Source organism: Suncus etruscus, chromosome 3, assembly GCF_024139225.1.
Source record: "Suncus etruscus isolate mSunEtr1 chromosome 3, mSunEtr1.pri.cur, whole genome shotgun sequence".
Lineage (NCBI taxonomy): Eukaryota > Metazoa > Chordata > Mammalia > Eulipotyphla > Soricidae > Suncus > Suncus etruscus.
In genome coordinates, this window is record NC_064850.1 from 40,262,302 (window position 1) to 40,406,183 (window position 143,882).

Below are 143,882 nucleotides of genomic sequence, written 5' to 3' on the forward strand. Positions count from 1 at the left end.
ATGGGGAGAGAGAGAGAGAGAGAGAGAGAGAGAGAGAGAGAGAGAGAGAGAGAGAGAGAGAGACAGAGAGAGACAGACAGAGAGAGACAGAGACAGAGAGAGACAGAGAATCAGAGACAGAGAGACAGAGACAGACAGAGAGACAGAGACAGACAGAGAGACAGAGACAGACAGAGAGAGACAGAGACAGAGAGACAGAGAGACAGAGACAGAGAGAGAGTAGAGAGAGAGAGAACAATCAATCTATCACATCACAGAATCAAGTCTTGTGCCTCAACTGTAAGCTTCATGATTTTGTACAAGTTGCCTAGATTCTCCAGTACTCAGTGTCCAGTGTCTACACCTGGGAAATAGATTCATAATATTTCTTGGCCCCCAAAGAGTCCCTGAAAAGACCAAATAAGATCCTAGCTAAAAAGTACTTAGGAGCATGCCCCACCCAGGCAAACTGCTGAAATATGTCCCTGAAATCTTTTTTAATATCTGCTCTTTAATGACTTGGTCCCTGATAGGTTCACTGAGTTTGTGATGGTGATGTTGCATAGCCAGAGGAAAATGGATCTTTCATGTGGTGATTATCTCTGGCAACAAGTCTCTGCAATTCTTTGGATAAAGGAATTTTGTTTTGTTCCAAGTCCCTTTGAGTTGCATAATAATGCTTATATATAGTGTCTTTTGTCCCTGAATCTTGGAGCAGCCCAGCAACCAAAATATAACAAGAGTTGGATGCTTGCGAAAATAAAAGCAGCAATTTACTTTTGTTTTTGAAAAGCTCTCTTTCTTTTTCTGGTTTTCCACTTGGCAGCTGAATGCCCACGTGTATTTTCTATTTGACCCAAGCAGACGGCAGTCCACTGACAACAATGGTGCCTACCTGTGGCTCCAGGAGATAGAGGAACATGAGAGGTGGACTTCATGAGGTTCTAAGGGAGAAAATCAGAACAGGACCAGCAGAAGAAGGAAGCAACTCATACAGAGTGCCTAAAAGCAGCCAAGGACTCAATACACATCGTGAATTCCCACAACTGCTGCCATTTACAGAGGAGGAGGGAGGCTCATTGGAGGCAGTCATTTCTATTAGGCTGTAGAGCAGATACAGATGGAGGTTTCCGACTCAGGCATGGCTCATTCACAAAGCTCATGTTCCTGTCACATCTATCTCCACCCTGCCTCTCTCTTGCTCAAAGGATGCTTGACTTTCCACTAATGAGTATGAAGTAGGCCAGGTGGGAGGAGCTTGGTGAGAGGAGAAAAGGTGAGAGTTTGGACCCTCAGGCCTAATATGGAAAGATGGGAAGTCAAGTGAACAGGAGAGTAGAAAAGCAGTGACAATGTAGGGCCAGAATGATAGCACAGTGGTAGGGCCTTTGACTTGCACGCAGATGACTCAGGATGGACCATGGTTTGATCCCCCGGTGTCCTATATGGTCCCCCAAGCCAGGAGCAATTTCTGAGAACATAGCCAGGAGTAACCCCTGAGCATCACCAGGTGTGGCCCGAAAACAAACAAACAAAAAAGCAGTGACAAATTAAACACTGGGTATCCTAGAAGTTAATCAAATTCAGGTTCCAGCAATTGTCCAGTGTCCCATTATTTTATGAGCTGCTATGAAAGATAAAAATAAAAATCTCAGGGCTGGGGCTGGAGTGATGGTGCAGCAGTAGGGCATTTGCCTTGCATGCAGCTGACCCAGGACGGACCACAGTTCAATTCCTCTGTATTTCATATGGTCCCCAAGCCAGGAGCGATTTCTGAGCACATAGCCTGGAGTAACCCCTGAGCATCACTGGCAGTGATAGCACAGCAGGTAGGGCTTGCATGTGGCCCACCAGTGTTCAATTCCTGGCATATGGTCTCATTTAGTCCCCTAAGCACCACCAGGTATGACCTCTGAATGCAGAGCCAGGAGTAATTCTCAAGCACAGCCAGGTGTGGTCCCCAAAACAAAAGCAAACAAGAAAATTACTGCCTGCTGTCGGGGATGTGGAGAGAAAGGAATTCTTACCCACTGCTAGTGGGAATGCCATCTAGTCCAACCTTTATGGAAAGCAATATGAAGATTCCTCCAAAACCTGGAAATTGAGCTCCCATATGATCCAGCTATACTACTCCTAGGGATATACCCTAGGAACACAAAAATACAATACAAAAATCCCTTCCTCACACCTATATTCATTGCCATGCTATTTACAATATCCAGTCTCTGGAAACAACCAAGATGCCCTTCAACAGATGAATGGCTAAAGAAACTTTGGTACATATACACAATAAAATATTATGCAGCCATCAGAAGAGATGAAGTCATGAAATTTTCCTATACATGGATGTACATGGAATCTATTATGCTGAGTGAAATAAGTCAGAGGTAGAGAGATAGACACAGAATAGTGTCACTCATCTATGGGTTTTAAGAAAAATAAAAGACATTTTTGCAATAATTCTCAGAGACAAAAAGAGGAGGGCTGGAAGGTCCAGCTCACGACATGAAGCTCACCACAAAGAGTGGTGAATACAGTTAGAGAAATAACTACACTGAGAACTATCATAACAATGTGAATGAATGAGGGAAGTGGAAAGCCTGTCTAGAGTACAGGTGGGGGTGGGGTGAGGAGGAGATTTGGGACATTGGTGGTGGGAATGTTGCACTGGTGAAGGGGGGTGTTCTTTACATGACTGAAACCCAAATACAATCATATTTATAATTAAGGTATTTAAATAAAGATATTTAAAAAGAAAGAAAATCACTGCCAATCACAATTGGCATTTTGATTGCAAGACGTAGTCTGATTTTGAAGACATTAAAATGAAACTGTGCACTTGTTAAGAATTGCAGAGAGATGTCATTTATGAGGATAAATTCTGCTAATGTATTAGTTAAAGTTGAATGTGGAAGACAATACCCATTCTAGGAATTTGAAGCACAGAGGAAGTTAAGACAGGGAGTGAAGAACTTCTACACTTCTCTGAAGAGACAGGACTAGCATGTAAAAACTAGAGCCCTGCAGAATGATTTTGCTAGAAAAAGTTCAATGAGAAAGGAAAGGAATAAGGAGAATGATTTTAGGTTTAAGGAGCTCAGGAAATCAGAATTCTAATCAACTGTATGATCAGAGGGAACACAGCTCAGCATCTTTAATTTTAAACTCAATTGCAAATATGACAGGGAAAGGGTGTGACGAGATGTGGTGTGGTTCCTTAACCACTTTCAGAATTTTTTTTTTTTGGTTTTTGGGTCACACTGGCAGTGCTCAGGGGTCACTCCTGGCTCCACCCTCAGAAATACTCCTGGCAGGCTTGGGGGACCACATGGGACCCTGGAACTCGAACCACCACCCTTCTGCAGGCAAGGCCTGCAGAAAGCCCTACCTCCATGCTATCTCTCTGGCCCAACCACTTTCAGTTTTGATCATTCCCTAAAAGGAACGACTGCATTCAGTGAAAGCTGTTAAAATTATGGGTGTGGGTCTATTTTTGAGAAAGGTTATCCTTCAGAATGTGTGTGATGTGCGGGGAGAAAGGGACTCTCATTCACTGAGGCTGGGAATGTTGACTAGTTCAGACTTTGGGGAAAACAATATGAACATTCCTCAAAAACTAGAAATTGAGTTTTTAACTCAGATAACCCAGAAATATTGCTCCTGGGTATATATCCTAGGGACCAAAAGAAAAAACCCAAAACAGGGGCCGGGCGGTGGCGCTAAAGGTAAGGTGCCTGCCTTGCCTGCGCTAGCCTTGGACGGACCGCGGTTCGATCCCCCGGTGTCCCATATGGTCCCCCAAGCCAGGAGCAACTTCTGAGCACATAGCCAGGAGTAACCCCTGAGCGTTACCGGGTGTGGCCCAAAAACAAAAAAAAAAAAAAAAAGAAAAAAGAAAAAACCCAAAACAAAACAAATCAAACAAACGACAATACAGAAAAAACCCTCTGCATTCATATATTCATTGAAGTTCTAGTCACAGTAGCTAGACTCAGGATACTACCCAAGTGCCCGAAATAGATGAGTGGATAAAGAAACTGTGGTACATCTATGAAATAGAATACTACACAGCTGTTTGAAAAAAATTAAGTCATGAAATGTTCTTAGCATGATGGATATAGAAGTAATATGCTGAGTGAAATGAGTCAGAAGGAGAGGGAGAGACATAGAATGATAACACTCATTTGTGGGTTATAAAAAAAGAGAGTATGGTAATAATATTCAAAGACAATAGAGAGGAGGGCCAGGAGGACCAGTTCACAAAGAATGGAGAGTGCAGAGAGGGCAGAGAAGGGACCACTAGGACTATGATAGGATTATAATAGTTGGAAATAATAACTCTGGATAAGAACTGGGTGCTGAAAGGAGAGAAAGTGATATGTATGATATACTCCTTCAGTAACATTATTGCAAGCCATAGTGTCTAAAAGAAGAAAAATGGAGAGAGAGAAAGAGAGAGAAAGAGAGAGAAGAAAAATATCTGCCTCAGAAGCAAGCAGGGGGAAAACTGGAAGAAAATTTGGGACATCGGTGGCAGGAAATATGCACTGGTGAAGAGATAGGTGTTGGATATTGTATGACTGAAACTAAATGAACAATGTTGTAACTGTATTTCATGAAAATTCAATTAAAGAATGTATTTAAAAATAAACTGACGTCAATAGGTTTTCATATTAACAATCAGTCACCTGATTCTCCATATCTAGTGTCTTTATTGGGATCCCAACACAAAGATAATATGGGCCACGTGGCTGATTTCAAACTTATGAGGATTGACTCCAACTACATAATCTTAAACATCAGCCATAAATTGCATTGTTGGTCTTTCTGGTGGAGATATTTTTTTGCAAAACTGCAATTAGCTGCAAAGCCGCACAGCTGAGAGGCCCAAGGCTGCCAGGGCTGCAGGGCTGCAAGGCTCACAGAGGCCCATGGGGCCTTGCTGCTGGGTGAGACCAAGTGCCCACCCAGGAATACAAATTTGTAGGACCACATGAGACTGAGAAAGAAAGAGAGGTAGAAACCAGCTATTCTTTTTAGTCCCACCTGAAGTTTGAAGTCTGCAGCTGCCCAGGGGTTTCAGAGAGAGATATAGAAATTCATCAGCCAGTAGGGACCAGGGGAAGACTGTAGATCTGGGTTTGAGAAAGAGAATAGAAAAGGAAGGATAGATACAAAGCAGGCAGCATCTTGTAGATGCTTTATCTCTAGCCTTCTATGGACTGGTGGCACTGCTCTGGTCACTATCCTGGGCCCCCCTTCAAATGTCAAAGTTTTTCTTTTTATACCTGGCATGACAGGAGGCATGTTCAAGCGGCATGTCCAGACCCAACTGTCCTTAAAGTGGGGTTATTCAAGAAATGTGTCCAAGTTCAATTGCCATTGCTTCGACAGTCAGTCACCAACCTAAGGCGACCTGGCATAACTAGATAATTTTAACCTGCAACCCAACAACAATTGTCACTTAGAAAGAATAAATGAGGGCCCAGAGAGATAGCACAGCGGTGTTTGCCTTGCAAGCAGCCGATCCAGAACCTAAGGTGGTTGGTTCGAATCCCGGTGTCCCATATGGTCCCCCATGCCTGCCAGGAGCTATTTCTGAGCAGATAGCCAGGAGTAACCCCTGAGCACCGCTGGGTGTGGCCCAAAAACAAAAACAAAAACAAAACAAAACAAAAAAAAAAAAGAATAAGTGAGATAGTAATTAATCCAACATTGTCCAGCAATTATGTGGCAGAGGAGAGATTTTAGACTCAGGCATGTCTCATTCACAAATCTCACAACATTCTCTCTCTCTCTCTCTCTCTCTCTCTCTCTCTCTCTCTCTCTCTCTCTCTCTCTCTCTCTCTCTCTCTCATATTGTTAGATGATCTGGTGACTAAAGGGTCCCAGGCAAATAAAGACACAACATTTTTTTTTTTTTTTTGGTTTTTGGGCCACACCCGGCAACACTCAGGGGTTACTCCTGGCTGTCTGCTCAGAAATAGCTCCTGGCAGGCACGGGGGACCATATGGGACACCGGGATTCGAACCAACTACCTTTGGTCCTGGATGGGCTGCTTGCAAGGCAAGCACCGCTGTGCTATCTCTCCGGGCCCTAAAGACACAATTCTTAGTTGTGACACTATTGTAGAGCTCCTTTCCAAACCACTGAGGACACAGGCCAAAAATCTCTTTGAGAGAGAGTAAAATGGACTAAGTATCAAGAAGTTGTTAATATAACAACAAACTTGCCTTCTGGTACTTGTAAAATTTGATGGATGTCATTGGAATTAAATTTCTTTCTTTTCTTTTTCTTTTTTTTGGTTTTTGGTTTTTGGGCCACACCCGGTGACGCTCAGGGGTTACTCCTGTCTATGTGCTCAGAAGTCGCTTGGACGACCATATGGGATGCCGGGGGATCAAACCGTGGTCCGTCCTACGCTAGCGCTGGCCAAGGCATACACCTTACCTCTAGCACCACCATGCCGGCCCCTGAATTAAATTTCTTAAAAAGAGCCAAAACTCAACAAGACTCCTTGGAAGTGCTGACCAGACTTCTGCCTTCCATGAGGAATCTGATCGCTTCTATTTTCTATCCAGATCCTTAAGTCTTAGGAAATTGGGGTATTGGAGCCTCTTCAGAAAGAAGGGGGCAAGAGAAGACAGTAGGAATGTGCTTCAGAGGTTATTGGACCCTGTCCATCACCCCCTCCTCCTGACAGGTGGATAGATACAGCCCACACGTTCCAGCTCATGTCTCCAGCTCAAAGAGTTTTAGCAGCACACTGTGCAATCCTTCTGCCATTCTTGGAGGTGCACACACTGAATTTCCCTATTAGCCTCTCAAAGCCTGTGGAGGACAAATAACTACGATATCTTACAAACTAGCTAACAAGATAAGGCCACATGCAATGGTGAGTGGTTGGAACGCTACCCAGAGCACACATAGATACTTGGTTTTCTGGGTCAGCCAGAACCTTGACTTAAAGTCTAATGACATCACATACTGGGGATATCATCTTCAAGCAGACACCAACCTTCTTTGTGCTTCATTTTCTTTATGTCTGCAATTGGGGTGAAGGGATAGAAACATTAACATCGAAGTGAAGTTTCTTGAGATGTGACTTATAAGCTATTAGGTAAATTCTTGAAAAATGTGCAAAATGTTGCAATTAAGAGCTGCCAACTACAGCATCATCATTCTCACTCTTATCTGCCTCTTCCTCGTTATCACCACACCATTATTACCACCAGCATCACTATCATTACCACTGTGGGTGCCCTTTCTGCAGGGACACCCCAGTTAAGATGTGGTTATTCTTTCTTGGAGGGAGACGCAAACACAAAGACACAAAGACAGACATGACGACAGACAGACAAAGACAGACACGGAGACAGACAAAAGTGGGAAAAGGATTTCAGCCAAGACTGAACCCAATTCCAATTTATTGAAACTCAAGGCCCGGCTTATATATTTTTTGTGGGCATAGTTCTGCTCGTACCTATAGAACAGGCATAACAGGATCCATTAGCAAATGAGATAAATGTGCAGATAATGAGATCTGTCTCTACTAGGTCAGGATGAACTGATAATGAAACCTATCTCTGGCAGGTGGGGTAGACAAGTAAGGTGACCTTAAATGTTTAAATCTTGAGGCTACCTGTTTTAATTATGGCTCTCTGTTTTGTGCCCTTAAGTCTTAAATGGTTAACATGCAATTCTCAAGGCTGCCTGCAGGTGGGATATAGAAATAAGGTGACCTTAAATGTTTTACATTTAATTCTCAAGGCTACCTGCTTTGAGCAAAGTCACAAGGTCCAAAGTCACAAGGTCCTAAGTATTCTGCCTGTTCTAAGGGGATCCCTACATACCACCTTCACCATCACCATCATGATCATCACTACCAACATCTTTGTCATCATCTCCAACACCACCATAGCCATCACCATTACCACCACCACCACCACCATTACCACTTCCACTATCACCATAATCACCATCACCACTGTTACCATCATCACCATCATAATCACCAGCACCACCAACACCTCTGTCATCATCTTCAACATCACCATCACCACCAATATTACCATTACATCATTATTGTCATCACCATCACTGTCATCATTTTATCATCTTTGTCAGGATGAAGAAATGAGATGGAGGAAAAACTTGCCTAAGCTTTAAAACTCAGTCTATCTACTTGGACCCTCAGAATATTCTATAACCCCAACAAGTGTAATATTCTACTAGGGTAGGAGTCACTTGATTCCTTTTAGTTAGGTCATAAGCAGGACACTGTGGTCTTCCTTCTGCTTTGTGACTGGAGTCAGGATGGGGACAGGGAATGGTGCCACTGATTAGCAGTGAGATCTTGAACAATTCATTCCATTTCTCTGGGACTTTGGAATCTGTTTACACATCACATTGTAAGGTAGCATGAGATGTTTTCCCACATGTAATAAATGCTCATCAAAGTCAGATTGACTAGAATTTCTGGATACACCTGACTCTCCCTGTGGATTATAAATCCATTTAAGAATAGGTACCTGTCACAGAGTAGATATTTGAATATCTTGATAAGATGGAAGTAAGATCTTTGGACACAGGGTCAGAGAGGTAGCATGGAGGTAAGGTGTTTGCCCTTCATGCAGAAGGTCATTGATTCAAATCCCAGCATCCCATATGGTCCCCCGAGTCTGCCAGGAGCATAGAGCCAGGAATAATACCTGAGTGCCGCCCGGTGTGACCAAAACAAAACAAAACAAAACAAAAAAATCTTTGGACACTTAGAATGAGATTACATAATAAAGGGGGCTGAGGGAGCAGAAAAAGGGGTGGGGGCAGAGTACTTGGGAAGACCCCAAATGTTCTCTGCTCCTCAATCTGCTCTCTTACCCAAACTCATATTTCCCTGGAGTGTTGTGAGGGTGCAGACACTGGGTAATGTATTGGAGTAGCTTTGTTTTAGTCGATCAAAGCCCCTCTTAGACATGACTTCATTCTCTCTTAGTGACATGAAGAACTGGTTGGCCTGGAATAGCCTGTTCCCATTCCACAAATGGAAACAAAGGATTGGTGAACTGACTCAGGGCTCATATTAGCAGTTGATGGGCAGCCATCTTGGGGAGGGTTGTGTTCTACTAACCTTCAGATTCGTTTGAACTTCTCAGACCAGCTTTCTGCTAGGACCAGTACAAACTTCCTTGAGTGCTCTCTCTTTAAGTGTTCTGTTCTATCAAAACCTTTCAGAGTGTTGGAATGAGGTTTCCATGATTGGGGGCATTTCCCAGAAATACAGAAGGACACTCAGGACTTTATTATATAGCAAATGAATACAGAGCCAGTTTCCGATTTGCTGGGCAGTGTTTGCTGCTCTGCCTTTGCTAGACAGATTGAACACTTGTCTTTCCTGAACTAACCCTACTTTATCCATGGTAGCCTGTTGGCAGTGAATTCCACCAACTGATGAAGACAGTTGTGATGCACAAATCTGTATCTCTGCACTAAAACAATTTCTTCAGGAGCAATTTTCTAAAGTTCCAAGGTGTGTCCAGATTGTAAAACATTGAGATGTAAACATTCAAACAGTAAAACATGGGGGAGGGGGAACAGTAAAACATTCAAAGGGCCTCAACTCTTTTAACTCTGAAATTGGATTTTGCCCTCGAAGGACTGATAGCCAGTAGGGCTTCCAAAAGCATTGGTGTTTGAGGTGTATGAGGGCTGGCCCAAACCATGGTTTCCAGAAGTTCTTTGAAAGTACTGTCTCATCCAAAGAGATATTTTTTGGTTTTTGGGCCACACTCACCAGTACTTAGGGGTTACTTCTGGCTCTGCGCTCAGAAATCACTCCTGGCAGGCTTGGGGGACCATATGGGATGCCAAGGATTCAAGCCATGCCTGTCCTGGGTCAGCCACATGCTAGGCAAATATGCTATGGATTTGCTATCACTCTGGCCCCAAGCCTTTTTAAATAGAGGAACCCTGGGGTCTCATGACAAACTCCTAGGCCAGGAGAGGGAGAAAGAGGGAGAGAGAGCTGGGTGTGGGACGATTGAGGATCAGGTCCAAGGAACAGGTATACAAGGTAAAGGAGAAATAGTCTAAAAAGATACAGCTGAAGGTCTGTTGAAATCAAGGAGAAAAGCTGTAGCTAGGAGTGGAAACAACTCAGACAGATTACTACTCCAACTGCTTCTTCAAGTTGCCTCAGCCTATTCCACGGATTCTCCACCAAGCCTCACTGGTGCGTGCGTGCTTTTGTGTGTGTGTGTGTGTGTGTGTGTGTGTGTGTGTGTGTGTGTGTGTGTGTGTGCTTTTTATAGCTCCAGTCAGCCAATAATAGTTGATTAAGGTCTTTGTTAAAAGTGTGGATCACTTTTATAGTTGGTGCTGGACTGCTGCTGGGTAATATAGTAATGTAGGACAAGAACTCTATGGTTGGACTATATTTCTGTTCCCATCCCAAGTTGAGTTATTTCATCCTAGCCACAGTAAATCAATCCTCCCCCCTCCCGCCCCAATCTGCACCACTTCAAACTTCAACTTCACACCAACCTACCGACTCATCAAAATCCACCCATGGTCTTCCATGTCCTCGAGCTGTCTTCTCACCTCCAGCATTTCAGACATGTTGTCTCTGTGCCGACAGCTTGGACCACTGTCCTGCCATGCTCGGTGGTGCTGGGACATCTCAGCACGGGTAGGTGGTGTTGGAGGTGTTGGCAACTGCTTGGGCACAGAGCTGCACTGAAGACTTGTTCTAACAGTCAGCCATCCGATGGAGGGTGCGAGAGAGATCCATCAGAAATACATTCCATTCTCACCTTGGAATTCTCCAAGCACAGTGGCTGATTTAATTGTACTTTAAGGCCAGCCAATTGTCAGCCCAGCATGGAAGCTGGGACATTTCATCTGTGTGTGTGTGTGTGTGTGTGTGTGTGTGTGTGTTGTGTGTAGGCATGAGCACAGGGTGGATGTTAGGGGAATGTGGTCACAATGTGATAAGTAAGTCCTGTTCCAAGTGGTGCGTGCGTGCGTGTGTGTGTGTGTGTGTGTGTGTGTGTGTGTGTGTGTGTGTGCACGTGCAAAAGTGCATGTGTATGCAAGTCATGTCTTACTCTCCATGGATTCTGGCCACAGAGCCCTGCTGGGGGGAATCCACACCTAGGAGCTAAGTGTGAATCTGAAGACCTCTTTGCAGACAAATATTCATTGAGCACTCACCTTGTGAGATGTTTCTGTCAGGATCTCAGTGGGAAGCTGGTGACACACTGAAGCTAGAAGGAAGGTTTGAAGGTTTATTTGCCATGAGACTATTAAGAGCGGTGAGGGGTGGGGACCACAGAGATGGAATAGTAACATGAGAGGGGATTCTAGGGAGGGAATAGAACTTAGGGGCACAGCTACACTGTCCTTTGCACTTGCAGGTCTGAGGCACAGACAGGTCACTGTTACTGCAAATTAGAGAAGCACAGGAAATTCAGGATTCCTGCCCAGGGACTAGTCAACAAGGAGCCAGGGAACTACCCATCTTGAACAAACCTTTTTACTTTACGTCTTCTCTCTATTCTTTTTTTTTTTTTTTTTTTTTTTTTTTTTTTTTTGTGGCTTTTGGGTCACACCCGGCAGTGCTCAGGGGTTACTCCTGGCTCCATGCTCAGAAATTGCTCCTGGCAGGCACGGGGGGACCATATGGGATGCCGGGATTCGAACCGATGACCTTCTGCATGAAAGGCAAACGCCTTACTTCCATGCTATCTCTCCGGCCCCTTCTTCTCTCTATTCTTGGGGCTTCCTCACTGGCCCAGACCAACAGAAGCCAGGGAGCCCCTCGGAAGCTTGAAGTGTTTTATCTAGGTTTGGCCTCCCAGAGCTCACTGCAGGCTAGGAAATCCCTGAGAGGGCAAGGAAAGCAAAGTTACTCCCCAGACACAAACCCATTCCATATCATGAACCAGGTTTCAGGTTTTGTGGGAATTGATCCTCAACATTTTGAAGACCATCCTACTACATGTATCTTACTTGGGCAAACAAAACCCCCTCAAAATTATGTACATACTTAGTCAAAGTCCCTTTGAGGCTTTGGGCACTCAAGGACCTGAATGAATTGTTTCATTGGCTTTATTATAAATCTCTCTCTCTGTGGTTTTGACACTGAATGCCATCCCAGTCCATGATAAATGTAAATGTTCTCAGGGGTGATAGGGGTTTAGACAATGAGTTATAAATGCAAACTGGGGCAGAGATGAGATGATGCAGAAGCTGAGCCAGACCCTGAAAGAGCCCTTGAAAGTCAAGTAGGTTTTAGACACAGGCGGACAGATTCATTTTCCTCCTCTGTTTGCTGAGCATCTGCTCTGGGCTTTCCAACTCTCCACAGATGATCTCACTGACCCCAAAAACTTAGGATGCAGGAAACAGAGACTCAGTGAACAATTTACGTGAGGCCACAAAGCTGCAAAGTGGAAGGACTGGCTGGGTGAGCTGTGTTGTTCTTGGAGCCAAGCAGTACCATAGGGAACCAAGATGCTGTAAAACAACAATCCTGGTAGTAGAATCCGAGGTAGAGATAGGCAAGTTCAAGGAGACTGTGGAGAGACCCTCAATCAATGGGTACACAAGAGTGATTTTGTATGTTGACTATAAGCTCATTACTTATTTAAAAATTAAAAATTGATATTAAGTACCGTGATTTTGCAAGGTTCATAATACAGTTGTTTCTGGCCTTCAATGTTTCAACAGCAATCGCACCATCAGTGCAACATTCCCTCTACCATTATCCCCAGTTTCGCATCCTTCTCCAAGTCTACCCCTGGGTGAACACAAAATAATTTGCTGTATAATGAATTGATATATAATGGAATTCATTATGTAATGAATTCACTATATAATGAATAATTGAATTTACTATATAATGCTTGTTATATATAGCACAGTCTGTTTTATAGTTTTTGGGTTTTTTTTTTGGGGGGGGCCACACCTGATGACACTCAGGAGTTACTCCCGGTTACGCACTCAGAAATAGCTCCTGGCTTGCCCGGGGAACCATATGTGACGCCGGGGTATGGAATCCAGGTCCATCCTTGGACAGCGGCTTGCTTGCAAGGCAAATCGCCCTACCGCTGTGCTCTCCCTCCGTCCCCTAGATAGCACAGTTTTGAATGAATCAAGCTACCGCAAACTTGGGCGAGATTGATTCCGCTTCCTAAAGCCGAAACACTGTAAGAAACTCTATTTCTGTCCCGTAAACCACATTTCCCAAGAGCCCACGGGGCAAGAGGAGGTTGGGGGGGGGGGAAAACACCCCGTGCCTACTAAGAAAGACTACATTTCCCAGCATGCACCGACCGGAACGCGCCGGCCGCGCAGCTCCCGGCATCCCCGGGGGCTGGTGCGCGGGACCCGCTGCTTTTGCCTTAGCCCCGCCCACTCGCTCGCCGCGAGCCAATGGGAAGGCTCTATACTGCGGGGCGTGCGGGGCCGGTGCGGCTTCCTAGTCGCGAGTCGGCGAGAGCGGCGGGAAGTTCGTCCTGCGCGGAAGGCGCCGGCTCTGCTCGTCCGGGTAGGCTGGCGGCGGGCGGGCGGGCGGTCGACGGCTCCCGGTTTCTTTCTCAGGCCCCGGACGGTGGTTGAACAGCCGGGCTCAAGTTGCCCGGGGCGTCCGGGCCGGGTCTGCGTCCGCGGGCGGCGGCACCTGCATGCAGATCGTGCCTGGAAGCGGGGCCTGCGGGGGACCGACAGCAGCGAGCAGGGGGCTTTGTTTTGCCCCCGAGACCCGCTGCATTGCAGGCCGGTCCCTGAGGTCCTTGAGGAGCTCTGACACCCATCTTCAGCTCAGACTCACTTGTAGGCGATCGGGGACACCCTGAGGCGTCCCCCCGCTGTTCTAGGGTGGCCCCTTGGGTTTTTTTTTTCCCGCCGAAATTGGTCTTGACTCCGGTGACGATTGAGTTACCGTCGCACCAATAGGTGCAGAGGGGTTGGCAAGGGAAGAGGCAGCTCCAGGATTGTCCCCCCACTTATCAGGAGTGTTCCCCCACTTATCAGGACTGTCCCCACTTAGGAGGGTCCCCCCACTTAGCAGGAGTGTCCCCCATTTATGAGGATTGTCCTCACTTATCAAGAGTGTCCCCCCATTTATCAGGACTGTTCCACTTAAGAGTGTCTTCTACTTACCAGGAGTGTCCCCCATTTATGAGGATTGTCCCCACTTATTTGTGTCTCATTTATCAGGACTGTTCCCACTTATGAGTGTCCCTCACTTATCAGGAGTGTCCCTCATTTATGAGAATTGTCCTCACTTATGAGTGTCTCCCGTTTAATAGGACTTTCCCACTTATCAGGACTGTCCCCACTTATCAGGACTGTCTCCCATTTATCAGTAATGATCCCCATTATCAGGACTGTTCCCCATTTATCAGTGTCACCTCCATATGGGTTTTCTGCGCTTCGAGGCTACCTCTTCCCCTTCACCCACCCCTTTCGGAAGTTTGTTGTTGTTGTTAGGTAGCTTTAGAAGCCCCAGCAGTAATGATAGCAATGACTATTATTGACTTTTATCATAATGACACTTCTTTGAATAATAACTTGGCTGGTTGGTTAGGTTGGACTGAAGTCAACAAGCGTTAAAAAGAATATGGGCCTGGAGAGATAGCACAGTGGCATTTGCTTTGCAAGCAGTCGATCCAGGACCAAAGGTGGTTCGTTCGAATCCGGTGTCCCATATGGTCCCCGGTGCCTGCCAGGAGCTATTTCTGAGCAGACAGCCAGGAGTAACCCCTGAGCACCGCCGTGTGTGGCCCAAAAACAAAAACAAATAAAAAGAATATATATATATATATATATATGTTTGTTTTTGTTTTTGTTTTTGTTTTTTTTTTGGTTTTTAGGTCTCACCCGGCTGTGCTCAGGGGTTACTCCTGGCTCCATGCTCAGAAATTGCTCCTGGCAAGCACGGGGGACCATATGGGACGCCGGGATTCGAACCGATGACCTTCTGCATGAAAGGCAAATGCCTTACTTCCATGCTATCTCTCCGGCCCCTGTTTTTGTTTTTTTGGGCCACAACCGTTTGATGCTCAGGGGTTACTCCTGGCTAAGTGCTCAGAAATTGCCCCTGGCTTGTGGGGACCATATGGCACACTGGGAGATCTAGCTGGGAGATCTGGGGTCCTTCCTTGGCTAGCGCTTGCAAGGCAGACACCTTACCTCTAGCGCCACCTCACCGGCCCCAAAATAATATATTTTTAAAATTAAAACATTTTGTTTTAGTTTATTGGGCCACACCTGGAGATGCTCCGGACTTATTTCCTGGCTCTGTATTTAGGAAACACACCTGTTGGTGCTCCGGGGATCTATATGTGGTGCTGGGGATCTAACCAGGGCTGTCCTTTGTGTAAGGCAAGTGTACTGTCTTTCCTGTCCATGTATCATTTTTGTTATGTTCCATGCTATCTCTCCGGCCCCTCCCAATAAAATTTTTAAGAGAAGGTTCCATATTGAAAAAATTATTTTAAGTACTAACTTGTCTTAGATGCCTAGATAAGAATTTTTGGGTTTGTTTTTTTTTTTGTTGTTTGTTTTTGGGCCACACCTGGCAGTGCCAGGGATTACTTCCTGGCGGGCTCAAGGATCATATGGCATGCCAGGGATCAAACCCAGTTTGATAGCAAGGCTATCGCTCTGGTTCCAAGAAACAAGTTTTATGTTCATAGCCATTTCTTTCTCTGAGACCATATCTAACGAGAGATAATGTCCTAAGAATAGGATTTTGATATTAACATAAAACTGAAATTTTTTTATCTTATTTTTGAGATTAAACTCTTTTATTTGTTAGTGCGGGTGGGGGTGGGAATCAGAACCTGGTATCAAGCAAGCCAGGGCCTGCTGCACTTTAACTCTGAGCCACATCCTTGTCTCTAAAGCTAAAACTTAGATTTTGCTTTCAAAATGAAACTTGGGGCTGGAGTGATAGCACCGCGGGGTGGTCATTTGCCTTGCTTGTGGCTGATCTGGGTTCGATCCCTGGCATCCCATATGGTCCCCTGAGCCTGCCAGGAGTAACCTCTAAGTACCACCAGGTGTGGCCCAAAAACCTATATGAGATGCTGGGGCACACACCTGAATCAACCATATGCAAAGCAAACACCCTCCCTGATGTCTATCACTCCGGTCCCAGACCAAATTTTATTTTGTTTTTTTTTGGTTGGCTGGTTGGTCAGGTACTGACCTTATCAGTTCTATGGTCATGAAGCCTTTGGGAAAAGTTTGGTGGTGAATTGTAGCTGCCCTGGACTGGACACTTCCAACACTGGCTGTAATAGGAGTTCTCACTGGACTCACTTGTTTCCTCCACTGGGACACATCTGCCCCAGCCTTGAACTGCTTCCTGAGGTCATCACTCTCCTCCATGGAATGTTTTGTTAAAGCAAAAGTTCTTTGTTTAAACTAGTCCAAATCATTCTTTTGTGGTTTTAGTTATGTAGTATTCACCATAGAAATTAGGAAATGTGGGGCCAGAGCGATAGCATGGATAAAAGGCCTTTGCCTTGCATGCAGAAGGTCGGTGGTTTAAATCTTGGCATCCCATATGGTCCTCTGAGCCTGCCAGGAGTGATTTCTGAGCATAGAGCCAGGAGTAACCCCTGAGCGCTGCTGGGTGTGACCCAAACCCCCCTGCCCCCCCAAAAAAATTAGGAATGTATTAGCTACATTTGAAAAGTACCCATAGTGATAAAATATAGAAAATTGTGAAAAAAATTTTTTGGGTGTATAGGGGCCACCATTGATCCAGGGCAGTGCTCAGGGGCTTGGTGCTTCTGGTGCTCAGGAGAATGGACCTATCAGCATTTGCACCTGAGCCCAGAGCCTTTACTTCAGCCTGTTGAGCCTGTACTTCAGCCTGTTGAGCACTCAATATCAAGAACAGGAACTTTTTTTTTGTTTGTTTATTTGGCTACCCAGGAGTTATTCTGGAGTGCAAAGCCAGAAGTAACCCCTGAGCGTGTGCTGCTGGATGTGGGTCAAAACCAGAAACAAAAGAAAATAAAAGAAACCACTCGACATTGAGTGACAGTCTTCAGTCAAGCAGGTTTTTTTTTGGGGGGGGAGGGCATGTGATTTTTTTTTAATAATAAAAAAAAAAAACCACATTTGTTGTCGGCTTAACTGTCTAAGTCTTGAGGATTCTTTGCCACCACTCTCTTCTGTTTGTGACTCTCCGGCGGGTACTCAAGGATCTGGAAGTTAAGTGGATGTGGTTCACACTGGCAGATAATGTGGGATGGATACTAAGCACAGGCCACACCCGAAAATGTTTGTCACTGAGACAGTCGGCCCAGGTGAAAATCCTGTAATTAAGGTACTAGGTGATTAGTTTGGAGTTTGGGACTCTGTCATAGGCGTTTAAAACCTTTTGTGGATGGAAGGACACCTGGGAGTCTGGGAGATCTAGACCAACAGCTAGATCAGGGGTCTCAAACTCAATTTACCTGGGGGCCACAGGAGGCAAAGTGGGGGTGAGGCAGGGCCGCATAAGGGATTTCGCTTACCGAATATTTGCAATAAAAAATAGCATTAGTAAGAAAAAAAATCGCATTAAACATTTGCATACCCCAAACGGAACTACTCGGGATATGCTGCTGTGAGCCAAATTTTGTTTGCAGTCTTCAGCACCTGCAAACAGGTCCTTCGTGGAGTTCGGGAAAAATTCCACGGGGAGAAGGTGTGCACGCGGAATGGCGAATGACGGAAATATATTGTAGAAATGAATGAAACCACACAGATAGTATGGGGACTCATGTTTACAAGAACGGAGACAATTTATTTTTTGAGCTGGCAGCTTTTAAAAGGTAGAGGCAGGGAAAGCAGGTGCAAATTCTAGGCATCAAAGAGACTGGGGAAAGAAAGAAAAGACCCTGGCTTAAATTAGCATATTGAAGAGCTGATACTGAAGGTGAAAAGGCAGCTTGTTTTGGGTTCGCTTTGTTTTGGGTAAAACAGAAAAAACCAGGTAATTATCAGGGAAGTTGGAAGAGTGAGGAATGTTTCAGAGTTTGGGGGGGGGGAAGTGAAAATTACTTTGTTTTGAGCTAAGTTTAAGGAAAAACCTGATTTAGGCGCCAAGGTAGCAAAAATTACAGGGAGCTGTTAAGTGGGAGACTTTTGGCTGGATTGATTGCTGTCCTTTGTTGTAGGAAGAAATTACTAAGGCCTGATTTCTAATATTGGTTAAAAATAAAGAGAGAGATAGTTACAGCCACATATTAGAATTATTGCCAAACCATCCACGCAAAGGGTCAAGTGATTTTGACTGCTCTAAGCGGGCCTTTTTGGCAAATAATTCCTTTTCAGGAGAGCACTACACTTTGGTGTGTGCTCCTCCTGAGTGGGATGTGGCAATATGCGAATGTTTAATGCGATTTTTATTGCAATTATTCGGTAAGCGAATATTTGAAGGCCGGTCTCGGGCCACAAAATAATGTACGGGTCGCGATTTGAGACCCCTGAGTTAGATAGTAGGCTGGCTGATCCTGCAGGTAATGAAATGGGAACTAGGCATAGTCAGGTCTGAGGGCGTCCATCTTGACTTCTTCCGGGGGTGGGAGGGCTAAGTTCCCTTTTCTTTTTACTGACGGGTTCTCTTTCTTTATGCCTTGCTGTGCTGTGTAATTTTGGGGCTGAGAAGTGGACTCTGAAAGTGGTTCCTTGTTTCTAGAGCCTGAAAGATCAGCTCCATTATCTTAGCTTATTGTCACTGAGACTGTTGGACATTATGAGGAAAGGAGCATGATGTTAGAAATCTTGTCTCATTGCAGCTTTGTTTCAGGTTAATTGTGTTTTTCCCTTGATTTTCCCAGTAAGAGTTGAGCAGATATTATTGACGATTCTGTATGTGACTTCAGTGTGGCTGGACACCTTTCCCAGTACTGTCTTTTATATATATACTTTTAATTCTGCTGAACTTATGTCTGGATGGTGCTGGAGCTGTTTCTGGCTTTTTTTTTTTTTTTTTTTTTGCAGTGAAAGTTGGCTTTTGGCCACATCTGGTGGTACTCAGGGCTTGGTACTGGTTCTGTGCCATGGGTTAATCTTGCCATGCCAGGGATCCAACCAGGCTTGGTCACATGCAAAGCAGGTGTCTTACTCCTGTGCTCTGGCTCATCACAGAGTTTCTTTTTTACTGTAGTACTGTATGGTTGTACATACATACATACAGTATGTAAATATGGTTGACATACAGAGCTGTCAGCATGCAAAAGATACTTGATTACAACCAGTCTTCCTCCTTTCCTCCCTTTTTCTCCCTCCTTCCTCCCTCCTTCCCTCCCTCCCTTCCCCTTCTTCCTTCCCTCCTTCCCTCTCTCCCTTCCTTCCCTCCCTCTCTCCCTCCCTCCTCTCCTTCCTTCCTCTTTATTACCACTCTTCCCTCTCTTCCTCCTTTCTTTTCCTCCTTTCTTTTCCTCCTTCCTTTTCCTCCTTCCTTCCTTCCTTCCTTCCTTCCTTCCTTCCTTCCTTCCTTCCTTCCTTCCTTCCTTCCTTCCTTCCTTCCTTCCTTCCTTCCTTCCTTCCTTCCTTCCTTCCTTCCCTTCCTTCCCTTCCTTCCCTTCCTTCCCTTCCCTTCCCTTTCTCCTTCTCTTCCTCACTCCCTCCCTGCTACATCTAGCAATGCTCAGAGGTTACTCCTGGCTGTGCTGGGACCATGTGGGATTCTGGGATCAAATCTGAATCAGAAACATGAAAGACAAGAGTTCTACCTTCTGTACTCTCTTTCTAGTCCATATTAAAAACTTTTGCTAGAGGTGATAAGAAAAAATGTATTATATAGGAATCGGAAAAAAAGTTTAAAATCATTTATTCATTTTTTAGGCTGGAGAATGATTACAGTGTGAGTGTGCTTGCCTCGCATGCGGCCTCCTGGTCTAATTTCTGATACTATATCTGGTGACTCGCCAGGAGTGATCCCTGAACATAGAGCCTGGAATAAGCCCTGCCCACTGTCCAGTATGGCTTCAAACCCCACCCCCATATTTTATAAACCAAGGGCATAAGATACTCAGTGATATTGCTTTTTTTTATACTTAGACATATTTCAGGGGATCTAAGGGATGGCTCAGTGTCTGAAAGCTGGAAGGTTCTGAGACCTATGGGCGCCATTACCCACTAGCACCCAGCTGCTGTGTGGGGACCCCTGATGCCACAGCAGTGTGTCACCCATGACAGAGCCCCAGGTGTATGTGAGACTACAGCTTAGCTGTGTGAGCCCGGCAAGCCACACGAATGTGAAAGCATAGCCAAGTGTGGTTAACCCTTGGTCACTCCAGGAGTCGAGGTAGCAGAGAGACAGTTGTGGGGAAAGAACCAATACCCAAAGCCTTCCAAAGCATGAACTTCATCCGGTGACACTCAGTGTTACTCCTGGCAGAAATCACTCCTGGCAGATTTAGGGGACCATATGGGATACTGGGATTGAACCCGATTGAACTCAGGTTTACTATGTGCAAGGCAAATACCTTCCCTGCTGTGCTATGGCTATGTGCTAGATTTTTTTACTTTTTGTTTTGAATCTAAGTCCTCTGTCAGCCAGGTGATTTGTAAATACTGTCTCCCAAACTGGGACTTTTTTTAAAAGTTATTTTTCAGTGTCTCTGGCAGCGCAGTAGTTGTTAGTGTTAGTGAAGTCATTTGTGGGTATGTGGCTCATAGTTGAGGTGTTACGTAGGACCCAGAAATTTTGGCCCCTCACCCTGTGCCAGGAAGGTATTGTCCTTGTGGTTCCTGCTCAGTTTATGTGTCTTACATTTAGGCCTGTAATCCATGGTGGGTCAGTTTTTGCCCAGATTATAAGATTTAGATCTTGTTTTTGCTTCCTTTTGTTTAGTATTATTTATTAATTTGGTGACACTCAGTGTTACTCCTGGGTGTTCAAGGGTCACTTGTGGTAGTACTTGAGGGACCATATGGGATGTTGGGATTGAACTGGGGTTGGCTGTGATCAAGACCAGCTCCAAGACTTCCCCACTGTGCTGTCATTGCTTCAGCCCCTGTTCAGTTTTTCTCAAACCACTTTGCTAAAGGCTGGTTTTTTGCTTGGTTGAATAATTTTTTTTTTTTTGTTTTTGTTTTTTTGGGCCACACCCGGCGGTGCACAGGGGTTACTCCTGGCTGTCTGCTCAGAAATAGCTCCTGGCAGGCACGGGGGACCATATGGGACACCGGGATTCGAACCAACCACCTTTGGTCCTGGATCGGCTGCTTGCAAGGCAAACGCCGCTGTGCTATCTCTCCGGGGCCCGAATAATTTTTTTTTTACCTTTCTTTAAAAACCACCACCACTACAACAACAGTCAGTTGACTGTAGTAGTCTACACCGGAATGAAAACAGAAGACGCCTAAGCAATTCTGAACACTCAGATCAGTTTTGACGTGGCTTGAATCTTGAAAAAGGCATGTCTTTGCCCATAAACACTGGAGAATTGTAGGGGCTAAACAGGTCTTAGAGAAAAGAAGATCTGACTATTTGTTGTGGGGGGGCAGTGGGACTCAAGTGGAGGAGAGGAGAGAAGTAAAGGCAAGAACCTTTACTTGGCATAGTGGAGAGGGCATTTACCTTGCATGCAGGTGACCTACCTGGCTTCAGATCCCATATGGTTCCTGAGCCTGCCAGGAGTGATTCCTGAGTACAGAGTCAGGAGTAACCTCTGAGCACTTCGGGGTGTGGACCCAAAACGAAACGCTGATGCTCAGTCTTCTTGTGCATGGGGAAGGGCAATGCGGGGCCGGAGCAGGAGAGAGAGGCTGTGGTTTCATTGGTCTCCCACAGACGCTCATGGCACAAGACAGGCTACAACTATAACTCCTGGCTTCAGGCTTTGGTTCCTGATGGCTTCCAGAAAACTCAAGTGTGCCACTTCCGAAGGCTCAGTCTTAACATTTTAGAAGCAGTTGTGGCTGTGGGTCATGAGGCCACATGAAACTCGTTGGGACCTCCTGAATCCTTCAGCTTAATGCTGGTAATGGGGTATAGAAATGGGAAGGGGCCAGTATCCTGGACTTGTTGCCCACAGGGCTGCCATTTCTTAGCAGGCTTTAAGGGTTCCAGACAAACTGCAGTGGTATCCACAGAGGATGGGAGGATTAGTTTCAGGAGGAAAAGCTCAGAGAGTCTCTTGCATTGCCGTTGTTCAGGGTAGGAAGGAAACTCAGGGTTGGTTGGCTCAGTCCACGCGGTCTTTGTCCATTGACTGTGCAAAAGGTCTTTCTAGACACCGAGCTCAGGTGTCTAGTGTAGTTGGGGAGATGTGACTGGGGACAGCCCTGAATTCCAAGGAGTTGTTTATGACCCCACATTCTCACTGTGTCTCTAGTGTCCTTTTTGTTCCTGGAGTTCTTTGAGCAAACTGTGTCTCTGTTTCTCTTTTGCTCATCTGCATTCTGCTTGCCTTTATACATTTCACAACATAAACTTGGCTATAGATTAGACTCCTGGAATTTTTCAAAATAACCACCCACCAAGTAATAACTAATTTAGTGTGAGACACATTCCTCAATATCAATGGATTTCTGTATTTCATTCCATTAAAAAAAAAATCAATGAGGACTTGTTGAGCAAAGGATTTCGCTGCATAGGAGATTACCAGGATGTATCTTACTGAAAGATTGGCAGCGTGAAAAGCAATACCTTCTGTCTTCAGAATACCTGTTCTGTTTGAGTTAACTTCCTTGGTCTGATTGTTTTGAAGTAGTGTATTTTTTTTTTTTTTTTGGTTTTCACTGAAGCATTGGAATGGACCATGGATATTTAACTGGTGATTGTAGCCCTTCAGTATTATCGGAAAAAAAATTATAAGAAAAAATTTTTTTTTCTGCAGAAGAGCAAGCTCTTACAGTGCAATGCAAGCTGCCCATTTAAAACTATCATTGCTTGGCACCTCTGCCCTAGTGACAGTTTGACCAACATGTGAGCAGGCATGCTGCCATCCTGACAGATGGGCACGAGTGTCGGGAGCCAAGAAAGCATGTCTGCGCACGGAGTGTGTTTGTTAAGGGCAGGATTCCCAGTCGGGGATGTGGGAGCGTCTGTCCATCCTGAGCGTTCTTGCCTGTGGATAAAGGGATGTCACCATTAATCTCAGATTCTGGCTGCCATTCTGGGGGGGGGATAGAAAAGCTTTTGGGCTCTCTCTCTTGGAAGTAGGCAATCGGGGCCCATCTCTCTCCTCCTCCTCTCTCTCTCTCTCTCTCTCTCTCTCTCTCTCTCTCTCTCTCTCTCTCTCCGCCCCCCTCCCTCCTTCCTTCCCTCCTTCCCTCCCTCCCTCCTCCAGGACTCCTTCAACTAATAAATCCTTTTTTCTTCCTCTAGCCAACAAAGGTATGCAGTGAGGACAAGCCTTTATTCTAGCATTGTCCCGCCTCACCTAGAGAAGGTGCAGCCTCAGTTTCCCTAGTGACCAGGAACTTTGCAAGGGCATTCTGTGTATGTGCTTTGGTTGGTAATTACTGGGAGGAGTCAGCCCAAGGCTGGATGTTGGCTGCTGTGTGGGACGACAGGGCAGCCCACTTTGCCCTTAGATGGAGGCAAAACGAACCTATCTCGGAGAATGGCTATGAAAATGAACCGAACTTTGCCCATGAATAACTGGGTAGGATGTTTGCTCCACAGTGTATTTCTAGTAACTTATCTGGCCCCCACCATCATCAGAATCACCACCGCTGTTTGTATCATCAGCATGTTACTATAGCTGATGGAATTTTTCTGTGTTATTATCTGAAATAAGACAGCCTTAAACAAAAAAAAAAGTTTTTTTTGCTTTTTTTTGTATTTGAAAAGCCTGATTTTATTCATTTCTTTTTCTTTTTTTTATATTTTATTTAAACACCTTGATTACATACATGAAAGAGCACCACCCATCAACAGTGCAACATTCCCATCATCAATGTCCCAAATCTCCCTTCTCCCCACCCAACCCCTGCCTGTACTCTAGACAGGCTTTCTATAACCCTCATATGTTCTCATTATTAGGATAGTTCAAAATGTAGTTATTTCTCTAACTAAATTCATCCCTGTTTGTGGTGAGCTTCATGCGGTGAACTGTAACTTCCAGTCCTTCTCTCTTTTGTGTCTGAAAATTATTATTGCAAGAATGTCTTTCATTTTTCTTAAAACCCATAGATGAGTGAGACCATTCTGCGTTTTTCTCTCTCTCTCTGACTTATTTCACTCAGCATAATAGATTTCATGTACATCCATGTATAGGAAAATTTCATGACTTCATCTCTCCTGACAGCTGCATGATATTCCATTGTGTATATGTACCACAGTTTCTTTAGCCATTCGTCTTCGTTGTTTCCATAGTCTTGCTATGGTAAATAGTGCTGCAATGAATATAGGTGTAAGGAAGGGGTTTTTGTATTGTATTTTTGTGTTCCTAGGGTATATCCCTAGGAGTGGGTATAGCTGGATCATATGGGAGCTCGATTTCCAGTTTTTGGAGGAATCTCCATATCGTTTTCCATAAAGGTTGAACTAGACGTCATTCCCACCAGCAGTGGATAAGAGTTCCTTTTTCTCCGCATCCCCGCCAACACTGTTTGTTCTCATTCTTTGTGATTGTGCCAATCTCTGTGGTGTGAGGTGGTACCTCATCATTGTTTTGATTTGCATCTCCCTGATAATTAGTGATGTGGAGCATTTTTTCATGTGTCTTTTGGCCATTTGTATTTCTTCTTTATCGAAGTGTCTGTCCATTTCTTCTCCCCATTTTTTGATGGGGTTAGATGTTTTTTTCTTGTAAAGTTCTTTCAGTGCCTTGTATATTTTGGAGATTAGCCCCTTATCTGATGGGTATTGGGTGAATAGTTTCTCCCATTCAGTGGGTGGCTCTTGTATCCTGGGCGCTATTTCCTTTTAGGTGCAGAAGCTTCTCAGCTTAATATATTTCCATCTGTCAATCTCTGCTTTCACTTTCTTGGAGAGTGCAGTTTTCTCCTAGAATATGCCTGTAGTCTCAATGTCCTGGAATGTTTTACCTACGTGTTGTTCTATATATCTTATGGTTTCAGGTCTGATATCGAGGTCTTTAATCCATTTGGATTTTACCTTCATACATGATGTTAACTGGGGGTATAGGTTCATTTTTTTTTTTTGCAAGAGGCTAGCCAGTTGTGCCAACACCACTTGTTGAAGAGGCTTTCTTTGCTCCATTTAGGATTTCTTACTCCTTTATCAAAAATTAGGTGATTGTATGTCTGGGGAACATTCTCTGAGTATTCAAGTCCATTCCACTGATCTGAGGGCCTGTCTTTATTTCAATACCATGCTGTTTTGATAACTGCTTTGTAGTAAAGTTTAAAATTGGGGAAAGTTATTCCTCCCATATTCTTTTCCCCAATGATTGCTTTAGCTATTCTAGGGTGTTTATTGTTCCAAATGAATTTCAAAAGTGCCTGATCCACTTCTTTGAAGAATGTCACGGGTATCTTTAGAGTGATCGCATTAAATCTGTACAATGCTTTGGGGAGTATTGCCATTTTGATGATGTTAGTCCTGCCAATCCATGAGTAGGGTATGTGTTTCCATTTCTGCGTGCCCTCTCTTATTTCCTTTTTGATTTCATGAAAGAGTCTTGCCAGGATTGGTAGTAGTTCCTCTTGGGAAAGTTTGAAAGAATTCATTAGTGAATCCATCTAGGCCTGGGCTTTTGTTTTTGGGCAGATATTTGATTACCGTTTTAATTTCATCAATAGTGATGGGGGTGTTTAGATATGCTACATCCTCTTCATTCAACCTTGGAAGACTATAAAAATCCAAGAGTTTATCCATTTCTTCCAGGTTCTCATTTTTAGTGGCATAGAATTTCTCAAAGTAGTTTCTGATTACCCTTTGAATCTCTGCTATATCAGTAGTGATCTCTCCTTTTTCATTCCTAAATGAGTTATCAAGTTTCTCTCTCTTTCTTTGTTAGTTTGCCAGTGGTCTATCAATCTTATTTATTTTTTCGAAAAACCAACTTCTGCTTTCGTTGATCTTTCAGATTGTTTTTTGGGTTTCCACTTCGTTGATTTCTGCTCTCAGCTTTGTTATTTTCTTCTGTCTCCCTATTTTTGGTTCCTTTTGTTGAGCTATTCAGGTAAGCCCCTTCTTCCTTCCTGATGTGTGCTTGCAAAGCTATAAATTTTCCTCTCAGTACTACTTTTGCTGTGTCCCATAAGTTCTGATAGTTTGTGTCTTTATTACCATTTGTTTTCAGGAAAGTTTTGATTTCCTCTTTGATTTCATCTCAGACCCACTGGTTATTCAGTATGAGGCTGTTTAACTTCCAGGTGTTAAAGTTTTTCTTCTGTGTCCCTTTGGAATTCACATATAATTTCAGAGCCTTGTGGTCAGCGAATTTAGCCTGCAAAATTTCTATCCTCTTGATATTATGGAGGTATGTTTTATTTGCTAGCATGTAGTCTATCCTGGAGAATATCCCATGTACATTGGAGAAAAATGTGTATCCAGGTTTCTGGGGATGGAGTGTCCTATATATATATATCTACTAGGCCTCTTTCTTCCATTTCTCTTCTCAGGTCTAGTATTTTCTTGTTGGGTTTCAGTCTGGTTGACCTATCCAGTGTTGACAAAGCCGTGTTGAGATCGCCCACAATTATTGTGTTGTTATTGATATTATTTTTCAGATCTGTCAACAATTGTATTAAATATTTTGCTGGCCCCTCATTCGGTGCATATATGTTTATATGCTGTACATATCCCTTGATCAATACAAAATGTTTATCTTTGTCCCTTTCAACTTTCCTGAGTATAAACTTTGCATCATCTGATATTAGTATGGCCATTCCAGCTTTTTTTTTTTTTCGGGCCACACCCATTTGATGCTCAGGGGTTACTCCTGGCTAAGTTCTCAGAAATTGCCCCTGACTTGGGGGACCATATGGGATGCCGGGGGATCGAACCGAGGTTCTTCCTTGGCTAGCGCTTGCAAGGCAGACACCTTACCTCTAGCGTCACCTCGCCGGCCCCCCACTCCAGCTTTTTTTATGGGTGTTGCTTGCTTGGATAATTTTCCTCCAGCCTTTTATTTTGAGTCGATGTTTGTTCTGACTATTTGAGTTTTTTGATCCATTTAGCCAGTCTGTGTCTTTTTTTTTGTTTGTTTGTTTGTTTTTTGGGCCACACCCGGCATTGCTCAGGGGTTACTCCTGGCTGTCTGCTCAGAAATAGCTCCTGGCAGGCACAGGGGACCATATGGGACACTGGAATTCAAACCAACCACCTTTGGTCCTGGATTGGCTGCTTGCAAGGCAAACGCTGCTGTGCTATCTCTCCGGGCCCACACTCTGTGTCTTTTAACTGGTGCATTTAGTCCATTGACATTGAGAGAAAGAATTGTTTTGGGATTTAATGCCATCTTTATATCGAAATTTGGTGTGTCTTTTGGTCAGTCTTGCCTTAAATTAGGTCTTTCAGTTTTTCTCTTAAGACTGGTTTTGAGTCTGTGAAGTTTCTTAGCTGTTGTTTGTCTGTGAAACCATGTATTTTTCTGTCAAACCTGAAAGTGAGTTATGCTGGGTACAGTATTCTAGGCAAAGCATTTATTTCATTGAATTTTGTCATTATGTCCCACCACTGCTTTCTGGCCTTGAGTGTTTCTGGTGACAGGTCTGCTGTAAATCTCAAGGATGCTCCCTTGAATGTAATTTCCCTTTTTGATCTTGCTGCTTTCAGAATTCTGTCTCTATCTGTGGGATTCGTCGTTGTGACTAGGATGTGTCTTGGGGTACTTTTTCTGGGGTCTCTTTTGGCTGGTACTCCAGGCATGCAGGATTTGATCGCATATATTCTTTAGCTCTGGAAGTTTCTCTTTAATGATGTTCTTGACTGTTGATTCTTCCTGGAAATTTTCTTCCTGGGTCTCTGGAATTCCAATGATTCTTAAGTTGTTTCTATTGAGCTTATCATAGAGTTTTATTTTCATCTGTTCCCAGTCTTTGACTAATTTTTCCATTGTCTGTTCATTTGCTTTAAATTTTTTTTCCATTCTCTCCCGCTGTATGGAGTTGTTATTTATCTCATCTTCCACAGCACCAATTCTATTCTCAGCTTCTGTTAGCCTGTTGGAGATCGTATCCATTTTGTCATTCAATTCGTTTACTGAGTTTTTCAGGCCTGTTATTTGACCTGTTATTTCAGTTTGGAGTTTTGTGATTTCTGTCTTCATATTTTCTTGGTTCTTATTAGTGTTCTGTTCAACGCGATCCATGGTTTCTTTGAGTCGTTTAAGCGTCGTCCATATTTCTTGTTATTATTGTGTACCTGGCCGTGTGTAGAGGTCATTCTTGGCTCTGTGCTTAGGGGTCACTCCTGATGGTGCTTAGGGGACTGACCACACAGTGGTAGGAATTGAACCAGTCATCTCTATGCTAGGCCACTGCCTTCACCTGTCTCTTCCCTGCCCCTCCCCCTGACTTCCTATCTTCATGGAGGATCCATCAATGAGCTGTTGGCTATTTTTAAGGACCAACCCAATTCTGTTCCACCTAATTATGTACCCTTTGGCTTGTGACGGAATATTGGAATAGTTGCTGCTTTGATGCTGCCTTGATCCATTCTGTCCATATTGATTGTTTCAGGTGTCTGAGTACATTTGCTGCTCCTAGTTTTTCTTCTCTTCAGCTTTCAACCAATAATGCCAGTTTTCTGGAGAGGCTGTGCCTGGTTGGGTTGGCCCAGCAATTAGTGGGACAGGTATGTTTGCTCTGCAGACTTGGCCTCGCTTGGTACTGCCATGAGAAATTAAAAAAACAATACATTCTGTGGTTGTCGGAGATTTGTATGGCTTGAATTGGCGTGTTCTCCTAACAGCTCATGACCCAAGCAACTTTTCACTTCACTTTCTTTTGGATGAGCTGTGAAGCACGCATCTAGTAGGCCTTTATCCATTTTAAAGAGATTGGTTGTCTTTTTTATATTGAAATATGAGGTTTTTTTTTAAATCTGCATGTTGACTATTTAAATTATAAGTAGTTTTTTTCTCATCCTATGACTTGCTGGTTCACTCTTGTGTCATTGGATGATCTGAAATTCTAAATTTAAATCCCATTTTAGCAGTATTTACACTTTATGCTTAATGCTTTTGTTTTCTTGTGGTGTGTTTTGTTTAGTAAATTTCTGCTACCCTGTGGTCAAGAAGGCTTTTAGATATTATCTTCATAAAGCTTTATTTTTGACTTTTTAGTCTATATCTTTAGGAATTAATTATTTGGTGTGTTGGGATGGGGTTCAAGGTCCCCTTCCCTCCCCTCTGATGTACTCTCTGAATTTGGGCATGTTAGTAAATTCCCTTCTCAGCTTTATAAATGAAGCATTTGAATGGAATGTTTTCTCTTATTTTGCCACAGGTCTGGGAGATCACACTCTAGTATTATTTTGTGCTTGTTTTTTGGCCATATTCCATCGTGGCTAAGGGCTTAAGTTAATTTGGGCTCTCACTTACGGATCACTCCTGGTAGTGCTCAGTGGACCATATGAGGTACTGGGGTTTGAACTATGGTCAGCCACATAAAATACCCGTTCCTTAACCCGTATTGAGTGTTGGTTTTTTTTTTTAAGCTAATTTTTTAAATTAAAGCACAGTGATTTAAAGTTGGGCTTTAGACTTATGCTATTTCAGCACCAATCCCACTACCACTGTCAACTTCCCTCTACCAGTGTATCTATGTTCTTTCCTGTACCTCCCTCTAACCCACCTGCCATCCTGCCAGGTACTTTTTTAAGTTCGGTGGTTAAAGTTTGGGTCTCATGATTTCTGTGTTGTTGACTCTGTGGTTTGAATGTTTAGCTGTGTTCTTCTTTATCACCATCAATGTTCGAATCTCCTTGACCCTTGACACCCGTTAGTTCTCTTTTTTTTTTTTTTTTTTTGTGGTTTTTGGGTCACACCCGGCAGTGCTCAGGGGTTATTCCTGGCTCCAGGCTCAGAAATTGCTCCTGGCAGGCACGGGGGACCATATGGGGTGCCAGGATTCGAACCGATGACCTCCTGCATGAAAGGCAATCGCCTTACCTCCATGCTATCTCTCCGGCCCCCACCCGTTAGTTCTCATCTGTCTTTTCCCCCATCCACTTTCTTTCCTTCTCTCCACTATATACTCTTAGGCCAAGGGTGACCTAGGCAGTAGTTTCATCTCATTGAAACCATTGCATACCATAAATGGTAACCTGTATTCATCCATCTTCTTCTGGCTTTGTTCATGTAACATGATATCTTCCAGTTTCATCCATTCTGCAGTGAATTGCATGATGGCACAATTTCTTACAGCTACGTAGTATTCCATTGAATATATGTGCCACATCTTCATGATCTACTCGTATACTATTGGACATCTTAATCAATTCCAAGTTCTAGTTCTTGTACTGAGTGCTGCAATAAATAGTGGAGTGCATACATCCTTTGAAAAGGTGTTTTTCTGTCCTCTAGGTAGAAAACCCAAAAGTGGAATTGCTCGGTCATATGACAGTTCGATTCTGAGTTTTCTGAGAGCTCTCCATTGGGGTTGAACCAGACAGCCCACCAGCGGCAGATGAGTTCCTTTCTCATCACATCCCCTCCAGCACAGATTTTTTTCTCATATTTTTGCTATGTGCCATCTTCACTGGTGTAAGATGATACCTCATTGTCATCTTGATTTAGATTTCCCTTAACAATAAGTGATGATACACATTTTTTATGTGCCTGTTGGCCATCTGTTGGTCTTCCTTGGAGAAGTGTATGTTCATTTCTTCTCCCCACTTTTTGCTGAGATTTTAGATTTGGGGAGTTAATCTCTGTGAGTACTGAATATCAACCCTTTATTTGATGTGTTGAGTGCAGATATTTTTCCCACTCAGCTATCTTGTAGTCATAGCCCATATTTCTTTTGCTATACAGAAACTTTTAGTTTGATGTAGTCCTATTAGTTCAGTTTTGTTTCTGTAGTCATTGCCTTTGGACCGTATGATTGAAGACTTCTTTCAGGTCCAGGTCTTGGAGCATTCTGCCCATTTTCCTGAGTTACTTTATAGATTCAGATCTGAGCTCAATGGCCTTTGATCCACTTTGTGTTGATTTTGTTGTGAGGTATGAGATATAGATGATCAGCTGATTTTTTTTTTTTTTTTTTTTGACCATGGAGCTGAGAGCATGGACCTGAATTGGAATAAAGATAGCCTCTTCAACAAATGGCTTTGGGACAGTTGGGTTTTAATTTTGATAGCTTTTGTCTTCCTCTTTTTTTCCTGATTGTGCTGGGAATTGAACGTAGGGCTACATATGTACAAGGCAAGTAATCTAGCACTGAGTCACCTCCCAATACTTTGTTTTAGCTTTGTTTAGTCTTGCTAGCACTTTCTTGCATCTGGATTCTGTGATTTTGTTATATGAATGATACCTCCCAGCTTCTCTTTTCTCTGGTATGATCAATTTGCTATTTATTTTTATTTACTAACTTATTGGGTTTCCCCAGAAGAGCTTAGGCCTAGGAGGCCGCACCTGGTGATACTTAACTAGGCTGGGGGTCCTGATGATTTGGTGCTTATTTTGGCAAAATGGTGCTGCTTGGACCTGGATGTGCTAGGAGGTCACATGGTACTGGGGCTCCTCTACCTTGGGCCTTGCATATGTGGGGATTTCTTTGAGCTGCGGCTTTGGCCCTTTTCTGATCTTCTAAGTTTTTGGGAAAGACACTTTTCCTGATGTTCTTCACTTTATTGGAAGGTTCAGTTCCTTGCCTGAAGTTTAGTCCTTCACTGTTGGTAAGTTGTAGTTCAAGACCCCAGCTCTGTTTTAAAGTCACTGCATATACCTGACTGTATTTGTTTATTGTTTACTAAAGGAGCTTCTTAGAATTTGAGATCAAACACCAAGTTTTATAGACCCATAGGTGCTTTCACCTTCGCATCTTGCTGTTTTGCTTTCCTGCTCCAGGAAGGTGGGAGACAGTTTAGATATTTATTTATTTTTGTTTTTTGGGTCACACCCAGCAGTACTCAGGGGTTACACCTGGCTCTATGCTCCAGGAAGGCTTGGGGGACCCTATGGGATGCCAGGATTTGAACCATTGGATTCTGCATGCAAGGCAAATGCCCTATCTCCATTGCTATCTCTCCGGTCCCGAGTCCAGATATTTCTAACTGGTTTGCTGACTATAATTGCACCTCTCAGTTTAGTAGTCAGAAGCCATGCAAGAGAGAAACTGAGAATTTTACCTGCTTTCTGAAGGAATAGTTAGATTTTATTGACACTTGCTCCATGGTACATGTTCTTCCCTTGTTATCCCAGAGGCCATACTTTTCTTTATATTCACCTTTTTGAAATTTTATTTAAAAAGTCTTTGTTTGCTTGTTTGTTTTGGGTCACAACTGGCAGTCCTCAGGGCTTTTTCATGGCTCTTTGCTCAGGGATCATTGCTGGCGGTGCTTGGGGGGGGGCATTTGGGATGCCAGGAATTGAACCTGGGTTGGCTGTGTTGGGCAAGTGCCCACCCTACTGTGCTCCCAAAAAGGTTAAAAATATTCATAGGAATGGGGCTGGAGAGATAGCATGGAGGTAGGGCATTTGCCGTGGATGCAGAACGGTGGTTCGAATCCCAGAATCCCATATGGTCCACTGTGCCTGCCAGGAGCGATTTCTGAGCTTAGAGCCAGGAGTAACCCCTAGCATAGCCGGGTGTGACCCCAAAACAAAAAAACAAACACACACACACACACACACACACACACACACACACACACATATATATATGTATATATATGTATATATATATATATTCATAGGTTTGCAACTCTCATCAGATGTAATTTACTTTTATCAATCTCTCCAAGAAAACCCTGTGCTTAGCAGTTCTCTCCTGGCTCTGTGCTCAGATATTGTTCCTGGTGGGGCTGGAGAGATAGCATGGAGATAAGGCATTTGCCTTTCATGCAGAAGGTCATTGGTTCGAATTCCGGTATCTCATATGGTCCCCCGAGCCTGCCAGGAGCGATTTCTGAGTGTAGAGCCAGTAGTAACCCCTGGCAAGGGGGACCATATAGGATTCTGTGATTTGAACCACCATCTTTCCTGGATTGACTGCGTGCAAGGCAAATGCCTCACCGCTGTGCTATCTCTTGCCCCTTTTTATCCTTTTTCTTATTCTTTTTTATGAGCCTCACCCCACACCCGGCATCACTTAGGGGTTACTTCTGGCTCTGCACTCAGAAATCGCTCTTGGCAGGCACTAGGGTGCCAGGATTTGAACCACCATCCGTCCTGGATCTGCTGCATGCAAGGCAAGTGGCCTGCCATTGTGCTATTTCTCCAGGCCCAAATTTACCAGCCATTTTTATGTCTTTTTGGAGAAATGTCTCTTCAGATCCTTTGAGGACACACCTTTTATTTTTTTGTCATGTGGGAACTCTAAGATAATTTTATATAAGGTTAATTTCTTTTGTTTGTTTTTTGGTTTTTGGGCCACACCCAGTGACACTCAGGGGTTACTCCTGGCTATGTGCTCAGAAATCGCTCCTGCCTTAGGGGACCATATGGGATGCCGGGGATCGATCCCAGGTTCGTCCTAGGTCAGCCATGTGCAAGGCAAACATCCTACTTCTGTGCCATCATTCCAGCCCCAAGGTTAATTTTTTTTAAATTACTGAGTTCATTAAGCTTTCAATGTTTGCTTAGTTTTCAACTGGACACCTTTTATTTTGGAAGGTGGGAGTCTCCCAAGCAGTACTTGGGTGGTCTGGGGGCAACGTACTGTGACACTTGACCAATCAGGCTGGATAGTTGAATGTTTGGGCCCGGTGATGCTAATGCTTTGTGGGGTGCTGGGATCTAGGGCTGCCTCTGGGCCTGCCCCAGGTAGTGCTCAGGAGACCATTTTTGAGTCGAACCAGGACTGGGTGTGTGCTAGGCATGTAGTCGAACCCTAACTGCTGTACCCTAACTCCTGACCCTTAATGGGAACATACATATGTGTACACATATGTATGAATGTAGGAAAGCATGTATGCACTGTGCATTTATGGCATGTAGTTTTGGGGAGTTGCCTTCCAAGCAGGCTTAGGGCTCTTGGGGCCTCTTGCAGTGGTGCCTCACCTACCAAACGGGGCCCAGCACTGTGATGCCTCTCACCAAGGCCTTAGTGGAGGTGTTAAGGTGTATGTGTGGCACTGTGAATGCAGAGCGCTCATCCTGGATCACTCCGCTGTCTCCTTGGTCCAGCTACTTGACACTTGATTTAATAAGACTCATTATTCACGAAGAACTGGTGTGAACTAAAAACTCACTTGTGCAGTTGTTAATGACCACCTGCAAGGTGGGAGAGAGCGTGGGAAGTCAGTGCTTAGTCACAGAGACAACCAAACCTCCAGCTGGTGTCCTAAGCATCTCTTTAGAGCCTACCGGTTGAATGGGCTGTCCCCTTCTGTGGGATTATTTCCCTTTAAGTATTTTTTTAGATGGGTTTGCAAACCTGCAACAACTCGGAAACACCTAGATACATCACTAAGCCTAGAAATTTTGAAAAAGTAATGAAAGTGTGGTCTGTCATGATTAAATAACATTTATAGCTGACATATGTCTGTTTTATCGTGACCTTGAGTTGATGGGCTCTACTGTACAGTTATAAATCCATGCTCACCTATTTGTTACTGATCTGTTACAAGTCTCCTATCAGCGCCTGAACAGGGAAATCCCACACCTTGGCCTTGCAGAGCTGCTCTGTTGCCCCTGGCTAGTGTGGTGTGTGGGGACCCCAACAGGCTCTCAGGCGCAATGAGTGTGTCTTTCCTGTCTGGCTGTGGTTTCCCCACTTTGTCACTGCTGAGTTTGTGCTAGGTGATTTTGGGGGGGGGTGGCTTGGGGGGAGTGATCCTTACTCCATAAGCTCAGAGGTGTCTGTCCCCACAGCAGTGCCCTGTCCATAGGTTTCTGCACGGGCCAGGCCTGTTCTTGGGGCACTGTTATGCTCACGGCTTATTTCCCTTATTGCCTTGAATGGAGATGTTTGCCCTGGTAGTCTAGCTCTCTTAACCCATCTTAGAGGCCTCCAGAGTGCTGTATCTAGCACCTCCTGCCCCCAATCCCTTTTTTGGTTTTTGTTTTTGGGCCATACGGTAGTGCTCAGTGCTTACTCCTAGCTCTGCACTTAGGGATCCCTCCTTGAGGGACTTGGAGACCATATATGATTCTGGGTTGGGCCCCAGTTGGCAAGGCAAATACCCTACTGTATTATCTATCCTTTGCAAGGCAAATACCCTACTGTATTATCTATCCTTTCCAGTCCTAGTCTACTTTTTTTTGGAAAATAAAAAAAAAAAACCCTTAAAATTAAAGAAAAAAACTTTTGTTTGGTGTTTGGATCAGATCTTACAGTGTTCACTCCTTTTTCTATGCTCAGGGATCACTTCTGGAGGGCTCGGGTAGACCATATGAGATGCCAGGCATTGAACCCTGGTTTGCCTTGTATAATGCCATTATAATGCCAACACCTTCCCTGCTGTAGGATCGCTCTGGCCCCTCTGTTCCCCCTTTTACTGGCCATTAGCACCGGATGGTTTGCTGTCTTTGGCTTCATTCAGTTCGCTCCTGTGTATGTGACAACTGTGGCTAGTAGATCACGGAGCTGGTGACTCCAACACAACAGCAGGGCCTGAGCTCACCTTTAGGGTGAATCGGCAACAGGGACTTGCCCTGCCAGGCGGGCTTGTGCTTGCTCTGCAGAGTGATGCTGGATGCTCAGGCGATGTGTCTGTTCAAGCCAGTGCATTTTCTCATTTTGAACTTGACTGACTAATCTGATAGTTTAAAAGTGGGATTTTAATTGTAAATCTGGTTTCATTGTAATTAGAGTTTGCATTTTATTAATGAATGAATCCGAGCCTTTGTGCCATTGCCCTAGGCAATGTAAGTGAGTGAAAGAGGTGGTGGTGAAGAACAAAGAGTCTGTGCTAAAGACAGGCCAAGACTTGGAATGCAGATAAATATATTTTGTTATTATTTTTTTAAAAAAGAAAATTGAAAGCAAAACTAATGAGAATGCTAGTTCATGCAGTGGGAAAGAACAAAAAGAAGGAGTTACTTGGTGTGAGTTTTGTTTTGGAAGCATGTTGCATGAAATTTTAAATATTCAGAGATCTACTGATTTAACTGAGCTGAAAAAAATAACTCTTAAAATTTGAGGTTAACTTAAGCTAATATGCATGTACATGGAAATGTAAAAAATACTATGCCTTTAATATTTAAGGAGTTACGTAAGTTTTATGGCTTTAGATTGCCTTGTGTGCTGTTAAGAAATATTATAATGTGTTACAATCTGGGGACTTGAGGGACAAAGTAATTGTACGTAGATTCTGTTTTATTTATCTTAATGTTCTTTGGCTGAAAGTTCAAAGTTAAGATATCAGCAAGGGGACTTCTTGTGAGAATTATGTTATGGGTGATTGTCCTTCCACTGTAACTTTACCTTGTCCTCTTTCTTTGCATCTTTGTTCTCATAATTCAAAATAAAAATTAAAAAAAATAACTCAGTTAAATATTTAGGTTTATGTCATTAGGGACCCAGATTTTTAAAAAATGAAACACAAGCTAAAGTCAAAAAACGTTTAGCAGAATTCTAGGTAGTATCCTAGATTTGAACAGAGCTAGATAGGAATATATACTCATGCCTTATTTTTTATTTATTTATTTTTTTGGTTTGTTTTTGGGCCACAACCAGTGATGCTCAAAGATTACTCCTGGCTCTGTGCTCAAAAATTGCTTCTGGCTCAGGGGACCATATGGGACACCAGGGGATTGAACCACAGTCCATCCTGGGTCAGTGCCGTGTAAAGCAAACGCCCTACCATTGCACCATCACTCCGGCTCCTCATGCCCTATTTTTATTTTATTTTCTCTCCCGAGCAATTCTCACAGCTCTGCCCACTTAAAAGACAGATAAATGAGAGCCAGGGAGGAATGCAGTAGTGTGGGGTCCCGGATTTTTAGTCGCCCTTGTAAAAGTGGCTTTTGGACCAGAAATGATGTATGGGGGCTAGGGCTGGCTTGTATGGGAGATAAGCAGGGATGATTTCCAGGGCTGCTGGGCTTGAGCGAGACAGGCAGCCCCTAGCCGAGTCAGAAGGTCTCTCTCACTACCGGTGCCAAAGAGGACACTGGGCCACAGGTACTTGCAGGGGAGAACTCCCATTCCTTCAACCCTCCCCGAGTAGCCCCTTCTCAGTCTTCAGGTCCCTCTGTCTTCCCCTCTTTGACTGGGGTGTTCTAGCTTATTTAATTCTTTTGGGGGGGGATTTGGGTCACACCCGGCAGTGCTCAGGGGTTACTCCTGGCTCTACACTCAGAAATCGCTCCTGGCAGGCTCGGGGGACCATATGGGATGCCAGGATTCGAACCACCATCTTTCTGCATGTAAGGCAAATGCCTTACCTCCATGCTAACTCTCCGGTCCCAGCTTATTTAATTCTTGTTTTGTTTTGTTTTTGGGTCACACCCAGCGGCACTTGAGTTGCTCCTGGCTCTGCGCTCTGAAATTGTTCCTAGCAGACTTGGGGATCACGTGGGATGCCAGGATTCGAATCACTGTTTGTCCTGGATCGGCTGCGTGCAAGCCAGCGCCCTACTGCTGTGCTAGCACTTCAGCCTCCTTTATTTAATTCTGACTTTGTTCTTGGTGGTCTTTAAGTGAGAGGCTTTGATTTCTTGAGACAGGATACTTTGGGCAATACTTAGTGGTACTAAAATCACTCCCTTGCAAAAACAACAACAACAAACAAACCACAGAGACCATGGTATGGCACACTACAGGGACACAGTCAGGAATATTCAAAGTGGAAGCTTTTGTTTTGGGATCACATCCTGTTTTCAGGGTTTACTTTTGGCTCTGTGCTCAGGGCTTGTTCCTGGCTCTCTGCTCTGAGATTGCCGGGATTGAATTCAGGATGGCCATGTGCAAGGCAAGCAACCTACCTGTACTGTCACTCTGGCCCCACAATTGGAAATTTTATAGGGTGAGTGACAAAGGAAGGAAAATAACTTGTCACTGAAAGATTCAAAGATACTTCAAGCAGATGGCAGTGTCTAAAAATTAAAAATTCAACTCTGAGATTGCTTTTTTGGGGAGGCAATTGGGCACATTTGAACACTTAATGATGAAATGAAGGAATTATTCATTCCCCGTGTGGCAGTGATACATGGTACCTTTATTAAAAGACCTGCTGGGGGCCGGAGAGATAGCATGGAGGTAAGGCGTTTGCCTTTCATGCAGAAGGTCATTGGTTCGAGTCCTGACATCCTGTATGGTCCCCCGGGCCTGCCAGGAGCAATTTTTGAGCATGGAGCCAGGAGTAACCCCTGAGCACTGCCGGGTGTGACCCCAAAACCACAAAAAACAAAACAAAGCAAAACAAAACAAACAAAAAGACATGCTGGAAGTATCCACGTGTGAATGTTATGTCATGGCCACTCTACAGTGTCCCTGCCAGGCCAAACTCGTGTTGATGGGGGCTGATGAGTACAAGATGTTCGTCTCTTCCTGACTTTGGAAGAAATTCCTCTCAGAAAAGAAACTAAACCATTTTTCTGTGAATTTGCCTCTTTATATAATTTTCTTTTTTTCTTTTCTAGACATTTTGTCTTGAGATTTAATTTATAATTTCAAGTTTCTCTCTTTAAAACATTTTTGGCTTTGGCTCACGCTTGGTGCTCAGGGACTATTTCTAGCTCTTTTGGGAGTGTGTCACACCCTGTGGTGCTTGGGGAGGCCAGGTTGAAGCCTGTGTGTGCTCCTGCCTGATATAGTCATTTAAGTTATTAATACAAATTCTTGAGGTACCACAAAATTTAGCCTTTCACATGCAGTGTATGTTCTTCATTTGTCTTTTGAGTTGTATTTTTTTTTTAACTTGTGGAGAATTTTAATTTGGTCTATGTCACTAGTTTTTCTTGTGGCTTGAGTAGTCTTGTGTTTGCTTGGGAGCACTTTCTTTTGGATTCATTTTGGAGGGGGAGAAATGGTGCTCAGGATTCACTCCTGGTGGGCTTTGGCAACCAGAAAGGATGGGGTAAGAAGAATGGAACCTGTGCCAGCCTTGTGCAAGGCAGGTGCCTTGCCTACTGTGTTATCTTTCTGGCCCCTCTCTTTTGAGATTCTGACAAAGTGCTATTATGTTTTCATAAAGAATTTCTTTAGGTTTGCGTCTTTAGGTTTGTGTCTGCCGAGCTTTTGGCTAATCGGTTCTCATTTCTCTATCAGCATTTGGGAGACGTCTTCAGAGCTGTCCCGATGAGCTCCCCCTTCTGGAAGGAGAGCGAAAGATGATGTTCACTAGAAAACACTTAGAATTAACTGCAGACTTTAGTCGTTAACTTTGCACCTCAAATAGAGCTCATGGGGAAAAAATATCATTTACAAAAATTGTCCCTTTTCTAAATTTACCTCAAAATGTCAGTGCAGTTATTGCTATGGTTTTTCCAATTGTAGTAAAGCTCTCGTATTTGTGCCACATAAAGAAACTTTTCTTTTTACTCTGCCTGTGGGGTGAAGGACCACCCTGCTGCAGGGTAGGGCCATAGGGTGAGGTGCCAGCTACCCTGCTTTGAGTTGGCCCCTTTAGGCAGTGCTGCCTTGGCCTGGACAGAGCCTGGGTCGAGGCTCCCAAGAACACTCAGGGCTGCATTCATCTCCCATGACAGCTGCCTGCTCGACCTCCTAATCACAGCTTCATGGGTCGGAAAGAGGGTGCCCCTTCCCATTGTGGGTTTTAGCTGCTAGGGAGTGCTCAAAGGAAGCTACCCTGTACCATATGAGAGGGAGCAGTGTTGTGTGTTTGCAGTCAGACTCTGAGTCTGGTAGGAACATTCAGGAACCTTCTGTAGGAGAGAGAAGAAATACGTGTGTGTGTGTGTGTGTGTGTGTGTGTATGTGTGTGTGTGTGTGTATACATATATATTTATGTAATATATATTTTTTCTTTTTACCCCTAGAGTTAGAAGCATGAGTTTTATCTAGTTCTTTCTAGCTTAGGTGTAAAAACAAGACTTCTTTTTTTTTTTTTTTTCTTTTTTTACTTTTTGTAAAGATTGTATCCCACTGTGAGTTTAGCTTCCCTTTTTTTTTTTTTTTTTCCAAAATAAAACTGAGTTTATAGGAGGGTTATCTCTGGGCTTCCACTTCTGGGTGCTCCTGGCTCGCTGTGTCCTGTGTATTCTTCATCTGTCATGTTCCTGAACGTTTCATTGATGCTTTGTCATTGATGCTGTGGGCCTGAGGCCAGGCTGGGCCTGATCAGGAGCTCACTTGCTCCCCTTCTACATCCAAGGTGAAGTGAGTGGCATTTTTTAATGGGTATATATATATATATATATGTATATATATACATATATATAGTTTATTATTTTTTTAAATTTTCATTCTAACCTTCCAGAGCTTTCTCAGCCTTGTTTGGGTTGTGTGGGGCCAGCTGGAAGTAGCTGTGAAGAGCTTTTGTGTTGGAAAGTGGAGAGATAAACTGGAGATGCTGCATTTTCTTTGGCGATGATTTCTTAAGCACTAATCAGAAGCATTAATCAGCCTCTGATTAGCTGGCTCATTTGTAAGAGAAATGACTGGAGAGGTATTGCTTTCAAATTGTTCCTGATGTAATTTAGCCGAAGAGGTGGTGAAGTTCTTTGTTGACCGATTAGCTCATGTTTGATTTTATTCTTTTACTACAGTTTGGCTGGCCGCCATCTGCACCAAAAAATAGGTAATTACTTTTGAATTCCAAATAAGTGGGAAACACAAATGGGTGATTTTTGGGCCAGGGATGGATGAGACAGGATGAAAATAGGGTGGTGGTATTTATGACTCCTTTGGCTCATCCATTTTCTAATTTATAACTTCTACAGTGGACTGAAGCGGCTCTTATTAAAATCCTAATAATAATAGCTAGAACAAATACTCAGAAAGGGAACAACTCAGGGAGAAAGTAAGCAGTATTAGGAAGTCTAAGGCTGGAACTCCTCTGCAATGCCCAGTAGCACTGGGGTGTGCAGAGAGAGGGCTCTGGGGGAGTTTTGGGGTCATCCGAGAGTGACGGGATTGCCAGGCCCAAGAGTTCCTGCCTAAGTTGGTGGGTGGTTGTGCAAAAAAATTTATGCTTTGGCTCTGAACATTCTGGAGGAAGAAGGAAATGGGACTTTTTGGAACTCTCAGTACCTTCAAACACATGTGTCCTGGCAGAGGGAGCGTTGAAAGTCTCTTTTCTCACTGCCTGAAACCATTTCATCGAAGGGTTCGAGAACATTCACTGCCTTGGAGGGCTTTTTATTGATCCTCTTTGAGCCAACAGTGTGATATGAAATCCTAACTGCTGAATTGTTGCTTGTGAAGGCCAGAGAAATTTGCTTTTTCTTTGTCTTTGGATTTCCAGCTGTTGACATAGTTTCTGGAATTTTTTGAGGGGTGGTGAGGGAATTTGGGGGTAACAACTAGCAGGGCTCGGGCTGGTCTGGGCTTAGGAGTGATCCCAGCAGTGCTCAGGGACCATATGCTGTACTGGAAATCAAACTAGGGTTATCTCCAGGCAAGCCATCTTTATCCCTCTACTATCTCCAGCTCCTGGCTTATTTAGAGGTATTTGATTTTATTTATATGTTTTGCTATTATTATTGTTTTGGTTTTTTGGGTCAGAGTAGCATTCAAGGCTTACTTCTGGCTCTGTGCACAGGGGCCAATACTGGTGGTGTTTTTTTGGGGGAACCCTATGCATTTCTGGGTATCTATCATACTGGTTCAGCCGTGTGCCAGCCAGTGCCTTCCCTGCGGTACTGTCTTTTTGGTTCCTCTAAAATATTTAGTGGCCACTCTGGTAGGCCCACATAATGGGGACTGGTAGATTGGCATTGGAAGGCTGGCGGAGCTGGGGATTGAACTATGGTTTTAGGTATAATAGCATGTGCTCCTCCGCCACTTGAATTCTTGCTCTGGCCTTTGGAGGTGTCTTGTCAGTGTCTTTGGAATACATGAGTTCAAGTGTTTAATTCCTTGGTGAACTAAATTGTCATAGCGATAGAGCTCAGGAAATGTAGACGAAGTGGTGGTTAGCGGTTTCTTAGACCATCTGTCACTAATATCGATTGTTTGGAGAGACTTGTTGGCACTCAGAACTTGTTTTCTGTATTGTGGGGAGTAGTTTGCCTAAAGTGAAAAGGTTCCCTTCCCCCCCCCCCCCACTTAAAGTTATTCTCCACCATTTGTTTGGTAGTTAAAACTTAAAGGCTATTTTTTTTTTTGGCGTTGTTGTGAGGGTCATACCTACCAATGCTCAAGACTTACTCCTGGCTCTGTGCTTAGGGATCACTCTTGGCAGATTCTGGGGACCATCTGGGGTCATTCGCATGCAAGGCAAGCACCTTACCTATTGTACTTTCACTAAACTGAAAGTCACAGTTTTTATTTATTTAAATTATTATTACTATTATTATTATTATTATTTTCTTTTGGAACCACATCTGGTGGTGCTCAGGGCATGGGATGCCAGGACCTGAACTTGGCACACAATATACCCTGCTGTACTGTCACTTGGTCCCCAAGTCAGTTTTTTTTTAAAGAATGAACAATCTTACTCCCTCAGCAGGATTAATACGGATATTGAGTCATCATAAATACCCGCATTTAAAGTTCCTGAGTGTTACTCCTAGCTGTCCCTTTTATTTTAAATTCAAAAAGGTGTGTTGCATGGTCATATTTTTTGATTGCCTGCACCAAAATTGTTAACCCTTCATTCAGAATATACCATCGGATGGCTCATATTAATTTTCTTTTTTTTTTTTTTTTTGTTTTTTTGGACCACACCCAGCGGTGCTCAGGGGTTACTCCTGGCTGTCTGCTCGGAAATAGCTCCTGGCAGGCATGGGGGACCATATGGGACACCGGGATTCGAACCAACCACCTTTGGTCCTGGATCGGCTGCTTGCAAGGCAAACGCTGCTGTGCTATCTCTCTGGGCCCCCACATTAATTTTCAAGAGAGAATTAGACTCAGTCCTGCTTTTTTAGGAATGGAAACCAGTCCTGTTAAGGGCTTTCTATCTTGCACTTGCTCTAGTGAGGAAGCCCCTGTGCATCCCTGTGCTCCAGAAGCAGTTAGGATTTCGGTTCTTTATTTTGCTTCTGTTGCCACCTCTGGAAGCAATAGATTTTGAAAATGGAACCCTAATGCATATTAGCCACATATACTAAATGACAAACTTGGTTAAGAAGTAGGTCATTGGGAGAACTTTTTGATTTAGATCTTCAGAGCATGGTTTTAAATGTGGATGAAACCATTGTGGCTGAATATGCAGGTAGAACATCTGTTTCAAAGCCTGTCCCTTTGCCTCATCCAGTGGCCTTTTGTTCTGTGGCTGTATTTTCTCCCCTCTCTTTCCCCCTCACTCCTCCACCCAGTACCTTGATGTCCTGAATCCCTTCCTCAGTTGTTCCCATATGCCTTGTCTGGGGAACAGCTACCATGACTTTCTCTGTTCATGAGATGGAAGGCCCTGGGTGTGTGTGCCTCGAACCTCCCAGCTGCCCTGACGCCCTCCATTTGGCTGAGAATGTTGTTTATTTTTCTAAAATATTAGACAGTTGAGCCACTCCGTTTGTATCCTGTCTCTTTTTCTGGGATTGTTTGTATCAGAAGACAAGGCATTGTATTATTGTTCCTTGAGCGATAACAGATGTTTTGAACTGTACTTGACACAGGGCAGATTGTGAGCAAATACTGAGCAATGGAATGACCATCGTGAATTCATGTCGTTCACGGTTCACCTTTACTACCGAGGTAACCAGCCAGTGGGCATTGTCTAGAACAGCTTTTAAATGATACCACTTGGGCTGCTTTTCCTGCCATGTGGGGTATATTTAGGGTTCCCAAGACTCGATTCCTAGGCACAGAATGATGGGGTTTGTATTACAGCTTCAAACTTGGTTTTTGAATAGGTGGTGATGGAGGTGGTGTTGGGAAACCACATCTTGTAACTGTTCCCAGTTAGCCTTTTCCAGTGAGCATTTTTGTGGTAGGCATCCTGTCATGTAATCGATCTTCATCCTCTGTTTGGGTATGCTAAACATACCCTCTCCTCTTTACCTCTCCAACTCCGGCACTGCTTCATCTTTTATCAGGAATTTAGTGATGGAGGTGGCAGGCTCAGGGGACCCTATGGGTGGGATGCCAGGGATCCAACTCTGTTTGGCAAATGTCCACCCTGCTGTGCTGTCGCTCTGGCCCAGTATTGGTTCATTTTGTGACTCTCTGGTTCCACCTTGCCTGCTGTTCGGAGGGCTGCGTGCATGCTGTAGCCTGTTAGGGTGGAGGTGGTATAGGGGGCCTGTGCTTCCATGTCATGGGCAGGACTGTCGGGTCCGTAGAGAAATGCTCCAATTCCGACTCCTGTTTTTTGTACTCCCAACTTTGACTCCAGGTACCCAAAATTTCCTCCGACTCCGACTCCAACTCCAGAGCCCTGGTTACAGTCCTGCATGGCAGTCACTGTGTCTCCCAATTCTTTACCTGCCCAGGGACCTTGGGGGTGGCTTGCATCTGTTGAATGTAGTAACTGGTGCTTTGGATGCTGTGAGCATGGGCGCGCAGTTAGTTCCTTTAGATGTGGGGCCCCTTCCTGGGGATCTATTAGCTGAAGCAGGAAATGGAGCAATGATGCTTTTAGGACATGCCTGTATAGCAGCTGACGGGAAGCTCTTTTGAGAGAGATCAAAGAAAGGAGCGAGGGGCAGTGGGGAGTTTCAGACTCGAAACTTGCAAACTTGCAAAAGGAGCAGAGGGGAAAACCTGGGAAGTAAGGCAGGAAGATGCCTTTCTGGACAGGTAAAGAAAATAAATCATACTTTCAGCTCTTGTTTTTCCCTCAGACCAAGAGAGGAATCCAGCTGCAAGAGGAGGGGATTAGAAGAGGAGGGCCTGATTCTGCAGATTGGGAATTTGGGGTTGTCACTGTGGCTGGGCCAGATGTGGCTTTGAAGAGCAGTGGGGCCCACTGCTGTCGGGTGATATATATGGATCCAATCATGCTGCCTGCACAAGGGCATTAGGAACTTGTGGGGACACCCATGCCATAAGGCCAGAACCTGGTGAGTGCCCCTGAGCACCTCTCTAACTGGTCCTGGGTTAGAGCAAAGCGAATAATACAGCTGAGACTGAGGAAAAGCTTCCATGATGGGGTGCTGCTGTGAATATGGCCAAAGGCATCTTTGAGAAATGACCTTTGACTCCTCGGTCTTAGAAACTTTAGAGAACCTTTCAGGGAAGCTTCCAAGAAATCTTTAAAGAAAATGTGTTCCCTGCCCCTCGCCACCATTTTTGAGTTGCATTCCTGTTTTTGGGGGGTTGTGATGACCAGCCCTGCCATGTATGACAGGCTGAGTCACCACTACACTTCCCAGCCTGGGCCTGCTGACTGGGAGATGCAGTCTGGTTTGACTCACCCAAGAGATGTGAGCTCTTCGGCAGATTTAAAAAAAAAAAAAATCGATTTCCAGTTTTGAATCTGGGACTTGCAAAATGCCAGTTGTCTAAATACAGTACCAGATTGTGATAAATATAGCTATTGAAATTAAAAAAAATCTATTCACAAAACTTTATGTTAATATTCATAGCAGAACTTTTTTTTAGGGGGGAATGTTATCTGGAAAACAGAAGAAAGACCATTTTATGATCAGAGCTGAGTATTAATTAGGGTATTGTTTCCCACATAAAAGTTGATCCGCCACAGAAATTCTGTTTGAATATGTATAGTTCCAGGCTTTGCTTTTGTGTCCTTAATAACTTTAGTACCATAATTACTCTGTTTACAATTAAAATTTTGGTGGATATGCTAATTGGAATCTACCAGGAGTGATTTCAGCAAAGGCCATCCTGATTTGCATCTTGGTGTTTTGTTTGTTTTTTTCATGGATTGCTTCTGCCTTTCAGTTACAATCAGTGAGGAAAGAAGTGGTCACGTTCTAGGATGAATTGTGCGATGGTCCCTTTTTCTTTCCTTTGAAATTCCTCTGTCTACCTTTGCGGATTTGCTTTGCTCCCGATGGGCGGGAATTGCATTGAGAGAGAACTTGGATTATGGTTTGGACTTGTTCATGAGAGCTAGACTAGAAATCTCCATGTAGTAGTATCATTGACCACATTGTTAGGTCAACCCTATGTTACAGGAGTTGTTAAGTTCAGATCAGAATGCTCAGCTTTTGAGAAAATTCTTAGGAGTAATTCAATGCTCGCAGTTTTAATTTAATTTTGAGCAGGGATTTCTGGTTTGAAATTCCTCCTTTCCTTTCAGATACCATCTGAAAAGGAACCAAAGGAGATGGAGAAACTTCATTTTCAGATTCTCTAAAGCTACGGGACTTCTGAAACCTTGAACTAGCAAACAGGAGGCACATACAAAATGAGGAAGGTTCCATGGGGGTCTGGGAGGGTAGCACTGTGCCTTCCCAGGATGTGCTTCCCAGGACAACACCCCGTTGGAACAGGGTGTATTGGCCTAAGCAGGTGGCCGGACCTTGATGGATGCCATACTCAATACAATGTGCTCTGCATCTTGCTGTAGGAGTGGTGGTTCCAGTGTGGATTCAGGTGGAAAGAGACTAGTCAGCTGTATAGACAGGTGGTGGGCTAGAGGCCAGTTCTAGCCTCACCGGCCTTGCTTTTGTGGTGACCCGAGGAACAGCAATTAGGCCTGGTCGCAAGAGGTGAGGGTGAGAGGGTTGCTGCAGGGGGGAGAGGGGAAGGGATCTGTTGCTCTTGTCCTGCTCCCTCCACTAGGCTGCTCTTCCCTTTTCTCTTCTGCAGCTGGAGCCAGGCAGAGCCCTTTCTTGTGTGGGCCCCCCTTTTCTCGTGGACTCAAGTTCTTAGCTCCAATAGTAACTAGCCCACCAGCCTCTCCCTATTGTTGAAGCACTTAAGCTTTTGTCATTTTTTTTTTTTTTTTTTTTTTTTTGGATTTTGGGCCATACCCAGTGACACTCAGGGGTTACTCCTGGCTTTGTGCTCAGAAATCGCTCCTGGCTTGGGGGACCATATGGGACTCTAGGGATTGAACCCAGGTCCGTCCTGAGTCAGTTCCTTGCAAGGCAAACTCCCTACTGCTGTGCTATCGCTCTGGCCCCTACTGCGCTAAACTTTTATGTAAGCCCAAACCATTAGATTAGTCCTAAGTGGACACCGTGAAGGCTCCCTGGAAACCCCAGCAGATGGGACTGACTGCCAGATCCCCAGGAGGGAATCTTACTCTTCAGGCCAGCCGGGAGCTGCTGCTGGGCTCTGTTGCCGGGCTCAGTGTCACTAATGCGCTTTTTTCCTAAGTTCATTGATATGTGTTGATTTGATTTATTTTTATACTTCTTGTCCGTGGATTCCTGCCACAGTGTTAGGTAGTTCCAGATATATTTAAATTTACTTCTCTGTTGCTTCTTGCCCCCTCCTCTCCTATTTGTGGAAGAAATGAGACCATATCTATTTTTGTAGCCAGAAACCAGTGATCTGTACTTTTGTGTTACAAGTCATCATATTCTTGTTCTCTGTGTAGTTTTTGAATTGGGAGATTTTTATTAGGTCCCATGGATTTATTTATTTATTTATTTATTTATTTATTTATTTATTTATTTATTTATTTATTTATTTATTCTTTTTTGGTCAGGCCTACTTTGTGGGGAATGGCGCGCTTCTTTGTCAGAGGCTGCTAAAGTCTGGTTATGGTAATAGCTGTCAGTCACTGTGCCTGCCCCGTTAATTCATTAGGCAGTGCAAAATGGCAATTACTTAAAATCTTAAACCACTCTCATTTATTAGCTGAAATTTCTCTCTGAAGTCGACATCTCTCTTCATCTTCTATTTGGTTATTCAGTCATACAGTTCGCATGAGAAAGGGCACAAATGTTTGATGCTGACGCTTTGTTTACTCGTTTCCCAAATGGAGTAGTTTCCTTTTATCTAGAGGTGACCACTGAATGTTTTCTTAGTCTTAGAAACACTTGAACTTACTGGCTTTGGAATTTTAATTCACGGTAGTGATGGTTTTATTTTTGATTCATAATTTCCTCATCTTTGGAGTGGGACCATGTTCCAAGCAAACTCCTTGAGCCGTTACTAACTTGCGTAGAGTAGTTTTTGGTAGCTTCCTTGCTATCTAGAAATGGCAAGCTATTCTAAATTTGTCTGGTACAATTTCATCTCCAACCTGGCAGTTTGGAACCTAGTTGCTTTCTTTGGGCTGTGGCTTTGCATTTTTGGAAAATAGTTGTGCCTTTTCTGTATTAGTAGAATACATGTCTGTCATATTCTCTTCCCTCTCCTTAAACGCTTATTGAGTCTCAGTTCTACAAATCACTGCTAATTGTTACTATCAGTTTTTCAGATTTAGATATTTATACATCTTCAGTCATTATGGGTAACTTGAGGCTTGCCCTTTCTTTGTAGTATATTCATACTCCTTTATAGTATTTATTATTCATTTGCAGAGCCTGGGGTTAAACCCAACACTTCACGCATACAAGGCAAGTTCTCTACCATGGAACTATATTCCTGGCCCATCATTTTTTCTTTTTAAATTCATGTTGATATAACATGTTGCTTTTCTTATGCTTACACTTACAATGAATATAAAGTCTTAAGTTAATTATTTTAGTCTAACTTAACATTTATTTTTCTGGCATAGAGCATTATGTCAAAGTGAGGACAATCTGATTTTAATTTTCTTCTAAAAATTTTTTGGGGAGCATAAATCCTTAATATTTTTTCATTATCATGCTTAATAATTTTTTTAGACTCAGTTGTAGTCTGGGGTATCTTAGCTTGTTTGTTTTATTTTGAAGTATGTAACTGTTTCAAATTACTCTTTTTTTTTAAACTTTGTTTTTGGTCACATGTGGCAGTGTTCAGGACTTACTCTTGGCTCTGCACTTAGGGATCATTCTTGAAAGTGCTTGGGGACCATATGGGATGCCATGGATCAAACCCTGGTCAGCTGCGTTGAAGGCAAATGACCTACCTGCTATACTATCACTTTGGCTAAAATAGTTCTTCAGTTTTAAGTTAAGAACAGTTTTTTTCAATTAAAGATATTTATATTATTATTCTGTTCCCTTTGGAAAAGTACTCATTTAAAAAAATTTTTGAGTTCTTTTCTGTTTTACTTTTTTTTATCCAAGTTATTATTTTAAAGAACTTACTCTGTTCGAGAGGTTCCTTCTAGTTTAGTCATCCTTGTTGGACTGATTTTTTTTTCTTCCTCATTCCATGTCCTTTTTTTTTGGTTATTTTTTGGGCCACACCTGGTGATGGATGCTTAGGCTGACTCCTGTCTTTGTGCTGAGAAATCGCTCCTGGCTTGGGGGACCATATGGGATGCCGGGGGATTGAATGTGGTCCATCCTAGGCTAGCACGCGCAAGGCAGATGCCTTATGGCTTGCACCATAGCTCCGGCCCCTCCATGTCTTGTTTTTATTTTCTTCTGGCACTTGATGGCTTCCCCCCCCCACCCCCCAGTTCTGTTTATGTTCCTTTCTTTGGACAGTTTTTTGGGTGTGGTGTTGGGGAGGCCTAGATGGGTTAGGTGCTGGGATCTGGTAGGGCTGCTTGAGGTTTTGGGGGCCAACAGTTCCTCCCTCTGTGGCCAAGCTCAGGAGTCCCAGGAACTCTAGGCCCCAGGGCTGTTTCTGGTAGTGCTAGGCCCCTTGTGGTGGCCTTGGAATTCTGGATCTGGCACACACTGGGTATGTGCTTTGCTACCAGAATTTCTGAAAGCTTGTTTTGAAATTACATTAGCCTAGAGCTCATCTTTTTTTATTTTTTTAAGTTTTTGGGCCATAGCCAGAGTCGCATAGAAGTTACTCCTGGCTCTGTGCTCAGGAATCACTCTTGGCAGGCCAGGACTATATGGGATGCTGGGGCTTGAACCCTGGTCAGCCACGTGCAAGACAAATGCTCTACCTACTGTGTTATCTCTCCGGCCCCCAATCTCACCTTTTTGGGGTCCACTTTTTGGAAGTGATTTTCCGAAGAATTGATTTTTTTATTTTTCCCCCCAGTGTCTCCTTGCTTCAGTCCCTTTTGTTGCTGAGTTTTTTTTCTTTTTTTTCTCTCTCTTTTTAGTGAAGGAGAGGGAGAGAGTGGAGAGAGAGAGAGAGAGAGACAGAGACAGAGAGAGACAGAGACAGAGAGACAAAGAGACAGAGGGAGTGAGAGGGAGAGGGGGGAGAGGGAGAAGGGGAAGAAAGGAGTAAGAGGGAGAGAGAGGGAGGAAGAGGGAGGAGAGAGAGGAGAGGGAGAAGAGGGAGAGGTAGGGAGAGGGAGAGAGAAAAGAGTGATAGAGGGAGAGAGAGGGAGGAGAGAGGGAAGGAGAGAGAGAGGAGGAAGAGAGGGACAGGGAGGGAGAAAGAGGGAGAGAGAGAGAAAGGAATGATAGGGAGAGGAAGAGAGGGAGAAGGGGAGAGAGAGAGGGACGGAGGGAGAAAGAGAGAGGAAGAGGATAGGGAGGGGGAGAGAGAGGGAGAGGAAGAGAGGGAAAGGAGAGAGAGAGGGAGAAAGGGAGGTAGGGAGAGGGAGTTTTTCCCTGTTGCTGAGTTTTATATGCGGTTTTGCGTTATGTGTAGCTAGTTTGAGAACAACTTGATTTTTGTTTTCCAGAGCCTCAGCATTGGTTTTTTTTCATTTGGGGGCCACTCCTGGCAGTGCTCAGAAGTTACTTCTGGCTCTGCATTTCAGGAATCACTCCTGGCAGGGCTCTGGTAATCATATAGGATGCCCAGGATCAAATTCAGGCTGGCTGCATGAAAGGCAAGAGCCCTCCACTGTGGAGTGTGTGGTCTTCTGAAATCTAGCCACAGTTGGCACCTTTTTTCCCCTCTTCGCTTTCTCTCTTCGTGTGTAGAGCCTGTTGGAAAGGCTTGGGGATGGGTCTTGCTGTCTTTTTTTTTTTTTTTTTTTTTTTTTCCTCTGTCCTCTCTGTCCCAGGGTTTGTGGAACTGTCACCCCAGTGTGCTGGAAACGGGTTTCAGGAGAGAATTCAGGGAAACTGAACAGCTGTGCTGTGGGCACTCTACTTCCCATTCATGGGAATCTTGGGTCGGTAGTGGTCAGGCCGTGTGGGCAGAGTGGATAGCCCTGCTGTGGGATGTTTGGGAAAAATCCTTCTGGTTGAGTGAGATCTAAGAAGCCTTTTCATTGAGGGAGCAGCTGGAGCCGAAGCAGAACCAAAAGCTGATAAACAGCTCAGTTCAGTGGAAGAACTTTGATATTGGACCACACGTTAATTGTACTGAGATGGAACTGAGTTTGACTGTTTCATTTAAGATATACATTTTTTTATTATTAAAAATTACCTTTTGAAAAGGAACTCTAGGAACAGACAGAAACACTTTAGTTATTCTTTGGAGTTACAGAAAGATGAGAAGATGATTTTAAAATGTTGAGCTGTCTTGGAACAACGCTCCTAGACGAGCGCTGGTGCTGTGATGGGTGAGGCTAATACTTCCCTAAAAGGTGACATCCATTTCAGGCCTGCACCTTGGATGGTTTTATGTCTTTTTGTCACACTCTGCTCTGTACTGTTGTTCCGAGTCTGGACTGTTGTGCTTGTTACTGGGGTTCACTCAGCATGATTTTAAAATGATGAGAATCACAGTGATAGAATTGATGGGAAGAAATACCAGGCACATTCGTTGTATCTCGAAGATGTTTTGCCAACTTAGGATTTTTAAACAGTGTAGATGGCGTCGACATCGTGCTGGAAAATTTTTTTAACTTATTAAAAGGCATTTGCATATGGGTTTGGTCTTTGTGGAGCGATAAATGGTGACCTGCTAAACAAACGCAGTCTCCTGTAGCGCTGTGTATTTTGAAAGCTCACGCTCAACACAGCTCCTCCAGTATAAGTGGAGAAATTGTAGTAACAGGATGACTGCAATTAAAGTAACAATTAGACTTCTTTCCCCAGAGTACAAATTCCAGGTGTTATAGACTTTACCAATCTTGTCACCCCTTTTTTAAAAAATGAAGCAAGATAGTGTTTTTTAAGTTACTTTATTTAAACACTATGGTTACAAGGTTGTTTATAATACAGTTGGTTTTTTCCCCACAGATACGAAGTTGTTTATGGTTGAGTTTCAGTCAGACATTGTCCACCAAGTATGTCCAATGTCCCCAGTTTCCTTTCCACTCCCCCTTCTCTCTTCTCTCTTCTCTCTCCTCCCTCCTCCCCCCCATGTTGTTTTCCTTGTAGAACACTGTGGTTTGCAGTATTGTTGCTGAAGGAGTATCATGTCTCCCCTTTCCCTCCTCTCAACACCCAGTTCTTGCCCAGGACAATCATTTCCAATTTACTGTCCTAATGCTCCCTTTTCTGTCCTCACTGACCTCTCCTACTCTTTGTGGCAAGCTTCCTGCCATGAACTGGTATAAAATAGTTTTTTTTTTTTAAACAAATAAGAGAGAGGCAGAAATAGAGACAGAAAATGGGCCACCTTTCTGAGAGAGAGAGAGAGAGAGAGAGAGAGAGAGAGAGAGAGAGAGAGAGAGAGAGAGAGAGAGAGAGAGAAAGAGAGAGAGAGAAAAGAGAGAGGAGAGAGAGGAGAGAGAGAAAAGAGAGAGAGAGAGGAGAGAGAGAAGAGAGAGAGAAAAGAGAGAGAGGAGAGAGAGATAAGAGAGAGGGAGAGAGAGAGAGAGAGAGAGAAAGAGAGAGAGAGAGAGAGAGAGAGAGAGAGAGAGAGAGAGAGAGAGAGAGAGAGAGAGAGAGAGAACAAAACCTAGGCTCTATCAGGGTAGAAGGAACCCTCTTTTCTATACCTTGCATCTCTGCTGCTCTTCAGATCTTTAGAATCCTACGAGTCTTTCCTTGGAGTCTCAATTACTAGCTAAAGAAGTGAGTCTGACGCTCTCTCCTCCCTCCCCCCTCCCCCAATCTCTCTCAGTTTCTTCCCTCATTGCCTTTGTTCCTTGGAAAACTTTGAACTCCAAATAGGAGAGACTTGACTGAGATTCCCCCCCCCCCCCATGTGCGCTGATGTCAGGCCTGGACTAGAATTTTAGGCCTTTCCATTTTAGGCCTGTTTCCTTCAGGGTCCAAACTGTCACTTTCACTCCATGTTGCTATGCACTTGTCATACGGTGAAAAAGCGATTGGGCTTCTTCTTCCAGAAGACCACTGATGAGAAGGGGAGCAAAGGGATGCTGGGGGCCAGCGGTACCTTTTCTGGGAGCCAAGTGACTCAACAGCAGCCCCTTTCTCCTGGCTTCTCTTTTGACAGGGCTGTTTCTTTGCTGCAGTGCCTTCTGCGGAGTGGAGAACGTCTGTGCGGCCTTGCAGACCAGACCTGGAGCGGAGTCTCGCCATCCTACTCACAGTGAGTCTTGCCACTTGGTGCTGAGCCTGGGCCAGTCAACTCAGCTGTTCGACCTAGATGTCCCTATACAGGGGTCCTCAAAATTTTTAAAGAGGGAACTAGTTTACTGTCCCTCAGACCACTGAAGGGCTGGACTATAGTATTTTTTTTTTAAAGACTGAACAAATTCCTATGTATACTTTCACATATCTTATTTCAAACAAACAAAAAACCCCCAAAAAACCAGCAGTGGCAAAAACACCATGTGGGTCGAATAAATGTTTTCAGTGGGCCACATGTGGTCCATGGGCCACAGTTTAAGGAACCTTTCATAGAGCATCACCCTATGTAGGAGTTTGCAGATATGGGGGAGTCTGGCTGGGAGTTTGTGGGCAGTTTATTCTACAGTTGTGCCATAAACACTTTGGTCTGTGGCTTTGTGCATCCTCAGAGACTATTCTGCATTTCTGAACTCCTCAGTGCAGCCTGGAAAGTTGGGTGTCTCCTTTCCCAGTTCCCTAGAACAGTCCTTCCTTATTACTGTCAGTAGCACTTTGAGTCGGAGTGAGACTGTGTCAACCGTTGGAGCAGACTATTTTCTTGCAGACAAGTCACATACATGTTTTTCCAGCTTTCCTTTCTAAAGTGTAGAGGATCCAGTAGGATCTGAGTTACCACTATCAGCTACCCACGTTCTGTGATTTAAATTGTGGAGCAAGTAGGAGTTGGGGCAATAGCTTCAGTTGCATTGGTTTTTCCCTCAGTGGAAAAATGTCTCTATGCACTTCTGGGGTGGGTGATAATACTGAGTGTTTCTCCTTTGTGGAATGTTGCAGTGAAAATGCCGCGGGTCAAGGCAGCACCAGGTGGGCGGCCAGGGCCTGCGAAGAGACATCTTGCAGTGCATTTTACCGCTGGAGAGATCCTCACTGACATGACGAAGAAGGAGTGGAAGCTGGGCCTGCCCATTGGCCAGGGCGGCTTTGGGTGCATCTATCTGGGTAAGGGCACAGCTGCAGTTTTGCAGATATTGAGCCAAGACTTGTACCAAAATAGTTACTCTGGAATTCTTACTGTTCACAGTAACAGTTACAATAAGTTTAAGATTCATTACACATTATAGTCATTTTCATAGTGTGTACTTTCTTGCGGTCAATTTTACACTGATTGGGCAAAAATAAATCTTTTCTTTTCCTTTTTATTTTTGGCCATACCTGGTGATGCTCAGCGGTTACCCCTGGCTCTGCATTTAGGAATTACTCCTCAGGGGGCCATTTTGGACTGCTGGAGAGTGAATCTAGGTCAGCCGCATGCAAGTCAAGCGTCCTTCCCACTGTACTATGGCTCTGGCCCTATAAAAATGTTTTTTATAAGTGGCAGAGAAGATGTTTTTCATCATCTTTATCAGAAGAAGGATCAAATAACTGAAATATTGTCGTTAGTAAATATCGATAGTTCTACAAGTTTTGTTTGTTTTTGGGTCACACCTGGCAGCACTCAGGAGTTGCTCCTGGCCCTGTGCTCTGAAATTGCTCCTGGCAGGCTCGGGGGACCATACGGGATGTCGGGATTCAAACTGGGTCCATCCTGTGTTGGCCGCATGCAAGGCATATGCCCTATTGCTGTGTTATTGCTTCAGCCCTATAACTCTGCATTTTTATGATATTTGATGAATTTTAATCTTTAGGAGACTTAAAGATCTTCATCTTTCTCATTGCCACCAAATTCTTTTTTGTTCTCTCTATTTGCTTTATATTGGAGAGTTTCAGTTCTTTTTAACAGGTGCAGTTTTTTTCTGCGGGGTTGGGGAGTCTTAACTATCAAGCCCTAATAGTTACAGTGGAATTAGGAGATTGATGGTGAAATTGCATATTAAATGTGATTCAGTGTGAGTTAGGGCACTGCTCTTGAAATTTGGATGCCCCATGGTAGAGCCTTGAGCTTCTGTTGCTTAATTATATTGCTGATTTAAAAAAATGTTTTTTTTTCTCATTGCTTCTAAAGCTCTGTGCTTTCTTGAGTTGATAGTGATGCGGTGTGTTTTTATCTTGGCCTGTGATGTCTCTTAACTTTTTATTCTATGTTTTCATAGTACCTCTAATCTTTCTTTAATTAGGTAATTATCTGATTGTTTAATCATGCCATGGAGTTTTAGGAAGTTTGTTTCAGAAGTGAAATTCATATTTTCCCCCTTGGAAGCAGTACCTTGTGCAGAATGAATGTTTCTCTCGCAGCCTAGACTCTGCATCGTGTGAGCTACGAATTCTCATCCTCCCTCCCACCGCTCGGCCCCCTTGCCCCCATACCTGCACTTTCAGAGAGCAGTGTGGAGGCTGAAAGTTTCGGCACTGGCTTGAAAAAGGTGATCGGGACCCAAGTCCATTGTGGGGACTTCGGCCACAGAGGAACTGAGCAGCCGCTTGTACCCAGGGAGCTCCCAGTTTGCCTGTGGGCTCTGGCTGGTCAAATGCTTAGAAAGCAGCTGAGTCCTCCCTGCTAGATAGGCTGCCAGGGAAACAGATTGAAGGGTCTTCAGGGCCAGATCAACCAGTAAACCAGGCTGCACTGGATTGAAGGCAAAAATCTTAAGGAATTCTCAAAAGTCAGTTGCTATATTCACCAGCTGCATGACACTTTTTTTTCTTTGGGTGGTTGGGCCAGTGATGAATGCTCAGGGACTACCCCTGCCTCTGCACTCAGGAATCACTACTTGCAGTGCTCGGGGACCCTTTGGGACTCCAGAGATTGTACCCAGGTAGCCTGGGCATTGCAAATGCCTTTTGCACTATATTAGGACTCTGGCCTGTGTGATTTTTTTTTTTTTTTTTTTTTTTTTTTGACCTTATGAGCAGTGGTGGCTGAGAGTAAGAACTGCTCCTGCTGCAGGATGTATGACCCTGTGCCACCCTGATTTAGGTATGAGAAGGTGTCTCTGTAAGCAACTGTGTGCTTTAGTTTGCATTCATTTGTTCTTTTGGGGGGGGGCGAGGCACATCTGGCAGTGCTCAGAGGTTACTCCTTGCTCTGCACTCAGAAATTACTCCTGGCAGGCTCAGGGGACCATCTGGGACATCAGGGATTGAGCCCTGCTTGGCCTTGTGCAAAGCAAATGCCCTCCCTGCTATGCTGTTGTTCTGGCCCCTGGCCAGCCACTGCTCTTTTGGCCCAGGGTCCGGTTGGCCTGTCTGTCTTTATACCTCCCCTGTTTATTAACCCTTCTATAACCCTTAACTCTTTCCATGTCACACTGAAATTTCCTTTCCTTCCTGAAGAATCCTTTTGGATTATAGGGTTCATGATGAGGGAATAACTTTACTGTTTTCTACTGCTTCCCTCCACTTTTTTTTTGGGGGGGGGGCTGTATGTATTGTTCAATAAATTATTGAACTTTTTCCCAGCCCTACCTCCTCCTTTCTGGACACAGCAGTACTGTTACAGGGATCCTTTACTTAAGTTAATATTTTATGCAGTAAATGCTTCCTTCTAAAAACATCTGACCTTGCTTTATGACTAATTCAGTCTCTCAGTGACATTCCTTGGGGCTGTTATTCCTTCAGGAACTCGGCCCTCCTCATTTTCCAGTCTCAGCCTTTTTTCTGCCTTGGTTGAAACATTTGGGCACAGGTGGCTCTTTCCAGATAACGCTGCTTCCCTGCTGAAGGGCTGATGGGCAGTCTCTAGCTGTGCCCTGCCTGCTCCTCTTCTCTGGGGCACAGTCCAGTCTCTCCTCCTTTCTCCTCTCCCTATGCTCATCCCAAAGGGGACCTTCCACTTTTGGGGCTCTCAGTGAGGACTGATGTCTTTCGAAGCTTGGATCTTCCTTTTGAAGCCAAGAGTCAGCTGTCCATTTTCTCTCTGAATTCATATGCTCAGGAAGCAGCTCAGCAATGAGACCTTGAGACCTCGCAGTGCCAGCTCCTACCCGCTTTCCTGCAGGGTAGCAAGTAGCAGCAGTTCTCTTTCCAGAGTAGCCAGGGGAAGGTGTGGAGGGGAGGGAGGTTGGAGAAGAGAGATGTTCAAGGTGTTTGTCTGCCCAATTTTTATTTTTAATTTTGGTTTTTGGGTCATACCCTGTGGTGCTCAGAGGTTACTTTTGGCTCAGAAATAACTCCTGGCAGGCTTGGGGACCATATGTAATGTCAGAGATCAAACCCGGGTTGGCCACATGCAAGGCAAATAAATGCCTTTTCTGCTATGCTAATGTCCAGTTTGATCCCTGGCATATATAATAATGGTCTTCTGAACACAGTGGGGAAGGTGATCCAGGGGAGGTGATCTCTGACTATGAACCTTGTACCCCTCCTGGGTGGGGTCCACTGCCTTGGTTTGTTAAAATCAGTGTGTTGCCCACTTAGCCTCCTTTGGAAATGGACAGCACCCTGAGCAGGTCCTCAGGCCAGGTGTACTTGGGAATGGAATCCTTACCTCTATAATTCACCATTCTTCATTTAGGATTACACCAATTGTATCCATAATCAGGAGGTTATAGGTCTCTTAGACCATCCCAGAGTGATCTACTCTATTGCTTGGTCAAGCCTGCTTGGGACCCACATTTTCCTCTTTGCAGGCTGCTAACCATACAGAGGTGTAGGTAGAATAGAAAAGCAGGCTGCTTGTAGTAATGCTATTGTTATTCTGATGGTGCATGTCTTTTTTCCAAACAGCCGATATGAATTCTTCAAAATCTGTTGGCAGCGATGCACCCTGTGTTGTAAAAGTGGTAAGAAAATATTTCTGCTGATATTTTCCTTTTTCTATTGATTTAGTAGAGTATTTATTTTTGCAAAACCTCCTTTTTGTTAACTAGAATTAATGAAACCATAGGTATTACATTTTTAATAATGTTTCATAAATATTTAATGAGATACAAAAGTAGCTTTATAGTTTTAAATAACTTGAGTTCAAAAAGTCCCTCTCCTCTCATTTGAATTAGAGAGCACTGGTATTTAGGGGGAAATGAATGAAAGCACAGCGGTATAAAGATGTGAAATAAAAATGTGTTCAGTGCATTCTTTTTATTTCAGTTATATTTATACCCAGTGAGATGCTTTTCATAGCCTGTACAGCTACACTCACTCAGAATATTTTTTTTAGCTTGCATTTGCTTCTAAAAAACTTTAGTGGTATTGTTTTTATTTATTACTATTTTTTAATTTGTATGTTCTTTCCTTTCTCTTCCATTGCGTCACATTATTTATTGAATTGTGATTATTCTGCATAATTTTGCTCCCCTGACGTTGAAATTGTTAACAGTTAACAGATAATACGCTATCTGATAGGCTACTCTGAACAATTGTATTGATATCTGGGCTGTATTTGAACCCTTTTTCTATCAACAGATTACTCTTTTGCATACCAATATTTTTAGTTCTCTTTCCTGTATTTTTTTGATGTGTAGAAATGTGTCTGTTAAATAGGATCTGTCATTTGGGCACATTTCTACGTAACTACATTCTTGCCTTTTTCCCTTGTAAGAGCAAGGAAACTCTCAAATTACAGTTGCTTTAGGTTTTATTTCATTTTTCAGTTTTGGGGCTGCACTCAGCAGTGGTCAGGGCTTACTCCTGGTGTTGCTTAGGGGGAATAATATGGGGTGCCAGGTATCACACTCGGTCGGGTGTGTTCAGGACAAACTCCCTGCCCACTGTACTATCTCTCTAGCCTACTCCAGGTTTATTTTTTGGGGTTTTCACTTGTTTTACTCAAATCATAAAGGAGTATTTTGGATCATTTAAGGGCTGAAGTTCAGGGCTTATAGCATTTGCCTTGAGTCTGGCTGATCCTGGTTTGATTCCTAGCCATTGTGTGGCATCCCTGAATACAGAACCTGAAGTAAGCGCTGATCGTATCTGACCCCCAAACCAAAAAAAGATGTGGGGGGAGGAAACAGTTCACTCTCTTGAAATTGTTTTTGTGCTTTAAAAAATAGAAACTTGTAATTGAAGTATAATTTAAAGTTTTACAAGGAAACAGATACTAAATTCTTTGAAGTTTTGTCAGTTCGTCGGGAGCATATATACTTACAAGTCTCAACTCCCATCTTTGTAAGTTATAGATCATTTCTGCCTTCCTTGAGGATGTGTCCTTTTCTGAAGGAAATCCTACTTGCCCCACACAGGCAACCACTTATCTGAACTCCCCTACCCCCAGATTAGTTACTTGTTCTAGAGCATCATGTAAATGCTGGAGGGACACACCTGATTTCTTGTTTGTTAGGCCTGGTGCATTTTAGAGGGTCATCTGTCTTGTATTGGGGTATTTGTCCATAGTAGTATTACAGGTAGGACCTGTTTTTTTTATTTCCTGTGGGCCAGACATTGGTCATTTCTCCAGTTTAAGGCCAGTTATGACTAAAACTTTCACCTTTTTTGGATGTGGGGGGATGGGACACATTCCGCAGGGCTCAGGGCTTACTCCTGGCTCTGTACTCAGGGATTACTCTTTTTTTTTTTTTTTGGTATTTGGATCACACCTGACAGTGCTCAGAGGTTACTCCTGGCTCTGTGCTCAGAAATCACCCCTGGCTCAGGACTATATGGTTGGATGTCAGTGATCGAACCTGGGTTTGTCCTGGGTCAGCAGCGTGCAAGGCAAATGCCCTACCACTGTGCTACCACTCTGGCCCCTCAGGGATTACTCGTGATGGACTTGGGAAACCATGTGTGGTGCTGGGGATTGAACCCGGGTTGGTGTTGCTTGCAAGGCAAATGCCATAGTCTCTGTATTATTCCAGTCCACAAAGCTTCCATTTATAGAGGCCTTCATCTGTTTGGAAGTAGAATGGCTGGTTTTTAGGAAAGATGCACTATAAGTGTATGAGAAAGGATAGACAGATTCCCCAGGGACTTGTGTGTTGCCCCTTCTCTTGTAATAGCTGAGTGACCGCCCCATGTTGTAGTTACAGTTGGATGGTCTTGGGTTGGTGCTTAATTTTTTTTTTTTTTTTGCCATTAGTATTGACAGTGTTAGAGTGTGTTAGTGATTTTGTTGATGTTACTTGATGGCCGGTTTCAGTGTTCTTTTCATTAATTGCTGTGGATGCCACTACTGGGTGGTGCTCAGAAGAGTGGCCCTGTGGAGCCTGCTGGTGAGCAGCCTAGGGCTTGTGCAGGGCACGAGATCTGTGCCTAGCCCTGGCCCCACCCCCCAGCACCTCCTAATGTACTCCTCTTCCCTTTCATTTCCCCCCTTTGAGAAACGAGGTGATTCTGCTTTTAGTAACTGAATGGTGAGAGTTGTCTCAGATGCAAGTCCCCTTTCAGGTAGTAATTTACTTTTTTTTCCCCTGGCGGGGGAAATATATATATATATATATATATATATATATATATGTATATGTATATATTTATATATATGTATATATTTATATATATATGTATATATATGTATATATTTATACATGTATATTTATGTATATATATGTGTATGTGTATATATGTGTATATATATAAAAACATCCACTGAGTTGATCCGAAGTTTACCCCCTCAGTTCTGCCGACATGGTTGCCTGCTGTGTTGACGAGTGTCAGTTTGGAGTGTTCTGAATGCAAGTGCCATTTAGTGATGGAGCTTTGCTTTCTCCCACAGGCTGAACCCCTGATTTTTACCACACTTCCCAGGGCATTTGGTCTCTGATTTGGTTCCTGAGTTTTTTTTGTCAGGGGATAGAGGCCACATCCAGCAGTGCTCAGGGGTTACTCCTGGCTCTGCGCTCAGACCCCAGGTCCCTGAGTTTTTAGTAAGAAAATATGTGATGAGCCTGGCTTGGCCCAGTGTGGGTGGAGGAGTAGGTCCCCATGTCTTTTCTTTCGCTCCTGAGTCCCATGAGGGTAGTTGGGTTACCTTGGGGGCGCTCCCTCTACCTCTTTGTCTTTCACAGGCGCGGCAGTCAGGGAGTAACTGTTGCTGTGCATGTGCTGCTTGCTGCATATTTATGAGGGCTGCCCTGGTTACCCGGCTTTTCACTCTTTCAGTTTGGAATTTCCTGTCTTTTTTCTTGGTTTGTTTGCTTATTTTTTGGGGCCACACCCACAGTCCTGACTCTGCACTCAGGGATCACTCCTGGCAGAGCTCCAGGAATCTTCTGGGATGCCTGGGATCAAACTCCAGGTTGGCTCCATGTAGGACAAGCACCTCCCTGCTGTGCTTTTCCTCCCGGCCCCCATGTCCAGTTTGCTACCAGTCCGGAGGAATGGAGCATTTTTATTATTGCTGGTTCACTTTCATTCATTTTCATGAGATGAACCATTGGATAATTTTATCCAATGTCTCTGCTAGGACAAATGAAAAGAATCCAATCTGTGGGACAGATGAAGCTCTTTGGAATCTTCTTCACAGTTTCCAGGAAGGGAAGAAAGCAAGTCAAGTTCAAGTTTAGCCCTGACTGCTGTGCATAGTCATTCCTCTGTGGGGGTGAGAGGGTACCAGTGCCGAGGTGGTCTGTTAGTGTAGCTAGAACAGGGGGTGTGGGGGTGAACTCCAGAATCCAGCTGGCAAACATTGTGCTCCAACCCTTTTAATTACCTTCCAGGCCCTGGCCCAAACAGCTTTCAATTGTGTTTTATTTTAGGATGGTGATAATTCTTGATGGGTAGTAATTCTGTGATTCAGTGCCTTAACCTCACTTTCATCATTCTCCTGTTCAAATGGAGTTATGGAGGGAAAACAGCCCGGAGCCCCTCTCTCCTGACTCCTTGGGTACGCGGTCACACTTCCAAGTACAGAGCCGTTGGGGACCCAGCCGAGGCCCACCCCTACGCCTCCTGGCTTGGCATGCAGCTCTGTTCCGTCAGCTCTGCTCCTCCTCCTCTTTGTAATTAAGACAGTGATAAATATTCAGCTGATTTCTCTTTTACATTTAATATTTCAGCAACATTATCAGGGCCGCATTTTGTCTCTGGATCTGGAAGAATGCCATAAACAAAACAGTATTATTGATTTTTCTCTTCCCTCTCTAAAAGAGAATTTAGTAACTGCAATTTGCTTGATCTTCCCTGGCAGTTTTATTTTTTGAATACCTTGAATCTACTACAGTACTTATTCTATTTCCATTTAAAACAATTTTTTTGCATGCTAAGATTCTTTTGATGCTACTAGTTATTTTTGGTTTTGTGTGTCTGTTTTATCTTTCTAATTTGATTTTTTAAGTTATTTGGGAGCATTTTTCTAAACTTGCTTTCTTCATGCTTCTCATAAAAAAAGCCAGTTTAATCTTAAATACTACTTTTGGGGTAGTTTAGGGGGTTGCTTATACCTGTTGATGCTTAAGGATTCTGGCTCTGCTCAGGAATCACTCCTGATTGGCTCAGGGGACTACATGGAACACTGGAGGATTGAGTCTGAGTCCTGCATGTTTAAGGCAAGCATCTTAGCTGCCGTACATACTCTCTCTCTTTAACCCTAAAGACTTTTTTTTAAATTGCTGTAATTCTTTGTGACCTCGAACATCTTTTATTTTTTTGTGTGTGTGCCATACTTAGTGGTGCTCAGGAGACTCTGCATTCAGGAAGCACTCCTGGCAGGCTTGGAGGATCATATGGGATGCTGAGGATCGAACATGAGTCAGCTGACTGCATGCAAGGCAAACACCCTACCTATTATACTATTTCTCTGACCTCTTTTTTTTTTTTTTTTTTTTTTTGGTTTTTGGGTCTCACCCGGCAGTGCTCAGGGGTTACTCCTGGCTCCACGCTCAGAAGTCGCTCCTGGCAAGCATGGGGGACCATATGGGACGCCGGGATTCGAACCGATGACCTTCTGCATGAGAGGCAAACGCCTTACCTCCATGCTATCTCTCCGGCCCCTCTTTTTTTTTTTTTTTTTAATAAAAAAATAATTTTGGGCCACATCTAACAGTCCTCAGGGACTGCTCTTGGATCCATGCTCGGAGGTGGCTCCTGGCAGTTGTTAGAAACCATCGGTGATGGGGATTCAACCTGGGCCTTTAGCACACAGAGCATAAATTTCTCCTGCTGGGATCTCTCCTTACCTTCACCCATACAATTTCTGATGCTGCCCACTTCCAGTACTTCCCTGCCTTTTGGAGTTGGCCCAATCCATTTGCCATTATGATTTTTTTGGTTATTTAAAATCATCTTCACCCCCCCCCCCCATATTTTTTGTTTTTGACCCACACCCCGTGGTGCAAAGGGGTTACTCATGGCTCTGTAATTAGGAATCACTCCTGGCAGGCTTGGGGAACCCGTATGGGATGCCAGAATTGAACCAGGATTGGCTGTGTGCAAGGCAAACACTCTCCCTGCTGTGCTATTGCTCTGGCCCTTTTAATCTTGTGTTTGCCAACTTCCAAGTATTGCCCGGGACCAGTGATACTTGGCCAACAGGGCTGGCTGGACAGTTGACTGTTGGACATAGTGTTATAATAGTCTCAGACCCAGCATTGCTGGGGGCCACCAGGGCCATGCCTGGTGTTGCTTGGTGGCTATGCAGGGATAGGATGGAACTTGGGTGTCATTTGGGCCTTCTCCTCAGTCTTGTGCTCTGGTCTCTCTCTGCCTTTTTATTCCTGCGCCATTTTCTTTCCAAGAGCTCTTTCATAATCTTGGAAAGCTGAAGTGGTTCACTATATACAAACCTGGAAGTTGTAGATTTTTCCCAGTATTGTAGTTTGAACTATTTTGGAACTACTTAAACGATTTTGGAGCTGTTTAAAAAAATATTCAGAGTTTCAAACAGGTGACACTCGTTCTTTGGAGAAATTTCGTAATTCTAAAGCAAGAGAGAAACCTTCTGAGCACAGAGGCAGTTTTGAAAATAGCTGTTCATGTGACAGAGACGCCTGACTCTTCACACATGTTCTAAAATGAGCTCGAGTCTTTCTCCTGAGAGGGAAAAGGAATCTTAGGGAATATGACTTGGGGAATCAACAGAGACTGTTTGCTCGGGAACGAGAAGGAGCTTTAGTATCTTCATGGTCCCCAGCCCTGGCGGGGAAGGGTGTTGCCTTTCTCTGTGGGTATTTTTCCTTAAGCTCCCCAGAACATCCTTTTTGGGACTCCAGGTTGAGCATCTTGGGTAGAGCCTGGCCCCTAAACTTCAGTGTGGTTGGGTTTGGCTACCTGTGTTCATTTCATCTTGGAGGTTGGGGGGGGTGTCGGTCTTTTTCCTTCTTGGGGCTTGTGGGTTCCTGTGGTTTCAGTGCTGGGCTCCACCTCCGGTGCTGGGAAGGTTCCTCAGAAGGCTGCCTTGCTGCTCACCTGCAGATCTGTGCTCCTAGAACCCTACCTGGGTGCTCCCACATTTCCTGCCTGAGGAAGGTCTTGGGGAGAAGTTAAGACAAAAGAACCTTCACCCTTCTTCTAACACTGACTGTCTGCTGTGGCTCTGGGAGTAGGGTCAGCAGAGATGATCTGCTGTATTCATTGCCCCATGGGGCCTGAGAAGCAGCATCCCTGGAGCCAGAAAAATGGTCAGACCCTGCAGGGAAGGAGAAATCTTGCTGTGCTTTCTTATTTTGTTTTTGTTTTTGGGTTACACCCGGAGGTGCTAGGGTTATTCCTGGCTCTGCGCTCAGAAGTCACTCCTGGTAGTCTCAGGGGACCATATGGGATGCCAGGAATTGAACCAGAGTTCGTCTGGGGTTGGCTGCATGCAACGCAAACACCCTACCGCTGTGCTATCGCTCGGCCCCATTGCTTGTGCTTTCTTGTTGTTTGACTTTAGGCATCTCTCTGCCCTGGGCTGTTTTGGCAGTGAGCTGAGGTGCGTGGTTTATGCTTCCTTCCACCCACCATCCCCAAATCGACTTTTTGAGGTTCCCTGGGATGAAGCTTGCAGGCCAAGGCTGATGTGAGGAGAGGCGACCTGAAATTTCCATTCCGAGATCCTCCTTTATGGGGGAAGGAGAAACCTTATCCAGCTTCATCTGTAAAGGGCAGCCAGTTGCTCTTAGATGAAACATATCACATTTTAAGTTTTTTTTCCTGTTGTCATCTTCATTTTGACACTTAGAAGTCTTAAAAGGAACGTTTAGTGATATTCTAGTTAAAATGTCACTCCCAATTTTCTTTTCGAAATCTTGGCTATTATAGATTTGGCAAAGTATTTTAGATTTGAAATATGTTAATAAAATTTTCGTTATGAGTTAAGGTATTTTCTCCAGCAGGAAGAGCTAGCTTTGGCGAGAGTGCCGTGCCAAGGAAGTAGCTCCTTTATTCTGTTAGGACGGAATCTTATTGGATTAGGAAAAAAAAGTATGAAATGAGCTCAAAGTGCCTTCATTGCAGTGGGGCTTTCATTATAATAGCCTGGTTTATATAGGTTGCCTCTCATTATTATAAGTTTAATAAATGATTGCCCGAAGGAAAGCTTGAAAATGAAAGTTGATATGACATAGGTTGAAATGGAATAAATGAGGATTTGATCCTGATGGTGTAATAAGCTAGGGTTTGTCTTAGGGAAAAACCCTTTCTAAACTTGAATTATAGTAATGAGCTCTTTGAAAAGTTACCCTGTGGAGAGTCACTTGACCAAAAGTTGCTTTCCCCAATTGAATTTTTTCTTTGTTTCTTGCCCCGAACCTGCTCCTCCTGCTGACAACGGGGCTGCATGCTCTCTGCCACTCTCACATGTTCTCCTTTGCTGAAGGGGAAGGAGCCACTGTATTGGTCAGCCTTGGGGCTCTGCTTCCTAAGTGAGGATGCAGGGTGTTCCCACTATTGGTACTGATGCCACACTCTTTGTGGGCTGTAGCCTGGAGGAAAGACAGCTGGCTGGTCTGAGGTACTGCCCAAATGGTGCATGTATCATTCGCTGCTTGAGCTTCCGCTTTGGCTCACACACAGTCTGATTCTTTCTAGGTTCAGCAGTGTTCCAGATGCTGCAAATCGCTGCAGTAGCTGCAAAGTGCTGCAGTTATCTGCAAGTATGTTAGGCTGCAATTAGCTACAGAGCTGCATGCTGCGTGGCTGCAGAGGCCCAAGGATGCAGGGCTGGAGAACCTGGCTATGGGTGGAGTGAGGTGCCTACCCAGGTACTGCCAATATGTAGCCACCAGGGCAAGGGTGGCGTGGGTGAAAGGAGAGAGAGAGGGAGCAAAACTAAGTATCTGTGTATTCCAGACTACAGTCTGAAGTCTGCACTGTCCAGGGGTTTTGTGAGAGAGAGTGCTTTATTTCCACCTCCCCCCACCCAAGATGCTCCATCTCTATCCGTGGCCCCTCAATACCTGCAGACTTTCCCTTTTTATACTGGGGAGGCAATTGTCCTTTGCAGGAGGTGTGTCTCAGTCCAACTGCCATGGGGGGGGGCTGTAATTACCCCTTAAAGGTACATTAACTAATTAATTCTCTTAAATATACCAACATAAAAAGCACATTCTTTCCTCTTTAATTCCTCCCCCATTTCTTTCCTCCTCTTCTTCTTTCTCCTCTTCCTTCTGCCTCTCCCTTCTTTTTTTTCTTTCTACTTTTTGGGGTGGGAGCAGGATAGATTGGTGGGGGCTACATCTGGTGGTTTTTAGGTTTTACTACAGTCTCTGAGCTCATGGATCAGTCCTGGGAGAGCTCAGGGGACTATATGGGTTGTTGGGAACTGGACTCTGGTCTCATTCAAGGCAAATAAATGTCCAGTCCTCTGTGGACTAGCCTCTCCACCCCCCATCCCTTAAGTTTTATTTAAAACTTAAACAAAATTAAACTTTATCACAGTAGAGGATATCATAGATGAAAAGACGAACCGCATAACTATTTGCAGAATCTCTAATAGGCCCAAACTATAAATTTTCTCTGGGTCAACAATTTTACTGGTTAAATGTCTAGCTCTTTGGGCATTCTGGCCAAGCTGACTTTTCTTTCTCCCTGAGAAAAGCAACCCTAGAGTCAGTGTAGAAGGGTTGCCTTCTCATTTTAAGCTTGAGGAAATTTTCTGATTTTAAGTAAACAGGATAAAAACTAGTGTAGAATATCAAATACTGGATATACACAAACGGATTTTATTAGGACAGAATTGACGATTTTTTGGTGCTCTAGAGGTCCAGGGCCATTTTTAGCCTTTTCCAGTCCTTTTGGCTAGTTTTTCAGTACTGGAGGTTTTGTGAACCCATCTGGTAGTGCGTGTGTGTGTGTGTGTGTGTGTGTGTGTGTGTGTGTGTGTGTGTGTGTGTGTGTGTGTGCGTGTGCGTGCGTGCGTGTGTGTGTGTGTGTGTGTGTGTGTGTGTGTGTGTGTGTGTGTGGTGCCCAGAGGACCTGGATGTGTATGTGGTGACTGGAGGGCCATGGGTTGCTGGAATTGAACCTGAGTTGGGTGTACCCTAACAGTTGTATTGTCCCTTGGCACCCCCAAATTTATCCTGTCAAATGTTCTCAACACAATTGTTCTTACCCTTTCCCATCTTATTTAACAAGTGGAACTCAGAACTCTCAGCGGGCGGTTCATTTTCTTTGTGCAAAGGTGAGTTTATTCTCTGAGTAAATGACTCTTCTGACGGGATTTTAATGGTTATTATCTGTTAAAATGTGAAGCTCATTCCACCCAATTCTTTGGTAGAGACATCAGTGATTTAAAAACCCCATTTTCATCTTTAAATGAGCACTTCACAGGGACCGAGCGAGGGGCAACACAGTGGGCTGGAGCATGGACTTGCCTGCTGCATACTTGCGTTTGCTCCCCAGCATTCTGGGGTCCCCTGAGTCAAGTGACCAGGAGTTACTACTCAACAGATGAGGCCCAGCCCTGAAAAACCAAACCAGGCACTTCCCAGAGGAGAAGCTAACTGTAGAACTTGGGTTTGCAAAGCACCTGGGTGAGGGGCAGAAAAGGGGCCATCGAAGTGGAGAGGCCTGGTGTCCTCTGGAGTTCCAGAATATTCCCCATATTCTGACTGATTTGGAAGGGGAATGTCCTTCTGTGGAGGCTTCAGTCCAGTCGTGAGTCTAACTTATTCCTGGAGGTGACTTGTGAAGTCTGACTTTCTCCCCACGTGTTGTCTCTCTGGCCCAATCCTCGGTAGCTGTGACTCCGAGGTCTGAGCTGGGAGCTGAGTCATTCAATTTTGATTCTCTGGGGACGACAAGTTTATTCCCATGTGCCCCTGTGGGACCAAGAGTGTTGGGGAAGAGAAAGACAAGACAATGCTTGTCTCCAGGTGATTTTCACTTTAGAGTGAGCTCAGCTGGGAGATGGCTGTGAGCAACTTTTCAGTGCAAATTGCAGATGCCAAGCCACAACTCTCTTTCTATGAGCTTTTCTCTGGTATGTCTGTGTTCTGGAGACACTCCTCTGCAGGCATGGAACCTGGTGGACCATTTCTGAGACTCTGGAACTCGATTCTAAAGATCTTGAGCATAGTAATAAACTTAAGTATAAGAAAATTATTGTTTTGGAAGAAAAATAGGCTAATTTTATTTTTTCTGAAGATTCATTGAAATGAAGGTCAGTAATTTTATTATTATATTATTATTTTTCCCACTTTTAATCCTAATAATTAACTTCTCTGTTTTAGGAACCTAGCGATAATGGACCTCTTTTTACCGAATTAAAATTCTACCAACGGGCTGCGAAAGCAGAGCAAAGTAAGAATTCTCCTCACCTGTGCTACAGTCAGGAAAGTCTGCTGTGTGTGTGTCTGCTTTCTTCTCACGTGTCCTGGTGTGTGTCTGCTGGGAGCAGCCTTTGTGTTGGCTGGTTCATGGTTCTCCTGTGCTTTTGAGAGGGGCCTCCCCAGCTGGGTTCATGGGCCTCCAGGGCTGTCACCTTATCACCTTGCCAGGCTGCCCAGCTCAGGGCTCTCCTGGCCTGTGGCATTAGGGACCACCAGGGCTACACAAAGCAAGCAGAGAATTTGGGGCACACATGTGCCTCTGGCCTTAGCTATCTGCTGGTCCCTGAGGTCCCTGAGTTTGTCCATTTTGAATTTATAAACAGGTTATGTTTAAATTACATTTGCATGGAAGAACTGTGTGTATTCTCATCTCCCTCTATATGTTTATATATTATATTTTTTTTAAATTTTAGTTCTTAATTTTTATTTTTTAAAGTTTGGGTTCATACCTGGCAGTGCTCAGGGATCATCTAGGGCTGGGGAACTTCTGTAGTTTTAGGAACTGTACTCAGGTCTGCCACATGAGATGGAGGATCCTAGCCACTGAACCCTCCGGCCCCTCTGATTCCTGCTCTGTTAATGAACTTGCTGTTGCACTTATATTGGCACCTAAAATAAAGACTATTTCATATGTGTGGGTTTCTAGAATAATATTTTTTCTTTGTTTTTGGTTTTTGGGTCACACCGGACAGCACTCAGGTGTTACTCCTGGCTCCATGCTCAGAAATCACTCCTGGCAGGCTCGGGGGACCATATGGGATGCTGGGATTTGAACCATTGACCTTCTGCATGAAAGGCAAACGCCTTACTTCCATGCTATCTCTCTGGCCCCCTAGAACAATATTAAGTGAAAATTAGGTTCATAGAAAAAAAAAAAAAAAAGAAAATTAGATTCAGAAAACCATATGGAAACTTGAAACTTACGTGAGGAGAGCTGGTGCCACACCCTCTCTAGGCACTGAGTGACCCCGTAGCTCCAGATCTCCAGGGCTTCCCCGGGCCACACCCCTGGGCAAGCCGGTGAGTTGGGTCCCTTGGTGGAGCTTGAAGTCCCTAGGCCTTCCCCCACTATCCATGCGGCTCCTTAGGGAGGGTCTGGGTGGGGCTCTGAACTTCTGTTCTCCCAGCTTCTTGAAGGATCTCTCCTTCCTGGGAGCCGGGAGTCAGGCAGGAGGAGGTTTGGCAGGCCCACGCCATGCCGGAGGCCTGCTTGGCCAGGCCTAGGGGGGGGTGCGGGATTTGGGTAACCCCAGCACCCCTCTGCCGCCTTGCTCCAGATCTCCAGGGCTTCCCCGGGCCACACCCCTGGGCAAGCCGGTGAGTTGGGTCCCTTGGTGGAGCTTGAAGGACCCTAGGCCTTCCCCCACTATCCATGCGGCTCCTTAGGGAGGGTCTGGGTGGGGCTCTGAACTTCTGTTCTCCCAGCTTCTTGAAGGATCTCTCCTTCCTGGGAGCCGGGAGTCAGGCAGGAGGAGGTTTGGCAGGCCCACGCCATGCCGGAGGCCTGCTTGGCCAGGCCTAGGGGGGGTGCGGGATTTGGGTAACCCCAGCACCCCTCTGCCGCCTTGCTCCAGATCTCCAGGGCTTCCCCGGGCCACACCCCTGGGCAAGCCGGTGAGTTGGGTCCCTTGGTGGAGCTTGAAGGACCCTAGGCCTTCCCCCACTATCCATGCGGCTCCTTAGGGAGGGTCTGGGTGGGGCTCTGAACTTCTGTTCTCCCAGCTTCTTGAAGGATCTCTCCTTCCTGGGAGCCGGGAGTCAGGCAGGAGGAGGTTTGGCAGGCCCACGCCATGCCGGAGGCCTGCTTGGCCAGGCCTAGGGGGGGTGCGGGATGTGGGTAACCCCAGCACCCCTCTGCCGCCTTGCTCCAGATCTCCAGGGCTTCCCCGGGCCACACCCCTGGGCAAGCCGGTGAGTTGGGTCCCTTGGTGGAGCTTGAAGGACCCTAGGCCTTCCCCCACTATCCATGCGGCTCCTTAGGGAGGGTCTGGGTGGGGCTCTGAACTTCTGTTCTCCCAGCTTCTTGAAGGATCTCTCCTTCCTGGGAGCCGGGAGTCAGGCAGGAGGAGGTTTGGCAGGCCCACGCCATGCCGGAGGCCTGCTTGGCCAGGCCTAGGGGGGGTGCGGGATTTGGGTAACCCCAGCACCCCTCTGCCGCCTTGCTCCAGATCTCCAGGGCTTCCCCGGGCCACACCCCTGGGCAAGCCGGTGAGTTGGGTCCCTTGGTGGAGCTTGAAGGACCCTAGGCCTTCCCCCACTATCCATGCGGCTCCTTAGGGAGGGTCTGGGTGGGGCTCTGAACTTCTGTTCTCCCAGCTTCTTGAAGGATCTCTCCTTCCTGGGAGCCGGGAGTCAGGCAGGAGGAGGTTTGGCAGGCCCACGCCATGCCGGAGGCCTGCTTGGCCAGGCCTAGGGGGGGTGCGGGATTTGGGTAACCCCAGCACCCCTCTGCCGCCTTGCTCCAGATCTCCAGGGCTTCCCCGGGCCACACCCCTGGGCAAGCCGGTGAGTTGGGTCCCTTGGTGGAGCTTGAAGGACCCTAGGCCTTCCCCCACTATCCATGCGGCTCCTTAGGGAGGGTCTGGGTGGGGCTCTGAACTTCTGTTCTCCCAGCTTCTTGAAGGATCTCTCCTTCCTGGGAGCCGGGAGTCAGGCAGGAGGAGGTTTGGCAGGCCCACGCCATGCCGGTGGCCTGCTTGGCCAGGCCTAGGGGGGGGTGCGGGATTTGGGTAACCCCAGCACCCCTCTGCCGCCTTGCTCCAGATCTCCAGGGCTTCCCCGGGCCACACCCCTGGGCAAGCCGGTGAGTTGGGTCCCTTGGTGGAGCTTGAAGGACCCTAGGCCTTCCCCCACTATCCATGCGGCTCCTTAGGGAGGGTCTGGGTGGGGCTCTGAACTTCTGTTCTCCCAGCTTCTTGAAGGATCTCTCCTTCCTGGGAGCCGGGAGTCAGGCAGGAGGAGGTTTGGCAGGCCCACGCCATGCCGGTGGCCTGCTTGGCCAGGCCTAGGGGGGGTGCGGGATTTGGGTAACCCCAGCACCCCTCTGCCGCCTTGCTCCAGATCTCCAGGGCTTCCCCGGGCCACACCCCTGGGCAAGCCGGTGAGTTGGGTCCCTTGGTGGAGCTTGAAGTCCCTAGGCCTTCCCCCACTATCCATGCGGCTCCTTAGGGAGGGTCTGGGTGGGGCTCTGAACTTCTGTTCTCCCAGCTTCTTGAAGGATCTCTCCTTCCTGGGAGCCGGGAGTCAGGCAGGAGGAGGTTTGGCAGGCCCACGCCATGCCGGAGGCCTGCTTGGCCAGGCCTAGGGGGGGTGCGGGATTTGGGTAACCCCAGCACCCCTCTGCCGCCTTGCTCCAGATCTCCAGGGCTTCCCCGGGCCACACCCCTGGGCAAGCCGGTGAGTTGGGTCCCTTGGTGGAGCTTGAAGGACCCTAGGCCTTCCCCCACTATCCATGCGGCTCCTTAGGGAGGGTCTGGGTGGGGCTCTGAACTTCTGTTCTCCCAGCTTCTTGAAGGATCTCTCCTTCCTGGGAGCCGGGAGTCAGGCAGGAGGAGGTTTGGCAGGCCCACGCCATGCCGGAGGCCTGCTTGGCCAGGCCTAGGGGGGGTGCGGGATTTGGGTAACCCCAGCACCCCTCTGCCGCCTTGCTCCAGATCTCCAGGGCTTCCCCGGGCCACACCCCTGGGCAAGCCGGTGAGTTGGGTCCCTTGGTGGAGCTTGAAGGACCCTAGGCCTTCCCCCACTATCCATGCGGCTCCTTAGGGAGGGTCTGGGTGGGGCTCTGAACTTCTGTTCTCCCAGCTTCTTGAAGGATCTCTCCTTCCTGGGAGCCGGGAGTCAGGCAGGAGGAGGTTTGGCAGGCCCACGCCATGCCGGAGGCCTGCTTGGCCAGGCCTAGGGGGGGGTGCGGGATGTGGGTAACCCCAGCACCCCTCTGCCGCCTTGCTCCAGATCTCCAGGGCTTCCCCGGGCCACACCCCTGGGCAAGCCGGTGAGTTGGGTCCCTTGGTGGAGCTTGAAGGACCCTAGGCCTTCCCCCACTATCCATGCGGCTCCTTAGGGAGGGTCTGGGTGGGGCTCTGAACTTCTGTTCTCCCAGCTTCTTGAAGGATCTCTCCTTCCTGGGAGCCGGGAGTCAGGCAGGAGGAGGTTTGGCAGGCCCACGCCATGCCGGAGGCCTGCTTGGCCAGGCCTAGGGGGGGTGCGGGATTTGGGTAACCCCAGCACCCCTCTGCCGCCTTGCTCCAGATCTCCAGGGCTTCCCCGGGCCACACCCCTGGGCAAGCCGGTGAGTTGGGTCCCTTGGTGGAGCTTGAAGGACCCTAGGCCTTCCCCCACTATCCATGCGGCTCCTTAGGGAGGGTCTGGGTGGGGCTCTGAACTTCTGTTCTCCCAGCTTCTTGAAGGATCTCTCCTTCCTGGGAGCCGGGAGTCAGGCAGGAGGAGGTTTGGCTGGCACTGGTAATCTCTGTCCAGTCTACATTTTCAAAATCGCGTGGGGGCTATTGCCCCCGCGCGCACAAGAAACATTAATAGTACTCTCACAAGAAACATTACTAGTACTCACTATCATTGAATTATGTTTTTATGTATGCAGAATGTCCATTTTGTACTCTGCCCTTTTGCATACCCCTTCATAAGTTCATATTTCTCTTTAACTTCTTTAACTCCTATCATCATTACTCCTTTTTTACCCTTTCTAACTTAAGTACTCTTGAGTCCTAATTCACAGACCAAAGTGGTGCCCTAGAGTTAACACCCACACAACTATTTTAAAAGGCATAAAAAGGACACATATCTTTTCAACATTTTATGCGTGTTTTCTTTGACGGCTATAACTTTTGCTAAATACTTTCTTATACAGTGATGATCCCCCCCCATTTTTTTTATCTTCTCTTTGTGAACTACTCAATATGGAATTTGGTGTGAAAGAATCCCTCAGTTTAATACTTATGTTTGAACCAAGTCATGGGTCTTGTTGGAAATGTTCTTATGCCCCCATATATCTGATAGCACCACGTGGCTTTATATCTTGTTTGCGTAGGCACACTGACATGGGAAAATACTATACATACCAATAAGTTCTTATCTAATAGAAAGGGGAACACACAAATCTTGTAGTACAATGAGACCTTACACCCTGAACATTGACATAAAGACCTGGCACAGGCCTCAGAAGAATGGACATTCTCCATTTACCCCTTGATCTACAGAAGACATTTACAAAACATCCAAGGTTGTATATAACATCACCCGGAGGCATTCCTGTACCAGGGACGACCCTACAGCTGCTCTGACATCGATCTACTCAAAAGAGACATCCCTTAGCACTGAGAAGACAACAAGAACAATGACCTGTTTACTGGACAGGGCTTGCTGTATTGCCCATTTATGGTGAGGTTTGTCTATAACATCACCTGGAAGCAATCCTCTACCACGGAAGACCCTACCACTGCTCAGACATCGTCCTGCTCAAAAGAGACTTCCTTTAACACTGAGAAGACTTAACAACAACAACAACCTGCTTATAGGACAGGGCTTCCTGCATTCCCCTTTCATGGTGAAGTGAAACGAGAAGGCACTCCTCATCATGACTTCAATGTAGGACATGCAGATTCCAGAATCTTTAATACAGAAACATGAGACCAACAACAGAGACTCTGTGATAAGTGTGTTGGCGCTACGGACAATGTCTTGGAGCGAACGATAACTTTCCTGAGGCCTAGAGCTGGTCTTATGCCAGGAAACTTCAGGGGTAGGATCTCTTTGTATTTAGGCCAAGGCTATTCCTTTCCATGCCTCTCATATTTTGGTGGGCCTATGCAAACAACAATTGCCACTCTAACACCGTTTTTACTGTGCTCCTTTGACTCTAATCCTTAAAACACACCCACTTAAAATTTGAGGTTAACTTAAGCTAATATGCATGTACATGGAAATGTAAAAAACACTATGCCTCTAATGTTTAAGGAGTTACGTAAGCTTGATGGCTTTAGATTGCCTTGTGTGCTGTTAAGAAATATTATAATGTGCTACAATCTGGGGACTTGAGGGAAAAAGTAATTGCACATGGATTCTGTTTTATTTATCTTAACTTTTTTTGGTGAAAATTCAAAGTTAAGATATCAGCAAGGGGACTTCTTCTGATAATTATGTTATGGGTGATTGTCCTTCCACTGTAACTTTACCTTATCCTCTTTCTTTGCATCTTTTGTTCTCATAATTCATAATAAAAAATTATAAAAAAAAAAAAAAAAAAAAAAAAAAAAAAAAAGAAAATTAGATTCAGAAAACCATATGGAAACTTGAAACTTACGTGAGGAGAGCTGGTGCCACACCCTCTCTAGGCACTGAGTGACCCCGTAGCCCTGTTGGGTGTAAGAACCATAGCTTTCCCCCCCCCCCCATGGAGAACTTGTTCTGATTCATGGGTAAAACTCAGTTTTCCAGATCTTTGGGATAATTTTCTAAAACCTGGAGAACATGACTATAGGAATCCATGGGGGAGGAAATAGGACAAACAGCTGAGGGAGAGAGGACAGTCAGACAGACATAACTCTTCCAGGAGAGTCGTCTCCTTTCTCTGGCCCTCGCTCCCTCTGAGGCCCTGTCTGCAGGTAGTGGTAGGCCTCCGTTATTCTTCAAGCTTAATTGTCTTAGAAAGCAAATTTAGGCAAAAAGCTTTTAGGTTGACAGAAGAATTCTATAGATGCAAGTCAATATTTATATAATTAGATATTAATTACAGATGTTATACTCAGTTTGATTTTAAAAACAGTGCAGATTTTTCATTGTAAAGACCGTGCTTAGGGCAGGGTAACAAGACTTTTTGTGAAAATGCTTTGTGGAGAACCTCTCGTGTATGCCTTCGAGCTGCTCTTGGTCTGTTGACTCTTAAGACATTTCCTTTTCAAAATCTAGTTCAAAGTAAAAGATTGTAAGTACATTCTGCTCTTACTGATGAAAATGGTTTATGTCCAGCAGATTCCGAAATCACAAACATTTGTTTTGGTTTTTAGTTCAGAAGTGGATTCGTGCCCATAAACTGAAGTACCTGGGTGTCCCCAAGTATTGGGGTTCTGGCTTGCACGACAAAAATGGAAAGAGGTAAAAAAAAATTCATGTTCTTTCTTTCCTCTCGTGTGTGAGCATGCATTGCTTAGTTAGTGTGGACAAAAGTCACCCACAGAGCCCTGGTGACAGTGAGCCTTGGTCAGGGCTGTGTGTTTGTGGAAGAGTGCCTTGCTCTTTGCTGTCCTGTGAAAGTGCTCTCGGCCTGGAATACTGTTCAGAGAGAAGAGCAGAGACCCCCATACCCAGTCCCCCAGGAGGAATAGTGCCAGGCATCTTTGCAGACTCGTACTCGTGTCCTTGATGCCAGAGGGCCCTTCCAGCTTCAATAGGGGCATTTTCTGCCGGATGCACGAGCTTCTCTCTGGAGGGTAATTCTGAGATTTTTGTCTTGCTGGTGAGAAAGAAACAAGCCTACTTGAGACAGAGAGCTGGACCATGTGGTTCTGACTCTCAGGGATCCTGGAGATTCCCAGAATGGAGAAGCCTCACTTTCCAAGCTATAATTGAGGCAGATAGTGGTGACCTGCGTATCACTGGGCCAGATTAGAGCACAGCTCTTGGGGTGCTCCTGGCCTGGTTCATTTAAATTTCTCAAGTTCCCTCACCTGTGAAGGGAGATAATGGTTTATATTTTACAGTTCTCTTAAAGATGAAAGAGCAGCACAGCCTCATGACAGGAATTCTTTTTGGTACTTTAAAATAGGCTGGAAGGGTCCGAGGATCAATGCTGCTTTATCACTGGTTCCATGAACTTGTGTTTTGCTCAGCAAGGGTGACGTTCCTCATGGCCAGTACTGCTGCACTGTGTCTGACTTTATTCCTTCCTATCCTCAACTTATGATAAAACAGCCAGTCATGCAGGTCTAGGGTGGGGGCATGGGGAAAGATGGGAGAGGCAGTGTGAAGAAATGAGGGGCTCAACTTGCTCTGTAGACTCAGTGAATGAAGCCCACAGGTGGTACTAAAAGTCCATAGTGATAAGGACACAGCAGTACAGAACTTGGGAGCTGGACTCCCCGTTAGGCCCAGCCAGTCTCCCCTGACATGAAGGGTTCAGACCTATCTCCTCACCTGTGGCATGAGGTTTCACATGTGTCTCTTCCAGTTTCAGCTTTGATCAATGCAGCCCTACAAGGTACCTACCCGAGTACTTTGGTTGAAGCACTTAAGCTCAAAGATATAGTTCTTAGAACAGAAATAGAACATATTTTGATTGTTCTCTCAGTTCACCTTTGCTGCTCGAAATCTTTGGTTTTAACTTTAACTCTGAATTAACATGTAACTAGTGCTTAGAACAATGTTAGTTAGGATTATATAAACGTTAGTTGTTATTACCATTCTTAAATCACGTATACTGACTGCTATTTTCCCATTATTGGCATCATTTTATCCAAGTCCTCAGGTAAGTGCACGGAATGGGTTTTTCTCTAGAGGAGTCACTTAGGAATGACTTAGAGAAGTGAGATTTAGAAATGGGGGAGGCCATTAAAGGATTGTTCCAAGAGGCGGCGGAGTGATCAGTGGATAAGAACAAAGCTCTGCTGACTGTGATGTATTAATAGAGCCTGGGCCAGAGCGAGCAAGTTATGTCACCCTGCTTAGAATGGCAGGGAAGGTTGTGTTTTTCTTCCCCACATATTGTTCTGGAATAATGATATGCATCAGCTGTTTGTGAAAGCTGTCTCATCCCCACAAGCCTGGTAGACTAATCAGGGAGTTAGGAATCTTGTTCTTTCTCTGTTATCTGAGAAGTTCATGTCCTAAAGAAACTAAGGAGGGGAAGTGCATTTTTTCCTTTAATTGTATGACTTTAGACAACTTAAACACCTTCCCCCCACTCCAGACATAGTTTATTGAAAGACTTGAGCTAGATGAATTGAATTCTCTTTTAGTTAAAAATGAATGTGGATTGATTTGGTCATGTTGTGTTTGATTATTTTTTGAGGGGGGAGTCACATCTTGCAGTACTCAGGAATTACTCCTAACTCTGCATTCCAGTGCTCCGGGGACCATATTGAATGCTGGGAATCAATCCCTTGGACGGCTGTATGCAAGTCTAATGCCCTCTCCTTTGTACTATCACTTTGACCTCTGTGATGGTGCCTCTTATTGTCAGATTTTGCTTGTCACATTTGATGTTTTTTTTCTTAGCCAGTTATCACATATATCAATGGGGTATTTGTATTCTGCCATTGTTTATTTGGGTTTCATGTTGTTGTGAAGGCCTGGCCCTCCTGAGTCCTTGAGGGCAGGTTACTAAGTGCCGGTTTCCATTTGCTCTAAGGGGCTTCTCCTGCCGAGAGGGTGGCATCAGATTTTACTGTACCAGCTCACCTGAACATTCCTGCCATGTGCTATGCCCACACTTGGGCCTCAGGAGGTCCTGGTAGCTGTAGTGACAATAGTGGTGGTGGTGGTGATGATAATGATAATGACGATGGTGACGATGATGACGATGATGACGATGATGATGATCCTGACTCTTACCGTAGTGAAGATACTCTACTACATTTAGATTTTAATTTAAGTATTGATTTTATGCTGTGTGGTTTTGATTTGTTGATTTAGTGAATTAACCTGACTGAAAAAGACTTGACCAAAAAAAAAAGCCAAGCTGTGTGTAGAGCAAAAGGTGACCACACTGTGCTTCAACTCGGTGTGTGCTGAACACGGATGTGGAATGTCTTATAAGTGTAAGGCCCAGTTGAGTCACAATAGCAGTAGGGGCCCGAAGGAGTCACAGAGCAAGGCCAGGGTAGCAACATTAATTTGTAATGCAACCCAAAGCTTCACAATATTCCGAATGATGGCTATTGACTATTGGATGTACAGTCCTTACACGTCATTGATGCAATTTTATGAGTTGATTGGCTAGGACAGCTCTGGACAATCTTTTTGTTGTTCAAATTAGAAGTCTATGATCATTGTAGCATTTACCAGTGCAGTCACTACAATTTAGCTTGAACAGAATGCTGACACCCCTAATATGTACCTTCAGAGAAATGGGAATGGCACCATACTCCACGAGGAGGACCGTTCGCCTTCTCACTATCTTGTTTTTGCTTCATATGAGTCTGCTGGCTTTTGTCTGTGGGCCTGATTTTCCCATTGACTGTTTCATCATGTAACCGAATAGAGGGGGAATGCCCTCAAGGTGGAAGGTGGGATGGGAGAGCAAAGTTTGGGTTGCAAGAAATGGTTTCCAGTGTTTGTCTTCTCTCTTGCCTCCCCTTCCCCACAGGCTAGATCCCCCCCCCCCCCCCATGTTCTGTTTCGCTCATCGACTCTCTTGTTTGTCTTCAGTTACAGGTTTATGATAATGGATCGCTTTGGGAGTGACCTTCAGAAAATATATGAAGCAAATGCCAAAAGATTTTCTCGGAAAACTGTCTTGCAGCTAAGCTTAAGAATTGTACGTGCACCTCCTTGTTTTGAATCATGTAAAGGCTGGTCGCGCTGAGGTTTGGTCCTCTGCTGGTTGTCGCTCGGTACTGCATTGACTAATTCTCTGTGCTGCTTCCATAGCTGGATATTCTGGAGTATATTCATGAGCATGAGTATGTGCACGGAGACATCAAGGCTTCGAATCTTCTCCTGAGTATCAAGAACCCCGACCAGGTACTTTTCATAACTTGAGTTTCTGCTATTTCAAACCTGTTACTGGAAAACAAATCGGGTTCCTTTGAACTTTTGAACCTGCGGAGAAGTTTTACTTTTTTCAAGTAGATAATGGTAATAATAATATTTCTTCCTGACACTTTTATGTCGTTAACGTTTTACATTTTTTTTGATTCGATTTGTTGGCACCGTATCAAGTTGGCTATTTTGCCCTGAAATTCAGAAGAAGTGCTCGTGATCCAAAATGAATTTCAAATAGCTATTTAGGGCTGGAAGCTTAAAATTATATAGTGCACCAATGAATTATGTTTGCCTGTCTGCTTTGTCATTCTTTTCTATTTCCTTTGTTCAAGAAATCCGTCAAATGTAAGTGTTCTATTACTTGGAAAATTTGGTCTTTAACATGTTGATTATTCAAATCAATTGGTTTACAGAAATATCTTAGCTGTCTAAATTTATATACCCTTAGTGTCTGGAATTCAAATGTGCAGTACATTTGCTTTGTAGTTTTTACTTTTTCAGGATAGGAGTAAAGCTAATAGTATGCTGCTATTTGGGCCATTCTCATTGGGATAGTGGAGGCTGCAGTTTTCTTTAGCACTTGTCACGGTTTTGGCCACTCAGAGTTACAATACAGAGCTGCTGTATTGTATCACTTGACACTGATGTTCCCACTTTTTACTTTTTACTTGATCCCATATAAGGCAAGATCAGTTGAGCTTTCAGAGTGTTGTGTCAGAATTCTGCATTTTTCACCCTTGCTGTCTCAAAAATGTTCGTTGATTTTCTTTTGCTTTGTGTTTTCCTTTTTGTTTGATATTCCTCTTAACACCCCCCCCCCCAATCTTCTCATATATTCGCTTCTCCTCCATTCTTTTGTGCTGGCTATAATGAATGTAGGAAATACAGTAGAAGGAAATGTAGTTGCCATAGAACAGAAATCTAAAAGCCAAACAGAATTTCTGGCTATTTTTTCTTAAATATGTTTAGGGTAAAAACAAGTAGCCAAAAACCTCAAATATTTGGCTCCCACAAATTGAAATAGATAAGATTGGTATAATACAAAAATGAAAAACAACCTATTTCAGTTTTCAGTTAACTAAGACACATGCTTATGGGAACATTTTTGCATGCACCTCATCCTCCCTTTGGATTTGTTTTTTGGCCTTACACAGCAATGCTTAGGGGTTACTTCTCGTCCTATGTTCAGGGATCACTCTTAATGGAGCTCAGGGGACCCTATGGGGTGCCTCGGATTGGAACCCAGGATGACTACTTGTGGCCTTCCTTGCTGTTTCAGCCCCACTTCCGTTCCCTCTTATGACCAAATGCAAACATGCTGGGACTGTTACCTAGAATTAAAAGTTTCTCATGTGGCAGTGGGCCAGGAGAAAGCCAATTTCCAGCACTGTATATGTTAATCAGCCTGACAAGTATGTGCCCATAGATAAGTATGTAGCATTAATATCTAGTTTTAATTATGAGGACCCAGCGTAGATGGCTGATGCTTACATACAGATAAGAACTTCATGGAAACTTGATAACCACCAGTCTGAAATATTTTCAAGTTGGTATTTGAATAGAAGGTGAAACAGCAAAAGGCCAAGGTTGCCGTCTTACACATCATTAGCGGTCTACATTGAGCGCCTGGCAGGTGGACTTCTACAGTATTGGTGATTTATTCTATGCTCAGTTTTACTTTATGCTCTGAGCAAAAGTTTAAGGTATATAATTCTTGTTTAAGTGAAGGAGATGGTTCTCCATCCCGCCCCCACTGTGGAGAATGGCAGCAATGTAAAGAAGGGTGCAGAGTAGATAAGATACCCATATTTTCCAAGCCCTTTTCTGACCTAGCCCATTTCCAATCTCATTTTCTATCTGGGGTGTCCATTTATGCTGTTTTCACTTGGGGCCCCACAGTGGGGGCATCTGGTCTCCCAGTTGTGAGAGACTCTAGCTTCCGATCAGTTGATGTTTTTCTTTAAATAAAAAGTGTTGGCTGGAGTGATAGCACAGTTGGGAGGTTGGGTTGCTTTGCACATGGGTGACACAAGCATCCCATATGGTACTTGAGCCTCCTGGGAGTGGCAACTGAGTGAAGAGCTAGGAGGAACTCGAGTGCTTCTGAGTGTGACACAAACAAACAAGTGTTTAGCTAACCTGGGTTTAATCCCTGGCATCCCTTACGGTCCTATGAGCTCACCAGGCATGATTCATGAGCACAGATCTGCGAGTAACCCCTGAACACCACTGGATGTATCCCAAAAACCAAGGGAAAAAGAAAGTGCTCCGACATGGAGTGTTTGCTTCTTGCTTCTGTTAGCATGCTGCACCTCACTTGTTTGCAGAGCTCAGGGGTATGGCCTTGTAGAGGCATCACACCTCAAATGACATGATTGATTTTGGTTCAAGGACTTGAATGAGTTTCTGTGCCAACATCCCTTCCACCTCCTCGAAACTCTCTTCCCCCCCCCCCCCCCCCCGCTGGCTATGACTGTTTTTTGGCCTTTGGTCCTTTGCAGGTGTACTTGGTTGACTATGGTCTTGCGTATCGCTACTGCCCTGAGGGAATCCATAAAGAGTACAGAGAGGACCCCAAGAGATGCCATGATGGTACCCTCGAGTTCACCAGCATCGACGCGCACAATGGCGTGGGTATGTCCTGGGGACCCTCCAGTTTCCTGGAAGCTGGAGGCAAATAAGTGCTTAGAGTGCAGTGGACTGGCCAAGGAGGGAATTTGCTCTTCTGGTGGTGGGCCACGTGCTTCCTGCCCTTTTCCCTTCCTGGTAACTGGGGCTTTAGCACCCAAAAGCTTCACTGCAGTTAGGATTACTGGTGGGTTTATAACTTCATCAGAATGTTGGTGAAGGGGTGTTTCCCCCTAACAGCTCTACTTTTCAGAGGGGTTTCCTTAAAAATCAGCCTATTGCTCCACTGTCATATTTTTTCCCCTGTGCCCACCACTTTTGAGGCACCAAAATTCACTTCTCTGGGCCTTATACTAGCTGTGACATTATTAGTATTAGTATTTCCAAGGGCAAGATTAGGTGTGCCATTGTTTTCTGTATTTTATTTCTTAGACTATTAGTCTCTGTTACAAACTCTTGAGTTTATCAGTTTGGGTCTAAAAGCAAATTAGTAGTTGGGGGTTAAATTACTTCTCTTATGCTGCCCAATATTCATTTAGTACTTTGATTGTTTGCCATCAAAATTTTACGATGTGAAAGACTATACATTTGAGGGTTGCTGTTTCTTTTTTGTTTACCTTATTGCTTTGTGTATACTTGAAATCATACCATAACTCTTATTTTATGCTTAATCTGCCTTTTCTATATTCATAGCCCCATCAAGACGTGGTGATTTGGAAATACTTGGTTATTGCATGATCCAGTGGCTTAGCGGCCACCTTCCTTGGGAGGATAATTTGAAAGACCCAAACTATGTTAGAGATTCCAAAATCAGGTAAAGTTAATCAGGTAAAGTATAGTTATTTGGGGCAAAATCATGCCGAGACAAATAGATTTGAATCTGAATTGCTTGATAGGAATTGTAGTCTCAGTCAGTGCTGGTTTGTAAGTAAGGTAGTTGTAGTGAGATTTTCTTGTTCTTTTCTTCATTTTGTTTTGGAACAGTGGGTTTCGTGCAAAGTTGCTTCATGTGCTATTTTATTCTTATTAAATATTGACAACTTTCTGCAGGCGTTGGGCTTCAAATAACGACTCATTCTTTAATTTTTAACAGATACAGAGAAAATATCCCAAGTCTGATGGACAGGTGTTTTCCTGAGAAAAACAAACCAGGTAGGAAAAGGGTTCTTAAATGTCTATAAATAATAGGGATTTTGTTTTCTGGAAGTATTCTAGGATACCTGTAGAATATCTCTTCATGTTAAGAATTTACCGTATTTGCCAACGTATAAGACGACCCCCTAATTTTGTAGTTAAAACATAGGTTTAGGCCTATATTCGCTGTATCAGACAGAACGTTCCTGTGCTGCAACTGTATGTACCACAGTGAACCAATCACAACAAGCAAAGGTTCAAAGGTTATACTGTAATAGACTTCCTCTCTGACTTTGGCCAATCTGAGCAGGCTTTTTACAGTGTAGATTCGGGTCCAGAACATTGTCTAATTTGCATGCATAAAAAGCCTGCTTGGATTGGCTGAGTTAGAGAGGCTGTCCAGCAGCCTTGCAGTGATTGGTGCAGGATCGAGTTGGAAAATTCATCTTGTGGCAATATTCAGACAATTTTCGTTTAGCGGCATATTGAAACATTTTTCGGGATATACTCAGTGTATAAGACGATCCCCAATTTTCGGTTGACTTTTTGTTGTTTCAAAAGTTGTCTTATACACCGGAAAATACGGTAGGTATTTTTAAGCGCAATCATTGTAGCAGCTCACCTCTCATCAAAAAAGCTACCAAAAAGTGAATTTATGTCAGCCTTCGCATGTTGCTTAGTGCTCCGGGGTCAGGAATCTGACTGACTTCATTCATTTGACTCTGCCCTTGAAATGTTATTGAGCGCCAGGCCACTTAGTCTAGGTTCTGGGTTTCACCATTGAACCAGACGAAATTCCAGGCATCCTGCAGCTGAGCACTGAGATGGGAGAGGGTAAACTGAGGCATGAATCTCCCGACACACAGTGCGAAAAGACAAGCAGGGAGAGAAGGGTGGTTCTTCAAAAGGTGTTCCCAGTAGACATCAATCAATCAGCTTTTGAGCAGTCATGGGGAGGTGATGGAGAGTTGGTTATAGGGTGTGTTAGGCAGCACCCGACATGGAACACAGCAGCGGCTCCACCTCACAGCCCAGTCTGGGGAAGCATAATCTGGCAGGAGAGACTGAGCACCTGGGGAATAGGAAGCCTGTTTCAGTCCAGGGCTCCTCAGATGGCCTCTGCTCACCTGAAGGTTTTCATGTGCCCCATGGATATAGTCTAGGCCAGGGGTCTCAAACTCGCGACCCGCAGGCCGTTTGTGGCCCTCTGTACAATATTTTGTGGCCCTGCCCTAGAGGAATCTTTTTTTGTTTTGTTTTGTTTTGTTTTAGTTGTTTGGGTCACCCCCCCCCCCCCAATGTTCAAGGCTTACTACTGACTTTGCACTCAAGTATCACCCCAACTTTTCCTCCTGCGGCCCCCAGGTAAATTGAGTTTGAGACCCCTGGTCTAGGCAGTAGATAGGTAAGAAAGCTTAACTTTATTTTTAAAGAAATTATTTAATTGAATTACCATGAGATCACAGTTTCAAAGTTGTTTATGATTGAGTTTCAGTAATACAATGTCTTTACCAGGGCACATTTCCTGCCACCAGTGTCCCTAGTTTCCCTCCCGCCCTCCCCCATCTACTTCTGTGACAAACATTCCCTTCTTAGATACTGGTTGCAGTCTCTCTCTCTCTCTCTCTCTCTCTCTCTCTCTCTCTCTCTCTCTCTCTCTCTCTCTCTCTCTCTCTCTCTCTCTCTCTCTCTCTCTCTCCTCTCTCTCTCTCTCTCTCTCTCTCTCTCCCTCTCTCTCTCTCTCTCTTCTCCCCCCCCCCCTTTTGGACATTGTGTTTTACAATATTGTTTTGTTTTTTGGTTTTTGTTTTTGGGCCACACCTGGTAACGCTCAGGGATTACTCCTGGCTATCACTCAGAAGTCACTCCTGGCTTGGAGGACCATATGGGACGCCAGGGAATCGAACCGCGGTCAGTCCTAGGCTAGCGCTGGCAAGGCAGACACCTTACCTCTAGTGCCACCACGCCGGCTCCGTTTTACAATATTGTTACTGAAGGAGTATTATGCATGCTCATTGCAGCACTACTTGTATTAGTGAGATTCTGGAAACAGCCCAAGTGCCTGAGAACTGTGGTACACCCACACAATGGAATACTATGCAACTGTTACGAAAAAATGCAGCCATGAAATTGGCTTATACATGGATGGATATGGAGAGTGTTATGTTGAGTGAAATGAGTCAAAGGGAGAGGGATAGGCATAGAATGATTGTGTTATTTTGTGGGATATTAAAAAAAAAAATAGAGATGAGGGCCAGGAGGATCAGTCCATGATAGGAAACTTACCACAAAGAGCAGGGAGTGCAGTGAGGGCAGAGAAGGGAGCACTAGGACACTGAGAGTTAGGAATGATCAGACTGAACAGAAACTGGGTGCTGAAAGGAGGGAAAGTGATCTATTAAATTCTAAAGCATGTTTTTAGGATCTTTCAGACTCCATACGTAGTTATATAACCTTATATGGGGTTGCTAACGCCAATTTAAGAAGCTAGCTAGATTTGGGCAGGAGAGATAGCACAGTGGTAGGACATTTGCTTTGCATGCAGTCAACCTGGGAGGGACCTGGTTCGATTCCCGGCACCCATACGGTCTCTCAGCCTGCCAGGGGCGACCCCTGCGCACCGCTGGGTGTGGCCTAACAACCAACCAATCAATCAGTCAACCAATCAATAAAGTTTAAATAAAAAAGAAGCTAGGTTTAAGATCACCTTGGCTTTGAGGGGATTTTCTTCCTTTGTTTTTTCCCTTTTGAAATAAGGGCTTAGTGTGCCCAGAATTCTATATACTCAATGGTGCTCAGTCTGCCATGCTGGGGATCCAACTCCTGGCTTTGAACAGAACCACTGGAGTTGTCTCCGGGGTTTTGAGTCTTGCTTTGAAATAAAGATTTTGTGGACTTTTCTGTGCTCTCTGTACTGGCATCCTTCCCTGCTCTCGTTCTGAGGGTAACCAGGCAGGTCTAAGGAGGTACAGGCTATAAGGGGAGTCACTGCACCCATCCAGGAAAGGGCCAGGTAGTGGAATGAGTGGGGCATGGTTTGGATGTTTGTAGAGTGATACCTGAGTGCAGATCCAGGAGAAGACCCTGTAACCCTTGAGCAGTGCCAGGTTAGGCCCCAAACAAAACAAAATAGAAAAGTGAATTCTCATGGCTAGTCCATGAAAAACTGCAAAAGGACAGGTTTCGGAATTTGGATTTGGGGTTTAAGGAACTATTACGTACCCAAGTACCCAGTGTCTGAGCCAGTGAGCATATATGCAAATCAGAAGGCACAGCAAGTCTAGAGGGAACTTAGCTACCTAAAAAAAAGAGGCTGCTTTTCTTAATCTTTTAATGGAGGTACTGGGATTTACAGTACTGTTGTTTATACTTTTTATGCTTCTACATCCCTGACCAGACTGCTCATTTCCAGAGGAGTAGATTTGACTTTGGCACTTGTTCTTGACTCTTAAGTTTTCTCTTCACGGATCTGATTCCACATAAGTAAATGCTTATCATTCAGAGTCTAATTTCTCTCTTCTATGGACAGATCTTCTCTCTCCTTTCTTCAGCTTGTGTTTGGTATATTTTATTTCTCATTTACACAGAGTGTGCTGCGATCTTTTATATAACTAATGACTTTCTTGGCAAAAATTTTTTTTGTCTAGTATATTCATGTACTTGGGGGACAATTTGCTTTTATAATCTTTATTCTAGTTCATTTTTGTATCTGTATAGCCTTAAGTCCATAGTAGTTATTTCTATACATATTTAAATTCTAAGAATGCCTTCTGTCTTACTGTATATCATAATTATAGTGTTTTACACTGTATCTCAAATACTTTTATTTTTATTTGACTTACTTGATACTGAGTCATCACTTTCTATTGAAGTGATTGAAAAAACAAACAAGATACGTTTGCTATCTAATTGTCTTAGAACCATGAGTTATTTTCTAGAAGTAAGAGGGAAGTATATTATATGTGTGATTTAAAGGACTTGCAAAATTGTGTTACTCTTTTAGGTGAAATTGCTAAATACTTGGAAACAGTGAAATTGCTGGACTATGCTGACAAACCTCTCTACCAAAATCTGCGAGATATTCTTTTGCAAGGATTAAAAGCCATCGGCAGTACGGATGACGGCAAACTGGATCTTAGGCCTGCGGAGAATGGAGGCCTGCAAGCCAAAACCACATCAAAGGTGATGAAGTTTATCATTGAACTAGCCTTTGAGCTTTTTGTGATATTAATTGTAGCAGATACTAATTTTTAGAAATGAAATCAGTAGCTTGGTAAAGAAAATAGTAACGAATTACTTGGCAATTATGTAAAGGTAAGGGATGAAACACGAAAATGTTGCGACCATTGACGAGGGTCTGTATTTCTCATGTCTAGTAGCCATTTATGATTTTTTTTCTCATTTATGAAGTTTTTAAAGAATTGAGGCAGGGCATAGACAGCCTGGAAGGACTGTCACAGGCAGTTCATGGGCTCCTTCCTCAAGCATTCCTTGGGGTGAGTCCTGCCCTGCAGTTTTCCTTGTCTCTTGGTGGAGTCCAGGTGTGCTTCATTTGAAACCTGGTCCGATTAAAGAATTACTTGAAAATTGCCATTTGAAAATGCTCTCCTTTGTTGGAAGTGATATTTTTTATCTTTTGAACATTATTTTTGCTCTCAAAAAACTCTTATCTGCTCTTAAGACTATCTGCATATAAGATGAAATTTTTTGGAAAAGGAATGTTAAGTAATGAACTTTATGGTAGTTATTATGTAGATATATAAATATACTCTGATATACTTTAAAGCTTGGGTTTTATAGGTATAGGTTAATTTGTTTATTTATTTTTGTTTGTCTTGGGGCACTCAGTGGTTACTCCTAGCTCTGCACCCAGGAATTACTCCTGGTGATTCTCAGGGGGATCATATGGGATGCTGGGGATAGAATCCGGGTTTTCCTGTGTGCAAGGTAAGCATAGTACCTGCTGTACTGTTACTCCAGCCCCATATTGTTTATTTTTGATAGCCAAATTATTATAATTCTATGCTTGCTGTTTTATATAGAAAATTAAAAAACTATCTTCTATATAGAAGTGGAAAAATTTTTTTTTAATGTTAGTGACCATCTTGTGGCCTTTTTAAATTGCAGTATGTTCCTTTGGAAATCCTCTTCCAGGCTCTTGAGAAAAAGGGTTAAATTTTTATCTCTAAAAATAATCTGTGTAAAAAGATTTTAATAACTTTTATAACTTAAGGGGCCTATCGGCCTTTTGAAATTGCATAACAATTTTTTTTATGACAAATAGGTTTTCATAGTTCATCACAAAATCTGTAGGTTGTCATAGACTCTTAATGTATTCACATGCATCTCTGTCACTTGTATGTTTGTCCAGTGGGGTCTTATTTGCACCTGATGCTTCAGTGTGCCGAGAGTCACCTTTCCCAGTCTGCCTGGAAAGAAAATGGGAACCAGAGTGGGGGTGTTTGGGTCCAAGAGTGACTTGCTCAGTACACGTTGGTGACCATCAATGTGTTAGCGGGCATTGGTGGCATTGCTTTGGCTGAGGACCCAGATCATCTCCACATTGAATGTGTCCCTTCTGTGCCTTCCCCCTGTCTGTGCAGATCTCTCGGCCCTTCGTGCGGGAGAATGTTGTTTTGTGCAGCTTGGTTGATTTGGCAGCCGAAGAGGTCAGGCTGCTGCAGAGAGCTGCAGAGAGCTAACATCTGTGACCTGGGAATTCTCCCGCGTCCTTGGTTAGTTTAGGCTGCTGTGTGCTTCCTGCTGGATCATCTTGTACATGCTTGAAGCCTCATTTGCGGGTGCATGGGCTGGGGGGGGTAAATTCAAGTTGGTGTGTTCAAAGGTTTTTTTTTTTTTATCATTTTCTGCTTCCACCCCTGGCCTATAGTTGACACCCAGCTGTTCTTCCTATTAAAATGAAATAAGCGAGAAGGTTCACTGAGATCAGGAAACTGCTGATAAGTCATCAAATTTGTAGCCATTTTGTCTTTTTTATAAAGTGAATTCCATCTATTAGGTTAAAATTTAGGTATTTTTTCCCCCTCTCCCCAACACTTTTTCTAAATTTTTTCAATAGTCACATTAGAAACAGGCCCTATATGCTGAAGGTGGGGCTGCTGTACTAGGACAAACTGCCTGAAGAAGTCAGCACTTCATCTCTTTTTAGGGGGAAATTTATCATTAGGATGAATCTTTTATTTTTATTTTTTTGTTTTGGCTATAGGGAGCGCAGAACTATATATGCTGTTTAACCATAGACACTATATTGATCCTTCTAATAGGAACGTTTATTTTTTAAAACGTTTTTAAAAAACATATATTTGTTGTATTTTTCAGACTCAAATCTTTTTGTTGTTGTTGTCTTCCAGAATCTCAGTTTGTGAGTTTTTGCTTTTTATCGATTTCAGTGTTTCCTGAGCCAAACTTTGTGCTTCTTTCTTTGTGATGTTCTGTGTGTTCCCAGAATGAGTGAGACACCACAGGTGGTCATTTGGGTTTTTCAGCTCCTCATCCTTCTTGGTACTTACTGGGTGGAGCCTACAAACTTTAAGCCCATCTTTAACACTTAGAAAATTTGCCTTTGGATTCTGCGGCATTTTCTCTCCTGGCGCTGTTCCTTAGTCTGGATCCACATCTACAGCCCCGGAAATTTTTGGGTTATGCGTATGGCCCTTTCGCCTGTTCCGTCTCCTGTGCATTAGCTCACTACTTTCCTATGTTCTGCTTTTCAGTTATACTTTAGGGGACCTGCTTTTTGTCTTTATATTGTATTGATGTGAAAGACTTCATTAAGTCTGTTTGAGAACATTAATCATGAGATCCTCTTCCCCCCACTAACTCTTGGCAAAGAGATTTATATTTCTGTTTGATTGGCATCTTTCTTTACTGGGCTTTGATTTTCATTAGGACTAGGGATCTCCTTTATCTGTTTCTAGGTTTCCTTGTGGGTTTTGTTTGTTAGTGTAAGTGTTCATTACATTCACCCATTTCCTGTGCCTTTGGAGGCCAAGTGCATTCTGAGACCAGCTATAGATATAGAGCTGGGAATCAGCTGGTCTGACTTCCTCCTCCTTCTCTAAGGGAGGGCATCTGATTAGGGTGCCTAATGTGTTGATGCCCAAAATGCAAGAGTGGCCTCCTTGTCCCCCGATGACTTAAGTTAAAAGTTACAGGAATAGGGGCCAAAGTGAGAGAGTGGGGAGCACTCTTACCTTGCACACACCTGAACCAGGTTCAACTTCCAGCATCCTGTATGGTCCCCCTTGGCACTGCCAGGAGTGACTCCTGAATACAGAACTGTTGGGTTACACCTTATTTTACCTAAAACAAAGTTTATCCCTGGTTTCTTTGTATGTTTGTTTACAATTTGAATTTACCCTCAAACAGAGATTGTCTTACTTGTAAACCTGGGTGGGTTTACTGTCCCAGGGGTGGCCCCTGTACTCAATTAAAACGGTAGTTCTGGAAGGCAGTGAGCTCCATACTAGGTAGAAGACTACCAGAATACACGTAGTTCACCCTCAGCCTGGTCTGGATTATTTCTTGTGAGACCCTGATTCAGACTCGTTCAGCTGGGTTTGGAGATATGGTGCATGGAGTGCTTTTACACAGAACCAGGAGTTAATCCTAAACACAGCTGGGTGTGGCCCCATCCAAGTTCCAGGGACTGGGCTGGAGAGATAGGACAGTGGATAAGGTACTTGCCAAGCTTGAGACTGATCTGGGCATGATCACTGGCACCAGTCCCACCAGGAGTGATGATCCTGGATGTTACCTTGAGCAAAGATGGGCATGGGTCCCCCCTTCCCATAAAAACCAATTGCTGGGGCCGGGCGGTGGCGCTCGAGGTAAGGTGCCTGCCTTACCTGCGCTAGCCTAGGAGACGGACCGCGGTTCGATCCCCCGGCATCCCATATGGTCCCCCAAGCAGTAACCCCTGAGCGTCACCGGGTGTGGCCCAAAAACCAAAAAAAAAAAAAACAAAAAACAATTGCTACAAAACTATTTGAGGTCATTATTAGTCATTTATGTAGTGCTCTAGAGTCTGTCCATATTTTAAAAGTATGGTGCTGGGACCATCCAGAGATAGGCTTTGATGTTTCTCTTTGGAAGCAAACACTTGGTCTTCTGTTTTTTGCCTCTGAAGACTTTTTTTTTTTTTTTTTGTTTTGTTTTGTTTGTTTTTTTGGGCCACACCCATTTGATGCTCAGGGGTTACTCCTGGCTAAGCGCTCAGAAATTGCCCCTGGCTTGGGGGGGACCACATGGGACACCGGGGGATCAAACCATGGTCCTTCCTTGGCTAGCACTTGCAAGACAGACACCTTACCTCTAGCGCCACCTCGCCGGCCCCTGAAGACTTTTTTTCTTCGTTTTCATGCAAAAAACTTTCAGACCATACCTGTTCCCCCAGCAGACTATTAGCGAATTGTTGGGCCAAAAGCCTCTCGTTCTGTCTTCCTGTTTCTAAACCAGAGGGGAAAAGCTGCTTTTGAACATAATTTGGGGCTGGTAACATGAGCCCTTCAAATATGTAGTACATATCTGTATGTGTTAGTGTCCTTTGGTACATCTAAGTTTCTCAAGATATTTTGGTCATGGTGAACCGAGAGAAGACTCAGCCCTTGCTTTTATTTTGGAGTCAACCTTAGATATTGTCCTGTTCAGGTTCATTTATCACTGCTCACAAAAGCATCCAGAGACCTGGTGTGGATTGTGACACAGCTCAGAGAAGAGCAGTCACCCTCTGAGGCCTCTTTCTGCTCTGAGTATGGCCCAAAGCTCAGATCCTGGCAAGTAGTAGAACAGAATGCAGGGAGCTTATCTGAGCCACGGAGGTGGCAGTGTGTCTGCGGAGAGACAGATGCTGCCATGAGCAAAACACACTTATGTGCCCTGAGACCCCCGGTCTGAGTCTGGAGAACCCTTCTTTACAATCTTAAGGCTCACTCAGAAAAGGTAGCCCAGGCACTCTGGCAGGACAGGGGATGATGGAGTCAGGGCTCAGGAAAGGGGGTCAGACACTCTGGCAGGAGAGGAGGGTATGGGAATCAGGGCTTGGGAAAGGGGGTGATGGAGTCAGGGCTCTGCCTCAGCTCTGCTGCCTGGTGCACAAGTGTCTCCTTTGTTGGCTGAACATTGTCTGATTTTCAACCCGACGACATGTACCTGTATGGAGATGAAGAAAGTGCTTTTTTTTTTTATTATTATTCTTATTTATATTAAATAAGCTTGAAAACCAGATGAATGCACGGGGCTGTGAAGTAGGAGGCAGAGGCTGGCTCTCCTGATAGCACGTGTGCAAAACTCTGCTTCCTCCGCCGAGATAGCGCTGGCGGTCCTGTATGGAAGGCAATCTAGCTCCAAAACAGTCCTCCTTAATTCTGGTCCGAGCAAACCCAAGTGTCTGTGTTTATTCCTGCCTAATGCATCACGGATCTGCTGACACGCTAACCTTGGAGCCTCGGCTGGCGTCGGTGGGGCCTGGGCTCCGGCAGGAGAGATGGCCTAATGCATCCATCAGTGCCGTTTGCATATGGAGGTGCCCACAGGGGAGCTGCCCTGTGCCAGCTGAGGGTTACCTGCCCACCGCAGTTATTGTATGTAATTATCGAACCAATCTGTTCAGCCCAGCAGGATTGAGATGGTGATCATGAAGCAACACTTTGGAAAAGAGAGATGGAAGGCTCTTACCCCTCCCCACCAAAAAATCCCACCATCTCTCATCAGTTCTATGAAGTTGCAGCCACCTCAGAGTGATATTTGGAGAAGTAATACCTCTCCGTCCAAGTCTGCTAAATGCACACTCTCTCCAGGGTCTTGTAATTGAATCACGTTGTTGTTTTTGCATAGGGAAGCACTTTCCTTGGAAGTTGGTGCGGACCTGCTTCCTAATCCTCACCGTTTTACCTACCACTTTCCGTATGAACACTTTGCAATAGTGGGAGGAATTGGGTCACATCTGACCATGAGAGAACTGTTTTGGCCAGTGGAGGATTGAAGATGACACTGAGCTTTTCCCCAGGCAGTCTTTAGTCTTTGTTCAGCACAGCTGTGCTTGGCTCTGGGGAGAGTGTAGTGGAGCCACAGCTCTGTCTAGGATCAAGTGTACCAGCCCATCAGCTCTTAGGTTCGGAAGCATCCCTGTGATTTCCTAAAGGACTTGAACTTAACCTCAGAGAGGCTCAGAGTCATTCTTTGGATTTGAACCCCTTTCAGTTAGAGGCCCTATAGAGGAAGCCTCATGCCCCTACTGGGGGGGGGGGGGGGTTTGGGAATATGAATCTGGAAGCCATGCGAACATAGAAAATAATACACGCAGGTTAGGGAGATAAAGCAAGTTCCACTACAAGCTATCTGCAAGCCGGCAAAAGGGCTCCTAAAGGCAGGTAGGCAAGCTGTGTGACTGGAACCGGGAGAAGTTTCTCTGACCTGAGGTCTTTATTGGGAAGTGTAGGACCACCCCCATGGGTGGAGAACAAGTAGAGGTAGGGGGCCAGTCCAAAGGTTCTTCCTGCCCAAGTGGGATAAACACATGCAAAGATGAAATATCCTGATTAGAGTGAAAACCTGTTACTCCAGCAAGGCCCCATGGGAACAAGTGAAATGAGAAAGACGAAAGTGAAAATTTCTGGCAAATACCCTTCTCTGCTTTTGCCTATAGGAAGAGAGGTTCCCTGATCTTAAAACTTTACAAGGACAAACCAGTGAGAAATCCTGTAGTGATGGAGAGGAATGAAATGAAACGGAAGGAACAGTTGATGGCACATGGCCACTGAGTCCTGAGTTTACTCAACTAGAAAAATATCCGAGCGTTAAAGAAGCCCCAGAGAATATGGGATGACACTGCTAGCTGAGATTTCACATATGAGAGTGATGCACTTTCAAGTAGTCATTTATTTTCTTAGGACACAAAGTTTTTCATCACGGTTGGGGAGGATTCCCAACCGTTCAAGCTCCCAGTCCCCCATCAGTCAGCTTCTTTCCACCATTGACTCACTGTTGAGCTCTGTTATAGACATTTAAGATTCTAGGGGCCAGAACCATAGGACAGGGCAGGGAGCTTATGCGTCAGATCTGGGTTTGATCCTCGGCACTCCATATGGTCCTCACAACTCTTTCGGAATGATCCCTGAGGTCAGAGCCAGGAGTAAACTGTGAGCACTGCCGGGTGTGGCCCCCCAAAAATAAAACCAAAAAGATTTTTATTTAAAATCCCTTCTTAAGTTTTTAATTAAAAATACCATTGTGGGGCCGGGCGGTGGCGCTCGAGGTAAGGTGCCTGCCTTACCTGCGCTAGCCTAGGAGACGGACCGCGGTTCGATCCCCCGGCGTCCCATATGGTCCCCCAAGCCAGGAGCGACTTCTGAGCGCATAGCCAGGAGTAACCCCTGAGCGTCACCGGGTGTGGCCCAAAAACCAAAAAAAAAAAAAAAAATACCATTGTATTGTAGTTTGTCAATTTTAGTTCAGGAATAGAATTTACACCTGTAACTTAGAGGGTACAACTGCTGATACACGGGGCAAGGCATTTATTGTTCCCATTTATCAAGTATTTGGCCTGAGTGGTGACACGAGATTTGTAAAAACGGGCCGAAGAGATAGCATGGAGGTAAGGCATTTGCCTTGCATGCAGAGGGTTGGTGGTTTGAATCCCAGCATCCTATATGGTCCCCTGAGCCTGCCAGGAACGATTTTGGGGTGTAGAGCCAGGAGTAACCTCTGAGCGTTGCTGGTGTGACCCAAAAACAAACAAAAAAAAAAGATTTGTGAAAACATATTGCTTTTTTGTTTATGTAATTTTGATTTTTGGGCCATATCCATAGATGCTCAGGAGTTACTCCTAGCTCTGCACTCTGAACCTACTCTTGGTGGACTCAGGGAACCAAAAACATATTTCTCGAAGTGAAAATTTCTGAGTCGGAGCAATGAGCACAGCTGGGAGGGTGCTCGACTCTCACATGGCCCGTCCAGGTTAGATTCCCAGCACCACAGATAGTTTCCCTGAGTACTGCCAAAAGTGTTCACTGGAGCACAGAGCAGGAGTCAGCCCTGAGTACTGCCGGGTGTGACCCCAAAACAGAAAACAATAAAAGCAGTCTTGTGTAATCAGGCCACCTGATTAAAACCTGGCTTTTGGAGTAAAAGTAAAATTGTATAGTACACATATATTGACCTTCAATCTAGACTAACTGGATAAACTGCTTTTATCCTACCCCTACTCTTCCTGGAGACAATCACTTCTTTGCCATGGAGAGTGTATGATACGGATATGTGGGATCTGTATACAGATATGGATCTATGTGAGCAACAATCAAGAAAATATAACAGTAGGTATTTTTACTTACGAGGCGATCTAATGACATGTCTCTGTCTCTCCCACCATTTTTTCACAAGAAGAGGAAGAAAGAGAAGGAGCCAATGGTCGAGTCTCCTGGGGAGGATGCAAGTGGCTCAGAGGCACAGATGGAGGAGGCCATGCAGACCCGTAAGTCCACAACCTTGCCCGCTTGAGCAGCCTTTCCTGTTCAGACACGCATATTTCGTTTCTTCCCCTGGGGTTAGGGTGTGAACTGTTTGCCAGTTAGGTCGTAGCATTTGGTTCTTTATTCAGGGCCCCAGGAGATCGGACAGGTGCATCCAAAACCTTCAGTGTGTTGATGAAGGCCTGAAGTGCCCAACCTGCAGTCAGGGCAGAGAGGCCTAGAGTCTGGAGCTGGTAGCCTCGGTGGAAGGGAAAGCTGGGTGTTTCTCAGGTTCTCTCAAGATTTCAGACTAGTCCAGGAGTCAGGCACCTAGCACATAGCCACCCTGTGCTGCTGGCCCCTGCTACTGGCTCTTCTCCCCAGGAGTGGAGTGGCTGAGAAGCAAAGCTTTCTCCAGTTCCTGCTGCAGCGAACAGGGCAGGTAGCATTTCGAAGGTGGTTCCTAAATGGCACTGAAGGCACTTGCAGTGTGGCCTGAGATAGAATTGACACAGAACAGACCAATGTCGCCTACCATGGGCAAAACCAAGGCAGGGCTTTGGCCAGTCTGGGTCATTCAGGCATGCCAATGGGGGGCCCAGAGGGGATGGGGAGTTCCAGTTTTCTCAGAAGCTGAACTCAGGTTCCCACTGGCTTGCAAGGCCTTTTTAAGGGTCCCCTTAGACTTCTCTGTTTATCCTTTTGTTCCTTGATGAAGATGTTGGTTCTAGAATGTTTCTTGATTTCCAATATAAAAAAACTTCTTTATTTTTGGTAGTTATTCTGGAGGAGGAAGCGCTATCTTGATTCTGGATATTCGATGTGGCCCATGTTTCTGCCAAGCAGAATTCCAGTTGTGTGCTCACCTCTCCTTTCTTCTCTTTTCCCTTGCACACTCTCCTGCACTGGGCCTGGCTAGAACATTCTGAAGTTGGCTGAGTGTTCCCAGAGCCAACGGGAGGGTGGTTGGGCTGTCTGGAGAGAATGCTTTGGTGTGTATGGCCCTGGTGTGACCCATGTATGGTCCCTTCCATCCCTCCTCCTGTCTTCGTTCTGTCACTAGGAAGTGAGGCGTCCCGAGGAGCAGGGCACTGGAGCCCCGGTCGGAGTGAGCGCCAGCAGCAGGGAGGAAGGAGCAGTTCATAGGGAGAGCTTGTCGCTGCTGCTTTGGGGGAATAAAACCTGCATGCTGAGAAAAGGTTAGCTTAGCAAAGGGCCTGTGTGGCTGCAGTAATTTTGGAAGCGGCATAACCCCCATTAGAGTCACAGCAGTGCCAGCAGCAGGCTCGATGCTCCTCCTGTGTGTGTGTGGGTGGGGGGGGGGGCGGTGGGAGCTTAGCCCCTGAGCCATGAGGAATGAGCGCAGAGGGGTTTGCTGTGAGATTCAGAGGCTTTTCGCATAGAGATTTTCCCATCATAACTCTTAACTGAAAGTAAGGCCCACACACTCTGGGGTTTCTCTATAGGTAAAGACCAGCATTTCTGTTTCATTTTCTTTCTTCTGGGGCCTCACCTGGAGATGCTCAGTTCTGACTCCTGGCTCTGTGCTCAGGAATCACTCTTGCCAGTGCTCAGGGGACTCTGTGGGATGCCAGGGATTGAATCTGGTTGAGGCCGATGCAAGGCCAATACCCTTCTTGCTGTGCTATCACGCTGGTCCCTGTTAAGAACATTTTAACAGAAGATTTGACCCCTTTGCTAATTTAGGTGCAGTCCATATATATATACTTAAATGTAAACGAAGATAATGAATAATCAAATTCTCATTTGTATGAACTTGATACTGCTTTACTTAAATACTGTTTCCCTTCCTGTTATGATCTATTTTTCCCCCTAAAGTACAAATCTAGTTGATATTTTCTTGCAGAACAGTGAAAAATTGAGGGAAAGATTACCTGAGATGGTAAAATACTATTCTAGTCAAAAAGAAAGAAAGAGAGAAAAGAAAGAGAAGAGAGAGAGAAAAAAGGTCATGGGTTCATGAAAATATATATATTTGTATTCATTAGTTTAAAGTATCTTGAAGCAGGCTCATTATTACATTTGAGTTTTTTTTAAGAGAAATATGTAATGCAATCAGTGAATTCTGTGTGTGAGAGCTTTGAGACTTCTTGTCATAAACGTATTTCAAGAATGGTTACCTTTAACAGCAGCTTTAGAAATGTCAGTTTCTTCATTAACAATTTTATTTTCAAACACAATTTATGGTTTACAATATGGCAAGAGATTTTTCTCACTGCGTGATCTTTCAGAATGCTGTGCCTAGCAAAATGGGAGCAGCTTTCCTTTAATATCTATTTAGACCATTTGAAAAAACGTGTATAATTTTCTTGATACACCTAAACTCATTTGGACCTGTTGGGGGTCTATTGTGTAGGCATACATTCTGAAAGCTTTCAAAATGTGTATTGTGTAGGTTTTCTCAGAGAAAGAGAGGGGGTGACGGGTGGTTTTCAAGAAGAACAGAGGCCTCTAATCCTTTTATTTTTATGCAAGGCATAATTTTTACCAATTGAGAAAATTTGGTTATTTGCTGCAAGTAATTTTTTTCCCCTCACAAAATAAGTCTGAGTGAGACATGTGTATTCTGGCATTTTAAAACCATGCCAAATATTTCAAAAGTACACTAAAAATTAGCTAATGCAGCCATGACACTTATGGCTGGCATTCCTGCCCCTGCTGTTCATGAAGTGGACAGTTGCCAGATGCCCTCTCTTGGTATTTTGAGGTCTCTGGGACTTGGGGGTCCATTCTTGGTGCTTCTTGGAGGAAAAAAGCCTGCTGACCCGTGAGTATCTGATAAAAAAAAAAGCAGACACTTTTTTAGGTACCCTGCGTAGGAATATGCTGCTTGTTTTTATTTATTTTTCTTCTGAATTATAAAAATCATAGGGAAAAAGAATTATAGAAGAATATCTCAAACTTGTATGTTTTATTTTTTAGATATCAAATTTGCACATTTGCCTTAGTGATTGGACTTTTTAGGGGTTTTTTTTTTTTGGTTTTTGGTTTTTGGGCCACACCAGCGGTGCTCAGGGGTTACTCCTGGCTGTCTGCTCAGAAATAGCTCCTGGAAGGCACGGGGGACCATATGGGACACCGGGATTCGAACCAACCACCTTAGGTCCTGGATTGGCTGCTTGCAAGGCAAACACTGCTGTGCTATCTCTCTGGGCCCAAGTTATCGACTTTCAAATTGACTTCTAGGGAAGTTATTGTACAGCCTGAAACTCTTTATGAGACGTGTGTGCTGCTTTTTATTGGGTCCCAACACTGTTCTGGTGGTTCTTATGTAGACTTCGTTGTTAAGCTGGTTCCTGGGCTTTCTCCAGCAGAGGGAGGCAAGGGGCTGTGGGATGGAGACCAGGTCCTTGGGGGTCCCTGTCAATCCCTCATGGGAGGCGGGATCCTGTTAGTGATGAAGAGTCATGGTTTCTGCATGTGGGCCCAGACACCCTTGGACAAGAACTACACCCATGGGACCCAGAGCACTGTCAGGTGGATAGTCCCTGGAGGCTGCGCCCCTAGTGGAAAGGACAGTTGAGGGCAGGCATTGGCCCTGGGGGCCCATTCCTGTCCGTTCTCTGCCAGCCGGGCATTGGTTCAGTGTGCAGGGCTTCTCTGGCCTGTGGTGGTGTTGGGGGCTACCAGGGCCATCTTGGGTAGTGCTAGGGGCTCCCAGGGCTGATTTTGGGGGTGCCTCGCATGCCCCTTACACCCAGAGTTGGCCTTTTAGAATAGCCCATTGCTCTGTTACCCAGACTTGGCCTTTTAGAATAGCCCATTGCTCTGTTCTATAGTGAGGTTAGTTACAGGCTTTTCAAAGATTCTGCAAGGAGGAGGAGGGTGTCTTCTGTTTCCATATCAGTGATCAAAGTTTAGATGATGCAAATTGAGAGAACTAGTTTGGTACTTAATGTAAGTTGGAAATGTTGTAATTAGTGGGAGTGTTTGGATAAAATTTGAGGCCAGCATGTTATTAGCATGATTTTTAACATATAACAAATTAACACAATTTTTGAATCTAAGTACACAAACTAAACTTCGGTGCATGTGTTGAATCCTCACAAATGATTGTAATGTTAAATTTCTATGTGTAGAATTACTTTCCATTTGTTTTGTTTATTTTTTGAGGTGCTTCTCATTGAATGATTGGTGATTTAAATTTCTTTGTTTTCTCTTCAAGGTTCAAAAACCAGAAAGAGAGTCCGGAAGTAAAGCCAATGCCCTGAACCTCTTTTCTTTTCTTTTCTTTTCTTTTTTTTTTTTTTCTCCCTTTCATTTGACTTTTTTCTATTGACAGTATTTTATTTTCATGGGAGTCTCGTGGGGTAAGGGTTGCAGTGAAATCTTTGGAAAACAATTTTAAAATGGAAATAAATACTTTGTACATTTTATTAAAGACTAATTAATGAAACTGGAAAAATCTTTAGCTTCTACCCTGGAAGCCCTCCCACTCAGGCTGTATATATATTTGTTTCTGGAGAACATCTGAGAAAAATGACTATGGCTTGCACTACTCTAATTGTTGTGTGTTTCCCAGAGTATGTTTAAAAAAATGCTTGGCATCATCTGAAGAAAATCTCGCACATAAAATAAAAGTCTCTTTTGCTTGCTAGAAATACATAGTTCCATGTGGTTATATGGTTTGGTTTGCATTTCTTTTGTTTGGTTCCATATACCTTTACTTCTTAAGCACTTGTGCTATGGAGCTGGAGGACAAGATGCAGAGGGATTAGGGAGAAGATGGTAAGTTTATCTGTCAGGTAAAATGTGCTTTTTGGGTATTGGGATGGGGCTCACCTGGCTGGTGCTCAGGGCTGATTCCTGGCTATGCTCCTAGCAGGGCTTGGGGACGTTCTGAGGAGTGCTGGAGCTCAAACCTGGTCAACCCCTGCAAGGCCAACACAACCTTGCTATACCATCACTTTAGCTCCCATACAGTTTCTTGGCCCATGGTTATATTTGGGACTTCCTGGCACAAGGGTGGGAGAAAGGCTGCACTGGTATTTCCTACAGTAATCTCAGCAGACTTGGCCCCTACTCTTTACCTCCTTGATATTATTGTTGGGAATAAGGCCACAACCAATGTTGCTGGGTGTTTACTAATAGCTCAGCACTCAAGGGTCACTCCTGTTGGGGCTTGGGGGTCCTGTGGGATGCCTGAGATGGAAACCCCATGAGATGAGTGCAGGACAAATGCCCTCCCTGCTCTTCAGCTGAAATATGCCTGTTTTCAAGTGACCCATGCAAGGTGCGGGATGGCCAGGAGAAAACAGGTGATAAGGTGCCAAGTGGTAGCAAGTTAAAGATGGGTTAAGGGTTGACTTCTGGGAAGGAAATTCTCTTAACTAGGTATTCCCAATTGGAGGGTTCTTTTTCTTCTTCCCTCCCACTCTCCCTCAGAGTTTCCATGATTGTAAAATAAGGGAGGTGAACTTTTTCAGTTGCCTTGGGAACAAAGACTTTGAATCGAAACATTTTTGTTTTAATAGTTTATTTATTGTTGTTTGATTTTGGGTCTCACCCAGCTATGCGTGGGGCTTACTCCTGGCTCTGCACTTAGGAATCACTCCTGGCAAGCTTGGGGTTCCCTCTGTGGTGCCAGGGATCAAACCTGGGTTAACTACATGCAAGGCAAACATCCTGCCTTCTGTACTATCTCTTACCCCTAACCTAAACATTTGTAAAGAATTTGAGGCACCACTTTGCTAGAGAAATTGGAAGTTGGTTGCATTTCTCCAGAGAATGGTATGTACACCTCTCTACCTCTCTTGTACCGCATTAGATGCTACAGAGATAATGCTTTTATTTAAGTTTTTATTAGGACGAGTCTAAATGTTGGCTTTTCAAGTTTTACCAAAGTGAGTTAAAAAAACATGAAATAGTAGCACAGGTAGAGTGTAAACCAGGGTTGGACCGAGCTTGGAAACCTCTGAATGCACTTTAAAGGCTCTAAAGACTATCTAAAAGTTGGCTCTCCAGCATGAAGATTGGGTCATCTCACAGCAGTCAGATGCTGAGAATGCAAAGCAGAGCTGCAGACATGTTTGAAGGTTAATCTCACAGCTGCCTCCTGCATTCCCTGATCTCAGTCTGGTAGAGAGCAGAGCTAAGTTTGGGGCCAGGACTCGATTCTGTAGATGGCTACAGTTGTTACTTCCAGCGTGGTGGCCCCGAGTTTGTTGGTAACACCTATGGCAAGTCTCAAGTTCTGCTTCCAACACATTGACGCCTAAAATAGCATAGAATGTGTGGGGTGTGTTTTGTGTATATGCCTTAGCCTTTTTTTTCTCCCCCAAAACACAAAAACATAGCAGAACCTGTTGGTTAAATATTAAGAAAACAAATATTTCCTCACATATTGTTTTTAACAAGTGCTGGCATTTTCTAGAATGTTCCTCTATTGGCAGGGCTGCAGGGATTCAGAGCTAGTAGCCGATGTAGCCAGTTTTGACACCTCAGCTCCAAGCCTCTTGTCCTGTTCTTTTATTCTCTCTTCTACCCTGGTTTTTCTTACCCCCTTTATTTATTTTTGAGGGTGAGGGAGGCGAGACTGAATAACCAAATTGTACTTTTGAAGGTGGTAGTGGTGGGGTGTTTTCCTGATTTGTGATGTTCTCTTATCCTGCATGATTTTCATTTTATTCCCGTGTACTGCTTTCTGTGGGTCTTGTCTAATCTTTAGTTTCCTCTTCCCAATCCAGCTTCCAGGCTTCAGCAATGCCTGTTGCAGCACTGTGTGGTCTTGCCTGTGCTTCCCAAGCTCTTTTTTTTTTTTTTTTTTTTTTTTGGTGGTTTTTGGGTCACACCCGGCAGTGCTCAGGGGTTATTCCTGGCTCCAGGCTCAGAAATTGCTCCTGGCAGGCATGGGGGACCATATGGGACACCGGGATTTGAACTGATGACCTTCTGCATGAAAGGCAAACGCCTTACCTCCATGCTATCTCTCCGGCCCCTGCTTCCCAAGCTCTTAAGGAAGTAGAGATAGTCCAATCTTCTCTTGGAGATGAGATGGTCATGTTTACTGAGAGAACAGAGTTGATCCGATCTTCTCAGGAATCAGAGATAGTGTAGTCTCCCCAGGATGCAGAGATGGTCTGGTTTCCTGAGGGAGCAGAGATAGATGGTTCAATCTCTGAGGGAGCAGATGGTCTAGTCTCCTCAGGGAACAGAGATGGTCGAGTCTTCTCAGTGAGCAGGGCTTTGTTTATTGTTTATTTCTTGGCTATATTTTCAAAGAACCAGTTCTTGGTTTCATTGATGTTTTGAAAATTTTTTTTATCCAGTTCACTAATTTCTGCTCTGATCCCCCCCCCCTTTCATTGGGCTCATTTTATTGGTCATTTTCCAGTTTCTTACATCATGCAGTGAAGTTCCTTATGTTCTTTTTTCCTGATATGACCTTTCCTTTAAACACCACTTATGCTGTGTCCCACAGTTTTGGTATATAAGTCTAGTCCTCATCTCATTTGTTTCCAGGAATCTCATTTTCTCTGATTTCTTCTAACTCACTGGTGATTCAGTAACTAGCGATTTAATTTATAGGTGTATTAGTTGTTTCTTCATTTTTGATTAACTCCTATTATCAGTGCATTGTGGTCTGAGAAGATAGTTGAAATGATTTGTGTTCTCTTGACTTTGTGCAGGTGTTTTGTGTGCCAACATGTGGTCTGTCTTGGAGAATGTCCAGTGTGCATTGGAGAAGAATGTGTATTTGGCCTTTTGCTAATGTAAAGCCCATACGTATCTACTGAGCCCCTCTCTTCTTTTTCTTCCTTCAAAGCAAGTATTTCCTTACTGAGCTTTATTTTAGTTGATCTTTCAAGAAGTGATAAAGTTGTGTTGAATCTCCAACTACTGTTGTGTTGTTCATCAACGTATTTTCTTCAAGTCTTATAGCAGTTTTTAAAAGCATTTTACTGGTCCCTTATTGGGTGCATACACGTTTCCGAATGTGAGTTCTTCCTGGTATTTGTGTCCCTGGATTACTAAGTAATGACCTTTACTGTTTCAACTGTTTTGAACCTGAAGTCTATGTTCTCTGATGCATATATAGCTGTTCTGACAGTTTATTTTTTATTTATTTCATTTATTTTTTTTTTTTTTTTAAATTTTGGGCCACAACTGGTGATGCTCAGGAGTTACTCCTGGCTATGTGCTCAGAAATTGCCCCTGGTTTGGGGACCATATGTGACGCCGGGGGATCAAACTGCAATCTGTCCTAGGTTAGCGTGTGCAAAACAGGCACCCTATTGCTTGCACCACTGCTCCAGCCCCTGTCCTGATATTTTTGAGGGAGTTATTTGCTTAAAGAATTCTTTTTCAATTTTGGATTTGGAGTCTATATTTGCTCTAACTATTTAAATGTTTTTATGCAGAGACCAGAATATTGGGTTTAATTTTCTAATCTGTCCTGCCACTCTTTCTCTCTTAATTGGTACATTTAGCCTTTTAGCATTGAGATTATTGTCATGGAGTTTTGCACCATATTTCTGTAGAAGTTTGGCACATTTGTGGGATTTGTTTTGTCTTAAAGTAGCCCCTTTAGTTCTTTTTGTAAAATGGTTTTGAGCCTGACATTCCTGAGCTGTTGTTTATCTATGAAGCTGTATATTTTTGCTTTAAATCTGAATGAGAGTCTGTTGGTGAGACTTTCATTTTTTTCTTTATTTTTTCTTTTTTTTTACTTTTACCACTGTGTTTGGACCTTTGCTAAATCTGCTATAAAATTTAAGGACTCTCCTTTGTATTTAATTTCTTTCTTAGATCTTGCTGCTTTCTGTATTCTACATCTCTATGATTTTCATCATTTTGACTAGGATGTGTCTGGGAGTGTTTTTATTTGTCTTTTTTTTAGGTGGTACCTTTCCAGCTTCCAGGATGTGGGTACATATGCTTACCAGCTCTGGGAATTTCTCAGCAATGCAATCTTTGTGGCTTCTTCATGAGAATTGTCTTCCTGGCCCTGTGGGACCCTGATGATTCTTATGTTGTTCCTCTTGAATTTTTCCAAAAATTCTCATCAATTTTTCTTTTATTAGAAGCTTTTCCTCCATCTTCTGCTGTTGTCTGGAGGTATTATGTAGCTCGTCTTCAAGCTCATGGTTTCTGTTCTCAGCAGCTATTACTCTGCTGTTGAGGCCTTCCAGTGAGTTTTAATTTTGCCTATGAAGTTTTTCAGTTCTGTCATTTCTGTTTGAAGTTTTCTCATTCCTGTTCTCCTTCAAGTCTTAGTGACTGTCTGTTCCATGGATTCCTTGAGTTTTTTGAACATCCTCACATTCCTCTCTTGAGTCTTATCAGGGAAGTTATACGGCTGGTTAACACTGGTTGGGTCTTCAGAGCTACCATCTTTGCTCTCTGAGCATGGTGGGGTTCTGCCTTAGTTTGCAGTCTGGAGGTGTTTCTTGGGTGTATGTGGTTGATTAGAGTTTGAATGATCAATTATTTGAATGCGGTAGAAAGAAGTGAAGTAATTCACCTGTAGTGGGTCAACCCTAATGACACCCTGCCTCAGTTACTTGTGACTGTGGCTGGGCAGAACCTAGCAAGGTGGCTGGCAGCCCTGTCCCCTTGTTTGGGGGATTATGTAAAAGTTCATATTCTGCCCTCGAACGCTAGCATGTTGTCAATTTGAATATACTTGAAAATCCCCCCAACACATACACAAGGATTTTATTGCTTTCTCAATCTTTTATCAAATGCTGGATACTTACCAATGTTTTCAATTTTGAGTCCCATAAACTGTATTCCTGAGTGTTTCTGGGTGGAGATTTTTGTTCTTCCTTCAGATTTCCAAAAGGGACCCTGGGGTCACAGATAGGAACATGGGAGGTCATTGATGCCTATTATAAAATGGCTTTGTAAGATGCCTTTGTAAGGTGCCCTGCTTGGCTCACACCGTGGTTGCTATTGAGGATGACTGATATTTTTTGGTGTGGTAGCCAGTTTTATCATTGCTAATGCACTGGAGCAGTGTTTTGCCTGGGAACCAATTCTGTCTTCTTCTCGTTGGTGCATCTGTTCCTGCCTTGTGCCGAGCGGCTGTTGCTGCCCTCCGTCTTGTTTGTTGTTTATTCTCTTTCTGCTTTTTTGTTGCTTGTTGTTTTTCATTTTTATGAACTTTTAACATTTGTGATCTTTTTATAGTAAGTTTTGCTGCTGTTTGAAAATATTTCCTTTTCTTGAAATCAGAAGCACTTAGTATATGTTTTTCTTTAGTTTGTTTTAATATTTAATTTTTAATCAGGAATTGACTTTCTGCATGTTCACCATGAGGTAACGATCTCCGTAGAGATAGCCCTAAACAGCTCACCTGCATCTAGTACCAATCATGTATGAAAGAAATTCTTGTCTCCCTGCTCCCCCAACCCGGTTTTGCAATGTCTGCTTCCCTACATATTATTAAGCTTTTCTATATCCCCGGGTCTTTTTCTGGACTGTCTTTTCGATTTCATTGATCTGTCTGTTCCTCTGCCAGCACCACACTGATTTAATTAACGCCAGCTTACTTAGTGATTTCTATTTATTGCCCAAACCACATTAACAGAAATCAAAATGAAAGGGAAAAAAATTCACTTACAGTCTCTCCACTGCTCCCAAAGTCGGTCTCTTGTCCTGTCATTTTGTTCATTTCTGGTCTCTGCTTGTCCGCAGCACAGATTTCCCAGCCTCGGCAGTTGGGCAGGTAAAGTGTCTGTGGGTTTATTTATAAGTTCTAGGGGTTCTGCTCTCACCCTTCATCATCATGTCATAAAAACACTAGGGAGTCTGCATGGGAGAAGGTTTGCTAGAGAAATGGCCTCACATTGTGTATTGGCAATTCTGCACTATATTTTCAATATTCAGGATGTCCCAGTTCCACAGACCACGTATGTCCCAATTCACAGCCGCACTTGAGAACAGAAAGTGGGGCTTGCTTCCTTTTTAGCAGGATACTGGTATAGTATTCTTGTTCTGTAGCTTGGGCTCAATCATGAGATGACCTGTCAGGTTTCTGCATTGAGCACTTACTTATGAACCTCAGTTGCCGATCTCTGAACACCACTTCTTTGCTTTCACTCAGCCCAACATTTGCTCCAAGTCTGATTCCTTCACAGTAGGAGAGGCGCTGGCTGGATCCGTCAGCTCGGTGCTGAGGTCCAGGCGGAAGCTGTTCAGGGTTTCAGGGTGGGGACCCAGAGTCTGGAGGGTAGGGAGTCTGGCTGGTCCTTAAAGGACTGTTCAGGGTATTTTTCTGTTTCTGGGAGTTTTTTAGACGTGAAAGGGAATCAAGATGAGGACAAACTTCTGGGACAGCAGGACTGCAGTTTCTGGAAGGGACAAATTGCTGTACTGAGTCTTCCTCTGTGATGCAAACGTCTCAGTAGGGAAGTTGCTGATGGTGCTCCTTGGCTTGTGTCAGGTGGTCACATGTGTCTCAAACTGTGGTCCAGAAGGACCAAGCAAGCCAAGAAGGGGATACTGAACTCCTGCATTTGGAAATTCCAGGGCGGACTTATGGGAACCTCCCTCTTAAGGAACCTGCAGTTCTGACCCTTCCCTGAAGGAAGCAAGTTCCCATTGATTTCTTTGAATTTTGACTCACACCTGGCAGTGCTCAGGGTTTCCTTCTAGCTCTGTGCTTAGGAATCACTCTTAGCAGTGCTCAGGGGACCATGTGGGTGCTGGGATCGAATCCAGGTCAGCTGAGTGCAAGGCAAACGTCCCCCCCCTGTGCTATTGCTCTGGCTCCTGATCTATTGCCTTCTTGAACCATTGTGGGTGGAGAACTATTCCTTTCAGATCCTTCCAGGCTTTTATTGTGTTTCTACATCAAACACATGTTGATTCTACTTCTAGTACTCTTGGATCTAATGTATGTTCCCATGCTCCATGTCTTCACCAAACACGTGGAACTTGGTTCTTTTTTTTTTTTTAATTTGTTTTTGGGCCACACCCGGTGATGCTCAGGGGTTATTCCTGGTTATGTGCTCAGAAATCACTCCTGGCTTGGGGGATCATATGGGACGCCGGAGGATAGAACCACAGTTCGTCCTAGGCTAGCGCGCCTTACCGCTTGTGCCACTGCTCCGGTCTCATTGGTCCTTTTTACCTTTGTTTCATTCTGGCTGGAAAAGAAATTAGGTTCACACCCAGGACTGGAGAACTTGGTGCTGGGGACACAACTTGTGAGGTAGGACTCCCCCCATCAGAAGCCCCCAGTACCCTTGTACTGGTGTGCCCATTGCCATTCTCTGTCCCCGGCTTGACTGTTGCTGGATATTTACCCTGGGGTACTTGAGCTTGGTGGGGGCTGCTTCTGCCATAAAAGGATAGGCAGCCTATTGTCCGTTCCTACCCACCCTAACACACACACCCCCACTTTTGGTCCAGACTTCTGGCAGCTGTTGAAAAGCTTATGACAAGTGTCATTTATCCATTTTCTGAATCACCTCAAATTTCGAGGGAGACCACTTAGGCTTCCTTTCCATCTTTTGGGGTAGATGCAACCTCCCCAGCAGTGCTTTATCACAGGGACACTCTTGTGAGCATTGGAATAGATGTAGCAGTGCTCTTGGACAAGAGATGTGATATAGCTGGGTGCAGGGGCCACCAGGATGGCCTCAAGGGTTTCAGGGGGGGCAGGCGAGGGTGCCAGACCTTGCTTGAGCCTCACATATGCCCCCACCCACTCATGTGCAACATTTGTGACAATGAGAACTACATTATGATCCCTATGCTTTCTTCTCATCTTTCTTGATGGCCTTGCTAGGGACAGAGAGGCGCTGTCTGGATTCCAGGTACTCACCAGCCCTGAGATGGCTGAAAATACAGCTAAATAGTTTTCCAGGCCCCGGGCATTACTGTCATAGTCAGAGAAGGTTGGAGAAGAGGTCGGGCATCCTGGAAGATCCAAGACACCCACTGGTGTCTGCAGCCACAAGCATGGGAAAGTCGAAGGAGGGTGGGCCGGGCAGCTGATGGCCATGAGCAAACCTGGCTGGTCCTTTGGCAGCAAAATTGGAAGTGCTGGAGGGGGACCGCGATGGGAAATTTTCTTAGGTGGCAAGGACCTAGGGGGTGATTGTAGATCTGAATGCTGAGCCCCTAACAAAAGAAGCAAGGCTGCCCGACACCCCCCCCCACACACACACCCATTCGCATTTCCTGCTCCCGATGACTCCAGTTGTGTGTAAATATTAGAAACCAGCGGGGACCCGCATTCCAAGAATCACTTGAGCAGTGCCATGAAGACAAGTGTCCTTACTGGGATTGGAGTCAGACTCCCGGCTCTCCCGCTGTTTCTAATCTGCGCGCACAGCCGTGACCAAACCGGACTGACATTTACAGGCACAGCAGGGGGGACACTCACCGAGGGGCTGGAACAGACTTACTCGCCCCCATCTCCCCCCCACCCCCCAATTCCAAGTGGCCAAGGCACATGAGGGAGCCTCCTGGGAGAACCCGGGCTGCACTCGAAGCTCGTGCTGTAATGAGGGGCTTGGTAATGAAGCAGAGAAGTAGAACATTCTCCCCTCCAAGCTCCACCCGCTGCCAGCAGAAGTCGCTCCATGTGGTCTTCTCTCTCCAGGCCTGAATTTTCCAAAGGGAAATGTGAGCTCCAGGCCCCACTGGAGAGGCCTGGAGAGCACCGTGGAGCTGAGGAGGGGTGCCCCAAGGAGGAGGTGGAGTGCTTGCTTTGGAACCCTGCTTGACTTTTTGGACCAGCCGAGCCTCCCCTGCCATCAGCTGTGACTGCCGATAAACTTTTCCAGGCACCCTCCAGCGGCCGGGGTGTAGGAGAAGGGTCAGTTGCTTGGACTTCGACAGACTCCACTACAGCATTTGGTCCCAGCGAGCTGCCAGATTTGTCGGCCATAACACCAGTAATGCAATTAGGTTTGCTGTGCGTTGTCTGGCTGACTTCTCCGTTAAGAGTTTCTCTCCCCGTGGGAATAAGACTAGACAGACTGTCATTTGCTATTACTAATTCTGCTTAGCATTAGCTCTGGAGTCCTCTCTTTTTTTTTTTCGCTGTTCTGTTCCTTTTTTTTTTTTTTTTTTGTAATTAGCTATCTTAGTTGGCTCTTAAATTTTAATAGCCAATTGAAGCCACGTTTTAGCCAAGTTCCATATCTAAATTGCATTCAGTCCATTAACAAAGTTGGTTAAAAGGCTATTAAAGCACAAGCCAGTAGCTGGTGGATCACGCCTGCCTTGCCGCAGCCCGTGCACCCCGCCAGCGGCCCCAAGTTCTCGGAAGCAACTTTCAAGCCAGGAAAGTTCCAGGGAACTTCCTCGGTGTGAGATGTGGACGTGAGCGAGCTGGTGCAAACTCAAGCCCGACAACCCACTTTGTCCTCTGGAAAGGGGGAGGTCTTCAGGGGTCCGGGGGCTGGTGGTGAGGCAGGACACATGAAGGACATTTCCTCTTCCAACTGAAAATTGACAGTTTTGAAAACAGAATAATTGAAATGCTGTTTTTCTCGATTGCAGCTGATCAGAATTATTAGCAAAACCATCTGAGGCGCCTTCTGTTAGAATTGTAGTCTTGCTGGGCTGAGTTTGTAAAACATTCTGCCAGACATTTAAAAAAAATAGTAACCGCCTGATAAGCCAAGCCAGCACTCAGGCTTTGGTTCCCTGATTGATTGATCTCATTGTGTGTGTGTGTGTGTGTGTGTGTGTGTGTGTGTGTGTGTGTGTGTGTGTGTGTGTGTTGGGGGTTGTGTTACAGTGTGTGTGTGTGTGTGTGTTGGGGGTTGTGTTACAGTATTTTTAAATTCCCAGCATCTCTAACACCGGCACCCAACCTTTGCAGATTGTCCCCCACTCTCAGTTTCTAGAGTTCAAGAAGTAGGTTTGTTTTCCATGTGCAGTCTTATAATTTCATGATTTTTTTTTACACTTGTTGATACTAAAGGGTGTTGCACTGGCTGGTCCCCGGCACAGGCGGATAACATTTCCTGTCGGAATAATTTGATTAAATCCTGGCAACAGCAGGAGCTGGTGGCCGGGCAGTGCTGAGTGTCCCCAAAGTGGCCACAGACCTCTTGGAACAACAGTGGTGTTTCTACATCAGAAATAAAGATTGTTGGGAGCTGGAACCATAGCCCAGCCTGAGGGCATTTTTCTTGCACATGGCCAACCTGGATTTGATTCCTGGTATTCCATAGAGTCCCAAGAGCCTGCCAGAAGTGACTTCAGAGCACAGAGCCAGTAGTAAACCTGAGCACCTCAGGTGTGGCCCCAAAACAAAACAAAAAAGTACAGATTGTCCCCCACCCTACAAGGGGGTCTTTTCTCCTAACACCCCACGCAGTAGGTAGTTACAAGTCCAGAAGCTGTGAGTTGTTTGAACATTTGGTCTTTACCCAGAGAGTGGCCACATTTTCTCACACCCTTGAGCAGTGTTGGACAGTGCTGGTGGCATTGGTGCTTTTGTTCCTGAGACACTCTGCGCCTCCTCCTTGGGCAACCTCTTTAAATGAGCCCAGGGGCTGAGCTGGCACCTTTCCACCTTGCCTGAGGCCTCCAGGATGCAGCACCAGCTCCGTGTGCTGGAGATCTGGTGAATGCTTGGAGAGAGGCTGGGAGCGGCCATTTTCTGCCATGCTCACTTCTTGGCATGAACCAACCTGGCCTTGGGGTAGAATGAATCGATTGAACCCACTCCCTAGAGGTCAGCCCTGAGGCAGGAAGGCACCTGGACTCTAGCTATGGCCTGGCTGTGGTGTGCACAGGGTGTGTGTTCATCTGGAGTAGTAAAAGGGGATCCTCAGCCTCTGCTCTGTTACCCTCTTTCTGGAGGTCTCCCTACCCACACTTGAGAGCAAGATGGAATATTCACCTGCTCTGGCCGCTATAACAGAAATAGCCATTCCAAGGCACTGAGAAGCAGAGAGATGGGTGGGTGGGTGCCACATGGTTCAGGGGCCATTTGCAAAATGTGGGGCTAGAGGAGGACATTGGTGGGTCACAGTAGGACTGATTTCTGTCCTCATGGAGCAGAGGGGATGGGGAAGCAGGCTGGGGTACTTGGAAGGCCCCGTCTCCTTCCGCAGGACCATGAGTTTCCTGACCATTGAACTTCCCGGCTATAGTGACATCATACTGATGGGAAAGGGGGAAAGGCATGATGTTCTGGGGACCTGCTTAGGCTTTGACACCATGTAAGATTTGCCTGCTAGAAAGTTGGTCAGTGCCAGCCCTGAGACAGCCTGGCTCAAGATTGACCTCTTTCTTACTTTGTTTTGCTTTGGGGCCACACCCAGCAGTGCTCAGTGGTTTCTCCTGCTCTGGGATTGAACTATGTTCAGCCACATGCAAAGGAAATATGCTCCTCGATGTGCTATCACTCCAGGTCCCCCACCCCTTCCCCATTTGACTCTGAAGATGGCTGGTTTCTCTCTGTTATAGTTTTTCCATGGGTCCACTTAGAATTGAGTTTTGTCTTAGCTTGAGTTTGTTGTTGTTGTTTTGGTTTTGGGGCCACACTTGGCTATGCTGGGGCTTACTCCTGGCTCTTTGCTCAGAAATCACTCCTGGTAGGCTAAGGAACCATATATGATACCAGGGATCGAATCCAGGTTGTCACATGCAAGGCAAACACACTCCAAGCTGTGCTATGGCTCCAGCCCCAACCTGAACTTTGTTATGTTGAGGTTCACTTTGTGCCTGACTGACCAGTGCATGCTGGCCTGTGTTTAGAGATGCTCCTTATGTCGTTGGTGAACACAGCCTGTGTTCCAGAATCACATCCTTGCAGGTTGCAGCACTGTTCCTCTGTCTCCTTTAGCTGTGCTACCACGTGTGAGCAGTGTCCCTAGACCAGAGCCCAAATATGGAGAGAGGTGAGAGGTGTCCCCCCATCGACAGACGTGGCATTCAATCCTCAGATTTTGACTTGGGAAGAACTGGCATCTTTCACTGTGCAGAGTCTTCAATGCTCGAACATGGAGTCTCTCCTTGTGCTTAGGTCCTAGATTTCTTTTCTTTCTGCGCTCTGAGTCTATGAGCAGATCCCCAGGTGCCTTTGTTCCTGGCTACCTGAGAATCTCATTGCTTACTTTCAAGACATAGAGCTGAGTTTCTTGGCTTTGTATTTGAGCCACATCTGGCAGTGCTCAAGGCTTACTCCTGGCTCTGTGCTCAGAGATCACTTCTCCGGGAACCACATGGGATTGAACCCAGGTTGGCTGAGTGTAAGACAAATGCCTTCCCCACTGTGCTGCTTCTCCGGCCCATCCTTGTTTTTTGTTTTTTAAACTTGAGCCTCCTGTGCTCTGTCCACTCTTGGCCAGTCTCGGGGACCCTGCCAGCCATTTTCTGTGTCCCCTCCTTCATTTTCACCAATCTTCTCCCAAGACCTACATTCCTTTGTCCCTCTCCTTCCAGCCTGTCTAGAGCCCGCAGCTCGCCTGGCTTATGTCTGTTCCCAAATATCAACTCATTCCTAAGTGGCCGGACTTAGGGACAGATGTGTGGTTAGATCTTAATGGTCATGAGGTGTGGGCTTCTTGTTGTGACTCAGGGAAACAACTAGGAAATAAGGGTCTTTTCCCTCAGATCCAGCAAGTTGAGGACTGGGGTCTTCACAGGATCAGTAGTCCCTCAGGTGAGCCCCGAACTTCTTATGTCTTGGCAAGTGACACTTGGCAAGCACCTCCAGAGCCTTATCATGGGCTTCCACCTTTTGAGCCATCCCACCTCTTCACTTCCTGACCCGCGGTTCCATAATTTGGCTTTCTCTCTTGTTTTTCTAACAAGCTCAGATGGTTCAAAAATGTGGCAACTGGGACCGGAGAGATAGCATAGAGGTAGGGTGTTTGCCTTGCATGAAGGACAGTGGTTCGAATCTTGGCATCCCATATGGTCCCTTGAGCCTGCCAGGAGTGATTTCTGAGCGTAGAGCCAGGAGTAACCCTTGAATGCTGCTGGGTGTGACCCAAAAACCAAAAAATAAAATAAAAAGAAAATGTGGCAACTATGGTTGTCACCACAATCCATGGAGCCCAAATATCTAGAATATAGTAGGTACTCAGTAAACGATGTTTTCTTTATGTATATTTAAACGAATTTTAACTGTTTCAAAGCAACTTACTAATGAAGAATATCTATCTGCAGAGAGTCAGGGGGCCACAGGAAGGCTGAGTCTCACAAATGAAACAAACAACAGGGTATTTTCTTTCAAAATCTGATTTTGATTGAACCAGAAGTAAACAAAATATAATTTTAGCGAATCCCACTCTGCGGACTCTTGCAGAACTTGTGGTGGGAATTAATACCTTTAAAATCATCATGAAAATTCAAGACAGTTAAAAAATATTAGTCAACATTTTCTAGGTATGAAATGAAACCAAAGACTCATCTTTATGTTTTCATGCTGTTTTAGAGGGTTTTCTGCATGGCCACGGAGGAGGCACTGAGAATCTGGTTGTTTCCACTCCTGGGGCCAGTCCCTAGGTGTCAGGAGCCAGTATGGAGGCTATTTTGCCTCAGATACAGCCCAAAGGCTGCTGCTCTGGGTGTAATCTGCTCCTCTGCATATCCCAAAATTAGACAATTTTTATGTCCGAGTTGGTTTAGAACATGCTTACCCGCATCACCCTGACCTTTCTCTTTTTCTAAGCCGTGCATGGCATTTTGGGAAGTGAACTTTTCCCGGTAGTGACAGGGTCACCCCGCCCACCAGCTCCCTGGGAACCAGACACTTCGCTTGTTGGCCCGGGTCATACCAAGGAGACCCCACAGACTCCAGCTGGGCACCTCAATCTGTAATTCCCAGCTTGGAAATGCCAGATGCTATCCTGCTGTCCTGGATCTCTGGGCGCTTGGTCTCAATAGTTGACAGCACACGCTTTCTGGCGTACCTGGGTTCTGGGATGCTTTGTTTTATTGGAGTGCTGATTCAGATGGAGCTGGAGAATCCCCCTACCTCCCACCCCTAATGAGACAGGAAGGAGAATCTGGGGAAGACTGTGCTTGTCTAAGAACAGGTCTCATGGCCTCCAGACTCTTTCTGGGTTCAAAGCTGTGCCCCCCAAAAGCACATCCCCCAATCCTGAGCTGTAGGGTAGGGGACTGGGCTCGGAGCTTTCATGCTATGAGGGACTTCCTGGCAGTTTCGTCTACACCGAATCAGAATTTACACTGGTCATCTCAGCATGTCTACACCAAGTCTAAGGGGTAGATGGTCCATCATGATAGGACTACACTGAGTGTTAGTGGGTATATGGTCTATCAGCATAAAGATAGGGATAGATGGTTCATCAGGTCTACTCTGAGTCTGAGCAGGTAGATGGTCGTCCCTGCAGATGGACCATCTCTTTCCACTCCCCAGGACACAGCTGGAGCCCAAACACCTAATCCTGTGTTCTGGGAAGGCAGAGAACACACGAAGATTCAGATGAGAGCAACTCAGCCGACAGAGGTAACAGGATCGGCTTCATTCCACTAGTGGGAATCCTGTGCTCTCACCCCTCATGCACTCTACAGTGTCACCTTCTGGGCATTGGGAGCCTTCAGGGGGTCTGCATATACTCCCCATTGGGCCAGGTGGGGCTCATAGCACCGGGGGACCTGTGTCTCATGCTGCCAAGGTCCAGATTTGGAGAGGAAGTTCCAGGTGGTACCAGGCTGGAGCTGGGGTCCGAAGCGATGGTGCTGGAGACCCGCTTCTGCCAGGCTTATGCAGCCAACGCCAAGGAGCTCAGAGCACAACAGCCCTGGTGAAGTGAATGTCGGTTCCCTGCTAGGGGTGTCTTGAAGGGAATTGGTGGACATCAGGTGCCCTGAGAACAGGGTCTTCACTGCACTCCACCCAGCTGACTGTCAGGGATGCTTTAGGATACGACCTTTCTGAGCCAGTTCCTGTTCTGTAGACTTTGCTGCTGCATTATATTATTTTCTTTTTAATCACTCACGGGGAAGGCATAAGTTGTCTGTCCAGCTATGTATTTCCTGACACAAAGAAAGTATCTAGTCAATAAAACACTCTTGTTTGTTTGTTATTTTGGGGTCACAGCTGTCAGTGCCAGGGCATACCTAAGCTTTTAGGGGGGCTCAGCCCACCAGATATATCCTCAGATTTTCCTGGTGGATAGAACTAATTTAACCCCCATGGGGTTCCTCAAAAGGCCCGCTGTGGATGCCTTTTTCCCCTGCGTGGATGGTTGAGGAATTTGCAAAGAGATGCCTGGCAGTACATTTTCAGCCAGTATTTGACTATCTCTCCTTTGTATATATCAGGCAAAATAATGGCCTCTATCAAATAATTTGGCTCAGAAATTCCAGCACCAAAGTTTATTTGAGAACCCCTTTGCTGGATAATAGCGGGCCCTAAAAGCAAAGGTAATACTTTTTCTCTCCAATTATGTCCTTGCAGCTGCAATTTCTGGTAATCAAGGGTGTAACCAGACTATTCACCCTCCTTTAGAAATAGGGAACTCATTTTTGGGAATTTGGCTCCTCCCTTTACTGAACCTCTAAAACAATAGAGTCCAGTTCAGTAAAGATCAAGTTCCTAGATATTTTCTACTCCCTCCTAATCCTGATTTTGTATTTGAAGTAAGCTTGCAAGGAGTTCCCTTGAGTGTAACCTTTTCTCTTGTAACTTAGAATTTTTATAGTCACACCCATAGCTTAGGTATTGTTACTGTTTTACTATGCTTTGTGATTATAATTATTCTTTACCTCTGGCTAATTTTACTCCTATAAATTCCCCTGTTCAAAAAATTAAAATTGTCGCACTCCTGCCAGAAATGTATTGACCCCACATACCCTGTGTGGTTTCACTTATTTCATATTTCATATTTCTCCATACGCCGGTCCGTGACCCACTCTCCCTGAAGTGGATTCACCGAAATCGCACTGGCACTGTAAGACAGAAGCCGCTTACAGCATGTCAGCACTGAGGAATCACTTCTGGCAGCCTCAGGAACCATATGGGATGCCGAGGATCAAACCTGGGTTGACTGCGTGCAAGGCAAACACACTATCTTTGTGCTATCACTTCAGTACCAGTAAGACACTAAAACATTCTACCCCCACAAACCTCACCCCTTCCCTTTGATCATTTGCCCTCAATTCCCCTATATCCAATACCCCAACATCTCATGGTAGATGGAGGAGGGGCTTCTTGTACCTTGAGTTCTGGTGCCTGCTTGCTACTGTTGGGGTGCCCCAGACCCAGAGAGCTGGTTTCTTTCGGGAAATTACCATCTAGACCCATTGCATCCACTGATGTGTGATCACCAACAGGTCCTGTCTGAGAGTCGTCAGGCACGTGGATAGTACTGCAGAGTCGGAGGCCTAAGTGGGGAGATTGGAATCCTGAGAACAGGACTGAGTCTCCTGTTCAGCGGCTCCCCCACAAACTACCACCAATCTGAAGTCACTGAGAAGATACGTGGCCCTGGCACCCCACAGCACTCAATTCTGGTATCCCTAATTATACAATGTCGCTAATCACAGCTCAGGGTCTGGCTTGAGAAATGTCTGTTTTTCCCATCTGGAGCTCAGTAATCAGGAGGAGGAGAAGCCCTTGATTTCCAATGATCATTTGAGAAGGCAACAGACCAGGCTCATTCCAGGCGTGGAAGCAGAGGACGGGGTCGGGTGGGTAGGGTGGGAACACCCCCTATTTTTTAAAATTTATATAAGCACCATGGTTACAACATGTTCATACTTGGATTTCAGTCATAAAATGTACACCCTCCTTCACCAGTGTGATCTTCCCACCACCAATGCCCCCATCTCCCTTCTCCCTTACCCACTGCCTGTCTTCAAGATAAGCATGCTATTTCTCCCTCTCACTACCTTTGTCATGGTAGTTGTCAGTGCAGTTATTTCTCTAACTGCTCACCACTTTTTGTGGTAAACTATATCATGGGCTGGTCCTTTTGGCCCTCATCTCTATTGTCTCTGGGTATTATTACTTGACTTTTTTTGGGAGGGTCACACCTGGCAAGCACTCAGGGGCTACTCCTGGCTCTATGCTCAGAAATCGCCCCCAGCAGGCTTGGGGGACCATATGGGATGCCCGGATTCGAACCACCCTCCTTCTGTATGCAAGGCAACAATGCCCTATCACTTTGCTATCTCTCCAGCCCCTACTTCACTGTTTTTTTCTTTTCTTTAAATCCCACAGATGAGTGAGATTATTCTGTGTCTCTCTCCCTCTGACTTATTTCACTCAGCATAATAGTCTCTATGTCTATCTATGATCTATGTGTAGGAAAATTGCATGACTTCTTTTTTCCTAACAGCTGCATAGTATTCCTTTGTGTGAATGTATCAGAGTTTCCTTCGCCACTCATCTGTTATGAGGACCTGTGTTGTTTCTAGATTCTGGCTATTGTAAATAGTGCTGCAATAAACATAGGCATGCAAGGGGCATTTTTGTATTGGAAACATCCACTCTCAATGCCATCAACTAGCGAGTGTAGACAACCACTACACCTTCCTTCTAGGGGAGTGTTGGGAGACAGAATGGAGCCATTTCTGGCCTTCACTCTCCTCTCTGGAACCCTGGTTTGATCTGCGGTCAGGGAGGCAGGCAGAGAATAAAGACAGGACAACCTGGGTATCGCCTCACCCTCACATGCTTCCAAACTTCCATGTAACTGCTCACAGACCAGAGCTTCCTCAGGACATGCCTCTGATGTCTTAAAGAGCAAGGGCAGCAGCAGGGTGCAAAGAGATAAAAATTCTTCTGCCACTGAGCGCCAAGGCTCCACCTCTTGGCTTCATCCATGTTGCCCTGAGACAGGCTTTGGTCAATAGGATGTTAACAGAGGATGTGGGGAGAGGCCTGAATAGTGTTGGCTTCTTAGGCCTGTTCTTTCTGCCCCTGATGGCCTCCAGGAAGATTCTAGACACACAGCCTACATCCCCTGCCACCCCATCCATGTCTACATAGCCACCTGATGTGTGCGTGAGGTCACGGATCTCTGGGATCCAGAGGTGAGTGAAGAAAGGGCACTATCTCCTGGGGCTGTAGATCTGGGGCACCTGGACAGATCCCGGCCAGACACTCGCCCTGTGCCAGGCTGTCTGTTCTGAAGACCACGCTTGTTGACTCACATCAGTTGAAGGAGGATGTACTTTTCAACCATGTGATGCCCATCCTGAGCTGCACAAGGACTGGACCCAGGAGGAGCCATATTTGCAGGGGCTGTCACATGGATTTCTTAGAGCCTCCTGCCCCTACCTGCCCTTTCAGCTTTCACCTTGAGATTCCCAGAAACCTCTTTTCCCCTGAGTAGCTGCAGTGGAAGGGATGGCAGGTGTGACTCATGTGGCAAGGGCAAAACCACAGAGCTTCTCATGTCTGATTGAAGCACCTACCCTCCTGCCCTTCCCAGAGTTCAGTGGCCCTCAGGGACCTCTCACTTTTTGTGGTTCCTAATAGTCCTTGGTCACAGCAGCCTCTGGGGTACTGGCTGCTTTCAGATGGGCAGAAAATGCTTCTAGGCAGGTGGAAGGAAGATGATCTGGGGGTACAGGGTGAGTGTGGCAGGCAGCCCTTAGGAGTCAGTCCAGCCCCATGTCCCTGCCCGCCCTGGCCACACAGCTTATCTCACTGTACCTTCTTAGGGACCCATGTGGGACTGGAGCAAAGTACTGAGGCAGGGTCAGAGGACTGCACGTTTGCTAAAATGGAGAACTGGTATAGCATCATAAAACTATGCCAGATTGTGGTACTGGTGTAGGATCAGAGTACTGCTCCAGGATTAGAATACTGCGCAGCATCATAGTTCTTTGAGGGACAAAAAGCAGCTTTTCTTGTCATGCCCGAGTGTGGCAGGCAAGGAAGCCTCCTTGGAGGATGGAGCCTGTGGCTAGGGCCATCTTCCGGGGCAAGGGAGCAGGTGCAGCAGGCATCATGGGTTCTAGGCTCTGCCTGGACATTTGCTCAGGGTCAAGCAGCTGATTCTTGCTTCCCCGAGACACCCCCAATCCGGGCCTTGGCTCATTAGGCCAGTGATAGGGTCTTAGCACAGCCCAGTGACCGTCCTAGAGCAGGAGAATCCACTCTAGTCTGTTTTGTCTCTTCTTTCTGTCTCCCTCTGTCTCTCTGTGTCTCTGTCTCTGTAGCTCTCTGCCTCTCTCTTTTTGTCTTTCTCTTCCTCTCTGAGCTTAGCATCCCATTGCCTGCCCTGGAATGTGAGGGCAGAGGAAAACCTATTCATGTTTTGACGTATTTTTTTTTATTTAAGGAGTTAGAAAGAATACATATTGATAGAAAACATATTGCTGGGAAAATGTCATGACTCACCTTCCACAGAATAAGGACAAAAAGTAAAATGAGCTTCTCTGGTTGAGCTGAAATTGGTGCTTTGTGAGTTTGAGAAAGCAGCTGTTTGGGGAATATTAGTTGCATTTTAGCAAGTGGCCAAAGGAAAGGGAATGGAATCAGGTTGTAGCTTTGGGGGTATCTGGGGGATGTGGAGGTTCATGCTCCTGTGGCAACTGCGTGAGCCCTTGAAAAAGCCACCACAAAATGCCACCCATGGAGGCAGCGTTTCTTAGCATCCCAGTGTTCTTTCTAGGTGGCCTGGTGCTCGGAGGGTTTTACCCAGTGGTGCCCAGGACTTGCTTTTGGCTCTGTTCTCAGGGATGCACTTGCACTAACCTTGTACAAGGCTAGTGCCCTCCCCTGGACAGTCTCTCTGGTCCTCAGGCAAGTGATTTCTCCACCGGGTGCTTCTTTTTACAGGGGCACTTCTGACTTTGTAAGGCCCTTCGAGGCTCTACCCATTGGGGCTCTCAGTCCGACTTTACCAGGGACTGGTTAGCATGTGGTGTTCTGGCCTCATTGCCTGGGGCATCTGCCCCCATCGCCTGGGGCATCTGCCCCCTCATCTCCCCACTCTAAACCAGGCTCCTCTGCTTCGTGCTGGGAGACTTTCACCCCCACACTCCAACTTTGCAGGGAGGCCCCACCTCTCAAGGAAGCCCGGTCTGTGAACGCCTGGAAAGACCCACACTGTTGCCCAGGGAAGAAGAGAGGCTGCTGTGGGGATAGATGGATGGGCAGGACAGACAGACAAATGGGTGGGGCAGACGCACAAGCATTGTCCTAATATGGAGCAAAGTTCTGGCTCAGCTGCTAGGTTGAACCCCCTGTGGACAGTCTCGGGACATCCCTCTAGTCCCATTTTCTCTCCTGGACTCTGTACTGATGCCCTTTGCCAGCCCCCAGCACTGTGCAGCTGGCCACTGAGTGGGTTTGGGCCACAGCACAGTGTGCTCCTATGTCCAGTACAGGAAGAGGAGGGGGGGAGGTCCAAGGGACAGTCTGTCTGGAAGCAGGTGCCCGTGTTCTCTTGGTAACTTTCTGAGTTCTCCTTATCTCTTGTCTCCTGTGCTGACAACAGCCCTCACACCCTCAGTTTCCTGATGCCTAGTGAGGTCCTCACACCCTCCCTTTCCTGGTACCCAGTAGGACTGACACTCTGTCTCCTTGTGCTGATGCCGGCCCTGCTCATGGCCTGACAGAGCCCAGGGAGGTCTGAAGTGCCACGATTAGAGTCTGGACTCAGAGTCTGCCATCACAGTGCCTATTTCCCATGGCCAGGGCTCAGCCTCACTAGCGTCTTCAGTGCATGGTCATGTTCCCATCTCTGTGCCACTGTCTGTCCCCATGCAACACTCCTTGCATGTCTCTTCTGAGAGTCCAGGAACTCCCATAAGTCTCCATCTTATCAGCTGGGAGTTAGACACTTGGTGGTGGCTCTGGGGACTCAGAAAAGCAGTGCTACCTAAATGGCACCTGGCATGTGGGCGACGCTGAGATCAAACTTGAAGCCTCATGCCTAAAGGTAGTTACTGTACCTCTAAGCCCTCCTGCACCCAAGCCTGCTCAAAAGCTCCCTTGGCTGTGCCTCTCCTCTGCCCTGCCTGGTGCCTGCTGTAAGCTCAGGCTGTGCTCTGGATCCTTCCCTTGCTAACACCTGGAGGGTGCTTACAGGTGGATCTGATCGGCTTTTTTCCGATAATGGGGTTTTCTGAGGGTGTGTGCCACACTTGGCTCAGTCCCTTTGTTGTTGCAGGCTGCTGAGGCTGTTACTGATCTTTGCCCCAAGACAGTGTGGGTGGGAACTGGGCCTAGTCATGGTGGATGGTGGATCACAGCCATGGAAGTCAAATATCACAGGCGGGCTGTGAAAATCTGCAGGTGTGCTGAGTGCCCAGCAATAGGGGATGGAGTTAGTCATTTCTGACCTCATTAAAGAAGTCATTAAAATGAGGTCTGTGAAAAAGAAGGAAAATGTTCCTGTTTTTCGTCCAGAGAAAAATTAAGCTACTCAGAAATGAATGTTTAAGGCACCATGCTGTTTATGAGGCCCAGAGCCGAGCGTGCAATCGGTCAACTTGAGGAACAGGGCTTTCTGGGTCCTCTGAGTTTGGCTTAAACTCGTTGTGTATCTGGTTCATCTTCTCTTTTACATGCGCAGTTTCAGCTCCCAGCCAATGTGTTGAAATTTCTTCCCAAATGTCTGAGCACTTACCAAGTGCCAGTTCCTCCTTCTCCTCAAATTTGTGCCTTCTCAGGGTTGTCTTCTCAGTCCATGGCTCCTTGGGAAACAAGAAGTTGTCCTAGTCTACTGTCTCCATTTTATAACCCAACCACTCAGCCAACTCATGTTCATTCTTTCTCTTTAACCTCTGCTCTGTCTGCTCCCCTCTCTGGGTCTTTTCCAGTACTTTATCTAGGACTCATGGGGTTATTTAGCACCAGCAGCCCCTTGCTCATCACTCTCCTCTATTCTCATCGTCCCCGTGATTGCTGAGGTGAGAGCATCTTCCCACCACACTGATCTGTGCACGTCACTCCAGCTTACACCCTACACTTATTCACCACCTTGCACATCCAAGCTCTTTGTGACACTTGATTTCTCCACGTTTTTTCATAGCCATGCCTATTGGACTTATTGATTCCTGTCTTCTATATCAATCCATTTTTCTATCCATTCATCCATCCAATCATGTAGCCATCTGTTCATTCATCCATCTGCCACCAGTCATCCATCCAATCATGTATCCATTTACCCATTCACCATTCATCATTCACTCATTTATTCATCCACCACCATCCATCATTCATCCATCATCCATCCATCACCCACTCATATACTACCATCCATTGAACACCCATCTATCTGTCCATCCATCCACCCATCCATCCACCACTATCCATCCATCCACCCACTCATTTATTCATTTATCTATCATCCATCCACTCACCCATCTGTCCAGCCATCACCCATTCACCCACTCATGCAATAAAACTGAACAGCACTTCTCTCTGTAACTTGTATAAACATAGATCATTGTTCATTAGGATAAATAACTATTCCCAAGCTCCCAAGTGGGAAATCATGGACAACAAAGTCAAATAGTACTTACTATTTCCTACTTTTGTGGCCTTTTGAGTCATTTTTCATAATGATTTCTTCTATCTTTCTTAGCAGATTACATTTTCCTTGGGGATAAAAGTAGTCATATGCACTGGGGACCAATATGAACCCCACTCTTTGGGTTCTTTTTTTTTTTTTTTTTGGGCCACACCCGGTGATGCTCAGAGGTTACTCCCTATGCGCTCAGAAGTCGCTCCTGGCTTGGGGGACCATATGGGACACCAGGGGGATCGAACTGCGGTCCATCCAAGGCTAGCACAGGCAAGGCAGGCACCTTACCTCTAGCGCCACCGCCTGGCCCTCTTTGGGTTCTTTTATGCCTCTGAGATGCTCCACACTTGGTTCCATTAGACCATTCAGAAAGTTCTCTGAAGAATATGTGTGGAACCACATAGAGATGGAATGCCTTCATTTTGAAGATGGCTTTTCCTTGACCTTGGTGAACTAAAAGAAAAAAAAAAATCCTGCTCCTGAAATAAGAGAATCCTAAGAAAAGTCTTAGAATTCAACCTTAAAAAAATAAAAAAAGAATCCCAACACTGAGTATTAGGATTTCCTTTTAAAAAACAAGAACCACTAGCCGGCATGGGGTTTGGGAGACACCCCATGTCGAAGGCCTTGTCCCTAAGGCGATGTGCTGGGAGTCTTGATAGGCCCCCAGCCGTCCCTTCTTCTGCCCCCGGCCTCCAGGCCCTCTCTCTGGGTGCTAGCCCAGGTGGCCAGACAAGGTGGGTGTCGGGTGGTCCCTCCTGGATGGGGTCCCAAGCTGTCCACGCCCTTCTCCCAGCACTAGGGTGGGAAAGGCACAGGATGGAGGGCGGGCAGATCCTGGCTTCTGACTCTCTACTGAATCCTTTCTTGATCTGGAGGCTACCTCTAGCCAGCATGGGATTTGGGAGACACCCCATGTCGACGGCCTTCTCCCTAACTTGGGTGTGCTGGGAGCCTTGATAGGCCTCCAGCCCTCTCCTCTTCTGCCCCCGGCTTCCAGGCCCTCTCTGGGTGCTAGCCCAGGCGGCCAGACAAGGTGGGTGTTGGGTGGTCCCTCCTGGATGGGGTCCCAAGCTTTCCCCGCCCTTCCCTCAGCACTAGGGTGAGAAGGGCACAAGGTAATGGGCGGGCAGACCCTGGCCTCTGGCTCTCTACCGAAATGATGGGTCCTAACTTAGGTGTGCTGAGATTTGCTCCGTTGCACTAAGGTTGTCATTTTCAATTTCTTATCAGTGTATATGTTCAAAACTGCGCGGGGGCTAGAGCCCCCGCGTGCACAATATGTATTAAGAGTATTCCCTATCCTGAAGTTATGTTTTGCATATGCAGAATATCCATTTTGTTTTCTGCTCTTTCGCACACCCCAGAAAGCTCATTTTTACTCCTTAACTCTCCCCACAAACATCACTAACCCACATTATTCTTTTTAACTTCAGTACTGCACAATCCCAATCACAGACCAAAGCAGAGCATTGGATCTAACAAACCCCAATTATTTCAAAAGACATAAAATGGACATGTATGTCTTTTGAATATTTTATGTGTTTTTTCTCTGACAGATATGTGTCTTACTAAATATTCTCTTATACAGTGACGATTCTAACCACTTTTTATCTTTTCTTCTCTTTGTGAGCTGTTCAATAAGGAATTTTGGTGAAAGAGTCCCCCAGTTTAATGCTTATGATTGTACCATGTATGGGGATTGTTGGACTTGTTCTGATGGCCCCCATATGCGCTGATAACGCCACGTGGCATTGTTCCTTGTTTGCATAGGCACAGTAAAATGGGAAAATACTATACATACAAATAAGATCTTATATAATAGAGATTGGAACACACAAATCTTGTAGTGCAACAGGACCTTACACCCAGAACACTGACATAATGACCTGGCACAGGCCTCAGAAGAATGGGCATTCTCCATTCACCCCTGAACCAGGGAAGCCATCCACAAAACATCCAAGTTTGTCTATAACATCACCTGGAAGCAATCCTCTACCAGGGAAGACCCTACCACTGCTCTAACATCGACCTGCTCAAAAGAGATTTCCCTTAACACTGAGAAGACTTAACAACAACAACAACAACCTGCTTCCAGGACAGGGCTCTCTGCATTGCCCTTTAATTGTGAAGTGAAACTAGAGGACTCTCCACATCCTGACTTCAATGTAGAATATGCAGATTCCAGGATCTTTAAAACAGAAACATGATACCAACAACAGAAACTGTGTGAAAAATAAAAGTGTGTTGGCATTACAGACAATGTCTTGGATTGGACAAACTAGCTTGCCTGGAGCCTAGAGTTGGTCTTATGCCAGGAAACTTCAGGGGTAGGGTCTTCTTATATTTAGGCCAAGGTTTTTCCTTTCCATGTCCCTCATATTTTGGTGGGCCTATGCAAACAATAATTGCCACTCTAACACCAGTTTTACTGTGCTCCTTTGACTCTAATCCTAAAAAAAAACCCACTTAAACTTTTGAGGTTAACTTAAACTAATATGCATGTGCATGGAAATGTTAAAAAATACTATGCCTTTAATGTTTAAGGAGTTATATCAGTTTTATGGCTTTAGATAGCTTTGTGTGCTGCTAAGAAATATTATAATGTATTACAATTTGGGGACTTGAGGGATAAAATAATTGTACATGGGTTCTGTTTTTTTTTTATCGTAAAGTTCTTTGGCTGAAAGTTCAAAGTTAAGATATCAGCAAGGGGACTTCTTCTGAAAATTCTGTTTATGGGTGATTGTCCTTCCACTGTAACTTTACCTTGTCCTCTTTCTGTGCATCTTTGTTCTCATAATTAAAAATAAAAAATTAAAAAACAAAACAAAACAAAAAAGAACCAAAAAAAAAACAAAACCCCAAACAAACACGGACCTGAGACAATAGCACAGTATTAGGGTGTTTGCATTGCACGTGGCTGACCCAGGATGGACCTGGGTTTGATCCTCAGAGTCCCATATAGTCCCCTGAGTCTGCCAGGAGTGATTTCTGAGTGCAGAGCCAGGAGTAACCCCTGAGCACTGCCGAGTGTGACCCCTAAACCAAAACAAACAAACAAACAAACAAACAAAACACATAGGAAAAGGATTGGTCCTGGTGTGGTTCATTCAGGAGCCCTTTTTTCTTGAATCTGTTCTAATGTTGGAATCCCCCACACAGAGCGTGCTGGGAGCCCTAATGAGACGGGGCTGGCATTGGCCCCCTCAGCCTCTTGCATCCTCAGGCTTGCTGGTGTGCAGACGCCTCATTATGGACACACGCCTTGTCGTGTGTTATTCCCCACTTAGTGACAATTTGTCACTGTCACCCTTGACATGTCACTCCTCAGCAGACAGATTTGACTCCCATGCCAAGTCTGACACTTGGATGAGAGGCAGTAGTAATCTGAATTGAAATCGTGGGGAAAGATGGCTAATTTCGCTCTGACATCATTCTAATGGTGGGGAGTATGTGGAGAAAAGTGCTGTTTAAAGGGAATTTCTTTTTTTGATGAAAGCTTTTTTGCCTTCCCCCTCCTGTTCTCTCTCTCTTGCTCAGTGTCTTGAGTATTCAATTATTCTTAAGGATAATGCTTTTATTTTTGAAGGATTAAGTCTTGCGTTTTAATAACATGCACTTCCAATTAAGTGCACTAAGATCCATGGATATAACTATTACTTAAACTATAAGTAATGGTTGCATGTAAAAATTAGGAAACATTGTGCTTTAGATAAATTACATTCAAATTAGTTCTTATTATAAATGGGATGGAAAATGGAATTTTTTTTAAAAGCTCTGGCTGGCCAAAGAGCCAACATTTGTATCTCCTTCATTTGTTTAAATATATTTCAAGCCAGATTGAAATCCATACGGCCTGACATTAATTGAGCACTGCACATCGACATATTCAAGTTTCATAAACCACTGAAGAGTGAGTTTTACTGGCTTGAATTAGAAATGCGCCAGCCCCCTTGCACTAAAATAGTATTGTTTATGTAGTGATTCTTTTAGCCATCATTAAGTGGTCTGAATCGTAATAAAATGCATTTAAACAGGCCATATGCAGGGGGTGGCTGGGTTTTCGAGGAACTGTATTTCTCCCCCTAAAGCAAGAATGACTTTTTTCCCCTATGGAAAGAAGATACTTGTGTCTGAGATCTTGGAGCAAAGTGCACAGGGAGGCTGTGTTTTTCCCAGGGGCCTTTTGGGTGTCTGGAGAGGCATTTGTTTTGGGGTTTGTGCGGGTAGCAGCCTGTGAGAAGCTCATTTGGGGGCTCAGTTCTGTCTTCATGGAGCAGCCAAAGTGCTGTTTCTGGGCAAGAATATTTCAAAGGGCTGCAAATTTCCCAAGAGCTCACTCCTGCAGGAGACAGTCATTGTCAGAGGTAGTCAGGATGGGAGGCTTCTTAAGTCCCATGTCCAGGGGCAACCAATGGATGGGGTGTGTAGAGTGCTGGGTTTCCAGATGCTGGGGTGTACAGGAAAAGAATGGAGGCTGGAACAGGTGGAGGCTGGAACAGGTGGGAGTTACGGGAGAGGGAGTAGGTGATACTGAAGCCAGGAGAATGCAAAACAGGAGAAGAGGAAGGAGAGAAGAAAAGAGGAAGTGGAGGAAGAACAGGAAGGAAAAAGGAAGAGAGGAAATGAATGGAAAAGAGGAACGGAGGGGAGAAAAGGAAGGGAAGAGGAGGGGAGGGAAGGGAAGGCCAAGATAGGGAGGAGAGGGGAGAGTGGGAAGGGAGAGGAGGAAAAGTGTAAGGAGGGGATGGGTGAGGAAATGAACAGAAGGAATGAAAGGGGAGGAGGGAAAAGGAGAGGAGGGAAGGAAGGGAAGTGAAGAGTAGGAGAGGGAAGGAAAAAGGAGAGGGACAGGAAGAGAGGGGAAGGGAAGAGGGAAAAGGGAAGGGAAGAGGAGGGAAAAAGGGAAAGAAGAGGAAGGGGAGGACCAGGGAGGGGAGGACAGGGAATGGGAATGGGAGAGGAGGTAAGGAGAGGGAGTGAGCAGGAAAAGGGAGGGAAGAGAAGAAAAGCAAGGCGCTTAACCCAGAGCAGTCCCAGGACCACATGGGTGGTCACCCCTATGGTGAGCCAAGTCTTTAGCAAAGTTAAAGGGGGACCATCTGCAGTGAGGCTGTGATGAAGGGGACACAGGAGGGCTGCCTTTGGGCAAACCCAAAAACAAACCTTTGGGCAGGGCCCGGGGGTGGGGGGCAAAGGAAATAGACATTTCGGAGGGCACCGGGTTGTGTTCTGGGGGGACCATAGCGGCTCTCATTACATTTGCATTCCAGCTCATTAGGTGAGACCAGGAGATTTTGGGCTGAAGGGAAAAAAGCCCCCTTCTTCTCTGGCCCTATTTGGCTGCTTTAACCTTGGACCCATCTTCTAGGAAGACAGGAACCTTTCCCAGACTTTGATCCCCGGTGCCAAGCCCTCTGTGGTTCTTCTGCCAGGCCCCTAGTGAGTGGGAAGGTGGAGCTGCCATCTCCTGGGTGGGACTGGATCCCGGGGTGACCAGTGCTCAGCTGGCGACTGCCTTTTCCCAGTGGTGCAAAACCAACTCAGCCTTTTCCAGGGGCCAGCTGGGGCACGCTTGGCTAACTGTTTGCACTAAAGGGGGTTAATTGAGGGCTGTGGTATATCGAACATGGGCCTGGGAGACAGTGCTGTGCATGGCCTCTGTGTTCAATAGTCCATTAGGCAGGGCCCTGGGAGCCGGTACGGTCACTCAGATCTCGGGAGACAGGACTCATTAATGGGACAGTAAGTTCCAATTAGTGGAGTGGCTCCCCAGGCCCAAGGTGCGGCAGCTGGCCCTCGGCCTTGTCCCAAAGGGGCCCCATTACCCAGCTGCCTGCTGCCTGCTACGTACACACGGCCACCACCAACACACACCTGGGCGCAGAAGAGCCATCCTCGTCAGCTTTGTTGGCAACCTAAAGGCAAGAAACTCTCTGGACCTTGCAGGGAATTTAGGAGTCGTAGCACTCTAACTTTCTTGCAAAACAAGAGATCTGGCTCAGCCCGGTGGTAACTCTGTGTGACTCTGTGTTCTGACCCATGACTTCAGGGTTCTGAATATTGACAAGAGGTGCGTTATTTTAGCAGCATCAGCGGTGCTGCACCCTATCTGCCTGAGCACCCAGGAAATCCCATGGGCCGGAGTCGGCTCTGTACCCTACTCATCAGCTATGGCAGAGGTGGCACAACTGTTATGGCCTCAGAGAGGACTAAATGCACATGCATACATGTGCACCTCTACGTAATGAACACAATTTCTTGTAATAGGCTTCTATGAACACATTCACACACATGGATCCTTATATGCAGGCATGTGTGTATCCTTGTATGTACATGGATGCAAAAATGCACACACACATGCCCTTAAATTAAACATGGATGCAAATGCACACACACACTTACACACATGCATGTAAACATGCATGTGAATGCGTAAATGAATGCACCCTTGCATGAATATAGCCCCACAAACACAAATGCACACTTACATGCACCCACACACATCCACACATGTCCACATATGTGCGCACTCACATACACACCCTTACACATAAACACTCTCACACAGACACTTCCGTTCCATACACTGCCTCAGAAATCACACTTACATGCTCATATGCACAGAGTCTTTCATCTCATTTTCACCCTTATTTTCTTTCACCCTTATTTTCACACATGTTCACATGTACCCTGGTTAAGGCATGAGGAACCAGACATGTTTCAAAGTCTTGTCGTTTCCCCCTCTGGTTCCCACTCTCTGGCCAGTTCTGCCCCTGTCTCCTGCATCTCACACTGACTCCAGCTGTGAGACGCTCTGGGAAACTAATATTCTAGAATGCAGAGAGTTGCAGGAAGGCCCATCCCAAGCCTGCTGGTGGAGTGAGGTGGGTCAGGACTGAAGCTCCAGGCTCTCTGGTAGGACAATAAGTAGGAAGGGGCTGTGATCCTGTGGGAACAGGCTTCAGCACAGAGGGGATAGTGAAAAGAAGAGGCCTGATACACACAGAGGGGATGGTTGTGGGGAAAGGTCTGGAGGAGAGGGCGTCCCTTATTCGTGGAAGAAAAGTGGGTCCTGAGCTGGGTTTCCTTTGTGTGGGGTCTCAACCACCCTCAGCTACTGTCCACCATCTCCACAGCCTCCTTTTCTACTCCAGAAGGGTGTGTGGCCTCTCAGGATGCATGACCCTGTTCAGCACCAATATGTGGGTCTTTTTTGGTGGACTTCGGAATCTCAAGCATTGCCTTGGGGAGGAAGGATGGAATCAACCAGCTTCACTTTTGCCTGCTCTGCCCAGCCAGGCACCTCTGGTTTCTCTCCACACCGCTCACCTCTCCAGGCCTGTGCAACCACAATTTCAGGTGCCCTGCCAGTCCCCAACCACCACAAGGATTTAGACTAGGTCTGAACCCAAGAGCTGGGCACCTCAGCTCCAGTTCAGCACCTTCTATAAGCTTCTTTTTCTTCAATTTTCAAACCAGGCATCAGGACTTTTAGTGCCTTCTGGCCTCCATCTGGGCCTGGCCATCAGTGCCATTAGGGAACGCTTTGGCGGAGGTAGAAACTGGGCAGCATGTTGAAATCTGCTTTCTCATGCTTCAAAGGCAGAAAAGCCTCTCATCTGTAGATGTGACCAATTCTGAGCACAGTCACAGCGACAGTCCCCCACTGCCATCCACATTTGAGCTTCCACATCTCTCTGGGGCTTAGCCAGGATAAGCGATGGTGGATCTGAGCAGGACACTGCAGTGGTTAGCAATGCAGTAGAGAAGGAAGATTCATTCCGTCCATTGACTCCTATTGACTTTTTAATGTCTTCACCACAAGTGACAAAGTTCATATAGTACAAAATACATAATTAGTCATACTGTCTCAAGCCATTGTGGGTCTTTGCGAACTGTGATCTGACCGATGCAATAAGAATGAAGAGTTGTGGAACCGCAGCAATAGCACAGCAGGAAGACCATATGTTTTCTATGTGGCTGACCTGGGTTCGATCCCAAACATCTCTTAGGATTACCTCAGCACCGCCAGGAATTGAGCCAGGAGTCTGAGCGCAGAGCCAGGAGTAATATGAGTCCTTCCGGGTTATGTCCCCAAACAAAGCAAACCAAAAAGTATATGAAGAACAGGTGTGTTCCTCTCTATTCTTTCAGTAAAAGCAGCTGATGGGACTTAGTCCTGATTCCTGTTCAGCATTTATCATACCCTGTCCAATCATTCTTCCTCTCAGCCCATAACTGTCATCTGGGCTTCCTTCATCTGAACTATTTATTTTTGTTTGTTTGTTTTTATCTTAGAGTAAGTATCTCTCTGCTGCTTCCACATTTTCAGATTCTCCTGGGAAGCACTTGCAGGATGCAGACTCAGATCACCAATGGCCTTTGCTGGCCGTGCTGGAAGCCAGATCCTTAGGAGAAAATAGGGTGCTCTGTGGGTCCCATGCCCTACACTAGCAGTGCCTGGCAGACATCTCCCCTGGGAGAGCTGTGGTATGACCCAGTGGAAGGTGAGGCCCAGAGATGTCTCCTGGGAGGACCAAGGGTCACCTCAGGATAAAGGCCAGGGATCACCCTCCACTTTGCCGTACTGTGAAACAGGAGGAGCTGAGTCTTGCTCTGATGGAGAACAGCTCTCAGCAAGGTGATCTGGGTCATTTCTGGATTAGCACCTGCCAATCCCATAGGATCACAGCCTCTGTCCTGGGAGGCCCAACTGGGCATAGGGACCATCCTGGCTGCTCTGCCTACAGCATCAGATGGGCACTTTGGCTTGGGCATCAAAGGACTCCAGGATCCCATGGTCTGATGCCATATTCACTTTCTGTGCTGCATCTCACCCAATTTTTGTGGGTTGTTCCTATCAGAACAACATAGCTGGGTAGACCAGGCTTGGGTGTGTCAGGGTGTGACCTTGACCCCCCACCCCCACTCAATTGGCTTCACTTTTTTTTTTTTTTTTTAGTTTCTGGGCCATATCTGGCAGTGTATACATATAACTTCTGGTTCTGTGCCCTCTGTGCTCAGGAATCACTCCCGGCAGGCTTGGGGACCCTATGGAATGTCAGGGATCGAACCTGGGTAGTCTTATACAAGGCAAAGGCCCTCCCTGCTGTGCTATCCTCTAGGCCCTGGCCTCACTTTTCAACAGTGAATGTGAATTGCCTCCACATAGCTGATACTCAGAACCTTCTCTCTCTCCCCACCACCTCAGGCTTCCTTGGGGGTGGGGGAGCAGTGTCCCAGCAGTCAGAGCTGAGCTTGGCAAATCCCTCAGGGCTCATGCCTAGTAATGGGGGGATTACAGGTGGCAGCAGCCTGGGACTTGGGGCTCATGGGAGCCCTAGGAACCTTTCTACAATTAAGCATCTGCCCTTTTCTCCCTCCTGCCCCAGGATCAGTGCCTAGGGGCCCCACCTCCACCCTCGCTCTTGCAGAGGGAGGTGATACTCTTTTGTCTGTGGGGCCTCCTGCCAAGGTGGATCAACCTGACACCTGGAAAAATCTTCCAAGTGCAATCCTGGAAACTTGAATAGGTTCCAGAAAAACGTGACACCTTGTGTGTTAACAGGGGTGCAGAATGCCACCATCGGATAAAGTGTCTTGGAATGTCCTTTCAGTACAGATAAGGAAAACAGTTGGCAGGAGCTCAAGTGGAGGGCCAGAGAAATAGCACAGCCAGAAGAGCCTTGCATGCAGGCTGATCCGGGTTTGATCCTGGGCATCCTATATAATTCCCTTAGTACCTTCAGGAATAATTCCTGAGTGCAGAACCAGGAATGAGCCCTGAGCACTGCTGGTCGTGGCCTACCAAAAACCAACAACATAAAAACCAGCGGTAGCCCATAAAGGACCAAGGACAGCACCTCCTTCCAGCCCTAAACGCAGAGGCATATCTCTATCCATGGTGCTGAACAAGCCCGTCTGGGCATCTGTCCATGGTTCTGAACAGCTACAGATCAGGGTCCTTTGCTTCATTCTGGCCGCCAGTGTCTCTAAGTCAGCGTAGCCAGGAATTTCTAGCCCATGCACAGATTGTGAAGGAAGATTGAGGCCAGGGAGAGGTTGGGACAGGTAGGTAGCTGGAGATGCCTTGATAAGAATAATCAGGAGGAGGAGAAATTGCCTTCTCATGTCATTACCATGTCCCATCCAATCCATTCCCCTCTCTGCAGGAAGGGTGCTGAGTGGCCCTGCGTAACCCTCATTTTTCAACCTATTCCTCTTCCCCACCCTATTTAGTTTATTCAGGCCCAGTCTGGACCTTCCCAGTCATCCCTGTACCCAAGTACAGCTGACCTCTTGGCCCAGTGCTTCCTGCTTCTGACTCCCCAAATCTCCCACCCTTTGTGACCACACTTGAGCACTAAATGAGTAGACCCAAGGTCCAGAAAATGTGTGTGTGTGTGTGTTTTGAATCGATGCCTCCCCAATACCCCCTCTGACAGGGCCTGAGATTTCTACCCACTTGTCGAACTGCTAGTGGCCCCTACACTGCCTGCCACACTCTCCCCTCTGTTCTGCATCTCCATCTCTGTAGACCTTGGTTTCATGTGGTCCCAGGGGAGCTCCAACCACTTGGATTTAGCTCAGAGGGAAGTTGGGGACTTTGTCCACAACCCCAGTTTTTCAGTTTGGGCCCATCTGCACCTTCTTGAGGTCACTGGTGTCTGACATTTTGGGTTTTTCTATTTGGGGATACTCCTGGCTCTGCACTCAGGAATCACTCGTGGACCTCAGAGGACCCTATGTGATGCTGAAGATTGAGCCTGGGTTGGTGGTGTGTGCAGAAAGTGCTTTTCTTGCTGTTCTTTCTCTTGGATTCTGAGGGTTTTTGTAAGCTCATGCTTAGCTGTATGTTGGATGCTTGAGGACTTGCTACCCACCAATGACCTCTGCTAAGCTTTGGGCACTCAGTACTTCCACTCTGAATCTCTTGTCTCCTTTGATTCACTCTTAAATCTTTTTTTTCTTTAGGGTAACCACCCTCAGTGGTGCTCAGGATTTACTACTGGCCCTCTCAGGGATCAATACTTGTGAGGCTCTTAGGACCTTAGGGAGTGCTGGGAATGGAACTCAAGTCAGCCTTGTGTTAGGCAAGAGCCTCCTCCACTATATTTTTTACACCCCCCAATAATGTCTCCTTCACACTTTCTTCAATATGTTGGTGCTTTAGAGGCTCTTCGAGTCATGGAGAACTACATTGGTAGTTCCTAAAGCTGACTACTTTGGTTTCAAGACTATATAAAATTAAACCTCAGGTTCTAAAGTCAGGACACAGGTAAGATGTGGGTCTGGGAGCAAATGTCAATCTACAAAATAAACTACACCACACACAAGACATGGATTCAGGAATTCTAACATGTAAGCTTTTATAAACTAAGAAGTAGCATGCTCCAATGGAAGTCCAGAAATACAAGAGAGTGTTTTCCTGAAAATCCAAGTATTTATTAGGAAGGAACAGACAACACTCAGAGGTGGGATTAGGTGATCAAAATACCAATCCAAGGTGCTATGTTCAAAGATGTTTCCAACTAATAAGTAACAAGTTGTAAACAGAGTGGGATGGGATCTGATTATTTCCACACAAGCCCATACTGCTTTGAGTACTAGAGCTTTGTAGTGTAGTTGAAGTTCAGAAAGCTTGAGGTCTTCATTTTCCTTCTCCCCCACCATGGGTTATTATTACTAATTATTATTATTTACTCTTCCTACACCTGTCTTAGACAGTTTTCCATGAAAACTGCCTTCGAGATTTTGATTTGGACCATACAGTTACTCTGTACGTTGTGTTAGGTGACTGAATACTTTACAGATTGATTCTTTCCAACTGACCCAGAAGCACGGGCATATTCCTGTGGATTTGCTTCTTCTAGTTTCTCTCATGAGCCTTAGGCTCTTCTGTGTGTCTCTCCCACCACTTTGCTAAATGAACTTTTATCGAGGCTTTTGCACACAAGATTCATTTATTTTCTTTTACTTTTTTCTTTTTAAAAGATACACTTTAATTTAGGCACCATAGTTACAAGGGTGTTTATAATAGTTATTTTTCACAGATAAAGTTGTTCATTACTGCAATACAGTCATACAATGTACAACAACCTTCACCAGTGCGCACTTCCCACCACCAATTTCCTTCCTACCCACCCTATCCTGTCTGTCTCTGGGGTAGGCTTTTTACTTTTCACTATCTGCTGCAAATGAAAGGGTGCCATAAATGTCTTTTCCATATTAGATCTTCTCTACACTAACTGCACTTTCTGGTCTTTGTGCTCATGGAATTTTTTTTTTTTTTTGGTTTTTGGGTCAAACCCAGCAGCACTCAGGGGTTACTCTTGGCTCTGCACTCAGAAATCACTCTTGGCAGGCTAGCAGGACTGTACGGGATACCGGAATTCAAACCACCATTCTTCTGCATACAAGGCAAATGCCCTGCCTCTATGCTATCTCTCTGGCCCCATTGCACATGGAATTCTTAAACTTCATTTTCCCTAATTGCACATGACCCTTGCATGGGACCCAAAACGCCCCTAGACCTTGACCATTACCATTACTGTCCCATTTTACAGATGAAGATCTGGACGAATTACGGAGAATTACGATGGGAAACAGAGCCAGCATATGCTACGGAACCAATTCAAACTCACCCAAAGTGAGGGGGCTCTGGACACTCCTGTCCCATCTGGCCACAAATCTCTCCTTCCCCATATCTCAGGGAGCACCTTGTGATTTTTTTTCTCTCTGCTGTTGGTTCCCAGGGTAATTTTCCGGCTCTCCAAACGCAGCACTATCATATTCCCACCTGAGGTCATTAACCCGGCAGAGGTTCAAAACAAAGTGTTTGTGTCCACCCATGTAATTGCACAGAAAATCAGCCCCTCATTACCAGCTGCCTAATTATTTTGAAATCCAGCATATTATCCTGTGGAACAATTAGCTGGTGGATAAGCGCCTGCCCCACCTGCTGGGGAGGGGAGGAGGACAGAGTGAGAAAGGAAGGGAGAGAGGAAGAGTGTCTACACTTGCAGGCGCCCACCCACCTTCTTGTGATCATCCTCTATCTCCAACTTGCAAGGTCAAGTTTTTCTGTTAATGAGGAGGTGAAGGGGACCTGAGGGTTGTCTTAGCAGTCCCCACTCAACTTTCTGGGAATGAATCAAGTGCGGAGCTGCCTATGAAGTTTTGAGGTTGTGTGTGTGTGTGTGTGTGTGTGTGTGTGTGTATTTTATATATTATTTTGGATTGGGGTCACAACTGGCCATGCTCAGGGCTGACTCCTGGCTCTGCTCTCCAATGTCCCTTCTGGTGGGTTCATGGAGACCCTATAGGATTCTGAGAATCAAACTGTCCTCACGGTACCAGCACTCTGGTGTATCTCAGGTTGATTTATTTTTGGGGGGTAGGAGGGACATACCTGGTGGTGCTCAGTCATTATTCCTGACTGCAGTCAGGAATCTCTCATGGCAGGCTCAGGGACCATATGGGATGCCAGGGATTGAACCTGGGTCGGTCCTGTGCAAGGCAAATGCCCTCTCTGCTTGTGCTATTGCTTCTGCCTCTCTGGATAGTTTTATTTTGTATTTTTAGAAAAAGCATTTAAGCACCGTGGCTACAAAATAGTTCATGATTGAGTTTTAGTCATAGAATGTTCAATACTCTTCACCAAAGCACACTTTCCACCACCAATGTCTCAGTTTCTCTCCCACCAGCCTTTCCCTGCGAGCTTCTGGGGCAGGCATTTTATTTATCTCTCTCTTTCTCCCTCTTTCTCTTTTCTTTTTTTGACGCAGGTTTGCATTTTATTTGTCTCTCTCCTCCCACTTTCTCTTTTCTTTTTTTTTTTTTTGGTTTTTTTTTTTTTGGGGGGGGGTCACACCCGGCGGTGCTCAGGGGTTACTCCTGGCTGTCTGCTCAGAAATAGCTCCTGGCAGGCACGGGGGACCATATGGGACACCGGGATTCGAACCAACCACCTTTGGTCCTGGATCGGCTGCTTGCAAGGCAAACGCCGCTGTGCTATCTCTCCGGGCCCTCTTTTCTTTTTTTGACGCTGGTTTGCACTATTGTTAATGAAAGGGTACCATGCCTATCACTTAATCCCCTTTCAGCACCCAGTTCTTGTCCAGAGTGATCAGTTCAACTATCACTGTTACAATGGGCTGTTCTCTACCCTAATTGCACTCATCACTCTTGTGGCAAGTTTCCTGCCATGAACTGGTCTTCAGGAGGACTTTAAATAAAGCACAAATGCCCCTCTGCCTACCTGCCCGCAATGGCCTCATGTGCTCTGTGGTGCCAGCTTGCACTAGGGCTAGAGATTTGGGGCACACACAGGGCAGAGATAACTGCCCTGGCCATGCACTGTCTTCTGGTGTGACCTTGACCTATATGCTTTGTGGGTCTGAGACCTGCAGAGCTCTGGGAGTCCCTCCTGTCCCTCCTGCAGATGTTGCAGGCAGGGAAACCAAGGCACTGGGTGTTTATACCCAGAGGTGTATAACTAGGAAATAACTGAGATTTGAGTTCAGGTAGTGGGACACATGACTGGGATCCCCCCACAACCTAACACCTCACTTCTCATGATGAATGATGAGGTCCTATCATTATAATGATGATATATTATGATTATAATATATAACAATATAATATACACCATTATTTTATATTTATATAAAATATATTATTATTACATTTATTTTATATAATTGCTTTATTTAAGCACCTTGGTTGAGTTTTAGCTGCAGAAATGCCCCAGGCGCTTCTAACCCACCAGCCCCAGACTCAGCAGCCGAGAACAAGGCCATTTAGGGTGCAGAGAGTGATAGGGCCCGGGCACCCAGCTTGGTGAGCATGGTGGCAAGGAGCCCCTCGGCGGGACTGATATTGGGCTCAGTCTCCAGGGAGGTGTCACTGTGGTGGGATTGGGGAGAAGTTGGGGTATGTTTTAGTATGTGGGTACCTGAAGACACAGGCAGCACCCAAATGAGATGATCCTGGCAAAGATGAGGGCCACAAGCCCCCCCACATCTGCAGCCGAAGCTGTCTCTCCCAGCTTTCTTCTTGTGCTCTTCACAAAGGCTTACAGCGATCCTGAGCTTTTATTTCTCCCAGGACTGTCACTTAAAGCTGGAGCAGTAGCACAGCAGGGAGGGCATTTGCTTTGTACGTGTATGACCTAGGTTCGATACTTGGCATCCCATAAGGTCCCTGAATCTGCAAGGAGTATTTTCTTAGTGCAGAGCCAGTGGTAACCCCTGAGTGTCGCTGGGTGTGCACCCCAACCCCAAATAAGACATAATAGACATTAGCAAAGTGAATTTGTCGTGACTAGGAAAAGCGCTTGTGGGAATTTTGGGGGAATGGCAGGAGTAGAATTTTGTTTTGTTTTGTTTTTGGGCCATACCTGGCGTTGCTCAGGGGTTACTCCTGGCTGTCTGCTCAGAATTAGCTCCTGGCAGGCATGGGGGACCATATGGGACACCGGGATTTGAACCAACCACCTTTGGTCCTGGATTGGCTGCTTGCAAGGCAAACACCGCTGTGCTATCTCTCCGGGCCTAGGAGTAGAATGTTGCAGAGGTGACCTTGGCAGTGCTCCCAGGCCTTCTGTCTTCTTTGTGACTCATTTATAGGCTCACAGCCTGCCCCAGGCCTGGCTTTGTTCCTTTCTTAGGGTGGCTGGGCCACTCACACATAAGAACCTGGGAACTTATACAGAGCCCTACAGATGGACTTAGAAGACCCTGATATGGGTGTGTGTGTGTGTGTGTGTGTGTGTGTGTGTGGTATTTGATTCTTCAAGGGAACTTCCAGCCAGGGGGTGGTGGTTGGCAGTGGTGAGAGTCAGGACTTTTTGCCCTCTTGGGTCTGGAGCAGGCAGGCTGCTTGGAGGAGGTGTCACAATATGGGTCTTAACTTCCCAGGCTGTTCTGGGAGGGGGCAGGGCTGAGAGGCTAATTAGAGCTAATTGGACAGACCCACAGCTGCAGGAGAGGGGGGGGACTCAATCCTGGTTTCTCATTAAATCCTTGCCCAGGAAACCACAGACAAAACCCTGGGTTCCATTTTAGCAGGGGAGGGGGTATGGTCCAGGCCAGCCTGGCCCCGCCCCTGCAGTGGGAGGGACCCACCCCCTATCAGGTGGGGACCAATGGCAAGGTGGCTGGGGATGGCCACAGTGACAAAGGACCCCGCTCTTACAGAGGATGGGACCCAGAACAGCTTCATAGTGTTAGCCTGAGGTTGAGGTCAGGAATTGGAGGTCAAAACCCCACTCCCTCAGGAGGCTTTAGGGTACTGTAAATGTGATTCCAGGGATCGAACCCAGGTCATCCACATGCAAAGCAGGCGTGTTCCCCTCTGTACCATCCCATCTGGCCCCCAGAATTGTCTTTCTTTCCAGAATGCCCTTCCCAGTTTGGACATGAGATTCTGGATCTAGAAAGTTCTGAAGAAACTTGCCCCCCAAATCCCAATCACTAACTGGCTGGATTCTTTCTTCTTTGCTCTGACATTTCAGATCCACATGTGCATTTCAAGATGAAGCAATACCTACATGCCTCGTCCTCATTCAAAAAGTCCTTCCTCCAGAATCCTTGGTAGCTGTGTGTCAGACCCTCAATCCCTGCTGTGGCAACTAGCACACAAGGCATTACTACTGGTCATCTGCCACTTTCTTCTCTCCATTTATCCATTCTCTACCTTCTCTCTGTGGTATCAGGGAGATACGCATCACTTGTCAGTCATTCTTCCATGGGCATGCTCTCCGCACTCCTCTGGGCATGCCCTCTGCACTCCCCTCACTCATATGATTGGCTCTTTCTCTCTGGACAGCATTGATTGGTACATTCTCTAGTTCTCTTTGGCCAAGCTAATCCCTTATTTTATTTTACTTTATTATTTTATTGCTTTTTGGGCCATATCTGGCAGCCTTCAGAGTCCTCCTGGTTCTGCGCTCAGAAATAACTCCTGGTGGTGTCCAGGGGACCCTATAGGATGTCAAGGATCAAACCCTGGGATGGCCATATACAAGAAAAGTGCTCTTCCTGCCCACTGTGCTATCTCTTAGGCCTTTGCTCCCTCATTTTAGGGTTTATTTCTCTATTGGTGAAGTAGGATTAGTAGAACTGACCTCAAACATTTTTCTGGGGGTGGGGTGAGGTTTGGGCCGCACCCAATGGTGCTCAGGGATCACTCCTGGTGGGATGCCAGGAATCAGATCCACAGTGGCCAATCTCACACAAGCCAGGCGACTTAACTCCTGTAGGATCTCTCTGCCTCTCTTGTTAGAATCGTTTCACAAATTTAAGCTTGTCTGCTAAAACCTCACCTCATAGTGCCTGGTGGATAAAAAAAAAATAAACTAAGACATGTTGATGGTCAGTATCATCGTCCTTTAAGTAGTGACCCTAATTTTTTTTTGTTTTCACTCTTCAAACCCCTAAGAAAAAAAACAGCCAAGAGCAGATCCGCCTTGAGCCACCCTCTTACTCCAGTGTAGACCTGAAGCCCCGTTAGCATATGGCATGGCTCAGTCGTGCCACTACCCTCTGAAGGGTCCCACAAAAATGTTTCTAGCATCTGGAGCAATAGTCCAGCAGGAAGGGCACTTGTCGAACCAGGTTCAATATCTGGTATCCCACAGGGACAATTATGGACACTGTTCTAGTGTCTGGTTACCTCAAGAACCAGATAACCCAATCTCTGCCTGAATGCTTGGCAGTGATGTCCATGGCATCATAAAGTCATAATAATGGCTAGTGCTCAGCAGTCATGGCTCAGATAACGAATCAGAGCCAGGCAGGACCTAATGCGCTCAGCAGGCAGAGTTCGGGTGTGGCATCAAACACGAGAGACACATTCAATAAAACATAGAAGCACAGGCTTTTAATTTTAGTTCTAAAACAATATGATAATGATGATAGCCAAGTCGGCTCCGTGAACGGGGAACCCCAGACAGCACACAGGTTAAGGTCATAAATAATACTGCATTTGCTCTCCCCAGGGCCTTCTCAAAAGTCATATTGATGAGCAAAGTTTATTAGAATGAATCCAATGAAGAGTTTTGTAGGTCTGGACTGTTTAGCGGACTGAAGGAAGGTGGCCGCACTTGTAGACTCAAACATAACACAACAGGAGAGTCAGAAATGGGGCAGCATTAGGGTCCCATTTGCAACTTGGATTTATGGAGCAAACCAGGAGCTGTGTTTCCAGGGCCCTTTAGCTGATTCGAAAATGGAGGAGTAGAGTTGATTTTTCGAACTGCTACTTAGTGGCATTTTTTTGTTCTGTTTGTGTTTCTTTGCACCATACCCAGAGCCACTCGGGTTAATCCTGGCTCTGTACTCTGTACTCTTGGCAGGCTTGGGGGACCTATGGGATGCTGGGGATTAAATCTGGGTCAGTCGCATGCAAGGTAAATACCTTATACTGGCTGTGTTATTGCTTGACCCTCTCAATGGTATTTTTATCTCTTTTTTTTTTTTTTTTTGTTTTTTGGGCCACACCCGTTTGATGCTCAGGGGTTACTCCTGGCTATGTGCTCAGAAATCGCCCCTGGCTTGGGGGGACCATATGGGACGCCGGGGGATCGAACCACGGTCCTTCCTTGGCTAGCGCTTGCAAGGCAGACACCTTACCTCCAGCGCCACCTACCCGGCCCCTTAATGATATTTTTAAAGGCATTTTATAAATTCTTTATCCTCAGAATAATCTGTGTTCTCACGTCACTGAGCCTCCCGCGAAGAAGGGTTGGAGGCCCCTGTTTTTCCCATGTCACCCCTAGCTTCTCTTTCTCCCTGTCCTTTGGAAGCCACCATGTGGACAGTGCGTGCAGGGCTGGCAAGGCCATGGCACAGGCTCGTTAGAACAGCTGCTTACAAGAAGAATATTCCAGGTGAGGATTAGAGGTTGCTTAGAGGGTGTGGAGCAGAGGTTGGGGTACCCTAGAGACCCCCCTAAGAGCAGAGCGATGCCCAAGAGAAAACAACAGCAGCACTCGTGGGACTGGGAGGGGCAGGATGTGTGTTCACGGGGTGGGGTGGGGGAAGTGTGGACGTGTGACTTTGAGATGGCCCTGAAGTATGGTTTCCTCAGAACGGGGCAGTGAACAAGATTTCTTTAGACTCCAAACAGCAGAATGGCTGCTCTGGGCCAACCCCCAGGCAGGAAATGTCCCCTAGATTCCCTCTGCTGCTGGGACTGAGTGTCACCCCATCTTGGGCACCTGGACCCTGATTGGAGGCCCTCAGCTCCAATAGCTGCCCTGGGCCTGAGCTTCTTGCCTGGGCAGAGCCAGGAACCTGCTGTTGTCCTGCTAGGCTCATGACCCGAGGGGTCCTGCCCTGGGCTCCTTCTGACCTGGACTGGTTTTATTCCTGTTCTGTCTCCCTCCAGCCTGAGCAATCCTCTGAACATCAACTCAGAGTCACTCTGAGCTCCTGGGGCAGTGCTCGGTTGAACAGGGACTGATTATAGTCATGATTGTTCCAGATGAATAATAACCACGGTTGATCCAGTTTCTCTCACACTGCTGCCACCACAGACTCTTCCTGTGCCTGGCTTTTGGGTGGGGCTGCCTAGCTGGGTGGGCAAAGAGGGGACCATTTTGTCTTCCCAGGGGCCCACCTTTCTTCTACCATCTTTCCTATCCTTCATTATTCTGGATGCCTGATTCATCCCCAGGTGAGGATAGACACTGCTCGCTCATCCTGTCCAGGACAGGGTCTGACCTTGACCCCATGATTCTCAGGGCCCTTTGAGGCTGGCTCAATGTAAGCACCACCTCCTTTAAGAAATCCTCCTTCTTAGCCCACCCCAGATCAAGCAGTTTTACCCACCCCCCATGTTTCTGCATACCCAAGTACTTCTGCCTTCTGTCACAATGCATGGAAGTCTCTCCTTTCCACAACAAATGAATTAAAATATTTTTATACCCTTCAACAGATGAATGGCTAAAGAAACTGTGGCACATATACACAATGGAATATCATGCAGCCATCAGGAGAGATGAAGTCATGAAATTTTCCTATATGTGGATGTACATGGAATCTATTATGCTGAGTGAAATAAGTCAGAGAGAGAGAGAGAGAGAGAGAGAGAGAGAGAGAGAGAATAGTCTCACTCATCTATGGGTTTTAAGAAAAATTAAAAATATTATTGTAATAATGCCCAGAGACAATAGAGTTAAGGTCTAGTAGGGCTGGAAGGACCAGCTCACAATTTGAAGCTGTTAGGGTGGTGGTGAATGCTGTTAGGGAAATAACTACAGTAACAACTAGCATGACAATCTTAAAGAATGAAAGAACTAGAATGCCTGTATTGAATACAAGCAAGGGTGGGGGGCATTGGTAGTGGGATTATTGCACTGGTGAAGGGGGGTATTCTGTTTATAACTGAAACCCAACTACAATCATGCTTGTAATCATAGTGCTTAAATAAAGATTTTATATATTAATTTTTTATTTTTTAATTAATTACTAAATTATTTTGGGGGAGTTGGGGCAATACTTGGCAATGCTCAGGACTTACTTCTGACTTTTCACTCAGGAATCACTCCTGGTTGTGCTCAGGTGGACCCTGTGAGATGCTGGGGATCTAATCCAGGTCGGCCACATGCAAGGCAAGTGCCCTTCCTG

The 143,882-nt window shown here is 45.4% G+C and overlaps 1 protein-coding gene across 1 annotated transcript; it reads left to right on the forward strand.

Annotated features, from left to right (window-relative positions):
* Nucleotides 1-13,410: 13,410 nt before the first annotated feature.
* Nucleotides 13,411-100,452, forward strand: VRK1 (VRK serine/threonine kinase 1). Its single transcript, XM_049769844.1, has 14 exons — nt 13,411-13,529; nt 53,267-53,362; nt 54,178-54,342; nt 58,006-58,061; nt 68,802-68,871; nt 75,920-76,007; nt 79,278-79,386; nt 79,500-79,592; nt 82,115-82,247; nt 82,935-83,055; nt 83,335-83,393; nt 87,379-87,557; nt 95,775-95,865; nt 100,029-100,452. The coding sequence occupies exons 1-14, from the start codon at nt 13,415-13,417 to the stop codon at nt 100,058-100,060; spliced, it is 1,407 nt and encodes a 468-aa protein (XP_049625801.1). The 5' UTR covers nt 13,411-13,414; the 3' UTR covers nt 100,061-100,452.
* The last annotated feature ends 43,430 nt before the right edge of the window (nt 100,453-143,882 follow it).

What these genes read in the sequence shown, in the direction of transcription:
- VRK1 (XM_049769844.1), top strand. Translation starts at nt 13,415, where the DNA reads ATGGGAAGGCTCTATACTGCGGGGCGTGCGGGGCCGGTGCGGCTTCCT. An exon ending in TGCAGCTAAGCTTAAGAATT is followed by an intron (nt 79,387 to 79,499) that starts GTACGTGCACCT and finishes CTGCTTCCATAG; the next exon opens with CTGGATATTCTGGAGTATAT. An exon ending in GTTAGAGATTCCAAAATCAG is followed by an intron (nt 83,056 to 83,334) that starts GTAAAGTTAATC and finishes AATTTTTAACAG; the next exon opens with ATACAGAGAAAATATCCCAA.